The 144179-nt window shown below is 43.2% G+C and overlaps 4 protein-coding genes across 8 annotated transcripts; 3 read left to right on the top strand and 1 right to left on the bottom strand.

Moving 5' to 3' along the window:
- The first annotated feature begins 31171 nt into the window (after nucleotides 1–31171).
- Nucleotides 31172–73451, top strand: TMC7 (transmembrane channel like 7). The gene is made up of 16 exons (XM_075830181.1): nucleotides 31172–31282; nucleotides 44580–44817; nucleotides 50869–51017; nucleotides 54142–54303; nucleotides 54641–54723; nucleotides 56689–56834; nucleotides 59061–59208; nucleotides 61692–61865; nucleotides 64653–64810; nucleotides 65626–65743; nucleotides 66661–66758; nucleotides 67681–67864; nucleotides 68039–68169; nucleotides 68255–68410; nucleotides 70607–70685; nucleotides 70785–73451. The coding sequence occupies exons 1-16, from the start codon at nucleotides 31261–31263 to the stop codon at nucleotides 70845–70847; spliced, it is 2109 nt and encodes a 702-aa protein (XP_075686296.1). The 5' UTR covers nucleotides 31172–31260; the 3' UTR covers nucleotides 70848–73451.
- On the bottom strand, nucleotides 70942–93726 carry LOC142655703 (uncharacterized). 3 transcript variants are annotated; one of them, XM_075830178.1, is made up of 15 exons: nucleotides 93466–93726; nucleotides 93104–93194; nucleotides 92986–93018; nucleotides 92476–92664; nucleotides 90735–90787; nucleotides 87749–87857; nucleotides 86997–87036; nucleotides 86758–86906; nucleotides 85222–85395; nucleotides 84101–84179; nucleotides 83250–83408; nucleotides 80497–81647; nucleotides 79287–79429; nucleotides 76371–76440; nucleotides 70942–74445 (listed from the first exon to the last, which is right to left on the bottom strand). In XM_075830178.1, the coding sequence occupies exons 1-15, from the start codon at nucleotides 93591–93593 to the stop codon at nucleotides 74245–74247; spliced, it is 2769 nt and encodes a 922-aa protein (XP_075686293.1). In that variant the 5' UTR covers nucleotides 93594–93726; the 3' UTR covers nucleotides 70942–74244. The 3 variants fall into 3 exon arrangements, with proteins under 3 accessions (XP_075686293.1, XP_075686294.1, XP_075686295.1); XM_075830179.1 differs by having other exon boundaries at nucleotides 83250–83405; XM_075830180.1 differs by lacking the exon at nucleotides 92986–93018.
- Nucleotides 93707–102698, top strand: COQ7 (coenzyme Q7, hydroxylase). 3 transcript variants are annotated; one of them, XR_012849536.1, is made up of 7 exons: nucleotides 93707–93886; nucleotides 95112–95308; nucleotides 96345–96459; nucleotides 97779–97918; nucleotides 98055–98123; nucleotides 99495–99663; nucleotides 101947–102698. XR_012849536.1 is itself a non-coding variant. In XM_075830182.1 (6 exons), exons 1-6 carry the CDS (start codon nucleotides 93823–93825, stop codon nucleotides 99570–99572), a joined length of 663 nt encoding a protein of 220 aa, XP_075686297.1. In that variant the 5' UTR covers nucleotides 93707–93822; the 3' UTR covers nucleotides 99573–99968. The 3 variants fall into 3 exon arrangements, 1 of the variants encoding a protein (XP_075686297.1); XR_012849535.1 differs by lacking the exon at nucleotides 101947–102698 and adding an exon at nucleotides 99820–99968; XM_075830182.1 differs by lacking the exon at nucleotides 101947–102698 and having other exon boundaries at nucleotides 99495–99968.
- A 13668-nt stretch (nucleotides 102699–116366) lies between these two features.
- Nucleotides 116367–143565, top strand: LOC142656427 (palmitoleoyl-protein carboxylesterase notum2-like). The gene is made up of 12 exons (XM_075831355.1): nucleotides 116367–116490; nucleotides 123428–123782; nucleotides 123860–123912; nucleotides 124854–124949; nucleotides 127954–128014; nucleotides 128758–128816; nucleotides 130174–130273; nucleotides 134509–134697; nucleotides 136372–136472; nucleotides 139942–140089; nucleotides 141366–141413; nucleotides 142092–143565. Exons 2-12 carry the CDS (start codon nucleotides 123475–123477, stop codon nucleotides 142393–142395), a joined length of 1467 nt encoding a protein of 488 aa, XP_075687470.1. The 5' UTR covers nucleotides 116367–116490; nucleotides 123428–123474; the 3' UTR covers nucleotides 142396–143565.
- The last annotated feature ends 614 nt before the right edge of the window (nucleotides 143566–144179 follow it).

Here is a 144179-nt window from a genome sequence, read left to right as displayed (position 1 = left end):
AACCCAAAGGGCATGACCAGGTATTCGAAATGACCCTCGGGTGTGTTGAACGCAGTTTTCCACTCATCCCCCTCTTTGATGCGGATAAGGTTATATGCCCCCCGTAGATCGAACTTAGAAAACCATTGGGCTCCCTGAACCTGATTAAAAAGATCCGGAATCAAAGGAAGTGGGTACTGGTTCCTTACGGTGACCTTATTCAGGTTACGATAATCAATGCACGGCCTAAGACCACCATCCTTCTTCCCCACGAAGAAGAAGCCAGCACCTACAGGAGAAGTCGAGGGGCGAATGAAACCCTTGGCCAAGCATTCTTGGATATACACCCTCATCGCTTCACGTTCAGGACATGAAAGATTAAATATCCTACCCTTAGGAAGCTTGGCACCAGGCACCAAATCGATAGCGCAATCGTAATCTCTATGGGGGGGCAACACCTCGGAGGCCTCCTTAGAAAACACATCGGCGAAGTCCTGAACAAACTCAGGAAGCGTGTTTACCTCCTCCCGGGGAGAAATAGAGTTAACAGAAAGACATGACATAAGACATTCATTACCCCATTTGGTGAGATCCCCAGTATTCCAATCAAATGTGGGATTATGCAACTGCAACCAGGGAAGACCTAATACCAGATCAGACGATAATCCCTGCATCACCAGTACAGAGCACTGCTCCAAATGCATGGAGCCAACCAGGAGTTCAAAAACAGGAGTATACTGAGTAAAATAACCATTAGCAAGGGGTGTTGAGTCGATACCTACTACAGGGATAGGATAAGGTAAATCAATACAAGGCATCTTTAGAGACATAGCAAATTCCACAGACATGATATTAGCAGATGAGCCAGAATCCACGAAAGCACTGCCCGTGGCAGACCGGCCAGCAAACGAGACCTGAAAGGGAAGCAAAATTTTATTGCGTTTCACATTAACGGGAAATACCTGTGCGCCCAAGTGACCTCCCCGATGATCACTTAGGCGCGGAAGTTTTCCGGCTTCTTATTCTTGCGCCTGGGACAGGTGTTCAGTAGATGCTTGTCGTCCCCACAGTAGAAGCAGAGACCATTCATTCTGCGAAACTCCCTACGTTGTCGAGGGGACATGGAGGCCCCGAGTTGCATAGGTACCTCCGAGTCCTCCGTGGAGGGGCGAGGAGACGGGACCTCGGGGGGAATCGCAGAAAAGTCAGAGGGGAGCACACTGAAGCGTTCTAGCTGACGTTCCCTGAGACGTCGGTCAAGTCGTACTGCTAGGGCCATAACCTGGTCAAGGGAGTCAGGCGAGGGGTAGCTAACCAGCAGATCCTTCAGGGCGTCAGATAATCCTAACCTAAACTGGCACCTTAGGGCCGGATCGTTCCACTGAGAAGCTACGCACCACTTCCTAAAATCAGAACAGTATTCCTCAACCGGTCTTCTACCCTGACGTAAGGTCACCAGCTGACTCTCGGCTAAAGCAGTCCTGTCAGTCTCGTCGTAAATGAGTCCGAGGGCAGAGAAAAAACGATCAACAGAGGAAAGTTCAGGGGCATCAGGAGCCAAGGAGAAGGCCCACTCTTGGGGCCCTTCCTGGAGTCGGGATATGATGATACACACCCGCTGGTTCTCGGAACCTGAGGAGTGGGGCTTTAGGCGGAAATACAGTCTGCAACTCTCCCGGAAGGAGAGAAACGTCTTACGGTCCCCTGAAAACCGGTCAGGTAACTTGAGGTCGGGTTCTAGAGGTGAGGTGAGGGGTACTACTAAAGCAGCGTCACCCTGATTGACCCTTTGGGCCAGGGCCTGGACCTGTAGGGAGAGGCCCTGCATCTGCTGGGTCAGGGTCTCAAGGGGGTCCATGATAGCGTCAGCGTAGGAGAAATGGTAGACTAGGTAAGGGCTTGTAATTATGTAATGGCAGGAAGGAGGTGAAGGGAAAGTGAGCCCTAATCTACCCACCGCCCTGTCCCTGCCTACTTGCAACGACCCGCCCTAGGCGACGAGGTACAACTGGGCGGCGGTCCCTACGCTGGCTAAGTGCACAGGAAGACAAACAGGGAACACGCAAGGGAAGGGGCAGTAGCCACGGAACGCCACGAGGAAACGGGGCGGCGAACGAACAGTCAGGACCAGGACGAAGTGAGTACACCCGAGCGGGCACGGAGACAGAAGCAAGCCAGGGCAAGCAAAGCAGGTCAAGCAGAACTGCAGCAAGGCAGAAGCACGGCAGAAGCAGGCTGGAGCAAGCAGCAGTGGGGCCAGGAATCCAAAAGAATTACAAGCACTGAGGGAGAGCACAGGGCAGGTAATAAAGGGCAGGGGGCGGAGCTAACTCCGAGAGACCAGGCCGCGATAGGCTCTCCCACTCCTGAGCCTGCCACCCTGGTTGGTGGGAGAAGGTGTCAGTCGAACAGGTCTGGCCTCAGGTGTGGATTGATTAATCCCAGGAGTGTAGCTAGATGAAGTACCTGGCAGATCCCTAACAGTTTTATTGGAAAGAATTTAGATTTTCATTTTAACAAACAAATTCCACTAAATTCAGCAAAAAACTTGTGGGGTTAAAATGCTCACTTTTCCTTGAGTGGTGTAGTTTGCCAAATGGTGTCTTTTTGGGGGTGTTTCCACTGTTTTGGCCCCACAAGACCTCTTCAAACCTGACATGGTGCCTAAAATATATTCTAATAAAAAGGAGGCCCCAAAATCCTCTAGGTGCTCCTTTGCTTCTGAGGCCTGCGCTTTAGTCCATTACCACACCAGAGCCACATGTTGGATATTTCTAAAAACTGCAGTATCTGGGCAATAAATATTGAGTTGTGTTTCTCTGGTAAAACCTTTTGTGTTACAGAAAAACATGGATTAAAATAGATTTTCTGACAAAAAAAAGAAATTTGTACATTTACCCCCTACTTTACTTTAATTCTTGTGAAACACCCAATAGGTTAAGAAACTTTCTAAATGCTGTTTAGAAAACTTTGAGGGGTGCAGTTTTTAAAGTTGGGTGACTTATGGGGGTTTCTAATATATAAGGCCCCCAAAGCCACTTCAGAACTGAACTGGTACCTATAAAAATAGGTTTTGGAAATTTTCTTGAAAATGTGAGAAATTGCTGCTAAAGTTCTAAGTCTTATAACGTCCTAGAAAAAAAAGAATGTTCAAAAAACGATGCCAACATAAAGTAGACTTATGGGAAATGTTAATTAGTAACTATTTTGTGTGGTATTGCTATCTGTTTTACAAGCAGATACATTTAAATTTAGAAAAATTTTAATTTTTGCACATTTTCTCTAATGTTTGGTGTTTTTCACAAACAAATACTGAATTTATTGATCAAATTTTTCCACTAACATAAAGTACAATATGTCACGAGAAAACGTTATCAGAATCGCTTGGATAGGTAAAAGCATTCCCAAGTTATTACCACATAAAGTGACACATGTCAGATTTGAAAAAATCGGCTGTGTCCACAAGGACTAAAAAAGCTCAGTCCTGAAGGGACAAAAAAAATAAATCTGTGTCTTTATACCCTTGTATTGGGGGGGAGGGGATATTATATGCGGGCTGGTGGGGTTTGCATTTCAGGGCTTCTTTTTAGTCCCAGTCCGGCCAGTCGAACACACTGTTTATGGCGGTAACCTTGGAACACTGTTTATAGGGTGTAAACAGGAAAGCACAGTTTATGGTAGACTGACAGATATTGTGTATGGGGCACTCTCTGGAAGACTCTGTTTATGTGGATAACCTTTGGAAATCACTATTTATAGCGCTATTGAGAAAGGCACACTTTATGGCGGGACTGGCTGATACTGTATATAGGGCACACTCTGGAAGGCACTGATTAAGTGGGCTCACTCTGGAAGACACTATGTATGATGGTACGCTCTGGAAAACACTATTTATGGGGGCACGCTCTGGAATCCACTGTTTATGGGTGCACTCTCTGGAAGGCAGTGTTTATGGGGGTACTCTTTGGAAGGCACTGTTAATGTGGGCACACTCTGTAAGACACTATGTATGGAGGTGCTCTCTGGAAAACATTTTATGGGGCACTCTCTGGAAGGCACTGTTTATGGGTGCACTCTCTGTAAGGCAGTGTTTATGAGGGTGCTCTTAGGAAGGCACTGTTTATGTAGGCACACTCTGGAAGACACTATGTATGGGGGTACGCTCTGGAAAACACTATTTATGGGGGCACGCTCTGAAACGCACTGTTTATGGGTGCACTCTCTGGAAGGCAGTGTTTATAGGGGTGCTCTATAGAAGGCACTGTTTATGTGGGCACACTCTGGAAGACAGTATGTATGGTGGTTTGAAAACACTGTTTGTGGGTGCACTCTCTGAATGCTAGTGTTTATTGGAATACACACGATGTCACTGTTTATGGTGGTAATCTCTGGAAGGCAGTGTTTATTGGGGTACACTCTGGAAGGCACTGTTTAATAGGGCACTCGATGGAAGGTACTATTAATGTTTGCAATCTCTGGAAGGCACTGTGTATGGGAGTGCTCTCTGGAAGGCACTGTTTATACGGGCACTCTCTGGAAGCCAGTATTTATTGGGATACACACTGCAAGTCACTGTTTATGGTGGTAATCTCTGGAAGGCAGTGTTTATGGGGGGACTATCTGGAAAACTCTGTTTATGGGAGCATTCTCCGGAAGGCACTTTTATGGGGAAATCTCTGGAAGCCAGTGTTTATATGAGCACTCTCTGGAAAGTATTGTTTATGAGGTCACTCGCTGGAAGGTAGGTTTTGTAGGGCACTCTCCAGAACTCATTGATTAGAGGGCACTCTATGTAATGCACTGTTTATGGGGGCACTTTCGGGAAGGCACTGTTTATTCAGGCACTCTCTGTAAGGCACCATTTATGGAGAACTCTCTGGATAGCAGTACTTATGCGGGCACTCTCTGGAATGCAGTGTTTATGGGAGCACTAGAAGTCACTGTTTATGGGGGCACTCGCTGGAAGGCACTGTTTATAGGGACACTCTCCGGTAGACACTGTTTATCGAGGCACTCTCTGGAAGTCAGTGTTTAATGGGGCACTCTCTGAAAGACAGTGTTTATATGGGTGCTCTTTAGAACAAACTGTTTATGTGGACACACTCTGGAAGACAGTATTTATGGTGGTACGCTCTTGAAAACACTGTTTGTGGGTGCACTCTCTGAAAGCCAGTGTTTATTGGAATACACACTGGAAGTCACGGTTTATAATGATAATATCTGGAAGGCAGTGTTTATTGGGGTACACTCTGGAAGGCACTGTTTATAAGGGCACTCGATACCATTTATATTGGCAATCTCTGTAAGGCACTGTGTATGGGAGCGCTCTCTGGAAGGCACTGTTTATGCGGGCACTCTCTGGAAGCCAGTATTTATTGGGATACACACAGCAAGTCACTGTTTATGGTGGTAATCTCTGGAAGGCAGTGTTTATGGGGACACTCTCTGGAAAACTCTATTCATGGTAGCATTCTCTGGAAGGCACTTTTATGGGGAAATCTCTGGAAGGCAGTGTTTATATGGGCACTCTCTGGAAAGCATTGTTTATGAGGTCACTCTCTGGAAGGTAGGATTTGTAGGGCACTCTCTGGAACTCATTGTTTAGAGGGGCACTCTATAGAATGCACTGTTTATGGGGGCATTTTCCGGAAGGCACTGTTTATTCAGGCACTCTCTGTAAGGCACCATTTATGGGGGCACTCTCAATCTCTGGAAAAAAAAACTGTTTATGGGGGCATTATCTTGAAAACATTGTTTATAGGGACACTCTCCGGTAGTCACTGTTTATCGGGGCACTATCTGGAAGTCAGTGTTTATTGCTGTACTCTCTGGAAGTCACTGTTTATGGTCATAATCTCTAGAAGACAGTGTTTATGGGGGCACTCTCTGGAATAAAACTGTTTATGGGGGCTCTCTCTGGAAGCCAGTCTTTAATGGGGCACTCTCTGGAAGTCACTGTTTATGGTGATAATCTCTGTAAAAAAAAACTGTTTATGGGGGCATTATCTTAAAAACACTGTTTATTGGGGCACTCTCTAAAAAAAAACCCTGTTTATTAGGTCTCTCTCTGTAGGGCACTGTTTATGGTGTCATTTTATGGAAGGTACTGTTTATGGGGACACTCTCTGGAAGGCACTGTTTATGTGGGCACTCTCTGGAAGGTAGTTTATGGGAGAACTCTCTGGAAAGCACTGTTTATGGGGGCACTCTCTGGAAGCCAGTGTTTATTGGGGTACACTCTGGAAGTCACTGTTTATGGTGGTAATCTCTGGAAGACAGTGTTTAAAGAAACACTCTCTGGAAAGCACTTTTTATGGCGAACTCTCTGGAAGGCAGTGTTTATATGGGCACTCTCTGGAAAACATTGTTTATGAGGTCACTATCCGGAAGGTTGTTTTTGTATGGCACTCTCTGGAACTCATTGTTTAAAGGGGCACTCTCTGGAATGCACTGTTTATGGGGGCACTTTCTGGAAGGCACTGTTTATTCAGGCACCATTTGGAAGGTAGTTTTTGTAGGGCACTCCCTGGAACTCATTGTTGATAGGGGCACTCTCGAATGCATTGTTTATGGGGGCACTTTCTGGAAGGCACTGTTTATTCAGGCACTCTCTGTAGGGCACCGTTTATGGGGAACTCTCTAGATAGCAGTACTTATCCGGGCACTCTCTGGAAGGCAGTGTTTATCGCTGGAAGGCACTGTTTATAGGGACACTCTACGGTAGACACTGATTATTGAGGCACTCTCTGGAAGTCAGTGTTTATTGGGGTACACTCTGGAAGTCACTGTTTATGGTGGTAATCTCTGGAAGACAGTGTTTAAAGAAACACTCTCTGGAAAGCACTTTTTATGGCGAACTCTCTGGAAGGCAGTGTTTATATGGGCACTCTCTGGAAAACATTGTTTATGAGGTCACTATCCGGAAGGTTGTTTTTGTATGGCACTCTCTGGAACTCATTGTTTAAAGGGGCACTCTCTGGAATGTACTGTTTATGGGGGCACTTTCTGGAAGGCACTGTTTTTTCAGGCACCATCTGGAAGGTAGTTTTTGTAGGGCACTCCCTGGATCTCATTGTTTATAGGGGCACTCTCGAATGCATTGTTTATGGGGGCACTTTCTGGAAGGCACTGTTTATTCAGGCACTCTCTGTAGGGCACCATTTATGGGGAACTCTCTAGATAGCAGTACTTATGCGGGCACTCTCTGGAAGGCAGTGTTTATGGGGGCACTCGCTGGAAGGCACTGTTTATAGGGACACTCTACGGTAGACACTGATTATTGAGGCACTCTCTGGAAGTCACTGTTTATGGTGATAATCTCTAGAAGACAGTGTTTATGGGGGCACACTCTGAAATAAAACTGTTTATGGGGGCTCTCTCTGGAAGCCAGTCTTTAATGGGGCACTCTCTGGAAGTCACTGTTTATGGTGATAATCTCTGTAAAAAAAAACTGTTTATGGGGGCATTATTTTAAAAACACTGTTTATTGGGGCACTCTCTAAAAAAAAACCCTGTTTATTAGGTCTCTCTCTGTAGGGCACTATTTATGGTGTCATTTTATGGAAGGTACTGTTTATGGGGACACTCTCTGGAAGGCACTGTTTATGTGGGCACTCTCTGGAAGGTAGTTTATGGGAGAACTCTCTGGAAAGCACTGTTTATGGGGGCACTCTCTGGAAGCCAGTGTTTATTGGGGTACACTCTGGAACTCACTGTTTATGGTGGTAATCTCTGGAAGACAGTGTTTAAAGAAACACTCTCTGGTAAGCACTTTTTATGGCGAACTCTCTGGAAGGCAGTGTTTATATGGGCACTCTCTGGAAAACATTGTTTATGAGGTCACTATCCGCAAGGTTGTTTTTGTATGGCACTCTCTGGAACTCATTGTTTAAAGTGGCACTCTCTGGAATGCACTGTTTATGGGGGCACTTTCTGGAAGGCACTGTTTATTCAGGCACCATTTGGAAGGTAGTTTTTGTAGGGCACTCCCTGGAACTCATTGTTGATAGGGGCACTCTCGAATGCATTGTTTATGGGGGCACTTTCTGGAAGGCACTGTTTATTCAGGCACTCTCTGTAGGGCACCGTTTATGGGGAACTCTCTAGATAGCAGTACTTATGCGGGCACTCTCTGGAAGGCAGTGTTTATCGCTGGAAGGCACTGTTTATAGGGACACTCTACGGTAGACACTGATTATTGAGGCACTCTCTGGAAGTCAGTGTTTATTGGGGTACACTCTGGAAGTCACTGTTTATGGTGGTAATCTCTGGAAGACAGTGTTTAAAGAAACACTCTCTGGAAAGCACTTTTTATGGCGAACTCTCTGGAAGGCAGTGTTTATATGGGCACTCTCTGGAAAACATTGTTTATGAGGTCACTATCCGGAAGGTTGTTTTTGTATGGCACTCTCTGGAACTCATTGTTTAAAGGGGCACTCTCTGGAATGCACTGTTTATGGGGGCACTTTCTGGAAGGCACTGTTTATTCAGGCACCATTTGGAAGGTAGTTTTTGTAGGGCACTCCCTGGAACTCATTGTTGATAGGGGCACTCTCGAATGCATTGTTTATGGGGGCACTTTCTGGAAGGCACTGTTTATTCAGGCACTCTCTGTAGGGCACCGTTTATGGGGAACTCTCTAGATAGCAGTACTTATCCGGGCACTCTCTGGAAGGCAGTGTTTATCGCTGGAAGGCACTGTTTATAGGGACACTCTACGGTAGACACTGATTATTGAGGCACTCTCTGGAAGTCAGTGTTTATTGGGGTACACTCTGGAAGTCACTGTTTATGGTGGTAATCTCTGGAAGACAGTGTTTAAAGAAACACTCTCTGGAAAGCACTTTTTATGGCGAACTCTCTGGAAGGCAGTGTTTATATGGGCACTCTCTGGAAAACATTGTTTATGAGGTCACTATCCGGAAGGTTGTTTTTGTATGGCACTCTCTGGAACTCATTGTTTAAAGGGGCACTCTCTGGAATGTACTGTTTATGGGGGCACTTTCTGGAAGGCACTGTTTTTTCAGGCACCATCTGGAAGGTAGTTTTTGTAGGGCACTCCCTGGATCTCATTGTTTATAGGGGCACTCTCGAATGCATTGTTTATGGGGGCACTTTCTGGAAGGCACTGTTTATTCAGGCACTCTCTGTAGGGCACCGTTTATGGGGAACTCTCTAGATAGCAGTACTTATGCGGGCACTCTCTGGAAGGCAGTGTTTATGGGGGCACTCGCTGGAAGGCACTGTTTATAGGGACACTCTACGGTAGACACTGATTATTGAGGCACTCTCTGGAAGTCACTGTTTATGGTGATAATCTCTAGAAGACAGTGTTTATGGGGGCACTCTCTGAAATAAAACTGTTTATGGGGGCTCTCTCTGGAAGCCATTCTTTAATGGGGCACTCTCTGGAAGTCACTGTTTATGGTGATAATCTCTGTAAAGAAAAACTGTTTATGGGGGCATTATCTTAAAAACACTGTTTATTGGGGCACTCTCTAAAAAAAAACCCTGTTTATTAGGTCTCTCTCTGTAGGGCACTGTTTATGGTGTCATTTTATGGAAGGTACTGTTTATGGGGACACTCTCTGGAAGGCACTGTTTATGTGGGCACTCTCTGGAAGGTAGTTTATGGGAGAACTCTCTGGAAAGCACTGTTTATGGGGGCACTCTCTGGAAGCCAGTGTTTATTGGGGTACACTCTGGAAGTCACTGTTTATGGTGGTAATCTCTGGAAGACAGTGTTTAAAGAAACACTCTCTGGAAAGCACTTTTTATGGCGAACTCTCTGGAAGGCAGTGTTTATATGGGCACTCTCTGGAAAACATTGTTTATGAGGTCACTATCCGGAAGGTTGTTTTTGTATGGCACTCTCTGGAACTCATTGTTTAAAGGGGCACTCTCTGGAATGCACTGTTTATGGGGGCACTTTCTGGAAGGCACTGTTTATTCAGGCACCATTTGGAAGGTCGTTTTTGTAGGGCACTCCCTGGAACTCATTGTTGATAGGGGCACTCTCGAATGCATTGTTTATGGGGGCACTTTCTGGAAGGCACTGTTTATTCAGGCACTCTCTGTAGGGCACCGTTTATGGGGAACTCTCTAGATAGCAGTACTTATCCGGGCACTCTCTGGAAGGCACTGTTTATAGGGACACTCTACGGTAGACACTGATTATTGAGGCACTCTCTGGAAGTCAGTGTTTATTGGGGTACACTCTGGAAGTCACTGTTTATGGTGGTAATCTCTGGAAGACAGTGTTTAAAGAAACACTCTCTGGAAAGCACTTTTTATGGCGAACTCTCTGGAAGGCAGTGTTTATATGGGCACTCTCTGGAAAACATTGTTTATGAGGTCACTATCCGGAAGGTTGTTTTTGTATGGCACTCTCTGGAACTCATTGTTTAAAGGGGCACTCTCTGGAATGTACTGTTTATGGGGGCACTTTCTGGAAGGCACTGTTTTTTCAGGCACCATCTGGAAGGTAGTTTTTGTAGGGCACTCCCTGGATCTCATTGTTTATAGGGGCACTCTCGAATGCATTGTTTATGGGGGCACTTTCTGGAAGGCACTGTTTATTCAGGCACTCTCTGTAGGGCACCGTTTATGGGGAACTCTCTAGATAGCAGTACTTATGTGGGCACTCTCTGGAAGGCAGTGTTTATGGGGGCACTCGCTGGAAGGCACTGTTTATAGGGACACTCTACGGTAGACACTGATTATTGAGGCACTCTCTGGAAGTCACTGTTTATGGTGATAATCTCTAGAAGACAGTGTTTATGGGGGCACTCTCTGAAATAAAACTGTTTATGGGGGCTCTCTCTGGAAGCCAGTCTTTAATGGGGCACTCTCTGGAAGTCACTGTTTATGGTGATAATCTCTGTAAAAAAAAACTGTTTATGGGGGCATTATCTTAAAAACACTGTTTATTGGGGCACTCTCTAAAAAAAAACCCTGTTTATTAGGTCTCTCTCTGTAGGGCACTGTTTATGGTGTCATTTTATGGAAGGTACTGTTTATGGGGACACTCTCTGGAAGGCACTGTTTATGTGGGCACTCTCTGGAAGGTAGTTTATGGGAGAACTCTCTGGAAAGCACTGTTTATGGGGGCACTCTCTGGAAGCCAGTGTTTATTGGGGTACACTCTGGAAGTCACTGTTTATGGTGGTAATCTCTGGAAGACAGTGTTTAAAGAAACACTCTCTGGAAAGCACTTTTTATGGCGAACTCTCTGGAAGGCAGTGTTTATATGGGCACTCTCTGGAAAACATTGTTTATGAGGTCACTATCCGGAAGGTTGTTTTTGTATGGCACTCTCTGGAACTCATTGTTTAAAGGGGCACTCTCTGGAATGCACTGTTTATGGGGGCACTTTCTGGAAGGCACTGTTTATTCAGGCACCATTTGGAAGGTAGTTTTTGTAGGGCACTCCCTGGAACTCATTGTTGATAGGGGCACTCTCGAATGCATTGTTTATGGGGGCACTTTCTGGAAGGCACTGTTTATTCAGGCACTCTCTGTAGGGCACCGTTTATGGGGAACTCTCTAGATAGCAGTACTTATGCGGGCACTCTCTGGAAGGCAGTGTTTATCGCTGGAAGGCACTGTTTATAGGGACACTCTACGGTAGACACTGATTATTGAGGCACTCTCTGGAAGTCAGTGTTTATTGGGGTACACTCTGGAAGTCACTGTTTATGGTGGTAATCTCTGGAAGACAGTGTTTAAAGAAACACTCTCTGGAAAGCACTTTTTATGGCGAACTCTCTGGAAGGCAGTGTTTATATGGGCACTCTCTGGAAAACATTGTTTATGAGGTCACTATCCGGAAGGTTGTTTTTGTATGGCACTCTCTGGAACTCATTGTTTAAAGGGGCACTCTCTGGAATGCACTGTTTATGGGGGCACTTTCTGGAAGGCACTGTTTATTCAGGCACCATTTGGAAGGTAGTTTTTGTAGGGCACTCCCTGGAACTCATTGTTGATAGGGGCACTCTCGAATGCATTGTTTATGGGGGCACTTTCTGGAAGGCACTGTTTATTCAGGCACTCTCTGTAGGGCACCGTTTATGGGGAACTCTCTAGATAGCAGTACTTATCCGGGCACTCTCTGGAAGGCAGTGTTTATCGCTGGAAGGCACTGTTTATAGGGACACTCTACGGTAGACACTGATTATTGAGGCACTCTCTGGAAGTCAGTGTTTATTGGGGTACACTCTGGAAGTCACTGTTTATGGTGGTAATCTCTGGAAGACAGTGTTTAAAGAAACACTCTCTGGAAAGCACTTTTTATGGCGAACTCTCTGGAAGGCAGTGTTTATATGGGCACTCTCTGGAAAACATTGTTTATGAGGTCACTATCCGGAAGGTTGTTTTTGTATGGCACTCTCTGGAACTCATTGTTTAAAGGGGCACTCTCTGGAATGTACTGTTTATGGGGGCACTTTCTGGAAGGCACTGTTTTTTCAGGCACCATCTGGAAGGTAGTTTTTGTAGGGCACTCCCTGGATCTCATTGTTTATAGGGGCACTCTCGAATGCATTGTTTATGGGGGCACTTTCTGGAAGGCACTGTTTATTCAGGCACTCTCTGTAGGGCACCGTTTATGGGGAACTCTCTAGATAGCAGTACTTATGCGGGCACTCTCTGGAAGGCAGTGTTTATGGGGGCACTCGCTGGAAGGCACTGTTTATAGGGACACTCTACGGTAGACACTGATTATTGAGGCACTCTCTGGAAGTCACTGTTTATGGTGATAATCTCTAGAAGACAGTGTTTATGGGGGCACTCTCTGAAATAAAACTGTTTATGGGGGCTCTCTCTGGGAGCCAGTCTTTAATGGGGCACTCTCTGGAAGTCACTGTTTATGGTGATAATCTCTGTAAAAAAAAACTGTTTATGGGGGCATTATCTTAAAAACACTGTTTATTGGGGCACTCTCTAAAAAAAAAACCTGTTTATTAGGTCTCTCTCTGTAGGGCACTGTTTATGGTGTCATTTTATGGAAGGTACTGTTTATGGGGACACTCTCTGGAAGGCACTGTTTATGTGGGCACTCTCTGGAAGGTAGTTTATGGGAGAACTCTCTGGAAAGCACTGTTTATGGGGGCACTCTCTGGAAGCCAGTGTTTATTGGGGTACACTCTGGAAGTCACTGTTTATGGTGGTAATCTCTGGAAGACAGTGTTTAAAGAAACACTCTCTGGAAAGCACTTTTTATGGCGAACTCTCTGGAAGGCAGTGTTTATATGGGCACTCTCTGGAAAACATTGTTTATGAGGTCACTATCCGGAAGGTTGTTTTTGTATGGCACTCTCTGGAACTCATTGTTTAAAGGGGCACTCTCTGGAATGCACTGTTTATGGGGGCACTTTCTGGAAGGCACTGTTTATTCAGGCACCATTTGTAAGGTAGTTTTTGTAGGGCACTCCCTGGAACTCATTGTTGATAGGGGCACTCTCGAATGCATTGTTTATGGGGGCACTTTCTGGAAGGCACTGTTTATTCAGGCACTCTCTGTAGGGCACCATTTATGGGGAACTCTCTAGATAGCAGTACTTATGCGGGCACTCTCTGGAAGGCAGTGTTTATCGCTGGAAGGCACTGTTTATAGGGACACTCTACGGTAGACACTGATTATTGAGGCACTCTCTGGAAGTCAGTGTTTATTGGGGTACACTCTGGAAGTCACTGTTTATGGTGGTAATCTCTGGAAGACAGTGTTTAAAGAAACACTCTCTGGAAAGCACTTTTTATGGCGAACTCTCTGGAAGGCAGTGTTTATATGGGCACTCTCTGGAAAACATTGTTTATGAGGTCACTATCCGGAAGGTTGTTTTTGTATGGCACTCTCTGGAACTCATTGTTTAAAGGGGCACTCTCTGGAATGCACTGTTTATGGGGGCACTTTCTGGAAGGCACTGTTTATTCAGGCACCATTTGGAAGGTAGTTTTTGTAGGGCACTCCCTGGAACTCATTGTTGATAGGGGCACTCTCGAATGCATTGTTTATGGGGGCACTTTCTGGAAGGCACTGTTTATTCAGGCACTCTCTGTAGGGCACCGTTTATGGGGAACTCTCTAGATAGCAGTACTTATCCGGGCACTCTCTGGAAGGCAGTGTTTATCGCTGGAAGGCACTGTTTATAGGGACACTCTACGGTAGACACTGATTATTGAGGCACTCTCTGGAAGTCAGTGTTTATTGGGGTACACTCTGGAAGTCACTGTTTATGGTGGTAATCTCTGGAAGACAGTGTTTAAAGAAACACTCTCTGGAAAGCACTTTTTATGGCGAACTCTCTGGAAGGCAGTGTTTATATGGGCACTCTCTGGAAAACATTGTTTATGAGGTCACTATCCGGAAGGTTGTTTTTGTATGGCACTCTCTGGAACTCATTGTTTAAAGGGGCACTCTCTGGAATGCACTGTTTATGGCGGCACTTTCTGGAAGGCACTGTTTATTCAGGCACCATCTGGAAGGTAGTTTTTGTAGGGCACTCCCTGGAACTCATTGTTGATATGGGCACTCTCGAAAGCATTGTTTATGGGGGCACTTTCTGGAAGGCACTGTTTATTCAGGCACTCTCTGTAGGGCACCGTTTATGGGGAACTCTCTAGATAGCAGTACTTATCCGGGCACTCTCTGGAAGGCAGTGTTTATCGCTGGAAGGCACTGTTTATAGGGACACTCTACGGTAGACACTGATTATTGAGGCACTCTCTGGAAGTCAGTGTTTATTGGGGCACTCTATGGAATTCACTGTTTATGGTGATAATCTCTGGAAGACAGTGTTTATGGGGGCACTCTCTGTAAGGCACCGTTTATGGGGAACTCTCTAGATAGCAGTACTTATGCGTATGCGGGCACTCTCTGGAAGACAGTGTTTATGGGGGCACCCTCTCAAAAAAAACTATTTATGGGGGCACTCTCTGGAAGCCAGTGTTCACTGGGGCACTCTCTGGAAGTCACTGTTTATGGTGATAATCTCTGTAAAAAAATAAAAACTGTTTATGGGGGCATTATCTTGAAAACAGTTTATTGGTGCACTCTCTAAAAAACCCTGTTTATTAGGTCTGGATTTTACTGTTTATGCTGGCAATTTATGGAAGGCACTGTTTTTGGTGGCATTCTCTGGAATGTACTGTTTATGGGGACACTCTCTGGAAGGCATTTTTTATGCGGGCACTCTCTGGAAGGTAGTTTACGGGAGAACTCTCTGGAAGGCACTGTTTATGGGGGCACTCTCTGGAAGCTAGTGTTTATTGGGGTCCACTCTGGAAGTCACTGTTTATGGTGGTAATCCCTGGAAGACAGTGTTTATGGGGACACTCTCTGGAAGGCTGTGTTTATATGGGCACTCTCTGGAAAATATTGTTTATGAGGTCACTCTCCGGAAGGTAGTTTTTGTGGGGCACTCTCTGGAACTCATTGTTTAAAGGGGCACTCTCTGGAATGCACTGTTTATGGGATAACTCTCTGGAAGGCACTGTTTATTCAGGCACCATCTGGAAGGCACTGTTTATGGGGAACTCCCTGGATAGCAGCACTTATGCAGGCACTCTCTGGAAGGCAGTGTTTATGGGAGCACTAACAGTCACTGTTTATGGGGCACGCGCTGGAAGGCACTGTTTATAGGGAAACTTTCCGGTAGGCACTGTTTATCGGGGCACTCTTTGGAAGTCAGTGTTTATTGGAGCACTCTCTGGAAGTCACTGCTTATGGTGATAAACTCTGGAAGACTGTGTTTATGGGGCACTCTCTGGAAGCCAGTGTGTATTGGGGCACTCTCTGGAAGTCACTAATTATGGTGATAATCTCTGAAAAAAAAACCTGTTCATGGGGGCATTATCTTAAAAACACTGTTTATTGGGGCACTTTCTAGAAAACCCTGTTTGTTGGGGCTCTCTCTCTCGAGGGCACTGTTTATGGTGGCATTTTATAGAAGGTACTGTTTATGGGGACACTCTCTGGAAGGCACTGTTTATGCGGACACTCTCTGGAAGGTAGTTTATGGGAGAACTCTCTGGAAGGCACTGTTTATGGGGGCACTCTCTGGAAGCCAGTGTTTATGGGGGCACTCTCTGGAAAACTCTGTTTAAGGGAACACTCTCTGAAAGGCACAAAAGTCTTTATGGGGAACACTCTGGAAGGCAGTTTTTATATGGGCACTCTCTGGAAAACATTATTTATGAGGTGACTCTCTGGAAGGTAGTTTTTGTAGGGTATCCTCTGGAACTCATTGTTTATATGGGCACTTTCTGTAATGCACTGTTTATGGGGGCACTTTCTGGAAGGCACTGTTTATTCAGGCACCATCTGGAAGGCACTGTTTATGGAGAACTCCCTGGATAGCAGCACTTATGTGGGCACTCTCTGGAAGGCAGTGTTTATGGGAGCACTAGAAGGCACTGTTTACGGGGCACGCACTGGAAGGCACTGTTTATAGGGACACTGTCTGGTAGGCACTGTTTATTGGGGCACTCTCTAGAAGTCAGTGTTTATTGGGGCACTCTCTGGAAGGTAGTTTACGGGAGAAGTCTCTGGAAGGCACTGTTTATGGGGGCACTCTCTGGAAGCTAGTGTTTATTAGGGTACACTCTGGAAGTGACTGTTTATAGTGGTAATTAGAGATGAGCGAACTTATGAAAAGTTCGGTTCGGCAAGTTCGCCGAATTTCGTGCAAAAGTTCGATTCGGACCGAACTAGTTCTGACCGAACCTGTAATACAAGAAAGCCCCTAAAAATCGTGTATAACACTGTTTTAAAGCCCTAGAAGCCCTGTATAACACTCTTAGGTCACCCATGAGTGTATCCAAGTACTTTTGAGCTGTCTTTAATGCAAAGTTGGTGTCAAAGTTACGCCAACATGTATGGCTCTAGGAAAACGGATGGGACACGGAGATAACTAACAGAAACCACTGCACTTGTGCATGTTGTATGCTTAATGCATTGTTAAAAAAGGTACAAAAATTTACCATTTTAGGCGGCTGATGCCTGCCAGGGTTCATACATATAAGGTGGTAAAAGAAGAAGCAATGGCTTTTGACAAGCCCTCCAAAAATTGACCCTTTTTATTGGCAGATGCCTGCCGGGGTTCATCCATACATGGATGTAAAAGCAACAAGCAATGGCTTTTCACAAGCCCTCCAAAAATTGACCCTTTTTATTGGCAGATGCCTGCCGAGGTTCTTCCATACATGGATGTAAAAGCAACAAGCAATGGCTTTTCACAAGCCCTCCAAAAATTGACCCTTTTTATTGGCAGATGCCTGCCGGGGTTCTTCCATACATTGATGTAAAAGCAACAAGCAATGGCTTTTGACAAGCCCTCCAAAAATTGACCCTTTTTATTGGCAGATGCCTGCCGGGGTTCTTCCATACATGGATGTAAAAGCATTAAAGCAACAAGCAATGGCTTTTCACAAGCCCTCCAAAAATTGACCCTTTTTATTGGCAGATGCCTGCCGGGGTTCTTCCATACATGGATGTAATAGCATTAAAGCAACAAGCAATGGCTTTTCACAAGCCCTCCAAAAATTGACCCTTTTTATTGGCAGATGCCTGCCGGGGTTCTTCCATACATGGATGTAAAAGCATTAAAGCAACAAGCAATGGCTTTTCACAAGCCCTCCAAAAATTGACCCTTTTTATTGGCAGATGCCTGCCGGGGTTCTTCCATACATGGATGTAAAAGCATTAAAGCAACAAGCAATGGCTTTTCACAAGCCCTCCAAAAATTGACCCTTTTTATTGGCAGATGCCTGCCGGGGTTCTTCCATACATTGATGTAAAAGCATTAAAGCAACAAGCAATGGCTTTTCACAAGCCCTCCAAAAATTGACCCTTTTTATTGGCAGATGCCTGCCGGGGTTCTTCCATACATGGATGTAAAAGCATTAAAGCAACAAGCAATGGCTTTTCACAAGCCCTCCAAAAATTGACCCTTTTTATTGGCAGATGCCTGCCGGGGTTCTTCCATACATGGATGTAAAAGCAACAAGCAATGGCTTTTCACAAGCCCTCCAAAAATTGACCCTTTTTATTGGCAAGGGTGAGTAGTAGCAGCACATTAAAAGACACTGGACGACAGTCACAGGACAAAGCCCTGTGGTGGGGCAGGCCTGCTTGTAGCAGACGGGCGGCAGTGGAGGTTTATTGGTGGTAGTAGTCGAGGTAGCCAACACAGACAGCAAGGGTGCAAGCAGTAGTAGCAGTAGTAGCAGCACATTAAAAAAAGAGACTGGACAGTCAGAGGAGGACAAAGCCCTGTGGTGGGGCAGGCCTCAGGCCTGCTTGTAGCAGACGGGCGGCAGTGGAGGTGTATTGGTGGTAGTAGTCGAGGTAGCCAACACAGACAGCAAGGGTGCAAGCAGTAGTAGCAGTAGTAGCAGCACATTAAAAAAAGAGACTGGACAGTCAGAGGAGGGCAAAGCCCTGTGGTGGGGCAGGCCTCAGGCCTGCTTGTAGCAGACGGGCGGCAGTGGAGGTGTATTGGTGGTAGTAGTCGAGGTAGCCAACACAGACAGCAAGGGTGCAAGCAGTAGTAGCAGTAGTAGCAGCACATTAAAAAAAGAGACTGGACAGTCAGAGGAGGACAAAGCCCTGTGGTGGGGCAGGCCTCAGGCCTGCTTGTAGCAGACGGGCGGCAGTGGAGGTGTATTGGTGGTAGTAGTCGAGGTAGCCAACACAGACAGCAAGGGTGCAAGCAGTAGTAGCAGTAGTAGCAGCACATTAAAAAAAGAGACTGGACAGTCAGAGGAGGGCAAAGCCCTGTGGTGGGGCAGGCCTCAGGCCTGCTTGTAGCAGACGGCAGTGGAGGTGTATTGGTGGTAGTAGAGGTAGACTAGCCAACACAGACAGCAAGGGTGGTAGGACTGGTAGTAGCAGCAGCACATTAAAAAAAGAGACTGGACGACAGTCACAGGACATAGCCCTGTGGTGGGGTAGGCCTGCTTGTAGCAGACGGGCGGCAGTGTAGGTGTATTGGTGGTATTAGAGGTAGCCAACACAGACAGCAAGGGTGCAAGCAGTAGTAGCAGTAGTAGCAGCACATTAAAAAAAAGAGAGACTGGACAGTCACAGGAGGACAAAGCCCTGTGGTGGGGCAGGCCTCAGGCCTGCTTGTAGCAGACGGGCGGCAGTGGAGGTGTATTGGTGGTAGACTGGTAGTAGCCGAGGTAGCCAACACAGACAGCAAGGGTGCAAGCAGTAGTAGCAGTAGTAGCAGCACATTAAAAAAAGAGACTGGACAGTCAGAGGAGGGCAAAGCCCTGTGGTGGGGCAGGCCTCAGGCCTGCTTGTAGCAGACGGGCGGCAGTGGAGGTGTATTGGTGGTAGTAGTCGAGGTAGCCAACACAGACAGCAAGGGTGCAAGCAGTAGTAGCAGTAGTAGCAGCACATTAAAAAAAGAGACTGGACAGTCACAGGAGGACAAAGCCCTGTAGTGGGGCAGGCCTCAGGCCTGCTTGTAGCAGATGGCAGTGTAGGTGTATTGGTGGTAGTAGAGGTACTAGCCAACACAGACAGCAAGGGTGCAAGCAGTAGTAGCAGTAGTAGCAGCACATTAAAAAAAGAGACTGGAGAGTCACAGGACAAAGCCCTCTGGTGGGGCAGGCCTGCTTGTAGCAGACGGCACTGGGGTGGATTGGTGGTAGAAGTAGTAGCAGCTGCAGCACCAACAGCGGCACATTAAAAAAAGAGTGGACAGGACAGAATCCCATAGTAGCAGGCGGCAGTAGCAGGCGGCAGCAGCAGCAGCAATGTAAGATCTAATCAGTGGCATCAGGCACAGGGGTTTTAAAATCCTCACCGATCCACGCTTGATTCATTTTCAGAAACGTGAGATTTTCCAAGCTGTTGGCGGACAATCTTGTTCGCTTAGGGGTGACGAAGCCCCCTGCTGCGCTGAATACCCTCTCTGACGCTACACTGGAGGGTGGACAAGACAGTACACCCATGGCAAACTGGGCCAGTTCTTGCCAATGATCCAATCTGCTGACCCAGAAGTCCATGGGGTCTGGGATCAGCATTTCTGACGGAGAAAGGGCACAGTCCAAGTACGAGTGAACCTGGTTGTTTAGGTGCTGCACCTGGAGATGGTGAACATCCCTTTGGTGACTAGTGCTACGATGTGTGTCAGGTCGGGGTATTGGATGTAAAAATGTTGTCATCATATTTTCCAAACTGAATTGGCTGCTGCTGCTGCTGCTGCTGCCGCTGCTGCCACGGCTGCCGCCTATTGCAGAGGTAGCTCTGCCAGAGGCGGTGGAACGATGAGACAGTGGGGAGCGGAGAGTGGCCCCCCGGTCAGACATGCTTGCAGCGGGTGTCTGCCGTTTGAAAGCCATGACAAGCTGGCTGCATAGCTTCTCTCTATAATAAGCCAATTTTGCCTCCCTCTCGGAAGGCGCAAAAAACTCCCCCATTCTGGCTTTATACCGAGGGTCTAAAAGTGTGGCTATCCAGTAGTCATCTCTTTGCTTCATGCTAACAATACGACAGTCAGCGCGCAAGTAACGAAGCATACAGCTCGCCATCCTGGCCAGCGTTTCAGAGGGCCCGGTTGGTTCCATCTCCGCCCCATACTGCCATGGTTGTCCATCATCAAGGTCGTCGTCAGACTCGTCATCACCACCATCACTGTCATGTTGTGCGGCTGCCTCGTCCCCTATCCCTTCCTGTGATTCCATCTCCAAATCCAGCTCCTCTTCAGGTCCTGTTTCCTCATCCTCCTCCTCCTCCTCAACATCCATAGCCAGATGTGATCCTTCCTCCATCCTTTGCTGAATCATCGCTGTGAGCGTTTGCTCCATAATGAATATCAGCGGCATAACATCGTTCATTCCGCTAGCGTCACGGCTCACAAATCGTGTGGCCTCTTCAAAGGGCCTCAAAACGCGACATGCGTCTCTAACCAGCTGCCAGTGCCTGAGCTCGAAATTACACTGGCTCCAAACGCTGCCCGTCTGCTGCATCAGGAAATCATTCACGGCTTTCCGCTGTTCGTACAGACGGTCCAACATGTGCAGGGTGGAATTCCATCGTGTTGGAACGTCGCAAATCAGGCTGTGTTCTGGGAGATTGTTTTGACGCTGCAAGTCCAGGAGGGCGTGCTTAAATGCATACGAACGTCTAAAGCGAACGCAAACCCTCCTGGACATGGCCAGCACACCCTTCAAACCAACATATGACTTTAAGAAGCGTGTTATGACCAGATTGATCACATGTGCCATGCAAGGAGCGTGTGTCAGGTGACCTAGACGCAGTGCAGCCACAACGTTCTTGCCGTTATCAGAGACAACATTGCCCAGTGTGAGTTTCAGAGGAGACAGCCAGCGTGCGATTTCCTCCTTGATGCACAGCAGCAGCTCCTGCCCTGTGTGGCTTTTCTCGCCCAGGCTCAGCAGGTGTAAGACAGCGTTGTGGCGCTTCACCTTGCACCTATGAAAAGAGGAGGGAGGAGGAGTGGAAGATACGCTGTGTCCTGTCGGGGACGGGAAGACCTCCAAGGAGGAAGGCAAGGAGGAGGAGGAGGAGTAGGAGGAGAAGGATGGTAGGCGCCTGGTGTCCGGAGTTGAACTAGAAACATACAAGCGTGGAGGTGGTAATGCCTGGCATTGCTGCGGTGGTGCATCGGACTGCAAAATATTGACCCAGTGGGCCGTGAAAGACATGTACTGTCCCTGCCCATAGTTGCTGCTCCACGTGTCGACGGTGGCATGTACCCTGCTGCACACGGATAATTGCAAGGACTTGGACACCTTTTCCTCCACATGCTTGTGCAAGGCAGGGACAGCTGTTTTGGAGAAGTAATGTCGGCTAGGTATTCGCCACCTAGGCTGAGCGCACGCCATCAATTGCTTGAAGCCGGCGGAGTCGACCAGGTGGTATGGCAGCGACTGCACCACCAACAACTTTGCCAGGTGTGAATTAAGCCGCACGACAAGTGGATGACTGGGTATATATTGTTGCTTATTGGACAACGATTCCGTAATGGATAACTGACGGGACATAGGAGGAGCACTAGATGACAGTGATGATGATGATGACAACGACATGGTGGATAAGGCCTGGCTACTACTTAGATGACAGGGACTCGGAGCAGCAGCAGCAGCGGAAGAGGGGTCTTCATTAGATGTACATGATGGTGGGGCATGTTGATTGTCCCACATGGCCTTGTGATGCCGTTCCATGTGTTTACGTAGAGCAGTAGTTCCTACATTGCTGCCCTGCCCACGCCTTACTTTCTGCTTGCAGATACGGCACTGTGCCATGTTTTCCTCCTCTGGGAAGGTACAGAAAAATTGCCACACGGCAGAGTACCGTAAAGAGGTAGTACCACGTCCACCACCACCACCACCACCACAACCACCCGAGCTTGCCCCTTGTCTGGCAGGCTTTTTTCGGGAACCTACACCAGCATCTGTGTCGCCGTCACCGGCTCCTGAGCTGACCCTACCGCTGCAACGTTTTGCAGATTGACTTCTGCCCCTACCTCGGCTTGGCTGTTTATCACATCCAGTGCCGCCACTACTACCCTCCTCCTCTGACGCCGTCATCACCTCGTCACCTGGTTCCCACGTCCTGTCTAAAACAACATCATCATCATAGCCTTCCTCATCATCCCCGCCACTTCTGTCACTGTGTTGTGAATGTGATGTGACATCATGGCGGGCTCCATGCCCCCCCTCATTACTGCGTCTGCCACCACGGCTACCACCACCAACACCCCCACTACCGCAGCTATGCGTCTCGGTCACCGCTTCCACCTCCACCACCGCCGCAACACACTCCGTTGGCTGACTCGCGGAAAACAAATCATCATCATCACTATGTTGTTCAGTATCTTCCTTCGCACCCGAGGAGATGTCTCTTAGGACTCTCAGGAAAGATGGCTTCCCGCTAGGAAGGGGGAGCGAAGACATAGATGATGGAATGGAAACGCTAGAAATACCTATATTACTACTGTCACCGTGCCAAGGAACTGTAGAGGATCTGGAATCCAACGAAACCTGGCTTGAAGCCAGATCGTCAGAGTCTTCCTGCTGAGATGACCGCGAGCCAGCCAACCAGTCCACAATGGCCGTATTGTCTAAAGTAACCCGCCCACCGGAGGAGATGGACAAGTCTGGCTTGCTGATACTACTACTAGCAGGCACATGGCAGCTGCTACTAGTGGAACTGGGCACATGTCTTGTGCCACAAATGCTGCTACTGGGTCTGGCACCAACAGATCCAACATTTGGACTGGAAGAGGAGACGGCATGGGTGTTTCTTCCTCTACCCCGTCCTTTCACAACCTTTTTTTTCCCAGACATTTCAGAGCCCCTTTTAAAAGCGTATTCACACACGGACACTGGCTTGGCAAATGGCAATGAATGAGAATTTCAATCAGCCTCGCTGCAGTGCACTCAGGGAATGCTGGGCCTTGTAGTACTACTAGGCTGCCTGTATGGCAAGTTGGATTGTTATTCCAGGGATGAGCCCCTTTTAAAAGCGTATTCACACACGGACACTGGCTTGGCAAATGGCAATGAATGAGAATTTCAATCAGCCTCGCTGCAGTGCACTCAGGGAATGCTGGGCCTTGTAGTACTACTAGGCTGCCTGTATGGCAAGTTGGATTGTTATTCCAGGGATGAGCCCCTTTTAAAAGCGTATTCACACACGGACACTGGCTTGGCAAATGGCAATGAATGAGAATTTCAATCAGCCTCGCTGCAGTGCACTCAGGGAATGCTGGGCCTTGTAGTACTACTAGGCTGCCTGTATGGCAAGTTGGATTGTTATTCCAGGGATGAGCCCCTTTTAAAAGCGTATTCACACACGGACACTGGCTTGGCAAATGGCAATGAATGAGAATTTCAATCAGCCTCGCTGCAGTGCACTCAGGGAATGCTGGGCCTTGTAGTACTACTAGGCTGCCTGTATGGCAAGTTGGATTGTTATTCCAGGGATGAGCCCCTTTTAAAAGCGTATTCACACACGGACACTGGCTTGGCAAATGGCAATGAATGAGAATTTCAATCAGCCTCGCTGCAGTGCACTCAGGGAATGCTGGGCCTTGTAGTACTACTACTACCACTACTACAAAGGCTGCCTGTATTGCAAGTTGGATGCAATGGGGATGAGCCCCTTCTAAAAGCGTATTCACACACGGACACTGGCTTGGCAAATGGCAATGAATGAGAATTTCAATCAGCCTCGCTGCAGTGCACTCAGGGAATGCTGGGCGTTGTAGTACTTCTAGGCTGCCTGTATGGCAAGTTGGATTGTTATCCTGTTAATAACGGCCAGGGATGAGCCCCTTTTAAAAGCGTATTCACACACGGACACTGGCTTGGCAAATGGCAATGAATGAGAATTTCAATCAGCCTCGCTGCAGTGCACTCAGGGAATGCTGGGCCTTGTAGTACTACTACTACCACTACTACAAAGGCTGCCTGTATTGCAAGTTGGATGCAATGGGGATGAGCCCCTTCTAAAAGCGTATTCACACACGGACACTGGCTTGGCAAATGGCAATGAATGAGAATTTCAATCAGCCTCGCTGCAGTGCACTCAGGGAATGCTGGGCCTTGTAGTACTACTAGGCTGCCTGTATGGCAAGTTGGATTGTTATTCCAGGGATGAGCCCCTTTTAAAAGCGTATTCACACACGGACACTGGCTTGGCAAATGGCAATGAATGAGAATTTCAATCAGCCTCGCTGCAGTGCACTCAGGGAATGCTGGGCCTTGTAGTACTACTACTACCACTACTACAAAGGCTGCCTGTATTGCAAGTTGGATGCAATGGGGATGAGCCCCTTCTAAAAGCGTATTCACACACGGACACTGGCTTGGCAAATGGCAATGAATGAGAATTTCAATCAGCCTCGCTGCAGTGCACTCAGGGAATGCTGGGCCTTGTAGTACTACTAGGCTGCCTGTATGGCAAGTTGGATTGTTATTCCAGGGATGAGCCCCTTTTAAAAGCGTATTCACACACGGACACTGGCTTGGCAAATGGCAATGAATGAGAATTTCAATCAGCCTCGCTGCAGTGCACTCAGGGAATGCTGGGCGTTGTAGTACTTCTAGGCTGCCTGTATGGCAAGTTGGATTGTTATTCCAGGGATGAGCCCCTTTTAAAAGCGTATTCACACACGGACACTGGCTTGGCAAATGGCAATGAATGAGAATTTCAATCAGCCTCGCTGCAGTGCACTCAGGGAATGCTGGGCGTTGTAGTACTTCTAGGCTGCCTGTATGGCAAGTTGGATTGTTATCCTGTTAATAACGGCCAGGGATGAGCCCCTTTTAAAAGCGTATTCACACACGGACACTGGCTTGGCAAATGGCAATGAATGAGAATTTCAATCAGCCTCGCTGCAGTGCACTCAGGGAATGCTGGGCCTTGTAGTACTACTACTACCACTACTACAAAGGCTGCCTGTATTGCAAGTTGGATGCAATGGGGATGAGCCCCTTCTAAAAGCGTATTCACACACGGACACTGGCTTGGCAAATGGCAATGAATGAGAATTTCAATCAGCCTCGCTGCAGTGCACTCAGGGAATGCTGGGCCTTGTAGTACTACTACCACTACTACAAAGGCTGCCTGTATTGCAAGTTGGATGCAATGGGGATGAGCCCCTTCTAAAAGCGTATTCACACACGGACACTGGCTTGGCAAATGGCAATGAATGAGAATTTCAATCAGCCTCGCTGCAGTGCACTCAGGGAATGCTGGGCCTTGTAGTACTACTAGGCTGCCTGTATGGCAAGTTGGATTGTTATTCCAGGGATGAGCCCCTTTTAAAAGCGTATTCACACACGGACACTGGCTTGGCAAATGGCAATGAATGAGAATTTCAATCAGCCTCGCTGCAGTGCACTCAGGGAATGCTGGGCCTTGTAGTACTACTAGGCTGCCTGTATGGCAAGTTGGATTGTTATTCCAGGGATGAGCCCCTTTTAAAAGCGTATTCACACACGGACACTGGCTTGGCAAATGGCAATGAATGAGAATTTCAATCAGCCTCGCTGCAGTGCACTCAGGGAATGCTGGGCCTTGTAGTACTACTACTACCACTACTACAAAGGCTGCCTGTATTGCAAGTTGGATGCAATGGGGATGAGCCCCTTCTAAAAGCGTATTCACACACGGACACTGGCTTGGCAAATGGCAATGAATGAGAATTTCAATCAGCCTCGCTGCAGTGCACTCAGGGAATGCTGGGCCTTGTAGTACTACTACCACTACTACAAAGGCTGCCTGTATTGCAAGTTGGATGCAATGGGGATGAGCCCCTTCTAAAAGCGTATTCACACACGGACACTGGCTTGGCAAATGGCAATGAATGAGAATTTCAATCAGCCTCGCTGCAGTGCACTCAGGGAATGCTGGGCCTTGTAGTACTACTAGGCTGCCTGTATGGCAAGTTGGATTGTTATTCCAGGGATGAGCCCCTTTTAAAAGCGTATTCACACACGGACACTGGCTTGGCAAATGGCAATGAATGAGAATTTCAATCAGCCTCGCTGCAGTGCACTCAGGGAATGCTGGGCCTTGTAGTACTACTAGGCTGCCTGTATGGCAAGTTGGATTGTTATTCCAGGGATGAGCCCCTTTTAAAAGCGTATTCACACACGGACACTGGCTTGGCAAATGGCAATGAATGAGAATTTCAATCAGCCTCGCTGCAGTGCACTCAGGGAATGCTGGGCCTTGTAGTACTACTACTACCACTACTACAAAGGCTGCCTGTATTGCAAGTTGGATGCAATGGGGATGAGCCCCTTCTAAAAGCGTATTCACACACGGACACTGGCTTGGCAAATGGCAATGAATGAGAATTTCAATCAGCCTCGCTGCAGTGCACTCAGGGAATGCTGGGCGTTGTAGTACTTCTAGGCTGCCTGTATGGCAAGTTGGATTGTTATCCTGTTAATAACGGCCAGGGATGAGCCCCTTTTAAAAGCGTATTCACACACGGACACTGGCTTGGCAAATGGCAATGAATGAGAATTTCAATCAGCCTCGCTGCAGTGCACTCAGGGAATGCTGGGCCTTGTAGTACTACTACTACCACTACTACAAAGGCTGCCTGTATTGCAAGTTGGATGCAATGGGGATGAGCCCCTTCTAAAAGCGTATTCACACACGGACACTGGCTTGGCAAATGGCAATGAATGAGAATTTCAATCAGCCTCGCTGCAGTGCACTCAGGGAATGCTGGGCCTTGTAGTACTACTACCACTACTACAAAGGCTGCCTGTATTGCAAGTTGGATGCAATGGGGATGAGCCCCTTCTAAAAGCGTATTCACACACGGACACTGGCTTGGCAAATGGCAATGAATGAGAATTTCAATCAGCCTCGCTGCAGTGCACTCAGGGAATGCTGGGCCTTGTAGTACTACTAGGCTGCCTGTATGGCAAGTTGGATTGTTATTCCAGGGATGAGCCCCTTTTAAAAGCGTATTCACACACGGACACTGGCTTGGCAAATGGCAATGAATGAGAATTTCAATCAGCCTCGCTGCAGTGCACTCAGGGAATGCTGGGCCTTGTAGTACTACTAGGCTGCCTGTATGGCAAGTTGGATTGTTATTCCAGGGATGAGCCCCTTTTAAAAGCGTATTCACACACGGACACTGGCTTGGCAAATGGCAATGAATGAGAATTTCAATCAGCCTCGCTGCAGTGCACTCAGGGAATGCTGGGCCTTGTAGTACTACTACTACCACTACTACAAAGGCTGCCTGTATTGCAAGTTGGATGCAATGGGGATGAGCCCCTTCTAAAAGCGTATTCACACACGGACACTGGCTTGGCAAATGGCAATGAATGAGAATTTCAATCAGCCTCGCTGCAGTGCACTCAGGGAATGCTGGGCGTTGTAGTACTTCTAGGCTGCCTGTATGGCAAGTTGGATTGTTATCCTGTTAATAACGGCCAGGGATGAGCCCCTTTTAAAAGCGTATTCACACACGGACACTGGCTTGGCAAATGGCAATGAATGAGAATTTCAATCAGCCTCGCTGCAGTGCACTCAGGGAATGCTGGGCCTTGTAGTACTACTACTACCACTACTACAAAGGCTGCCTGTATTGCAAGTTGGATGCAATGGGGATGAGCCCCTTCTAAAAGCGTATTCACACACGGACACTGGCTTGGCAAATGGCAATGAATGAGAATTTCAATCAGCCTCGCTGCAGTGCACTCAGGGAATGCTGGGCCTTGTAGTACTACTAGGCTGCCTGTATGGCAAGTTGGATTGTTATTCCAGGGATGAGCCCCTTTTAAAAGCGTATTCACACACGGACACTGGCTTGGCAAATGGCAATGAATGAGAATTTCAATCAGCCTCGCTGCAGTGCACTCAGGGAATGCTGGGCGTTGTAGTACTTCTAGGCTGCCTGTATGGCAAGTTGGATTGTTATTCCAGGGATGAGCCCCTTTTAAAAGCGTATTCACACACGGACACTGGCTTGGCAAATGGCAATGAATGAGAATTTCAATCAGCCTCGCTGCAGTGCACTCAGGGAATGCTGGGCGTTGTAGTACTTCTAGGCTGCCTGTATGGCAAGTTGGATTGTTATCCTGTTAATAACGGCCAGGGATGAGCCCCTTTTAAAAGCGTATTCACACACGGACACTGGCTTGGCAAATGGCAATGAATGAGAATTTCAATCAGCCTCGCTGCAGTGCACTCAGGGAATGCTGGGCCTTGTAGTACTACTACTACCACTACTACAAAGGCTGCCTGTATTGCAAGTTGGATGCAATGGGGATGAGCCCCTTCTAAAAGCGTATTCACACACGGACACTGGCTTGGCAAATGGCAATGAATGAGAATTTCAATCAGCCTCGCTGCAGTGCACTCAGGGAATGCTGGGCGTTGTAGTACTTCTAGGCTGCCTGTATGGCAAGTTGGATTGTTATTCCAGGGATGAGCCCCTTTTAAAAGCGTATTCACACACGGACACTGGCTTGGCAAATGGCAATGAATGAGAATTTCAATCAGCCTCGCTGCAGTGCACTCAGGGAATGCTGGGCCTTATAGTACTACTAGGCTGCCTGTATTGCAAGTTGGATGCAACGGGGATGAGCCCCTTATAAAAGCGTATTCACACACTGGCTGAGTAGTGAGTAGTGGATGAGCCCCTTCGATTTCTGAATTCCTGCCTTTTAGATTCCTAAAGCTTTCCCTTACTGCACAGAGATGCTATTCCTACAGCTCCTGTCTGTAAAATGGCCGCTGAGCTCCGTGCATAGACTTTTATTGCAGGCTTGAGCCCGCCCCTATGCTGCCTCCCGATAGGCTGGGAGAGCCGTTTGCAAGGCATTATGGGGTAGCCTGATGTCAGGTGATCTTCTGTAATCCTCCATTTTAGATGTAACATGTGGCAGGCGCCAAAATGTAGCCGGGTTCGGTCAAAACGGGTTCGGCCGAACCCGGTAAAGTTCGGATTCGCTGCGAACCGAACTTTTCCTGAAGTTCGGACCGAAACCGGGTTCGGTTGTCCCGGTTCGCTCATCTCTAGTGGTAATCCCTGGAAGACAGTGTTTATGGGGACACTCTCTGGAAAACGCTGTTTAAGGAAACACTCTCGGGAAAGCACTTTTTATGGGGAACTCTCTGGAAGGCTGTGTTTATATGGGCACTCTCTGGAAAACATTGTTTATGAGGTCACTCTCTGGAAGGTAGTTTTTGTAGGGCACTCTCTGGAACTCATTGTTTATAGGGGCACTCTCTGGAAGGCACTGTTTATTCAGGCACTATCTGGAGGGCACTGTTTATAGGGAACTCTCTGGATAGCAGTACTTATGCGGGCACTCTCTGGAAGGCAGTGTTTATAGGGACACTCTATGGTAGGCACTGTTTATGGAGAACTCCCTGGATAGCAGCACTTATGTGGGCACCCTCTGGAAGGCAGTGTTTACGGCAGCACTAGAAGTCACTGTTCACGGGGCACGCATTGGAAGGCACTGTTTATAGGGACACTGTCTAGTAGGCACTGTTTATTGGGGCACTTTCTGGAAGTCAGTGTTTATTGGAAAACTCTCTGGAAGCCAGTGCTTATGGTGATAATCTCTGGAAGACTGTGTTTATGGGGGCACTCTCTGGAAGAAAAACTGTTTATGGGGGCACTCTCTGGAAGAAAAACTGTTTATGGGGGCACTCTCTGGAAGTCACTGTTTATGGTGATAAGCTCTGGAAAAAATACTGTTCTTGGGGGTATTATCTTGAAAACACTGTTTATTGGGGCTTTCTCTGGAGGGCACTGTTTGGGTATGTTCACACGGCCTATTTACGGACGTAATTCGTGCGTTTTTGCCCCGATTTACGTCCGAAAATAGCGCCTCAGTAGCGCTGACAAACATCTGCCCATTGAAAGCAATGGGCAGACGTTTTGTCTGTTCACACGAGGCGTATATTTACGCGCCGCTGTCAAAAGACGGCGCGTAAATAGACGCCCGCGTCAAAGAAGTGACCTGTCACTTCTTTGGCCGTAAATAGAGCCGTTATTCATTGACTCCAATGAATAGCAGCGCTAATTACGTCCGTAATGGACGCGGCGTTCAAGCGCCTGCACATGCCGGTACGGCTGAAATTACGGGGATGTTTTCAGGCTGAAACATCCCCGTAATTTCAGCCGTTACGGACGCCCTCGTGTGAACATACCCTTTGTGGTGGCATTTTATGGAAGGTACTGTTTTTGGTGGCACTCTCTGGAAGGCACTGTTTATGGGGACACTCTGGAAAAAAGTTTATGGAGGGCATTCTCTTGCAAACACTGTTTAATGGGGCACTCTGTGGAATCTAGTGTTTTTAAGGGGCACTCTCTGGAAGGCATTTTTGGGGGTGTTCTCTGGAGTTTACGCACAGGTATGAAAAAAACTAAACAGTAACTTGATGTAAATGATGCTGTTAGGGTTACTGTCGCAGCAGGTTTACTCAGAGGACAGCATGGCTATGTTCAGTGGTTGGGGTTATGAATCCTGCGCTCGGTGTGTCACATCCTTTTCCCCTCAGGTGTTCACTCTTCAGTCACGTGCTTTTACAAACGCCCCTCTCCTGTGTACAACACCTGGACTAAGACGCGCCCCCTCAAGCCTCCCAACCAATCAGACAACTCCCGGAAATGAAGACCCTCCTCAGTGATCATGGCAACTGTCGTGTGAGTAGGGGGGGGGGGCGGAGTTCGGGAGGGGCTTAGTGGAGTCCTGCCTAGAAGTGGAGGGAGTCCCGAACAAGTCGTCAGTGTGACCGACCGGAGCCCGGGCATAATGGACGCCGAGGCTGATAACGGTAGGTGACGCCACCTGAAATTGACATGCACTCGTTCTATGACGTCACAAGTCGTATTACTATGACGTAATGTAGATGCGGCCACCTGCCTGTACATACTTTACACTGGCTGCTGAAGTTACAGGGCAGTCACACATACTGCAGCGCTCTTCATATAGAGTCAATTGTACGCTGGACTGGGGCATACTTATGAGCAGAGTGCGCCATCAAACTTTATCTCCTTTTATATCTTGCGCTTTGTTCACACTAATGCTTTTCCCTGTGTTTCTGTTTCCAAATTTTTACGTAGGGAAACGTTGATTTTTAAAAAAAAATAAATGTCAGTAGGATTTTTAAAGGGGGTTTATATGAATTGTCCCGTTTATCCTAACAGGTCATATTTAAAGGGGGTGTCTAAAATAAAGTACTCCTTTAAGTTAGTTTCTGTTAAAGGGGTTGTCCGAGATTTAAAAAAATTAAACTGGCAGCAGCAAATGTTCTAAAATAAAACCACAGTACTCCCCTATTAAATCCCCCGCCGCGTCCGCATCGGTACTCTGGAGGTCCCCCACCAGCGCAATGATGTGACAATCAGTTTGCTTGTTGGTCATGTCCCGTACTTCATGGCCTCGATGCTGTGAATAGCTGCAGTGTTACATTTTGAGCTACTTGTGGCCGTACGACATAAGATCGTAATGTCACGCTGCCACATTGCACCTAATGATAGTGAATGGGTTGCGTTTCGATTCGCAAGTTACCGCAATGCGTCAGTTGGTAGAAATTGAAACCTCGATTTTTGGCATGATCACATTCGCTAACGTTAGTTGCTGTTTTTGCCACAAGTCGCTGTTTTGTGCCAGAATGAACAATTATCCCTTATTTACAGGAGAGGTGAAAATTGTCTGATCGCGGGAACCCAACCCCCCCCCCCCCCCCCCCCCCATTCCTCCTCACTGCACCCCCTGGTTGGGGAGCTTGAATGGAGCTGCAGACGGACAAATGCCCGCCGCTGCACTCAATGTCTATTGGACTTCCGCAAACAGCCAAGCGCTGTCCCTGGCTGTTTCCATCATTCCCATAGACATTGAGTGGAGCGGCACTGCGCATGCTCGACTGCCGCTCCATTCAAGCTCCTCCTCCCTGTGGTTCGAGCAGTGAGGAGGAACAGGGGGTTCGGCGTTTTTACAGTGATTTTTAGTGCGGCCAGATGTTACATTAAAGTCTATAGTAAAAGTTTTGGTTTGTGGTGTTTTTTAGGCAATTTTGCGGTCAGTGGCGTTTTGTTCCAAACGCAGCATTCTCTGGATGTGGAATTTTTCCCATAGGCTTCTCTGTAGAAAAAAAACGGAAGAAAAAAACAACTTTTCTGTGTTTAGGAGACAAGGGCTATGTACACTTTTAAAATCGTTTTTCTTTTTTTTTTTTTTTTTTATATAAATAAAAATGTGTTATTGGTGCAATTTTCAACATACTTTTTATTACAAATAAATGTTATGCCTCGTTCACATCCGCGTCTAGTTCCGTTTGTTTCTGTTCATTCATTCCGTCAGATGAACAGAAAGCCAAATGGAAATTGTAGCTTCCGTTTGCGTTACCTTAGATTTCAATAGTAATGCTTCCATTTCAATTTGGTTTCCGTTCCGTAAGGTTTCTGTTTTTCTTCACGGAAACAATAGCGTAGCCGACCGTTCCGTTGACGGATTGGATGAACAAAAAACCTCAAGCTGAACCAGACACCGATTTGAACTTCTTGAGATACAGCTGCTTTGTATCCTGTATACAGAGCAGCTGTATCTTTCGACAAGATCTGTATCTGTCAGGTCCGCGGGACTGACGATTTGTGTTTGGGTATGTTCACACGCCCTATTTACGAACGTAATTCAGGCCTTCTACACCTCGAATTACGGCCGAAAAAACGTCTCCAAACCGTCTGCAAACATCTGCCCATTGAATTCAATGGGTCTTACGGTGTTCTGTGCAGACAGGCTTTTTTTTTAGGCGCCGATGTCAAAAGACGCCCGCCTCAAAGAAGTGCATGTCACTTCTTGGGACGTAATTGGAGCTGTTTTTCATTGACTCCAATGAAAACCAGCTCAAATTACGTCCGTAAAAGACGCCGCGAAAAACGCGTGCACTTGTCATAACGTCTGAAATTCTGGAGCTTTTTACGCCGGAAAACAGCTCCGTAATTTCAGACGGAATTGGCGTTGGCGTGTGAACATACCCTTAGATGTGATGTAACAGGTGGCCCCTGCGTGTCACAGACATGCAGGACCCACTGACTCTCAACCCGTCAGTGCCTCTGATGTGATGGATTGAGGTCTCCGCGCAAGATACAGCTGCTCTGTTTACAGAATATGAAGCAGGTGTATCGTAAAAACAATTTTTAATTACATTTATTTTGAAAGTTACACCAATTACACTGATATATATATATATATATATTTTTTTTTTTTTAAATTTATATTGGAGGGAAAAAAAAAAGATTTCAAAGGTGTACCTAGCCTTTAAAGAGATTTATCACATAGACAGATTCTGCTGAAAATGTAGCCCTGTGCTGCCCTTGGTCAGGTTGGCTTTGTTCACACTGACGTCATGGCTCTGTACCATTCGGTTTTCTTTGCCCTTGACAGGTAGAATAGTGCGATCTCCTGATGGAAACCTGGAAAGAGATCCGTCATGTAAATAGTGCCTGGCTGCTCATGTTACTGCTTGTCAGGAGTGTGGAGAAGTGAGTATATTACTGTGTGCAGTGGCTGCCACTCTTATGAGGGCACTGCTGCAATGTGTAATACAAACTGCCCAGCCCTGCTGCGGAACCTCTTTGTGAAAGGTGTGGGGGCTTTAAGGCAATCGGATTGACCTAAAGCTCCATTTTCCTTTTCACAAAAGAGCTGATACACGGAACCGTGATTGTGACAAGTCTGGTGAAGGGTCCCGAGTACCCCAAGACACCGAGCCAGTAAAGTCATTTCTATCCACCGCATCCTCTTTTTACCTTTCCTGGGAGAATTGCTCGAATAGTCCAACATTTTCTGCAGCTTTTGATAGGGTCTTCACTTTTTTCCTGATTCCTTAGTACTGGGGTCTAATTTTTACTACTAAACTGACCGAAGTGCCAAAGGATCATGTTATTTTTTTTTTTATGCTTCCCGTGTCCGCAACTACATCCCGCCTTCACAAGCCCAGGACTGAACATTTCTGGTGGATGCAGGTTACAATGTGTGAGCTGAACTATGACCTGGACATGCCTGATTTGGTCAGACCTATTTTTCATGATTCAGTGCACACTGACAAATAATGGATTAAGCAAATTCACTAAGTTCATATTGAAAAACCAGTGTCCTATTTAACCTAGAATCCGTTCCTCATCCATCTCTCCGCACAGATTACAGGAGATTATAAAAACTCCGTAAACAGTTATACTGAATTGTTCCCAGCGTTGCGCTCGCTGGGTTGACGACTCGGGCAGTAGATGATGTGGTGGAGCCAGAATTGTGTGTGTGTGTGTGTGTGTCATTTTCTGCAGCCATTCTGTTAAGTGTGGACAAGCCCTTCTATCCCTTTATAACAGATGGTTATGTAGTTTGTGTTTTACACTCACACGTAGGGTAAACGCTAAGGCTCCATGCACACCATCGTAGCTTTCATCCGTAATTACCCATGAAATTGCGGACTCATTCATTTCTATTGGGCACGGACACCTTTCCGTATATTTACGGATGTGTGTCCGTGCCGTAGAAATGAAATGATCTGCAAATGATAGGAAATGTCCTGTTCTTGACCGCAATTGCGGCATGGACTCACCCATACCAGTCTATGGACGTTTCCACAATTACGGATGTGTATCTGTAGCCGTCGGATCCGTATTTGCGGGGAACAAAATCCCTTAGGCCCTATGCACACGACAGTGTTTGGTCCGTGATATACGGTCCACATGTCGGCCACATTTCCCGAACCTTACACACTGCAGGGAGCCGGGCTCCTAGCATCATAGTTATGTACGACGCTAGGAGTCCCTGCCTCTCCGTGGAACTACTGTCCTGTACCGAAAACATGATTACAGTACGGGACATTTGTCCTGTAGCGAGACAGGGACTGCTAGCGTCGTACATAACTATGATGCTAGGAGCCCGGCTCCCTGCACTGTGTTCGGTTTGGGAAATGTGGCCGAAATACGGACTGTATATCACGGACCGAACACAGTCGTGTGCAAGGGGCCTAAGTATTGGAAAACCTACTGATCTTGCTCATCTTGACATTCAATTTTGGCATAGTCTTAAGGGGCGTCCAGCTGCTCCTTATCCTCTCCTCTAAAACTTTCCTTGGTTCTTGGAACAAGGAAAACTGGGAGAGACACAGGCGCTTTATGGTATCGTATGGTCTGGAACAGACTAAGTCATGGTCTGGACAAGACCACGGCCAAGGCATTTAGCAAATCGACCTTGCCCTTTATACATCTGGCTGCTTGGTTCTTCTGATCCTGTGAATGACCGTCTCCTAGCAAGAGGCTCATCAGAGGTTTGCGCTAAAATGAGTACGTACCAGAGAACATTATAGTTCTGCAGGACCTGAAGATATGTGACGAGAGTAATATGAATATTTAGCGTAGTTACTTATACATATTTGGATGGTAAAACCAGCAGGAATCCCAGTGACCCCCATACTACCCAGTATGATATTTAAAGGGGGTCTTATGATCATATAGAGAATTGGCTCAAGGACGGTATCCAGAGAGTTGTGGTCAATGATTCCTACTCTGAATGGTCCCCGGTTATAAGTGGTGTACCCCAGGGTTCTGTGCTGGGACCACTATTATTCAACTTATTTATTAATGATATAGAGGATGTGATTAATAGCACTATTAATGTCAATCAGCTGCTTCAAAGGCCAGCAAGATATTGTCGTGTATTAAGAGGCATGGACTCGCGGGACAGGGATGTAATAATGCCACTTTACAAAGCATTAGTGAGGCCTCATCTAGAATATGCAGTTCAGTTCTGGGCTCCAGTTCATAGAAAGGATGCCCTGGAGTTGGAAAAAATACAAAGAAGAGCAACGAAGCTAATTAGGGGCATGGAGAATTTAAGTTATGAGGAAAGATTAAAATAATTAAACCTATTTAGTCTTGAAAAGAGACGACTAAGGGGGGACATGATTAACTTATATAAATATATTAATGGCACATACAAAAAATATGGTGAAATCCTGTTCCTTGTAAAACCCCCTCAAAAAACAAGGGGGCGCTCCCTCCGTCTGGAGAAAAAAAGGTTCAACCTGCAGAGGCGACAAGGCTTCTTTACAGTGAGAACTGTGAATCTATGGAATAGTCACCACAGGAGCTGGTCACAGCAGGGACAGTAGATGGCTTTAAAAAAGGCTTAGATAATTTCCTAGAACAAAAAAATATCAGCTCCTATGTGTAGAAATGTTTCCCTTCCCTTTTCCCATCCCTTGGTTGAACTTGATGGACATGTGTCTTTTTTTTCAGCCGTACTAACTATGTAACTATAGGGCCCCAGAGGCTGGAATTAGGGTGAAATTCACACTTGTTCCTGATTTTGCTTCTGTGTAGAGATCGGAGGCAGTTACATGTTCACAGTGGTGGATACCAACAGTCGAGGGCCCCTGTGCAAGAACAGTAATATGGACCCCTTGTTCTCCAATAGCTCATCCTTGAGTGCACTCTTGTATCTCTCTAAGGGTTTGTTCACACGGGCTATTTTCGGACGTTTTTCGGGCCGTAAATGGCTGAAAAATCGGAAGCAGAACGCCTCCAAACATCTGCCCATTGATTTCAATGGGAAATACAGCGTTTTGTTCCGACGAGGCGTTCTTTTACGCGGCCGTTTGGAAGAAACGGCGTGTAAAGAGACGCCCGTGAAAAAGTGCATGTCACTTCTTGAGGTGTTTTTCATTGACTCTATAGAAAATCTGCTTCAAAAACGGCTGTAAAAAACGCAGCGAAAAAAAAGAATTGCTGAAAATCAAGAGCTGTTTTCCCTTGAAAACAGCTGCATATTTTCAGACGTTTTTGGTTAAGCGTGTGAACATACCCTTGCAATCCACCAGTAATTGTGAGGAAATGAGTGCAATCTAATAGAAGGAAACTGCTTTTAGGCTGGTAGTTTGCCCCCTTACTTACTAGGCCCCTGTGCCCAGGTTGCACATATTGTATGTCCACCCCTGCATGTTCACTTCATGACGTCCCGAAAGTGTCTTTGTGAAAAGCCTATTCTATAACACAGGTGATATTAACATAGAGCGCTTACTGGACGTGCTGTAATGGGGAAAAATACACGGGGGATTTATTACGACTGGTGTTTCACACGCCAGTCTTAATATAAAGAGGCTCTGTCACCACATTATAAGTGCCCTATCTTGTACATGATGTGATCGGCGCTGTAATGTAGATTACAGCAGTGTTTTTTATTTATAAGGGTATGTGCACACGCTAGCTGTCATTTACGTGTGAAAAGACAGACTGTTTTCAAGAGAAAACGGCTGCCTCGTTTCACACGTAAATGCTCCTCCTCGCATCTTGCGAGCCGTCTGAGACGCTCGTAAATCTTGAGCTGTGCTTCATTGAGTTCAATGAAGAACAGCTCAAATTACGTGGCAAAGAAGTGCCCTGCACTTCTTTGCCGAGGCAGTCCATTTACGCGTCGTCGTTTGACGGCAGTCCATTTACGCGTCGTCGTTTGACAGCCGTCAAACAACGACGTGTAAATTACAGGTCGTCTGCACAATACGTCGGCAAACCCATTCAAATGAATGGGTAGATGTTTGCCGACGTATTGTAGCCCTATTTTCAGACGTAAAACGAGGCATAATACGCCTCGTTTACGTCTGAAAATAGGTCGTGTGAACCCAGCCTTAAAACGATAATTTTTGACGGTTTTATGACCTATTTTAGCTTTATGGTAATGACTTTCTCAATGGACGTCTGGGTGTGTTTTACTATATGACCAAGTGGGTGTTGTACAGAGGAGTGTATGACGTTGACCAATCAGCGTCATACACTTCTCCCCATTCATTTACACTGCAGATAGCGATATAGCTATATTGCTATGTGCAGCCACATAAACACACTATAACGTTACAGCAGTGTCCTGACAGTGAATATACATTACCTCCAGCCAGGACGGGATGTGTATTCAGAATCCTCACCACTTTTCTGTGTGTTACAGCACAGCAGGTGTAGTCTCGCGAGATTACGCTGTAAGCTGTCATTTACAGCAAGATCTCGCTGTGCTGTGCTGTGCTGTCTCACACAGACGCTACAGAAGTGATGAGGATTCTGAATACACATCACATCCCGGCTGGAGGTAATGTATATTCATTGTCAGGACACTGCAGTAACGTTAGTGTGTTTATGTGGCTGCACATAGTGATATAGCTATATCGCTATCTGCAGTGTAAATGAATGGGGAGAAGTGTATGACACTGATTGGTCAGCATCATACACTTCTCTCCACAACGCCCACTTGGCCAAAAAGTAAAACACGCCCAGTTGTCCATTAAGAAACTCGTTAGCATAAAGCTAAAATTGCTCATAACTCCTTCAAAAATGATCGTTTTTCTAAATAAAAAACACTGCGGTTCTCTACATTACAGCGCCGATCACATCATGTACAAGATAGGGCACTTATAATGTGGTGACAGAGCTTCTTTAAGTAAAATTAGTCTAATTCATTGAGTAAATTATAGTAAGGCTTTATTCAGACGAACGGGAAAAACGTCCGTGCAACGCGCGTGATTTGCACGCGCGTTGCACGGACCTATATTTGTCTATGGGGCCGTGCTGACATGTCCGTGATTTTTCCTCAGCGTGAGTCCGCTGAAAAAAAGTCACGACATGTCCGTTCTTTCGGCGTTTTTCGCGCATCACGCACCCATTGAAGTCAATGGGTGCGTGAAAACCACGCATGCCGCACGGAAGCACTTCCGTGCGAACTGCGTGATTCACGCAAGGGCTGTCAAAAGGATGAATGTAAACCGAAAAGCACCACGTGCTTTTCTGTTTACAAACATCCAAACGGAGTGTCTTTGAGATGAGCGAGCCCGGACAACCGAACTTCACCGGGTTCGGCCGAAGTCGTTTTGACCGAACCCGGCAAAAAAAATTTGGGTATGCGACGTCAGGAGATAGTCCCTGTCCAGGGTGCTGAAAGAGTTAAACTGTTTCAGCACCCAGGACAGTGAATTCCGATCACAATATACATGAACCTGTAAAAAAAAAAGAAGTTCTGACTTACCGAGAACTCCCGGCTTCTTCCTCCAGTCTGACCTCCCGGGATAACAATTCAGTCCAAGTGACAGCTCCAGCCAATCACAGCTCAAGCACAGGCTGCAGCGGTCACATGGACTGCCGCATCATCCAGGGAGGTGGGGCCAGATGTCAAGAGAGGCGCGTTACCAAGGCAACGGCCGATCAGTTAACTCTTTCAGCACCCTGGACAGTGACTGACGTCGACTAGCCTCATCTCTATGATGGCGGCTGCGCGAAAATCACGCAGCCGCGCATCATACACGGATGACACACGGAGCTGTCAAGTGGTTTTTGCGTCCGCAAAAACGCCACGCTCGTGTGAATCCAGCCTAAGTGTCAGGTTGCTGGTGACTCCACCCTTTTCACTAGGCTCCAGCCACTTGTTTGAAAAGTGTCGGGGATCCCGGAAAAAAGCAAAATGCTGCAATAATTTTCGCAACAAACTAGTTTTATCAATTCCCACCTGTATACTCTTGCACCCTCTCTACTTGAGGGGTTATTGATGTAGCATATTACACGTTTTTCTTTTGAATCCTTGTCAAATACAATTGTTTTGTAACTGAAGACACATTATTATTATATCACACAAACAATGGGATAAGGTTTAATACCAAGGTCATGTTCTGTGTCAAGCCGGCAGACTAACAATGGCCAGCACAAAGTCCTATTTTTCACATTGTATCACTTTACGGTTCCAGCTGTAACTGGAGCGATGGCATTCTATGTTTTCTAGTTCAAACCTAGTTTTGTATTTCACATCATTGTTGTACATAGTTCACACTTGCATTTGTTTTCCGCCAGTTTGATTGGTTTTCCACCTGCATGCATTCTGGGCCTTAATGACCAAGCAATTTCTTGTTTTTTCGTCGTCGCATTCAAGGAGTGGTTTAAATTTACGCCGTTTACCGAGCAGCGTAAAATGTTTTTATTCTATGGGCTGTGCGATTACGGCGATAACAAATGTATAGTTTTTTTTTTTGTTTTTTTATCTATTACTACTTTTGAACTAAATAGTGTAGTCCTGTTTTCTTTTTTTCCTGGACCCGCCCATTCCAGAGAGATGTCCCACTTTTGTGTTGGCTCCCTATATGCTATTTTGCTATAGTTAGCCAACAGGGCGTGAACTACCCTCAAGCTGACATGCACTGATTGGTCAGCTTCAGAGGCAGTGCAGCTAGATCCACCCTCTTGGCTAACTACAGAAAATTGGCATAAGGGAGCCAACATGTGGAAAAAAAAAAATCGGCACTGGAATCAGGCAGACGGCGCTATTCAGGTCAGTAAACCACTTCAACTTATATCACCTAGTGACACGTCCTCTTTAAATAGAGAGTATAATGGAAAGACTTATTATTCTCATTAGTGTATACAGTCACAAGATCCTGTCACGGTTTAAAGAAAGCACGTTCTAAAACAGCACTGTGTGAATAAGGCCTAGTAGGGGTCCGTTTGCTCAGTTTGTTTGATACTAAGCACTGATACTCTGTCCCGCAAGATGTGTAAATATAAAGCATGGGATTAAATTATTAATTTGATAATTGACTAAAGGGTTTCCATTATTTGCAAGATATCCATTTACATATCTGACCCCATTTGGGAAGCTGAAAGCTACATAGTACTAGAGATTTCATTACTTTGAATTTTCAGGAAGGATTGGAGCCATTATCTGGATCAGACTTACTGGCTCCCTTCTTACTCATGCCCACGTGCTGCATAGACAAGTCTATGGGTATGTTCACACGCACTGTTTTCAGACGTAATTCGGGTGTTTTACGCCTCGAATTTCGGCTGAAAAAACGGCTCCATTACGCCTACAAACATCTGCCCATTGCTTTCAATGGGTTTTACGATGTTCTGTTCCCACGAGGTGTAATTTTACGCTGTCACAAGACGGCGCGTAAAAAGACGCCCGCATCAAAGAATTGCATGTCACTTCTTGGGACGTTTTTGGAGCCGTTTTCCATTGACTCCATTGAAAAACGTCCGTAAAATACGCCGCGAGAAACGCGAGTTTTTACAAAAACTTCTGAAAATCAGGAGCTGTTTTCAGGCGAAAACAGCTCCGTAATTTCAGACGTATTTTGCTACTGCGTGTGAACATACCCTAAGACTACAACGGGAGCGCGCATTTATCCTGACGTGCCACTGGGATATGTGGTAATGAGCAGTTTTATTGGGTGAATACATAGAGTAATATGGTAAGCTTGAACTATCATCAAAAAAACGCTTTTTAAGGCCCCATGCACACGTCCATGCACGGATTGGCCGCGGAGTGTCATCCCGCATTTGCGCACCGTTCTCACAGTAATAAGTATAGGAGCACGGTCTGTAAATGCGTAAAATAGGACATGTCCTATTTTTTGTGGCTCATTTCTACAGGCCCGGAGACGCACGGGAAGGTGTCCATGGCCGATAGAAATTAATGTGTCAGTATCGTATCTGCAATTACCGATCTGTTATTGCGGATAAAAACTACAGACGTATGCATGGGGCCTAACTGTTTATACCTCTGCAGCCGTGCCCGTATACTTCTTTGTATGGTGAATTTATTCTGCCCAATGTGAGGGCTGCTCTGAGGCTGGGTCCGTGCTGTGGGTTTTTGTTGCAGTTTTAACATGTTTTTTGTTTTTTTTGGGTTGAAGAATTTCCATTGAGTTTAACAACTAAAACATAAAAATGAATGTAAAAAAGCACAATAAAAGCGCATAGTGCGAACCCCCAGCTTTGGGATGCTGTATATTGTAGCAGATTCCACTGTGTGAACAGCCGATTGGCTTCACATATGACCTCTCATATACTGCTGAACAATGCCGAATGTGATTGCTGAGTGTCTACAATCTCCGGCCCTTACATGAACAGGTAAGCCCGTTGCAGGGCTCTGGGCCAAAACAAAATGCTTGCCTTTAGGGCCAATGGTTGCCAAATTAAAAATGTAATATTTTTACGCAAAAGAAAAAAAGGTTACGCTAGACTGTGGACTGACCGGCGGCGGCCGAGGTTACGCTAGACTGCGGACTGACCGGTGGTGGCCGAGGTTACGCTAGACTGTGGACTGACCGGCGGCGGCAGAGGTTACGCTAGACTGTGGACTGACCGGCGGCGGCAGAGGTTACGCTAGACTGTGGACTGACCGGCGGCGGCAGAGGTTACGCTAGACTGTGGACTGACCGGCGGTGGCCGAGGTTACGCTAGACTGCGTACTGACCGGCGGTGGCCGAGGTTACGCTAGACTGCGTACTGACCGGCGGCGGCAGAGGTTACGCTAGACTGTGGACTGACCGGCGGCGGCAGAGGTTACGCTAGACTGTGGACTGACCGGCGGCGGCAGAGGTTACGCTAGACTGTGGACTGACCGGCGGCGGCAGAGGTTACGCTAGACTGTGGACTGCTACTAGAAAGAGCATAGAAGTTTACTTCATATTGTTATATTTAGGGATCTATTCGCACTGTGTTTGCAGTGTATGTTCGGCATACGCACTAGGAAAGGAACACGACATATTCCAAAAAAGTATCCTTCTGGTATACCTTGGCCATTCTGCGTTAGCATACCTATTTTTTTTTATAAACTATTGAATGTGGTAGTTAAAGGGGATCTGTTAGTAATGACCAACCTCCTAGCTAATCTAATAGGCGCTGTCACACTGATGATGCTAGTGAAAATTGTCTCAAAATGTTCTGATGTCTTATGAAAGAGGAGATTCTAATCTTTCATATGACACCAGGCTCGCCGTTCTGGCTGTGAAACAACCGGAGATATCACCAGTTGAAAACAGTCGGGAATGGAAGCTGTATACTATATGATGGCTGTGTTGCTGGGCAGGTAAGGGGGAGAAGCTGTATGCTGATTGGACATCGTCATACAGAAAACATTACACCCTCAGAGTGAAAAGAGAGAGTAACCTCCCATTTGGCAAGTATAGCTAAATTAGCATATTTAGAAAAATGCTGATTACTTTGCAAATCAACGTTTTAAAAAAAAAAAAATACACTGTAGGAGATAGGGAATTAATAAACTGGTGACTGATCCTCTTTAACTGTGTACAGTATTTTTTTATATTTTTTTAACAAAGAATACAGAGGCATATTTCGGATTCTTTTTTCAGTGGTATACGTTGTATTTCCCTACATATACCTCTGACTTAACTGCAAACCGTGCGTATAAAGCCTAACTCAATACCAACCCATGCCAGCACTTGTTTTCTTCTTGGCTTGATGGCATTTCATTGCCCGCTCCAGTGACAATTAGTCCATAGTGATGACAGGCAACTGACTGCTGCATTCATGTAAAGTGTACTAGGGGACTAAGCAAGGGACTGGGTGGGGGTGCAAAATGTGATTGTATGAAAAATATTTGTATTTACTTTGTATTATATTGGCCTCATGGAAAGTAACTCTTAGGGCCCATTCACATCACCGTGGTCTTTCCGTTCATCTGTTCTGTCCAACCTTTCATTTAGAGGAGCAGATGAAGAGAATGCCAAATGGAAACTTATCGCTTCCGTTTGCGCATTTTTTTTGGTTTCAGTTTGCCTTCGTTCCGCTAGGTGTCCGTTTTTTCACGGAAACTATAGCGTTGTCTACTATTCTATTTCCGTGAAAAATCAATGGTAATGCTAACTGAAACGATGATTTCCGTTTTGCTTCTGTTCATCTGTTCCTCTAACGGAAAGGTTGAACTGAAAGACTACGCTGATGTGAATGGGCCCTTAACGCCTGTGGGTCTTTACAGTTACTATCACAGTTTAGCAAATGAAATCTTTCATTTGTCAGCTCTGCTACATCTGTATAAATAGGTCTTCTGGATATGAAACTGGATCTGCATCTGTGTAAAAATTTTGAAACCTAGTTAAGACCTCGCCACTGACTGAAACGTTTACTGTCTCGAGGCGATTCTGTCAAGTTGGTACAGGTTTCCGTTCACGTTATTGCTTTCAGATGTTGAAAGAAAATTCAACTTAGAATGTGTCTCACTGAGATTTACTTGTTACAAAAGAAGCGAATGACCTGTAGGATTTCAGCTATAAAGTAAATCTTTTTATATTTCAGATGTTTTTCTACCGGAAGGAAGTTTGGTCACCCCTAATTTGTTTTTACATGAGTTACCCAGTTACCAGTCCCTGGTGCGAAGGAGACCATCAAATTATGGAACCATGGAATCAAGGAGGAGCACTCGGCAGAAACAATCACTGTCCCGGGGACTTAGTCATGTGGAGACTGTGGAAACCGATTGCAGTACTCCTCCGCGAGAGTTTGCTCTCAGTATGCAGGAAAAAAGAGAATTAAGGTTTTTACAGCTGATGCTTTTGGGCGCGTGCCTACTGTGGGCAAGAACTGGCGCAATTCTGCATTTACGTTATTTAGACTATGTAGCTTACAAATACACTTTATAGGAGGTTGTTCACCTTTGGCCACTCGCATGGCTGAAGGAAAAGTCCTTATATATACACCTGTTTAGGTACACAGGGGAGTGTAGCCATTCCATAGGTAGGTACCCACTGGTTGGTATCTAGGTTCAGATAACCCACAAAAAGCACTGGTCATCAACTTGAGATTGGTAGAACTTGGCATTTTTGACACGTTCTATTAAAGACTGGAAAGGAGAACACTATTAGCTGATCAGTTGAGAGAGAACTAGCCTATCCCTTTTCATTATAGGGGTTGTCCACCTTATGACAACTAATGACCTATCCACCGGATAGGTAGTCAGTATATCTTCGGTGCTGGTCCGACACCCTGCACCGATAAGCTTCTCCGGTGGCCTGCGGGCACCGGATGTTATGGCACATAAGGCTATGTCCGGAGCCCGGAGGCAGATGTCTCCGTACATAGCATAGCGGCCGTGCTGCAGGTCTGCTCCGCTTCACTTGAACAGTACTGCAGCTCGGCCGCTATTCCGTGGCCAGAGCCAACTGCTTCCGGCATCTACGTCCACTGCACGGAGGCACCGGGCCAGCTGATCTGTGCAGGGTTCAGGTGTCGGACCCCCACAGATCATGTACTGATTGATGACCTATGCATTGGACAGGTCATCAGTGGTCAGAAGGTGGAAAACCCCTTTAAGGCTGGAGTCGCACTGCTTTTTGTGGCTTTTTTTTTTTTTTAGTGTGACCAAATGTTACATCAAAGTCTACAGTCAAATATTAAATGCACTACACACAACTGGGTTTTGGTTTGTGGCGTTTTTGAGGCTATTTTGTGGTCAATGGCGTTTTTTTTTCCAAATGCAGCATGCTCTGAGTATGGCGTTTTACCCATAGGCTTCTCTATAGAACTTCAAAAACGCCAGAAAAAAGAAAAGTATTAAAAACTCCTTTAAAAAAATGTTACATTTAAAAACGCTGGCGTTTTTTGATGCAATTTAAATTACCAGAAAAATAATGGGGTTATTACATGCTAAAGAGAGAACCAGCGGAGAAATTCTCAGATTGGGGACACTAGGAAAACCTGGTCTATTATAAATGGACAATTTGGTTTGTAACCATTGCTGTCTAGATCTGTCTAGATCTATTACAATTGGAGAACATCCAGAGTTAAGAGGGTTGGATGGGGCCCAGCGATGGGATTATTGTAGAAATATAACACAATTACATAGGAGGCGATAGTTCTCCCCTAAGCTACAGAATACCCCAGGAGCAGTTCCAGCTGCCTGACACACACATATCTATGGCCATTTACAAGTTATGTCTTTCTATTCCTTCATCACTACCGACTGGGCAATGTCCTTGGGAATTCCAGACTGAGATCATCGATCAAGGCAATATAGGAGCCTAGATGAAAACGTGCATAGGGAAGTCATAGGATTTAACAGAGAAAGGTGGATGAAGAATTTTAATTCAAGGGACACCATAATCTATTCAATGGAAACTAATACAAAAATCTAAAGTAACCATTTTTTTGTATCCATTGGACAATCTTTTTTTAAAATTTTTTTTTTTTTTTTTACCCAGCACGTTCCAGAGTTAGCCTGCCACTTACAAGTTGTACAGTCTTCATCATCATCTCAGCGTGTCGCCTCACGTACTGTTATGCCTCTCATTCCTCCCCCTCCCTTTGGAGACGAGTGACATCTGTGATCTACTATCTGGGTCTTGGCTTCTTTCCTGCTTTCTCTGAGAGCCGGTCCCTTTGGAGACTAGCCTAATCGCTGATGTGGTATCGGGGGACTTGGCTTCTTTCGAGTTATCTTTGAAAGCCAGACCCCTGATGTTTAAATCAGTTATAAGAACTTATAGAACATTGGATAATGATTTCAGGTTTTTTTTTCTTTTTTATATATTCATCAGACAACCTCTTTAACCCCTTCCCCCTGCTTGTATTCTGGGCCCTAATGTCAAGCCATTTTTTACGTTTTTCCATCGTCACATTCGAAGAGCTATAACTTTTTTTATTTTTGCGTCGACATAGCTGTATAAGGTCAAGTTGTACTTTTTTAATAGCACCATTTTGGGGTACATATAATTTATTCATTAACTTTTTTTGGGGGGGGGGGATAGAGGAAAACCTGAAATTTCACCACTCTTTTTTTGCGTCCTAAATCTACGTAGTTTACCGTGTGGTATAAATAACACAATAACTTTATTCAGCAGGTTGTTATGATTGCAAAGATACCAAATTTGTATAGTTTTTGTATGTTTTACTACTTGCACAGTAAAAACACTTTTTTCAAAGTTATTTTGTTTTTGTGTCTCCATATTTGAAGAGCCATAACTTTTTCATTGTTCCGCCGATGCAGTTGTATGAGGGCTTTTTTTTTGCGGGAAGACTTATCGTTTTTTTTTTTTTTTGGTACCATTTTGGAGTAGAGGCGACTTTTTGATCACTTTTTATCAAAAGTCAGGATTAACAGAACACAGCAATTTTTCCATTGTTTTTTATTTCATTTTTTACGGCGTTCACTGTGCGGGTTAAATAATGTAACAGCTTTATAGTCAGGGTCGTTACGGTCGTGGCGATACCAAATATGTGTAACTTTTTTGCTTTATTGTGTTTTTTTTAATAGTAAAGCATTTTGTCATGGGGGAAAAAGTGTTTTTTTGTTTTGTTTTTTTTCCACATTTTTTTTATTTTACTTTTATTGAACTTTTTTTCACTTTTTTTACCAGTCCCACTAGGGGACTTCACTATGCGATCCTCCGATCGCTATTATAATACACTGCGATACTTTTGTATTGCAGTGTATTACTGCCTGTCCATTTAAAACGGACAGGCATCTGCTAGGACATGCCTCCGGCATGATCTAGCAGGCATTCACTACAGGCAGACCTGGGGGCCTTTATTAGGTCCCCGGCTGCCATCGGAGACACAGACACTTGGCGATCTCATCGCCGGGTGTCTGTGGGATGAGAGGGAGCTCCCTCCCTCTCTCCAAAACCACTCAGATGCGGTGCTCGCTAATGAGCGCCGCATCTGAAGGGTTTAAAAGGTGAGATCGATACTAATATTGATCTCACACGTTCGAGCAGGGACGCCCCCAGCCCTCAGCTACGTCTGGCAGCTGAGAGCAGGGACATTTATCGGCTCCCTGCTCTGTTTACTGTATTCTGATGCAGCGCCGTAAAAAGGCTATTGCATCAGAATAAAGCCCACTAATGACCGCCGTGAAAAGGCTTATCGGCGGTCATTAAGGGGTTAAACCCCTTTGCGCCACAGCCATTTTTCAGATTTTCACTTTCATTCTTTTCCTCCCCACCTTCCAAAAGCCATAACTTTTTTTTATTTTTCCATCAATATTGGCGTATTGTGGCTTTGTTTTTTTGCGGGACGAGTTGTAGATTTTCACAGCACCATTTATTGTACCATATAATAGTGGGAAACTGGGGAAAAAATATTTGGTGTGGAATAGGAAAAAAACCTGTAATTCCACCAATCTTTTGGGTGCTTTTGTTTTTACGCCATTTACCGTGCGGGTCAATATAATTACGACTTTTACAAGGAAAAAACTGATTGTTAAAAATTTTATTTGAGTTTTGTCGCCATATTCTGAGTGCCATAACTTTTTTTTATTTTTCCGTTTTAGCGGTATGAGGGCTTATTTTTTTGTGGGACGAGCTGTAGTATATATTGGTACCATTTTGGGGTACATGAGACTTTTTGATCACTTTAATTTTTTGTGGTAGGTGAAGACCACAAAACGGTGATTTTGCTGGTTTTGATTTTTTACGGCGTTCACCGTGCGGACTAAATAATGATATATTGTAATCGTACAGATATTTACGGATGTTTCGATACCAGATATGTTCATTTTTATTTATTTTTTACATTGCACTCGAGGGAAAATTGTTGTTTTTTTTTTTTTTTTGTTTTTTTACTTTTTTAATTGAAATTTTTTTAAATATGAAAAAAAACTTTATTTTACTGTTTTTTGATATTTTTTTTTTTTGTTTTTTTTATTACTTTTTTTTTTTTACTTGTCAACCTAGGGGACTTGAACGTTTGCACGATATACTGCAATACTAATGTATTGCAGTCTTACGTGATTCTGACAGTCTTCTATGAAGCCCTGCCGTGGGTAGTTTCACTACAATTAAAGTCTTGAGGGTAATGGGAGACAAGGAAGGGTCCCCGAAATCGCTAGTAGCAAAGAAGAATATCGACTTTTAGTGGAAGTAATTGAAAAAACCTTGGTTAAAATTGAGAAAAGGGCCCTAGATTGTTCTTGACATGAGCCGTTCTGTAACAGATGAAGGAAGTTCCTATAAGTAATTTTAGAATCTGATCGCTAAAGCATAATGAAGGTTTTTGGTTATATACCCTTAGGAATCATGTAACACATGATGATGATCTTACATTGCTCAAAAGGGATGTCTGGGGGATAATCTTCATATGTATTAGTGTTATATATATATAGGATTTTCATATTTTTTTTCCGCTCTGTACTGGATCATTTTAAGCTATGACACATTTATATACATAAAGAAACAAAAAAAAAGTGACTGTTGTCGGCAGTCCTGCCAGTTAGACCGCTCAGCTCATAGGTGGCATGGGGTGTAATAACCAGAATCGGACTAGATTTGATTTTTTTGCCTGTCCAATTTGGTCTCCCCCAGATAGAATTAGTTCCTGAGATGTTGCTCATTCCACTGACATGATCTGCACTTTCAGGGGTTAAGTTCTCTTCAAATACTTTCTTCTGTGTGGTCAGAGGAGCTGGCGGTAAACATCTTCATGCAATGTGCGTTTGTTGGCCTTTATTCACACCAGTGTATTATCGGAATGCTGTTAGGCTCCAAACGTGATTGGTTACCATCAGAAGGCCGGAAACCTTTTCCAAAATAAAGAAAGTGACGGTAACTGGTCCTGTTTTTGGCGCTAAATACACGGCATTCACACTGAGCCATAATACCCTGGGTAGATAAAGCCTGTGAATTGTGGACCTAGTTTTTCACGTCAGAGTTTACACTTGGTCGTCTGAATTCGGCCTTACTAGTCAGACTCCTAATGTGACTAGACCCTACTAGGGCTGATATGTTAATGGATATTCTCATTAGAACAGACAGTCTATTATTCCCGAGCGCCTTTGGTTACAATTCTTTTCTGGTTTACCATAAATTCAGGCGTTGTCTGTGACCGTGTTTCTTTGTGAAGTAGATGAATACAGTGGAGTCATGTCTGCGACAAAGTTGGCAAGTCTTTGTGCTTTTTTTTTTTCCCTATTTCTGCTTTTGCAATCATCATTATTACATTGGCTTCTATTACGTCAAAGAAATATTCCTACTAAATCTATTGCTGTATTATCCACTCTTTTATATCGCCCCCTAGGAACTATAATCATGAAATTAGATGTGTCCATTCCAAACAATCCTTTTAAATTCAATCATCCACACGTCGGCTTTTCATACAGCAGATGTGTCTGAGTTATATTTCATGGAGCCGAAGTGACAGATATTAGAGGTTGTCTCTTTGGAAACCAACGAATAAAACTGCGTATCGCTAGGATGTGCCATCACTTTCCGATTGGTGGGTGTATTACTGCCAGGAGCCGCAGCACATGTTAAGTGCTGCTGCTCCTTCACAGGTTTTTCTCCGCACAGCGGCGCTCCCGTCCTCCCCACAACACCGCCCCTACATGTAAACAGAGCTGTGTTGAAGTTCCTTGCACAGCGGGTGGATGGGAGTTCCGCTGTGCAGGGGCATAGCCGAGAGGGCCTCAATCCTTTCCCAGAGGTCGGACCTCCATGATCATATTGTTATGGCTTATCCTGGCAAGATGGTAATGCCCTTTAATAATGAGACTGGATAGAATTTTCCAGATGTTAATATATTAAAATAATAAAATGTTTTATTGTATTGAAAAAAAATATCTTTTTGTATTTATTTTTTTTTTTTTTCCTTTTAGGGATGAACAGGCAATGCTTTCCCAGCACACCAAAGGCTGGAATCATTGGAAAGACAACACTAGAAATTTTAGCAGAAAATTTAAACATGATACTTTTGCTTTCCTGAAACACCTGTGGCTCTGGCGGTCCAATATTCATGATATTGAGGGTACGTATTTATCAGAGCGGTCTTGATCAGACATCCGTATACCTTGGACTGTTGCCTCTCGATTTTTGCCTCTGATAACAAGACACCGGTTGTTTTCTACAAGGTGAGATTCCCAGCCCTCACTCAATGGCGGCTATGCTGGTATAAGTGCTCATATAGACATAATCGGGATTGGGGGAGCCGGTCAGTGTGTAAAATAATAATTATAGTTTGTTTTGAATTTCATCATTGACCGCATCGTCCACCTTATGGCTCTTAAAGGGGCTGTCCAGGGTTAGAGTACAATTTTTCCTGAAACGGTACCATGATTGCCCATGGGTTGCGTCTGGTATAGGAACTCCTCTACATTCAAGTGAATTTGGCTGCGGTAATATTGGGTGCACATTGATTTCCATAGATGTCCTTAGAAGAGGGGACAAGTATTTTACATGAAAGTGTTTACAAAAAGTCACATTTGTGCAGGTTTGTCTCTGATATAGGAACGGCTTATATATGTCACTCGTTATTCCTGTGTAACGTCTGCAGAAATCACCCTGGTCCAGTTGTGGCCAAGATACAGAGAATTTGTGCTTCTAGACTTGGAGCAGTCTAAAGGCTCCGGCTCCTATGTAATAGTTGTCTGTCGATTTGAGCCGTACATTCTTCATAATATGGACAAGGTACACAGACCACTTATACCACACGTAGGACTTCTGTCTAATGAACTGAAAGGACCGCAGGGACGTTGCGTTCTGTCACAACACTCTCCGGCAGGAATCCTTGGAGACCTACGTAGCTGAGCCCTTAGGATAATCTACAGCTGGTCAAAGATATTCGATTTTTTTTTTTTTTTTTTACTTCGATGGAATCTGCCTACATGTGAATGTTGAAAATAAGCAACACCAAAAGTGTTTGGCACCCACTTATCTCCCCCATAGCATGTGGCATTCGATATGCAGAACATTATATTCTGTCGAACTTTAGGTCTAAGGCCTCATGCACACCACCGTAGTGGTGTGCACGGCCGTGATTTGCGGTTCGGGCGGCCACGGAGTGTCACCCGTGGGCCGCCCGCAAATTGTAGGCCGTGTGCATTTATTTCTATTAGCGTAGACCGCAAAATGAGACCGTGATAAGACATGTCCTATCTTTTTGAGGTCCAGGCTCCCGTGCAAAACCACGGTCGTGTGCATGGGCCCATTGAAATGAATGGGGCTGCAATTCACCTGCAGATTTGCGGGTAAATTGCGGCCGCAAAAATAAGTTTGTGTGCATGGGGTCGAAGTCTAGAATATAGTGCGCTGCTTTTTCAATAATAAGAACAGATCTTTAGGGTCTAGATGTGGTATCCCGGTTGCCTCCTCCTCTTTGATGCGATCTGTATTATGTTGGAATATTTAGGCCCTGTTCACACAGTTTAATTGTGAGGCAGATTTTGTCCTGCCTGCACTCTTTGCCGCATTTTTCATACGCGGCCATTGTGTGCTGCGGGCAATAAATCAGAGAAAACCCACTTTCTCTGCTTTCCGTTGATGTCAACCTGGAGGTCCGAGGCGGAAATGCCTGAAGAAATGGCGCGACGCTGCTTTTTCCCACGAGCGTTTTTTTTGCTCGCTTGAAATCAATGGGAGGAGATTTCGGACGTTTTCTGTCGCGGTTTCCGTGTCAAAAACCGTGCCAAAAAAACTTTGTGAACTAGGCCTTATAGTCCCTCTTAACCCTTTATAGCTGCTGTAAAGCAATCTACATTTTAAATGAATATGGATAGATACTGAGAAGACCTTTTTTTATTTACAATGTGGATTTTCGGTTCCGCCTGGTTGTAGTTTTATTTGTTGACATGGGAACTATTCTTAAAATACCCATATGTTAAAGATGGCCATTAAACCAATGGGTCACAAGGTTGCCACCAGTGAATGTATTACCCTGACAAACCTTTTAGTGCCTCTGCAGACAACGACTGTTAGTTCGGGAGATAAATTGTTGGCACAATGATAGCCAACCCCCCCCCCCCCCTCCTATGCACAGCACTGCTGCCCAGATTACAGCTCGTTAGACCCCTGTGATGCCTTAAGAAGGCTCTGTCACCACATTATAAGTGCCCTGTCTCCTACATAAGGAGATCAGCGCTATAATGTAGGTGACAGTAATGCTTTTTATTTAAAAAGCGATCTAGTTTTACCACTTTATTAGCGATTTTAGATTTATGGTAATGAGTTGCTTAATGCCCTAGTGGGCGTATTTTTACTTTAGACCAAGTGGGCGTTGTACAGAGGAGTGTATGACACTGACCAATCAGCCTCATGCAATCCTCTCCATTCATTTACTCAGCGCATAGGGATCCTGTTAGATCCTTATGTGCTGTCTTATACTAACACATTAACAATAAAGTGTTTAGACAGTGAATAGACATTCCACGGGATGTCTATTCACAATCCCTGCACTTCGTTACTGTGTCTGTGGTAGTTACAGCAGAGGACGCGTAGTCTCGCGAGATTACGCGGTAGATGACCGGTTACAACGAGATCACGCTTCCTCTGCTGTAACTACCATAGAAACCGTAACGAAGTGCAGAGATTGTGAATAGACATCCCGTGGAATGTCTATTCACTGTCTAAACACTTCAGTATTGTTAATGTGTTAGTATAAGACAGCACATAAGGATCTAGCAGGATCCCTATGCGCTGAGTAAATGAATGGAGAGGAGTGCATGATGCTGATTGGTCAGCGTCATACACTCCCCTGTACAACGCCCACTTGGTCTAAAGTAAAAATACGCACAGTTGGGCATTAAGCAACTCATTAGCATAAATCTAAAATCGCTAATAAAGGGGTAAAAATAGATCCTTTTTTTTAAATAAAAAGCATTACTGTCACCTACATTATAGCGCTGATCTCCTTATGTAGGAGACAGGGCACTTATAATGTGGTGACAGAGCCTCTTTAGGCAGGGGTGTGGGTTTGAGGTTAAATCTGTAATTTTCACTTTTGTATAAAGTTGTAATTTAAATGTTCTCATTAAGCGGTAATGTATTTTTACCGTGCTCATACATGCTAATCTTGCTTGATAAAATATGTAAAGATGTGTTTGTTTGCCTTTTTTTTTTTTTCTCTAACAATTATTTTATCCTTCCTTTATTTTCAGGTAAATTTGGTACCGGTATTGGGTCTTACTTCTCATTTCTTAGATTCGTGGTGCTACTGAATATTGTCATTTTCCTTTTAATGTTTTGTTTTACAACCCTGCCACTTGTCATTTCTAAACTGGAACTTTTCAACAGCACCCAAATTGTTGCATCCAGTATTGGTAAGAAGCACATTTTCTATTCAATACATACGCTGTATATTAACTAAAGGAGCTCTCCGGGACTAGGATAATACGACTTATTTACAATGTCGTCAAACGTTGTCGTATAGCAAGTGGTATAATATCTGGGACCGAGGCTGCAGATCCCTATGTACATGCTCCTCATCCATGAATACGCTGCATCCCTTATAGATGTGATCAGGAAAGACCGACTCGCTATTACAACGTTTGACCCCGTCGTTTGCTCCGCTGTGTGGACTGCATTGACTTACTGTAGTTCCAGAGAACCATTTGTTGTTTAGCAATACATTTATATAGATTTCCTTTTCCCATTTAGAGACTGAATGTTTAAAATACTCACCGCCCGGCCAAGTACTAAAATATTTCTACACCAACATCGTAGATCTGCTGTCTGGAACGGTATGTGTCATGTCTTGGGTATAAGAAGATCTTCATTTTCCGTGTGTTTTTTTTTTCCATTATGATTCAATGAGAGGAGGAGAAGTCTCCCGAGTAACTGCTATTCTGAGGGGTTGCTGCCTCTAGTACCGGCTAATCGGGACGTTCTAACTTGGAAAACCTTATACAGCTATAAGTATGAGAGGCACGTTCTAGTTAGATATGCGTCTGCCTCCTTGAGTCATTGCTTTCCATCTTGTTCCATGTTACATCAGGTCTTCCTGTAGCACAAAGGGGAAACAAACTCTTTCCTTCACAAAAAGGGAGTTCTGGCATGTCTTCAAGGGTAAGCCGCTTCTTAAAGGGACTCAGTCACCTCTAAAAACGTCCTAATCTGCAATAATCCGTTTATGGCGCTGATTCCGAATATGTACATTTTTTTTTAATTTTTTTAAATCTTTCTACTTTCATTACCCCACTGTACGGCCACAAACAGACCATGAGCTGAATGCTGATGACGAGTCGAAGTAGTCGTCTTTATTATATCACCGGGCTCAGGAGTCCTCACACAGCACGTTAGCGAGCTTACAGTGGAGGAATGCAAGTAAATAGAAAGGGAAAAATAAATAAATAACTGTTTCGGAATCGGCGTCTTTTAAACTATTTACGGACTGCTGTAGTTTAGGGGTGTTTTCGGAGGTCCAGCTGCTTTTTGGATCCACTGTAAAGCGTGAATCTTATAAATACCTAATATGACATTATCAAAATTCTTCCCCTTTATCGGTTGGTAGTATTTTTAGGATAACCTACAGGGCTGCGGAGAATGAGAAATCGACACACTGTAGCCAAAGTACCTTTTTAGTTCAGCATGTATTCTCTCTGTGCACCAATGATACTGTCGCCATCTGGAGACTCTAGTTACGACACCAGATCTAGGAATCGGCTCCAAAAGTTAGGAGCCAGCATCTACATGTAGGGCCAGTTCCACACAACATAACTTAAAACAAAAATACCGTAAACGCTCTGTGACTGGGTAGGTGCGGGTGTTACACATGACTTGGAGTTTTTGCCCATCAATGTATAGAGCATTTGAATTGTTGGGGACCCAGATGTCGGGACTCCACTATCAGTAAGGTATGGTAACATATGGCCATGGGTTAGCACCGTGTCTGATGTTGTAGGTGCTTCTCTTGTAAGGGGATTGTTTAGTGGAATAGAATGGAGTCGTTTTTATTGATCCATTTATCGGGTAATTGTAGATCGAGCTCGAAAAAATATTACAATGTAAAGATGCCTCTTTGTTATAATCTTCATTTTATTTCCATCTGCTATTTAATTCTTCACCTGCTTTATAAACTCTTCACACCCTCAGTACAGCTCAGTTGTGTTACCTGACAGCTGCCATTTTTGTACGGAAAGACAATCCGGACTAAAGGGGGTTTTACACAGGGCGATTATCAGGCAGAAGAGCGTTAATATAACGCTCGTTGCCGATAATTGCCCTGTGTAAAAAAAAAAAAAGGCAGCGATCAGCAGATGAACGAACAAACGCTCGCTCATCTGCTGGTTGTATCGTTTTAATAAAAGTTAGATATTATCGTTTTCGGCAGTACATCTCCCTGTGGTGATGATGATGTATGTGGACGAGCGATCGGAGTAACGACAGCTCGTCCCCCCCCCCCATCCATAGCTCTGTGTGACAGGATTAAACGAGCGCCAATCAACGATGTCTCGTTGATCGGCGCTGGTTGTCGGCCAGTGTAAAAGGGCCTTAACACAATGCGGACTTATTCACACATCGCAGCTTTGTCACTTTTTTTTTTTTTTCCCTACAAAAACAGCCGTTTGTACCCAAAAAAAATAATCTGCAAATTAAACGACATAAGTGCAATGTTTGAATTACCCCTTGTGGATGGGAATTTTACATGGAGTTTCTAATAATAATTTCTATGTATAAGTCATTCTAACATTGTTCTCTTCTTTCAGGGCTTCCTTGAAATTACTTACTTGTTTTATGGATTTTACACCATCGACTCTGTCACAGTTTACAATTTTAATTATAGTATTCCACTAGCCTATGTACTGGTCACGATTGTCTACCTGTTGTTGAGCATTTTCTGGATTGTAAAAAGGTAAAGTTGTTATTTTTTTCATTTGTTTGTGTTTGTATAAAAGATTCACTTCATTCACACCTCAGAAATTCTGGGTCACATTCGAAATAAAAAAATCCGCCTTTTGGAGCTACTTAAAGAGGCTCTGTCACCAGATGATCAAATCCCTATCTCCTATTGCATGTGATCGGCGCTGCAATGTAGATAACAGTAACTTTTTTTTTTTTTTTTTGAAAAACGATCATTTTTGGCCAAGTTATGAGCTATTTAATATTTATGCAAATGAGCCTTTCTAATGGACAACTGGGCGTGTTTTCTCTTATTTCCAACTGGGCGTGTATTGTGTTTGTAACATCTGGGCGTGTTTACTTGTTTTACTAGCTGGGCGTTGTGAATAGAAGTGTGTGATGCTGACATATGATGCTGACAAACACTTCTATTCACAACGCCCAGCTAGTAAAACAAGTAAACACGCCCAGATGTTATACACACAATACACGCCCAGTTGGAAATAAAAGAAAACACTCCCAGTTGTCAATTAGAAAGGCTCATTTGCATAAATATAAAATTGTTCATAACTTGGCCAAAAATGATCGTTTTAAAAAAATAAAAAAAAAACGTTACTGTTATCTACATTGCAGCGCCGATCACATGCAGTAGGAGATATGGATTTGATCATCTGGTGACAGAGCCTCTTTAAAAGGCTATTCCCATAATCCACATTTATCCCCTATCCACAGGATTAGAGATGAGCGAACCGGGACAACCGAACCCGGTTTCGGTCCGAACATCGTGAAAAGTTCGGTTCGCAGTGAATCCGAACTTCACCGGGTTCGGCCGAACACGTTTTGACCGAACCCGGCTTATGATTCACTGATTTTCCGGTACGCGACATCAGGAGATAGTCACTGTCCAGGGTGCTGAAAGAGTTAAGCGATCGGCATTAACTGTTTCATCACCCTGGACAGTGACTTCCGATCACAAGATACATCATTGTGTAAAAAAAAAAAATAGAAGTTCCTACTTACCATAACTCCGTGCTTCTTCCTCCAGTCCGACCTCCCGGGATGATGATTCAGTCCAAGTGACCGCTGCAGCCAATCACAGGCCGATCACAGACTGCAGCGAATCCCAGGCTGCAGCGGTCACATGGACTGCCGCGTCATCCAGGGATGTCGGGCCGGATGTCGAGAGGGACGCGTCACCAAGGCAACGGCCGGGAGGAAGAAGCAGGAAGTTCTCGGTAAGTACGAATGTCTTTTTCTTCTTTTTTTTTTTACAGTTTGCTCTATATTGTGATCGGAATTCACTGTCCAGGGTGCTGAAAGAGTTACTGCCGATCAGTTAACTCTTTAAGCACCCTGGACAGTGACTATTTACGGACGTCGCCTAGCAACGCTGCCGTAATGCCGGGTGCACACGTAGCCACCCGTCATTACGGGAGCTCCATACATGATTTATTATGGGCTTTCTTGAATTACAGGTTCGGTCCGAACTAGTTCGGTCCGAATCGAACTTTTTCAAGACATTCGGCGAACCAGCCGAACCGAACTTTCATAAGTTCGCTCATCTCTACACAGGATGTGTCCGTGAAGGAGAACCGTTATCTGGTGATAGTTCACATTTGGTAGCATTTACCTCCGTTTTTGGCTTTTTAGTAATGTTATCGTGAAGTGTGTGGTGACTATAATTCATGGTCCTCCACTGGTCAGTGAAGTTTGTTTCTATTCACTTTCTCGGTTATAATTTGATCGAAGGGCCTGTTCACACAGCGTGTATTTGACGAAAAACACGTAAGAAACGCATGGTTTAAGCTTCCTATTGACATCAATGAGAAAGCGCGACATTCGTGCATACGATGCGTCTTTTTACGCCCACATGTTTAAAACACGCGTTGCGTAAAAAAAGTCAGGTAAATTCTTTGGCGCCTAATACGCGAGTAATTCTCAGTCAATTGAGAAAGTGCTCACAAAACGTGTCAAATGCCTGTAGTTTAAGAAGCGCTTTACAAAAACACTAGAGTATTTGACACATTTACACGTCCGTTTTTTTGAGCGCCGTGTGAACAAGGCCTAACGAAAATCTGGGCGGTAGAGACCCTTGCTGTTTTACTGTGAGACTTGGAGTGTGGAGCTTACAGTATATAAACAATGGCGCAACATCTTGGGCCTCTGGTATACAGAGGAAAATAATAACTACTCTATCTGGCTCTTGACTTTTTTTTTTTGTCTTTGCACGTTTTTCCAGGGCTGTAGAAGGCTTTAAACATAGCCTTGTGCATGATGAAGAAAGATTTCAGAGCTTCTGCAATAAAATATTTGCTGGCTGGGATTTCTGCATTAAGGACCAGTACTATGCTCGTCTGAAGCACAGCAGTCTGCTGCACGAGTTGCAGGTGAGTTACCTGTAGCCATAGAGTCTCTTAATGATTTTTATTTTTTTTGTGTTTTATGTCATGCAAGGGCTGGTATGAGTCAAACCTGTTTTTATGACTACTTAAGCGACCATAGAAAAGCCTCCTGCGTGACCTTCAAGGAGCAACAACTAATGAAAAGGAAGCTGTATCCATTTCTAACCTTTTTATAGGTAGTGGGTATAAAGAATTTAGCTTTTAAAGGGTAACTAAACTTTCAGAAAACTTCTGACATGTCATAGTGACATGTCGGCAGTTTTGACCGGTGGGGTCCGAGCAGCGATAACCCCACCGATCGCTAAAATGAAGCGGCAAAAGGGCTCGGTGAGCGCTGAGCCGCTTGGTTTCTGAATGGCTTTTCTCGGAAAGCCGAGCGGCCATAAACTGTCTATTGAAGTTTTCTGAAAGTTTTTAGTTAACCTTTAATGCTTGACGTACACGGGTCAATTTGCCCTCCGTTGGATCAGGGTTCTGAGATTTTCCACTTTCGGATTGCTGGCCACTAAAAGGCTATACGTTGCAATAAAGCTGCAGTAATCGGAATGGTTTGTAAAACTGCAATTCCAATTGTTGCAAATTCTGTTTGTGTGTAATGCTGAGCAATGTTTTTCTCATAATTGTAGCATCTAATCCGTAATGCTTGTAAGAAGTGTCTGAGGAAATGGTGAGCTAGTCCTCAATCTGCAGAAAAGACCAAATCTGTGCTGCTGAAATTATAACTGGACACTACTGAGCTAGTCAGCTTTCATGCGGTCCTAAAAATCATCATTGTCGGCAGCACATCTTGTGTAAACGGGAGGTGCTGCCGACAATGATACAAACTGTATAGGGACGTGCGATTTTGTTCATCCCCGTACAGTTCAATAATTCCTCAATGCAAATGGAGCTAAATGCGCCGACCTACGTGCTACATGATAGATTGGCGCCCGTTTACCAGTAAAAGGGCCCTTACTTAAAAGCTATGTAAACCTTTTGAAGACTTTGCTTTAATAAAAAAAAAAAAAAAAAATGTATTATAGAAATTGTATTATAGAAAGTTAACTTTTTAAGATACAGCTGCTTTGTATCCTGTTTACAGAGCAGCTATATCTTGTGCAGAAGCCTGAATCTGTCAGGTCAGCGGGACTGACTGTTTCGATGACTACGGGTCTTGTGTATCTCTGACCCGCAGGATCCGCCTTTTATCGATCACATCTATGTTATGAACTTATGTGATCGATAAGTCTTCAAATACATAGCCTTTTAAAGTTAGAAACTATTGTTTTATATCTTAGTTGAAAAGAGCAGTTGGTTTAATAAATGGCTTCCTTAAAGAGGCTCTGTCACCAGTTTATAACTGCCCTATCTTCTAAATAATCTAATAGGCGCTTTAATGTAGATAAGTAATGTTGTGTTTTTTTGTTTTTTTTAAAAAAAGTGGCCGTTTTTTTACTCTTGACCAAGTGGGCGTAGTAAAGAGCAGTGTATGACGCTGACCAATCACCGTCATACACTTTTCTCTTCATGTCCAGCTTAATTCACAGCATCGGCTGGAGGCAATGTCCGGTCATTCTCCCGTCGCTTGTGTGAAGGAACTATGGGAGTGACAGCACAGCGTGATCTCGCGAGATCATGCTGTGCTGTGGATTAAGCTGGATATGAATGAAGTGAAGTGTATGACGCTGATTGGTCAGCGTCACACTGCTCTTTTCTACGCCCACTTGTTCAAGTGTAAAAAACCGCCCACTTGGGCATTAAGAACAAATTTGACCTAAGGATAGGTAGGTCATCGATGTAAATCCCTAGAAAACCGCTTTAATTCTACATTTTCCAACTATCCATCCTGTAAATGTCTTGCCAAAAAGGGGAGCAAATCTCATGAGATAATAGCCAGAAAACCTTCCCTGCATTCTTCTGATGCGATCCACCCTCAAAGTGTAAGGTCCTCACACAGACTGGTAATCCTCCCTGTTGCTGTGTAGGAAGTACTTATGGCTGCCGGGGCTAAAAGTTCCTGACACCAATTTTTGGGGCTGCTTTAAGCTCTGGAAACTGAGTTCTTTGGCATGTAGAGACCATGTAACCCATCACATATAAAAAGAAGACCCAAAGTAAGAAATGTAAATTGGTTGAGGGCGGCAGGCAGCAATACTCCAGGTTTCTTTGTTTTTTTTTTCCAGATTTTGACAGTATATTTATCCAACTTGAAATATTTGTCGGAAATTTGTCCTCCCTACAACCGTTACCATTGAGGCCATGTACGAATCGAAATCCAGTTTGCACAATAGCAGTTCTTTGCTTAGTCTGAGCAGTAATTTAACTCGTGACAAAAATAATAAAAAAAATAAAATCCTAGATCTATAGAAGTCCATTGTATAAGTTACCGTCAAGACAATGTTTAACGATCACCATAGAATCTCTTCAGGAACGCTACTCTAAAATGATAGACGTATTTAAAGACGTGTGTATTGTTTGTTTTCTCACAGACGGATTTGGCGGAAGAAAGATTGCGGCACAGGAAGCGGAAGCGAACGCAGAGAGAAACGATTAGAATTTATTCCTTGAGGTTTTTCTTGAACGTTATTGTCATTGCCGTTTTGAGTTGCTGCTTCTATGCAATCTACTTGGCTACAGCCTATTCACAAGAAAATAGCAACGCTGTGAGTATCCATCCGTAAGCTCCAGGTGCTGCTGTTGAGAGATAGGGGGCCATGTTTCCTGCTGTGATTAGAGAGATAGAGGTCACGTGACTAACGCCATGCTTAGTACTATTCATGTTGCCCACGTATGCATCAGCCTGGTCCAATTCATAAGCCATTTAACTGTGCAGAGACGGGTTTATTACAATGGTATGTGAACTTCATTAGAAAATTGTATGGCTTCCTATTCTATAAACAAATTTAAAAAAATTAATACCACATTAGGTAACTAATGAAGCTTTAATTAAAATGTCATTACATTGTACATCATAAGGAGAAAATATTATCTTCACATTCGTACGGTATTTGATACATATCGTGTCTATAGAGGTGTAGTGACCAATTTTCCTTCATTCTCTCGCCACGTTGCTTGGGATGATCACTCGGGGACTAGACCTAGATCGCAGTCTTGACATCAGAAGGCCGAATCATGGGCTGATGATTGAAACAGTCCTGCGTACAATTTGGGATCACCACCGCTACAATTGTTTTAACATGTCAGATTCATTTCAGTGATGGTGGCAGAAAATGAAAATTATTTAAGTGGATCATATTATAGCCAGTAAACTCATCCATAGAACATTACAGATCATCTGTTAACCGAGATCTATTTACAAAATGTTCAGAATGCTTTTTAAAGGGGTTGTCCAGAATTAGAAAAATTGTCTTTTCTGTTCCAGAAGCAGCGCCACAATTGTCCTATAGGTTGTTTCTGGTATTGCAGCTCAGCCACATTCATGTGACAGATTTTCATAGGTGGGGTAGGACTTTTAATATCTTGAAAGGTACACTATGATTTCCAAAAGGTCACAATGACTACTTAATATGTATGAAAATGAGACCTTACGGCTTGACATGTCATCTGAGAAACACGTTTATCTATTATTGTATCTGGCAACATAGGATCACAAAATGCAATGCTGTCAAGCAAGTTATGGTTCAAGTGAGAAGTTTGTTGCAAATTGTAGCTCTCTGGCAAAGAATAACTGTAGTGTTGAAGAAACCCGCATGTAAAGTAAATGGGCAAATGATTTCCGCGCTGCAAATCTGCAGTGGTTTACAGTACAGTGCTTTTGGATAGAGCTTTTAAAACATCCACAAAAATCAGGGCACATTCTGTCGTAGATATGCCACATCGGATTTGAGTCTTTGCAATGCAAAGGGTAAAATCCACAACAAAATCTGCCACGTCTCGACTTAAATTAGCTATATAATAAAATAATGCGTAGGAGTTTTTTTGAAAGCTGTTCAGGCCTTCTTAAGAATGAAAGGGATTGTCCAGTTTCAGCAAATTTGATATTTTTGTGTCTAATTACAAGTTATACAATTTTCCAGAATACTTTGTGCATTAATTCCTCATGGTTTTCAAGATCTCTGCTTGTTATTCAGTAGGAACATTCATGGTTTACTTCCAGTGGATAAAATTCTGTCCATGGTCATGTGACGGACACACAGGTGCTCCGCTCGTTACAGTGTGTGTATCAGAGCTGTTTTCTAATGAGTCGTGCACCTGTTTGTCCATCACATGACCATGGACAGAATTGTATCCACGAAGTAAACAATGAATGTTCCTACTGGATAACAACAATCAGAGATCTTAAAAACCGTGACAAATTATTGCAGAAAGTACATTGGAGATTTGTATAACTTGTAATTATACAAAAAATATATTAATTTTCTGAAACTGGACAACCCATTTAACTCTTTAGTAGGGTCCTCTTGTGTGCTCTGCTAGGTCTGCCTTTTATGCAGTCAACCAAGTGCTCACGATAATTTGAGGACCCGTGGGCACACGTTGCCTAGTTTCAGTTGGAGTTAAATAGAGGTGCCAGGTGCACTTGCTACTAATTATTTTCATCTTAACATCAAAGTCCACACAAAATTAAATGTTGCCTCAAGGGAAATGGGTCTGTTAGTCCTCTTGGTAAACTGCAAGGTTTCCATAATTTGCTCATCTGCGGGTACAACCTGGATTAGGCTCCGTTCTCTGCGTTTCCGACCCTCTGTAATTCAGTGTAACTTCTGACTACTGTACAGAATCAAAGTTGTAATTCTGATTTTATTACTAATGCCTGTGGTTGTTAAGGCTACATGAGAGATGGTGAACAGCCAAACAGATGTGCAGCAGTGAGCAAATGACAGTCCTGGATTCAGTTTATCGGAGTCAGATCTCAATGTACAGCACAAAGTCAGACATTACAACGTCCGGAGATGGGCAAAAGGTGGTCCAACAAAGTGTTAAGTAGGTACTCAGAATAAAATGTCCGTATGTGTATTTAGTACTGGCCATACGTAGTTAATCCCATGCTCCTGCTGCATGACAAAAGACCCCATCACTTTACTACTTTCTCATCATCATAAAAGACACCAATGTACGATCGGCAGATGTCTGACCGATGTAACCCCTGCCGATCACTAGGAAGAAGTTGCCGTGTTTCTAGAAAGTGCCATGTCCCTTTGTCTCGTGTTCGCTCCACTCTTCTCTTTCCGGACATCCAGCCAGGAACAAAGTGCAACTAAATATTACTATAGAATCTGTGTGAATATATTTTCACTTATTTCAAAGTAAATACAACTTCTAAGCCTAAAATATAATTGACTCTTCAAGCCCCTATTGTCAATAGCATCTTGCAAGGATGGTCTCTGTAACCCTGTATGACAACTGAAGTTGTGCTTTCTATATCAAATACAATGATGATTTGCACCCAGTCATCCGGGTGAGACGCCATTAACGTGTTCTGTTTCTAGATGAGCACTCAGAAGGATGACCGTCTGAGCCTGCTGGTGGAGTATCTTCCGTCTATTGTAATCACCATTGCCAACTTTATCACTCCCATCATCTTTGAAAATATAGTACGATATGAAGACTATTCTCCAGCATTTGAGATCCGCTTTACACTTATTAGGTTAGTAAAACTCTGTGTTCTGATGTGACACCAGTGATATGACTACTTACTTCTGATGTTAATGGTGGACTTCACCAGCCTTAAGCATTCCAGACTATTGTCACTTACCGGCTCTCGGCGGCTCCCTGTTCTGTGTCCGCTCCTCTGTACTGGACGGCATCCCATGCCGCTGGCTGTCACCTTCTCGCTTGGCGCCTGGGTCCTAGTTCCCACACGCTGGTTCCTGCTTTCTTAAAGGGCCATTGCGCGCCAGAAATTCTTACCTAGCTATCCCTGGCTATTTTAGGTCCTTCTCCTTCCTTGTTTGGCAAAACAATTTAGCTCCATAGTGTTCTTTAGTGTCCCTAATGTATATATCTTGTTGTTGGATTCCCGTGTATTGACCGCTGCTTGTTTGTTTCCTGACCTTCCGTGCCTGCCGCCTGCCCTGACCATTTGCTCACCAGACCTCACTACACCAGTTACATCAGCCATCACCAAGGGAGACTACATTGCGGTAGCGTCCTAGGCTTCCCCTGCAGCAAAGTACAGATCCCTGTACAGTGGTTAAAAGGTGAAGACCAGGGGTTCCTTTAGACTCTGCTCCCCAGAGTAGCCCCATGTCAAATCCAATGGTGACAATGTGAGCTCACATCGCCTCCTTCTGGCCCAGTGACCGTTCATTCCATGGGCTTTCGTAACTACTATAACAACATATGTATTGTTATGACATATTTGTGATAGGCTTCAGTCAAAAAACAATATAAATATATTTAGTTAAAAACTAAAACCTTTCCTTGTTCCTCTAATACAAGTTCCATGATCTTGACTTCTAGGTGCGTGTTTGTCCGGTTGGCCAGCATTGCTGTATTGCTTGTCTCTTTATGGACTAAAATTACTTCCTGTTCAAGCGAGACTTGCCGGCGTTGTGGATACAACTATGAAGACTATCCAGTAAGTCATTTCCTTGAGCCACATAGTGTGCAGTGCAATTAAAGGGGCTCTCCGAGATATAACATTGATGGCCTATCTCCAGTATATGCCATCAATGAATGATTGGAGGTGGTCCGACTGCTGGGATTATAGATACAGTGCTGCATATGTCCAGGGGCTTTGTTTGGTATTGCAGTTCAGCCTTATTCATTTCAATGGGGTTGAGGTAGAATATCAGATACAGCATATGAAAGAGAGTGGTGTTGTGCATGGCAAATCTATGAAGAGGTCACAGCCCCACTGATCACACACTGAAGGTATATACTAGGGATATATCATGAATGTTATATCTCGGAGAACCCCTGTAACTTTTCTGTATTCTATTTATATATTTAGAATTTCACGTTTTGGCCAAGTTCAGAATTCTATCTGGATTGAGACGCAGATTCCACATATAAATCATTTTCGAGTCTGCTTGTAACGCATGTGAATTTTTTTTACCCGTTTTACACGCTCCGTAAAAAATATCTTCAAGGAATGCGCTGCAGATTTTGAAATCTGCAGCATCTTCATTATTAACGCGAATTCCATGCTGAAAGCCGCAGAACAGCTTCATTGAATTACAAAGGGGTTAACTTGCGCGCGGATCTGCTGACCAATCCACGGCAGAAAGCAGAGTGTCAGCTGCAAAATTCTGCCATGGATTTTCTGAAGACACCACGCCGTACATGTGAACACAGCCTTCATCATCTTAACAAGGATCCGTCAACAGCTTCACGTCATAACCAAGTATTATCTACTGTCACTGAGATTAAATGACTGACGTAAGGGAGACCATCCTAAACATACCTGGCGGCATGACTTCAAATTCACAAATATGCGGGCATGTATTAATGTTGTACTTGTGCTTATACTGTTATTTTTCTCTTTTTGTACAGTGTTGGGAAACCAGGGTTGGACAAGAAATGTACAAGCTGATGATCTTTGACTTTTTAATAATTCTGGCAGTGACCATATTTGTTGAATTTCCAAGAAAGTAAGTGTTTTTTTACTAGTTCTCTTTTTCATACAGTGGTCTTAAAATTGCTCTGCTTAGTCACTTAAAAATGTATTTAAGATGGCCATACACTTTAGTATGGCTGTCGGAAGAAAAGTTGGTGGACTCTGAAAACATCTAGAACAACCTAAGGCACTGGCTTATCATGCCACAGAGCCCCTTCTTCCAGAAACCCAGCCCGTGCTGAACTCCTGCAGGCGAGATTCTCTGTCTGATATGCGTCGCCCATGAAAGATGCAGTGACTGACAACTCGAAATCTGTGTCTGACATCAATTACTTAAACGGGAAAACAGCTGTGGCTTAAGTCGCGGCTGCTTCCTTGCTAGTTTTCAACTGTACCCACGTCCGAAGTATGCAAATACAATTGAAGGTGTCTATCACTGGCCCGGGCCACGTCCACCTTGTGCCTGTGCCTAGTGATATCCGCGAGAGCTACGCTGTTTTCTGATTACATGGCCGGAAGTTACAAGTGGCAGCAGGAAATTAGAAAGGTAGAACGGGGTTTAGGGTGCCCTGTTCTAGAGATGGGTGTTGGTGCCAGAGGTGGGATCCGCATCTATCTAACATATCCTGTCCACATCTATCTAACATATCCTGTCCGTATCTATCTAACATATCCTGTCCGCATCTATCTAACATATCCTGTGGATGTGCCATAATTGTCCCTGATGGGAAAACCCCTTTCAAGGCCTTTTTCACACGGCAATGTTTTTGGCCAGTATTTTGCTTCAGTATTTGTATGCTAAAGCCAGGAGTGGCATCTACACAGAAAAAAAGTACAATGGAAAGATTTGGACCTCCACAGTGTCTTGACCCACTACTGTCTTTTGGCTTACAAATACTGACCCAAAATTCCAAGTCTGAGCTTCTTGTGCTTAACTGGCGTTCTTGATCTCTTAGGTTGCTGGTGACAAATTGGTCGTGGAAACCATTTCTGTGGTGGGGTCAGCAGGAATTTGAGATTCCTCAGAATGTACTGGAGTTGGTTTACGGACAAACAATCTGCTGGATCGGCGCTTTCTATTCCCCACTTCTTCCAGCTATAGCAACCATAAAATATTTTATCATATTTTATATCAAAAAGGTAAGTGATAAACTTCGGAGGAACATTATGGTTATGTACAATATACCACTTTTTAGGACTCGGCGCAGAGAGCGGCTGAGCATTCTCTTTTTAACCCCTTTAACGGTGATGAGTTTTTGTTTTTTTGCGCAATGACTTCTTGAATTATTTTATTTTATCGTTCTTTTTCGCCAGATTACTTTGATGGAAAATTGCAGACCACCTACTAGACCTTTCCGTGCTTCCAGTTCCAAATTCTTTTTCCTGGTGATATTACTGATTGGCCTCATCCTTTCCTGCATCCCTGTGGGTGTTGGAATAGCACAGTAAGTAGGACCATGCCTCAAACTTCAACACCTGCACAGAAAGACCTATTGGAAACCAAATTCATGTCTTTGTTTCAACCTGCAGGATACCGGCTTCTAAAGCATGTGGCCCCTTTATTAACTACAATACCTCCTGGCAAATTATACCAAATACTGTGGAAAAGTTTCCGGAAGGCCTGAAGAAGACGATTTATGTCCTTTCATCAGAGTCTTTTGCAGTTCCATTTTTCCTGGTGACTTGGTGAGTCTTTTGAAGCCTTATGATTTGTGTTTTATATACATATATATATATATATATATACATATATATATATTTTCCGTACATGCAGAAGAAAAACAAAAGTTGATCTTCTTTGCATTGGAATAGTGTTTCCTAAACGAAATGTCAGATTATTGAACATTAAAGAGACGGAGAGGAGGGGGGACTTGTGTCATCCAAAGATGCACCCCTAGTGTCAGGCCCTGCTCTAGGCATAACAAAGTGTATCCGTTTTGACTGGAATATTCCTTCTAACCCTTTCGGGACCAAACAAATTTTTGTTTTTATGCTTTTTTGTGTTTTCCTCCCTGCTTTGAAAAAGTCCCAATTTTTTTTTTCCTTTTTTCGTTGACAGGCAGGGATTAATTTTTTCGGGACAAATTGTACTAACTAATGGTACTATTTAATATTATGTGTGATGTTCTCGGAAGATGGAAAAAAACTGGGATTCGGAAATTTTTGCCTTTTTTCTGCTACCTCGTTCAACTTATTCGAAAAATATTTTAATACTTCGGGCGTTTTAGTATGACGGAATACCTAATATGTTTTATTTTTTATTTTTGTGTGATCTAGGGAAAGGGGGTGGTTTTTTGGGTTTTTTTTTTTGTTTTTTTTTTATAAAAAAAAAAATTATATTTTTTAATGTTTTTTTGTATGGTTTAAAAAAAAAAATATATATAACTTTTTTTATTTCTATTTTTTAGCCCCCCTAGGGGGCTTGAACCTGCGGTCATTAGATCGCTTATGCCATAGATTGCAATCTCACAATATTGCAGTCTATGGCAAAATTAGTGCATTGCTATTGAGACCTGCCACAGGCAGGTCTCAATAGTAATCTTCCTATAACAGGGCTAGGAGCGTTCACAAGGCTCCCACCTGCTAAAGGAGTACACCGGCTCCTGCAATCTTGCTACGCGGCAGCCTGTGACCGGCCCGGAAGTGGAAGGGGCAGTAAAAACCCCTCAGATGACGGTGGTCACATCTTTCCCGACGTAAATCGGCATATGAACGACAGGAAGGGGTTACGGAGAGAATCACGCATGTTGTTTTGATGCAGTTTATTTTTAAGCCAAAGCCAGGAGTGGATGCAAATGAGAGGAGAAATAGAAGTTTTCTTCTATACATGTCATTTTTTTTATCCACTTCTGTCTTTTTAAAAAGCTTTAAAATGGCATGTGTGAATCTAACCTAGAGGCGTTTTCTAGGATTTATGGTTTTATAGCGGATCTGTTAGCATACTCTACTGCCCTATGTATGGGGGGGGGGGGTTAGATCCATTCTACTATTAGCCCAAATGACACAGAAAAATATTGTTCGGTATGGCTAATAGGAGCTCTCAAGGTATACAGCAGACGCCTAGTTATGGCTACTATATAACGGTGTGCTCTATGTTCTTTAATACCAACTATTTGACAAATTACACACTTTTTTTTTTTTTTTTTGCGGTTTTGGCTAATAGCTGAGCGTACCTGTCCCCATACATAGGGCGGTCTAATATGATGACAGATCTGCTATAAAACAACCTCAGAAACTTGTAGGCAACTTCAAATACAGGGTCAACCACCGGATCCTCATAACAGTGACAGCCACTTGACCCCATGGCAGTGATGATGAAAAAAATACCTTGACAAGTGCAGTCTATGGGTGGAATAATAATAATATAACCACTGTGCCTGGTCTGGTGGGTGGATGACTGTAAGCCCTGCACAACCTCTCCTCCTCCTCTCCACCCTCTCATGGAGAATGAGCTGCATCCCCCTACCCACATTTTCAAACAATGATGGAAAGTGCAGCATCAGACAGGGCAGTCCTGTTGTAATGGCATCTTTACAACAGTGAGAACTTTGCAAGAATGGCTTAGGGTGGTATGCCCTCCGATCTCCCGCTGCCGATGCAAATTTTGGTGGGGGTGAGGTCAGTCTTTTGTGACCGTGTCACTTTATTGATTGAATTCTTCTTCTGTCCCTGGCTGCTGGTATTCTGTGGTCCAGTGTTCTGACTAGTCCCCAGTGGCATCTTGTCCATAAAGATGTTACATCACGTGATCAGTTCGTCCAATGGCTGTCATGAGACGTTACATCCCTATGGACACAACCTAGTATAGCAGTTGTGGAGGACAAAGGAAGAATTTGATTAGTCAATGTGGTCTAAAAAAAAATGCCTGTTCTTTCTCTGCAGCTTGGTCATGTTCTATTTCATCGCACTGGCTGGTGCCCATAAGAAAGTGGTGGAGCAGTTGCAGGAACAGCTGGCCATGGTAAGATTTGGATATCCATTGCTGTAACTTTAGTAACCTGTGGTGTGCGGTTCGTTATACAGTTTAGCTAAGTAGTTGTCTGTGTTTTTGATCTTTTAGGAAAGCAGAGACAAAATGTTCCTAATCCGACGCCTGACGGAGGCTCACAGCATCCCCCTCTAGCAGCGTTCTGGGCACTGACCCCTAACAAAACTGTTACTACTGGTACAAGAAGCCACAATACTCCGTGGCCAAAGAAAGCACTTTATAAACTGCAGGTGAAAGTGTTTATTAATATGGAACAACCACATTATTAAGGCGTAGGCTGTTTATGTATTTTAGCATCAAAACTGCGTTCAACTCTTTCCATCACATAATGTTTTATTTATTTTACATTGTAAATATTTACTTATAAAACGTTAACTATAAGCTCTATATTGTACGTATACTGCCTGTGCAGTACAACCCAAATGGAATAGCTGGAAGCTTTAAAGGGGTTTCCACTTTGAACAATGCCTTTTTGTTAGTAGATAAGACGATCAGATGGTGTCCTGCTGCTGGGACCCCAGTGATCAGCTGTAATCTGTGGTGGAACCCAGCACTAAGTGTTAATATATCCTGCAGCGCCACCGTAGGGAAAATTAAGCATTACTCGTTTCTCATCTAAATCAATGGGCTGTCTGTAATGCACAGATGTGCCGGGTCCTCCGGAGGAAGAGAAACTCTTTGTAGCCGCACTTCACTGTATTTAGTAGATTGGGGGGGGGGGCCTCCTCTATTAACTCCAAATTCCTTAATAGGGTATTTGAAAGTGGGTTTTCTAAACTAAACAACCCCTTTTAACGGCACCTGAAGTGTACATCATCTTACATTTTTAGTCTTTCTATGGAAATATTTTAAGTGCTTGTCCTTTTTTATGCAATTTACTTTACCATTACTTTTTTTTTTTTACTATTAAGAACTACTGAATTGACTGCCATATAAATCAACAAGGTCTATAAACAGTCAACCTGCAGGTCCATTGGTTCACTACAGACTACTGTAAAATGCAGTGAATAGGCGGCTGTGGGAATGGTATTCTGCAGGTACTCAGTGCGTTTAGCTATTGAATGCCACGCACCGTCTCCTCCAAGGAAGTCATTAAAGAGGATCAGTCCGTTCTGCTGGCGCGTCTGTTTCAGATAATCTATGTATTTCCCATTAAATCACAATTCTGTAGCATCTTTTCTTAAAACTCGCTGTTGTCATTCCTCTGTTATACCTCCTTGAAATGTATGAATAAATTGACGATGGGTGTTACAATTCCCCTTGTCAATAAGGTGCGCCGCTACATAGTCTGACGCGGTCAGCACCAATTGGATAATGTCAATTTATACGGTTGGGTTCACATTTTAGCATTTGTCGTGTTTTTAAGCATGTGCTTTTTTGTTTTGGTAGATAAACTCCTCAATGGGAGTTTGTGAACCAAAACAAAGTAATGCATGCTAAAAATCGCAACAAAAAAGCCTTAGTTTGTCAGTTAATATATTTCCAGGAGAAATAACGGCACAATGCAGCATTCTGATATGAGATTGTTTTAGTAAATACTTGTATACCCCATAAAGAAAACAGACTTGTCCGGAGAGCTGACCGCTCCTCGTAAAGCTGGCTGCGCACCGCCCAATTCAACAGCCGGCTCATAAGGGGGGTTGAAAACTGCTTTTCACTTCACATGGAGACTTTTGTATGTAGGACGATTTCAATGCGGTACTCGTGAAATGGAAAGGATTGTGGCCATTGCTCATTACACACCAGCACAATCTGTGCGACCTCTGATGGTGCAAAGAAGGTCTGAGGACAGGCAGATGTCATGGTCATTGAGATACCTCCCTGTCTATAACATCCCTTAGGCGAGACCTACACCACCAGTGGCGTTTGTTCTCCTGCGCAGCTCTTTGAGAAATTTGTTATTTTTGTCTTGAAGAACCGACCAACGTTAAAAAGGAACATGCTTACCAGTGGGTCAAGACGTTCCGTGACTTTCTGACAGTCTCCTAAAAAGGTAGACAACGGCACTCCATCTCCTGTGTGTCCCATCAACCTCTAGCTGGAAACTAACAGAGAAGTGGGGCTTCGCTTGCCTGGTCTCCACTGCAGACAAAAGTTGGGAAGGGTCCTAAGAAAGCAGCCAAAACCTCATCCTTTCCCGACACTTCTTGTTTTACAACTAGCACTGGAGAAGGGCCTCGGTTTTGCCTCTAACTTAATTTAATAGCCGAGCTGGCAATATGTGAACGGCCTGGTATTCGATTCATTTCACTGATCTGTGGCTTACAATCTAATCTGCCTTTGTTACGGATTTCCCATTTGACTGAGAATATTTAGCTTTAACTAGTTTGTCTCAATTACAGGGAAGTATACATTTGTGTCTTCTTGGCACTTTGTCGGTTATGCTGTGTTTTTTTTTTTTTTTGTTTTTTTTCTCTATGTTCCTGATATATGTAATACGTTACTATGTTTTACAATAAAGTAACGGTGAAAGCCAATTTGCACAAGATAATAGAACACTGGAAGTCAAGCATAAGCAATTATTACAGACTTTTTCTCTTCGAGGAGGGGGGGGTTGTCTTTTTAAAGTTGTTCTGTATACAATTTTGTTATGTCTTTTCGTTTATTGCCTTGCATCACTAAAATAAGTTTTAAAAAAAATTATATATATATATATATCTATCTCAAATCAATACTCATGATGCCTGCCAAAGAACACTATTGTTAAGGTCAAGAAATAAAATGTATTTGATACTGTCACCGTTGTCGTTTTCTTATGTAAAGTAGGATATTAATAATCCCCCAAAAAAATGGTTTCATGGGGCTGTACCACCAGAAGAATATTTTTTAAAGGAGTTGTCATTTTGGTATAGAGGGGGATCCTCCACTTGGGACCCCCTTCTGTTATCGAGTTTGGAGAACTGCTGCAGTGCGCTCTCTGCTCTGAAGGACTTGCCACTACAATGCATTACATGGTCACCCGCTGAATTGAAGGGCCGCATGGATCGTCGGGATCGTGATGGGATCTTTCTTTTGAGGAGGGCATCTCTTGTTGAGACAGATGCTTTTAATGATGATAATTCTTACAAAGCTGATATTTCCGGAAAATGTAAAATTCTGTTGTAGCCGAAAGTAAATATCACCGATGAACAACTAAAATCCATTAGCAAACAAATCAGATTCCAAGGTTTTGTGTTTTTTTTTTTTTCCATTGAAGACTATAAAATAAAAGTGATGCCACTAGGGTACAATATTTAGAGCTGCCACCAGCTAGGGAGCCGGGGCAGGACACCAGAGAGCACTGATCTAATGCATAGCTGAGACTGATATAATTTTGCTAGCCATATATTACTCAAATATGTAGTGATAGGGGGCACTATTTTACTAAAGTATTAATAGGACTAAAATGGATTGTAATAGGAGCAGTAATATATATTTTATATATATATATATATATATATATATATATATATTATACATACCTGGGACAATGAACTATTTACATGTACACCACCGTATACCTTATTTACTGATTTTACAGAATTTCATCCTTTTACTTGGCCTGAACTTTCCAAAGAGCAATGTCCAAAACGGTCTTGGACTTTTTATCTGAAATTTCCATTTTTGCACCATTGTCCAGAAGCATCTTTATAGTTTTTGGATTTCCTTTTTGTACAGCGTAATGTAACGCAGTCTTCCCAAACTTGTCCTGCTGGTCTATGTTCACCAATCCAATAATTGTATCAAAGAGCACCTAATATTATAAAGTAGAAAAAAACGAGGTTATTCAGATAAAGTGCGATAGCATGAAATATCACTAAATGTCGGCACAATGGCTTTCTGCTGGGCCCCATAACATGCTTCTGTGGTACGTCACAAAACTCGATATGCTTAGTGCTGCAACAAAAATGAAGTGCTACCTTTTAGATTAAGGCCTCTGCGACACTGTACTATGGAGCCATAGACACACTGTGTGCCGTTGTATTGTGCCTCCATACAGTACCATATTACAGGGGTATTCTACAGGGGGGAATAGGCATACAGTGGCTTATTATTAGAGCCTATATGTGAGTGACATTTGCAGGGATCTTGCTAAATGTTAGTGAATAGAATCATTCTTCCAGAGATTGAAAGACCGCCTTGACCATGTACTCCTCACACAGCTGAAATTTGTTACATTGTGTCAGTGCACAAACAAAGTCTCTGAACATGGCAGCAATTATGTGAGAGGGTAAAGATTGAGATGGGTTTTCCGCCTAGAGATGTTGAAAATAGTAAGGATGTCAAACAGTCTATAAGAAAGTTGCAGACCTCTTCATTTTCTAGTGATTAAAGGCTATGGAAAGCTTTTGAACTTTTTATATATGTATATAAAAAAAATTATTTTTTAAACTGTATTTTAGTGTAACTAACTTTTTTTTATTTAAAAAAAATTGTTCTACTTTTTCAGGTACCGCTTCTATCTTGCGCTAAATCTAGGTCTGCGGGACTGACTGCTTTGATGACAGTGAGAACTTCGTATCTGTCACGCAGGAGCCACCGGTTATCGATCACATCTAATTCCGAAACTTAGATGTGATCTTTATTAGCTGGATCCTGCGTTTTAGAAACACGCAGGACCCAATGTCAATGAAGCAGGCAGTCGTGCTGCTGATCTGGTTTCAGCGCAATATACTTATTTTTAGATAGAAGCTGTAAAAACATCTTTTAATAAAAACAAATTACAAAGTTGCACTAAACACTAAGGGCACGTTCAGACATGGTGAAATTGTTGTGGAATTTCGCTGCGGACAGTCCACAGTGGAATTTGGCAGCAGCTGTTTTTACCATTTCTATACATTTTTAGGAAATGTCAACTGTAGCGAATTTTCCGGGACTGTGCAGAATTTAGAGACCGTCTTGGAAAATTACTACAGGGAGGGTGTGTGTGGCATCATCTACATCGGGGTCGTGTGGCATCTCCTACAGTGAGGCTGTGACATCTACATCGTGGCTGTGAAATGTCAAATTAAATTCATCAGTTTTTTTTTAACCGCCATTAAAAACTGACAGACGAACTGGAAATGGATAAAAATTTGGAGACCCACTGATGCAAAACAGCCATAGAAAAATGACCGTTGATCAGTTTTTAATGGCAATTTTTTTTCACTGTCGTGTGCATGTAGCATTTGGCCTCATGCACACGACTGTAGAAGGGTGCCCGGGCCGTGATTTGTGGCTCGGATAGCTGCGGTGTCACCCGCCAATCACGGGCCGTGTACATTAATTTCAACGAGCCTGGACCGCAAAATGCGGCCGTAATAAGACATGTCCAATCTTTTTGCGGTCCAGGCTCCCGGGCAGTGCACGGACCGTGGAAACCAGGGTCGTGTGCATGGGCCCATTGAAATGAATGGGGCCACAATTCACCCGCAGAATTGCGGGCGCAAAAATACGTTTGTGTGCATGGGGCCTTATAGTGGACAAAACTATCCCTGAACACATCAGAACATGTGGTCCGCTTGACAAGAAAGTGATGTAGCTGTTAGGCAACGCAAGGTACCACCGCTTCTAGGGTACATTAGGGGACGTTACAAGAAGAGAAACTAATACAAGGAATACACCATACTATATGTATGCACTGGGGTTAGGCTAATATGTGCCTATATATTTCTGAAATCTACTCCGATGTCTTTGTACCTGACAAATACTTGGATTCTCCTGTGCAGCCGCATGATGTAACAGCGTTTTCCCTTCTTCATCTGTTATGCTGAAAATTTTGATGACAAATTAAATGTGATCAAACCATTTCAAGAAACTACGTTGCCATGCGTGGTAAGCCGACATTGTAACCTTAGCTGGAAGATGTCTTCAGCCGTGAGGTTTCTTTAACAATTTGGGTATGTTCACACAGCCTATTTTCGGATGTTTTTCGGGGCGTATACGCCAGAAAAATCAGAAGCAGAACGCCTCCAAACATCTGCCCATTGATTGCAATGGAAAAACGTCATTCTGTTCCGATGGGCTGTTTTTTTACGCGGCCGTTTTGAAAAAAAATGCGTAAAAAAACAGCCGTGAAAAAGAAGTGCAGGTCACTTCTTGGGATGTTTTTGGAACTGTTTTTCATAGACTATTGAAAACCGCTCAAAAAAACTCTGCGAAAATCATGAGTGGCTTAAAAAACGTCTGAAAATCAGGAGCTGTTTTCCTTTGAAAACCGCTCCGTATTTTCAGACGTTTTTGAGTTTGCGTGTGAACATACCCTTAACCATTTAATTGCCAAGGATTTACTGTATCTAATACGTCATGGATCTAAAAGCTTATATAAAATACAAGGGGTAGAGATTAAAACTTGGTGTATATTAAAGCCCAGAATCTTATCTTTCAAATGATCCAAGTTCTAGGTGCAATATTTTGGGCATTGCACTTATTAGAGGTCAAAGAACAGGATGAAAAGTAAGGGTGAGGTTAAGGTGCAGCTGAAAGATCACAGCCCATTAAGGGGGTTTTACATTGGACGATTATCGGGCAGACAAGAGTTCAGAGAATGCTCGTTGCCGATAATTGCCCTGTATAAATGGGAACGATCATCTGCTGGTCATATCATTTTAAAAATCTGAAATATCGTTGTCGGCAGCACATGTGTAAACAGGGAAACGCGCTGTCGACACGATGGTAATGTATGTGGACGAGCGATCGGAGTAACGACCGCTCGTCCCCATCCATAGCTCTGTTTGACAGGAGCAAACGAGCGCCGATCAACAATGCCCCGTTGATCGGCGCTCGCTGCATCGGTCGGTGCAAAAGGGCCTTTACTGTCATGTGTCCCCCTGTAAATCCTCCAGTGACTCCATGTGGTGATAAAGGAACTTTTCTTCATGTTACCACCCCTCCTACCAATGACAGGACGTGTGGTCACTGATAAATTTAAGGGGATTTTATTTATTTTTTTACAAATCTGATCACTCCCTGCACCTAATCATTTATCGACGATGTCACATGGATGATTACTGCCACCTAGGCCTTTATTATTAGTAAAGGTGTTTTGTGTCAGACTTCGGTCAGACTTGGCTACAAACGTGCATTTTTCACAAGTTAGATTTAGCAAAGGTGGCAAAATTGCATGAAGGTGCCCATGAGTGTAATATGTTGGTTTGCATTTTCACAATAAACTGGGTGTCTACTTTCAAACATATAGATGGGTATGGTGGTATGATATATTTTTAATTTAATAATTCAGGTTTCAATGTAGGGCTGGTCAATTATGGCCTAAATCAAAATCGTGATTAATTGAACATGTAACCTCGATTATGATTGAATGATTAATTAGGCCACACCCCTTTTTACATGTCACACACCCTATTCGCATGCTACGCCATTTAATTAATATTGATCCCCCGAGACTGCTGTATACTACTGTATATAATATACCCCCTGACACTCCCCCCACACAGTATATTGCCCCATAGTGCTCTCCACACAGTATAATTCCCCATAGCTGCCCCCACACAACATAATGCCCCAATAACGGCCTCTACACAGTATAATGCCCCCATAGCTGCCCCCAGATTATAATGCCCCCAATAGCTGCCACCACACAGTATAATGCCCCCTATAACTGTCCTCCACACGTATAATGCTCCCCATAATTGCCCTCCACACAGTACAATGCCCCCCATAACTGCCCTCCCCACAGTATAATGCCCCTATAGCTGCATCTACATAGTTGAATGCCCTCATAACTGACTTCCACGCAGTATAATGCCCCCATAGCTGCACCACACACAGTATAATGCTCCCATAGCTGCACAACACACAGTATAAAGTCCCCTATAGCTACCTCCACACTGTATAATGCCCCCACAGCTGCCCCCAGTAGTCCCTGATAAAAATAATAATCTACATACTCGCCTAATCTCATTCCAATGACGAGTGAAGGCGATCCCTCTGCTCATCTGGTCTGTGTAGCTTGGTGATACATAGTGAATAGTAGAGCAGGGAGCTTACGGTCTCCTGCTCTACCATTGTATTTAACTGTATCTACGTCCTGAAGATGCAGATACAGTTTAAAATTGGGAGAAAATAATTTATAAAACCGAAATTCGCACAAGATAATGTCTATGGATTGCGCTGAATTTCGAATAAAGTGTAGTTAAACGTTTGATAAACGTCTGACATGTCAAAGTGACATATCAGAAGTTTGGATTGGTGGGGGTCCGAGCACTGAGACCCCACCAATCGCTAGAACGAAGCAGCTGAAGCGCTCGTGCGAGCACTCAGCCGTTTCGTGTCTGTTCGACTTTTTCCGGAATGCCGATGTATCGGAGTACGGGCTCATAGACTTTCTATTGAGTCCGTACACTGATACATTTATTTCCGGAAAAAGCCGAAAGGACACTAAGCGGCTGAGCGTTCACACGAACACTTCAGCTGCTTCGTTCTAGGTATTCTCAATGCTCGGACCCCCACCAATCCAAACTTCTGACATGTCACTATGACATGTCAGAAGTTTGTCAAACGTTTAGCTGCACTTTAACTGCCCAGCCCTATTTTAAAGTGTATGCAAAGTCAATAAAATTTCCCGGCAGCCTTTCAATGTAGTAAACCAGGATATACCTTGGTAAAAAGAAATGGGACTGGCACATCATCCTAAGCGTTGTATCATCTTGGTTGTGTATTGCAGCTACTGAGCACTGAAAAATATTTTCACTGCAAGACTCCACTCTTCTCTGTCTACGAATTTGATGCTTGGATATTTTCTAGTGTAAAGAAACACAAAAAACAATAAGGTTTGATTTGTTTACCAACACGACAAATTATCATACAAAACATTTCTAAAATAGAAACGGTGGAGCAATCGGCTGCTTCGGCTTCTGTCATCCCCGGCGATAACAGCCGAAGCCACATCTAGGCATACATTGTAGCGGCCACTGCAGAGAAATGTGGTATTACATGGCGGCCATTCAAATTAGTTTGCGTCCATGTAATACATGGACGCTCTGAGTCCACCGGAGCGGGATTACATATAGATTTCTGCAATGTATATGCATTCAAAAATTCAGATCCCCTGCAGCCAGTATGGTGGCTTGTTGATTTATTGTGGTCTTCAGAGTAGATGACCACCAGAACTGACAGCTTGTGCATACTCAGTGCACGGCTCTTTCTGGAATGTCTAGGCTTAGTTTACACAGACTTTTTTGATGCTCAAAATCACATCTGGATTGGCCCCAAAAAAAAGCCCCAAATCTCCCCCCATTCATTTCAATAAGAGGCAAAGGCTTGTTTTTTTTGACCGCTCTCGAAAAAAAAAAGCAGCGGGCCTTATCTTCGAGTGCTTTCTGCCTCTGAATCTCCATTGACATCAATCTGAGGCGAAAACAAAAGTGCTGTTTGTTTGAAGCGTTTTTAGGCGCGGTTTTTACATTTGCTTAATGTGTTTTTTGTTTTTTTTTAAACGTGTAAAAAAAAAAGCATATAAAACGCTGGCATTTCTGGCAAAATCTGCCTCAAAAATTCTGTAGCAATTTTGAGCCAGATTTTATCTGCCTGACGAAAACCTCTGTGTGAACTAAACCTTACAGAGAATTACTATGTTCAATGCAGGTGGGGGTCACGTGAGGACTGTAATAAACTCTGTAGACAAGGAGTCTGGATAAGATGACCTATTTATGCAGCGCCATTTTGTCCATAAAGCTGCCCTGCACTATTTTATGATAACTATTTATTGCATTCATGAGAAATGTAACTTACTGTACTTGATCAATGACTATCTATGGAGTACCTGAGCGCCCTGCTATAGGCAGTTCAGGATAGCCCTATGACATACCATCACATCAGCATTATATTCTTCCTGACCATATTTTGGTCCTTTGCATAAAACATCAGATTTGGAAGAGGAGTCGGAATCATCATCTTCAGACAGACTTAGATCTAGTGATGTATCCGAAAAGATGTATTCCTCATCTAGCGTAGAGTCCGTCTCATAGCTGCTGTGCTTTCCACATGAACAGCTGTAGCCAGAAGTCTTCATGTCTTTACCATCTAGTGGAGAGCACAACTTCTCATAGTCATTGATGTCGGCTTGGTCTACTTGAACTTTATTGATGTCATCATCTGCTCCGTGATGATCAGCTCTTGTTTCTTCACGATTCTTCTCATTGTAAAAAGGCTGAGAGTCCGTTGAGCCAGAATTTATATTATTCCCAGAATCTAAGAGAAGTTCTTGTAGTATGGCAAGTTCTGAAGCTTCATCACCAGTATTGATATATTTTTGGTTTTCACCAGAACTCTGTGACCCAATGTTTCCCCCCTCCGAGAATACTCTTTTGATTCTTGACATTCCACCAGTAGAACCCTCTGGTGTAGATCTCTTGGGACATCCATTGACTTGAACAATAATTGAGGACTCATTGTTTTCGAGAGCGAAGAACACATAGCTGGCTGGACTGCTTGCTCTTCTGTATTTCGGAGGCTGTATATTATTCTGCATTGTCAGATCTCTGTCTGAACTTGTATTACTAGATGTTACATCATCCATGTGGTTCTCACCAAGTAGAGGTTGGTCCTTGCTACCATCTGAAGTTATAATGATCGACCGTTTCCCCACCATTGAAGTGACCTGATCAGCTTTCTCTCTGATCGTTTTAGTTTTCCCTGAAGATACTAGAAATATGGCTTTCTTAGAGCTAGGAATGCTCTGAGGTCTTCTCTCTGATGAACCATATTTTCTTATCAAAGTTCTTGTCTTTAGTGATGCGTTTCCTTCAGCTGTTCTTGGTGACTGGGTCGACATATTGTTATTTATCTTATAACGATCTAAATTTTTGTTCTCTTTCTTAACATTTTGTACTTTTCCATCTTGTGTGTGTGGATACTCAACTTTCTTAGATGTCACCAGACAGGACGTGATCTTGCTTTGTTGAGGTTTAGTCATGAGTGGTCTAGAAATATATTTTTTCATCTGACAATTTTTGGAATCTGAAAATACAGAACTTGTTACAAAATAAAATGTTTTTTTTACACAGGTATATACGTAATACTTATCTACAATGATTCCGCAAGGGAGCATTATTGATTGAAAGGAGAGCGAAGAAAAGGTGAGAGGGAACAGGTATAGGCTGGCGGAAAGACCAGACCATAGGATGAGGGTTAGATGCCAGTGGCTGCATAGCCCAGGAAGGTCCACTTTTTGCAACTCAAATTATTATAATTTTTTTATTGCTCAAATGAATCTAAGATAAAAATGAAGAAACTTTACATATACAATATTGCAAAAAAAGGAAACTTTTTACTGCTCAACGACACTGCAAAGTGAGTCCAACGTGTAGTTTATATGAACAAGAGTTCCAGTGGGTAGCGATAGACAATCTACGAACCAGTGTAGGTATAAATGGTACCGATTGTACTAGTGGTTCCACAAGTATGCAGTCGATAAATCGACATCTTCCAATCTGGAAAGAACCTATGTGTCCAGTAGGGAAAGGAGAACACTAGTGCAATACCGTACAACACAATGTTCATCACACAAGTTTATTGCATACTTACAAAACAGGACAAGATCAAGTACAAGCTCATAAGATAAAAACATGTGCGGCGTGCCAAACAATCTCTCCCGACCCTGGATTTTCGCCTTTTCTCTGCCCCAGAGGAAGCCGGAAGGGCGAAAACCATGGTCGGGCGAAATTGTTTGGCGTGCCGCACATGTTTTTATCTTATGAGCTTGAATACTTGTCCTGTTTTGTAAGTATGCAATAAACTTGCGTCACGAACATTGTGTTGTACGGTATTGCACTATTGTTCTCCTTCTCTCCCTACTGGAGACATGGGTTCTTTCCAGATTGGAAGATGTCGATTTGTCAACTGCATACTTGTGGAACCCCTAGTACCATCGGTACAATCTATACCTACACTGGTTCGTGGATTGTCTATCGCTACCCACTGGAACTCCTGTTCATATAAACTACACGTTGGACTCATTTTGTAGTGTCGTTGAGCGGTAAAAATGTTCCTTTTTTCTTTTTTTATAATATTTGTATGGCGTTTTGGATTTCACCAGTTTTTTTTTTTTTACCTGCTCCGGCCTGAGGGATATATATTCTGTTGGGAGTTATAGAGCCAGGGTTTTCTTCTATTTTGTGTTTTACATATACAGTAGTCTTAAATGAAATGTCTTACACTTTTGTGTTCACAGCTCCTATGTGTGTCCATAGTTACAGACTACAAACTGTATGTAGTTGGATCTGGCGGTCAGACTCCCTTCCATCTATCCCCCACTTCTTGCTAACATATTCGGAAGGATGGAAAGGAATCTGATCATGACCATAATCACATAAAATAGAATAAAAAAAATACAATCATAAAATAAAAACATTAGAAAAAATTAGTAAGGGACCAGAAAAGAAGATCCAATATCTCCATATCATGGAAACTCAGTTGAGGAGGATTCTGTAAATGCGCACATCTCTGGGTAAAAACTTTATTTTCATTTATGTTTTCTAAAGATTCACTTGAACTGTTTTGCTCCTCTGGCAAGGACTTGATTTACAGGTCACCCATGGCTTTCACATAACTATTGTTTACCTTTGTCTGCTGCTGTTTGTGTTCTGGTGGCTGCTGACACGTGTCTCATTACTTGTGCCTTGATAGTCATACATGGCGAGAGCCAATTGTTATATGGAAATATGTACTCTTTTCTCCCCTTCCTAACAATAATCTTCTTGCAATACCAAATGCAGGCTGCTAGAAAAAAAAATAATGTGTGTTAGCTTAGGCTAGTATACAGCTGGTGGCATGTCAATATATAGTATCACTTATTATTATCACGCCCTGTACTTAATAATGTATTATCAAGAGATTAAACAAAAAGGCCACAGCTGATTCCAAATGTAATGAGGTTCTTGATGATTTTCACATCCAAAAACATGATAAATGGGTCTCTAGGATATGCCCTATGTAGGGATTTCTAAACACCTATAGGCATGGAGGGATAATCCATTGCTTTATTCCCTATAGAGTGTCCTAGAAGGACTCCATCAAAGAAATCACACCTGGGAGCATTAATAATAAAGAAGCCCTTTAATCCAGACATTGACATTAGAGGAAAGCCTGCTGGTCCACATACAAATGATTCTTTATTATTGGCTGGAAATTCTAGAAGCAACCGATAAAAAAAAAAATCCAACATGGCTGATCAATAAATATCTATCAAGTTTCTGCTTGGGAAAGGATTGTCTATGTGAAAATAACTCCCACAAGTTGTCTGCAAAATAAGGCCTCATACACATGGCCGTATTACAGATCCATGTTGTATGGATCTATAACACGGCACCTATAGACTGCTGTGGGCCCCTATTTTACAGGCTCGGTGTGCATGAGACCAGATTATTTAATAGAATGGTTAAAGTCAAGTTGGCACAATCACAAAGACCTACCTTTATCTTTTTTGTTAATTCCTATACACAAATCTGTCAATTCTCCAACATCTCTTGTCTTAACATGAAAAATAAAAGCCTTTAAGAGAAGAAAAATGTTACAGTAGCAGGGCACACACAGGATAGGCAGAGTTTCCTAATGCGTTGGTGCCCACGACGGAGGTGGCACAATGACTCCCAATTATACAGGCCCTGCCAACTTTCTACATGTATTACATCACACATTTTTGATGTTTTAGGGGTGAGTGTATAATATTAATATATAATATTTCTGGTGGTCTAAAGATATTTAATGGTTAATGCCTAGCTTTGGTGGTCCCGGGTAATATCCAGTATTTATGGTGGTCTAGGCTGATCATGGGTTTATATCGAATATCTCTGTAGGTGGTTTACTGGTTAACACTGAATAATATATAATAATATATTTATATCATTATCATATGGTTTACAATGAAGGGTTAATGATGCTGGTCTAGAGCAGGAACGTATACCTTTAATTTAATCTAAATAGATCAAGAATTCTGTTTTCTGATACAAAGACCCAAATCCCCTGATTCCCTTTGCACAACCATCCAGTTAAATCATAAAATGCTGTCTACCTTCAGCCACCACTAGAGGGAGCTCATGGCATAAGGATTTATATAACTCATTGAATTCAATAATATGTGAGTATGCAGTCTGCTCCTACTAGCGGCAGCAGAAATATTTTCTTTCATTTTAAATGGGGAATATGGACAGCATAGAGGGGGTCCTTCGCGAGACCCACTGTGAGCAAGAGCAGAAAGCTGCTCACAGAGGCTCTTGACTTGGGAGACGCATTCAAATGTCCAGCATGTAGTACTACATTTCCACTGTGTTCTCTACAGGGAGAATGGATGGCTGTCTTGAGCTTTCAGGGCAATAACATGTGATTGCCGGCATTTTCTGAAGCCAGCACCATAGTGATCAGCTGTTTGCCAGGCCGGCTTCAATATAAAACGGAGTTGTCTTCGTAAAACATCCCCTTTAACTGAACGTTTTAATGAACGGAAGGGGGGGGGGGGTTCTAAATACTAGGAGACCTCCCCTAAGCAGAATTGGTACTGTTGATTGCTTTACTGTAAGAAGAGTCCAGCTCTTACCTGTCCAGTGCTGGATGTACCGCTGTTATTCAATGGATTTTGAAGGGAAAGGGTATTTGTTCTACCACTCTCTCCATAGAGTTGTAAAATCATGGAGGGTGTACTTTCTTCTGGGAATTTGGCCGTGGTGTGGACAGCAACTTCATAATCTATGTTCTCACTTGTCGCTGGCACCTGCAGTGTACACAGAGATTGTACATGTATCCATGACTGCAAATCCCAATAGTGAGATTGTAAATCCTCAACTACTAAAACGAATGCCAACTGACATACAATGTGTAAGAACCCAGCGTGCCTTTAATAACAATGAGATTTAATGAAACGGCAGAAACAATTGTGTAATTATTGTACATCAGTCTGAAGCCTTCCGGTTTGTCTGGAGCTCGCCCAGGTGATTTGCCTTCTAGGAAGTGCTGTCACTATACCAGGCACTGTACAGTCATCTAAAAAATAAACGTTCCCAAAGTCCAGTGAAGCATAGAGGTCTGGATTTTTAGGAGCCCAGTAAAACTGGCTGTAAAGGGTTAGGATACGCAATAACATCCTGATTGGTGGAGGTTTGACCTCTAACACCCCTATCCCGCCAATTGTTCTCAGGATCAGCGGGGGTTGCAGAGGTCAAACCCCCAACAATTAGAATGTTAGGGCATGTCCTAATAATCCTAGCCCTAGCGAGTGGGGCTGTGTTGCACAGTGGGTTGCTGGGAGCGCTGCTGTCCTGGGAAAATCTGTGGGGGGGCTACAGCGCTAAACTAGCACTGCAGCCCCTTCAGTCTGTGGCTTGGTGGGGGTTCTTGTAGTCAGACCTCCCTGATCAGAAAGGGAAAGCATATCTGACATGCCATCACTTTATATGGTGGGAGAACCCCTTTAATCCAACTCTGAACTATAATGCAGGCTGTATGATCACTAGAAAAGTAAAGCAAATTGTTCACAGTCCTGTAGATGGATGTAGTTCTCTCTATCTATAAACTGGATATACAACACTTCCCTAGTACACAGTATTTCCAGAATCAGAATTGCTTTCCTTATCATTGCTGACATGACAACAGCAGGGACGATCACTCCTGGTTGAAAATATATAGCCCCCCCCCCCCATCCCACTGTTGTGTTGGCTCCCTATTGGCTAATTTGCTGTAGTTAGTCTACGGGGTGGAGCCAGCTTTCCTGCCTCTGATGCTGACCAGCCAGTGCGAGGCAGCTTGAGAGTAGTCAACGCCCTGTTGGCTATCAAATTAGCATAGAGAGAGCCAATATAACAGTGGGCCATATCTCTGGAATGGGGGGTCCAGGAAAAAAAAACAACCATTTCTGGAATCAGGGAGACCGCGCTATTCAGATCAGTAAACCAGTTCAACTTATATACCTAGTGACAGGTCCTCTTTGAGGTTGCCAGAAGATATCTTCTCTATCATGAGGGGTCCAATACTTATTCTATGTCCTCAAACCCATATCAATTCCATTCTTATGAGACAAGTGCGCTCCTGAGGACAACACACTATAGCGCCCAGTTATATAAAGACAGCTGTCACATACTGTTTGATTCTCCAGTAAGCCAAGATCCAGACTTTGATCACAGTAAGTATGACGGTCTTCATCCAGAGATGGTCTTTCAGTCTTAGGAGAAGGCTCCTCACAAGAAGTTGGAACATTCACACATGATGAGGTAAGTGATGGTCTCCCACCTTTAAAAAGGAATTCTGCTCTTCAGAATTGAAATACATTATCTTATGTTTCTTATATCTGGTTACTATGTTCCCTCTAGGAATACTTACTTCTGCGTTGGTGAAGATCTTGTAAATGATTATCTGATGTCTAAAAAAAAATAATTAAATGTTACTATTATATGTTTTTACTGAGGATACCACGATTGAGATGATTTTAAAGTGGTTTCTTGATTCAGACAACCCTTTGTAAACAGCTCTAATAGGGCATTTTGATGTAATAAAGGGTGACCCCCCTCCCCCGTTTCATTTACCAGTATGCAGCAATTACTGTACGGGGCACTGTGTCCTCTGAAACGAATAGACAACCCATTGATTTTCTCAGATCAGTGTATTGTGTTCCCAGCAGGATTGAATAGTTAGTCTACTTTCTATGGACAGGCCATAGGCTGCCCATACATACCTTAAACTCCCCATGCCACTTGTGAGGACCAGCAGCCATCTTCTCCTGCATGTTGTTGGCTTTGGGCAACCCCTTTTTGCTAGAAGGGTTCCGCAACCATAAGCTGATCACAGGCAGATCAGCTGTATTATGTGAGGGAAGGCAGCAGAAGAGTTTAATTTCCCCTGTAGCACCTCCGCAGGGCAAATTAAGCATTACACAGTTCTCATTGAAATCAGTGGACTGTCCGTGTAATCCATAGACATGCTGGGTCCTCCAGAGGAAGAGACGCTCTTTAAAGTCACTTCCTGCTCTTGTAAATAGATGAACCAGAATACGAGACTCCTCTCTATTATCTCAGGATATCTGAAAATGGGTTTTCCAAACCAGAAAGTAATTTGCAGAACCAGTTGCTACTTACAGTGGCCACAATTAGATTTGCAGCAGATGAAATGAGCCTTTTGAATTCTCCATGTGATACATTTTGTGGGGAGCTCCGGCCGTTACCCAAAGAGTGGACTTTCCAGTCACTAAAAAAAAAAAAAGGATTTGGTTTTCTTCAGTTACATACAGCTACACCACACACTTTCAGTGGTTGGCAAAATAAAATGGAACTTTACTGCATGGAACTCCCAATAGCCATGACCAGACATACACTGGATGGCCAAAAGTTTGTGGACACCTGACCATCACACCTATATGAGCTTCTTGGACATCCCATTCCTAAATTATGGGCGTTAATCTGGAGTTGGTCCCACCTTTAGTAGCTATTACAGCTTCCACTTTTCTTGGAAGGCTTTCTACAAGAGTTTGGAGTATGTCAGCCAAAAGATGAATTTGTGCGGTAAGACAATGATGTTAGACGAGAAGATCTGGATCACAATCAGTGTTCCAATTCATCCCAAAGGTGTTGGATGGGGTTAAGGTCATTGCTCTGTGCAGCCACTTGAGTTTCTCCACACCAAACTTATCACACCATGTATTTATAGACCTTGCATTGTTATCTGGGGCACAGTCGTGCTGGAACAGAAAAAGGCTGAACCCCAAACAGTTCCCACAAAGTTTCAAACATACAATTGTCTATTGTACTGTATGGTGAAACATTAACATTACTCTTCACTGGAAATAAGGGGCCAAACCCTGAAAAACAGCCCCAGACCGTTATCCCTCCTCCACCAAATTGTACAGTACGCATTATACATTCCTGGTATCCACTAAACACAGATTCATCCATCAGACAGATAGTGAAACGTTATTCACGACTCCACAGAACACGTTTCCACTGCTCCGGAGTCCAGTCACGACGTGCTTTACACCACTCCAGCCGACGCTTGGCATTGTGCTTGGTGATCTTAGGCTTATATGCAGCATGAAAACCCATTTCATGAAGCTCCTGATGGACAGTTCTAGTGTTGATGTCACTGCCAGAGACACTTGGAAAGTCAGTAGTAAGTGCGCTACCTAGGATAGGAGATTTTTATGTGCCACGTGTTGTACATTTGCATAATCTACTGCTTCGTGGCTAAACTGTAAGAATATATATATATATATATATATATATATATATTTACATGCAGCAGATTTCCCTATACACCTAAATGGAGCTTATAGAAATACGTGCACATGTTGCACAAAGAATTCCATTCGGATGTATGGAAAGGATTTTCAGTTGGAGAAATCTGCCACGTGTGTATAGTCCATAATTCCTACATGCTTCCACTTCACAGTAATAGCGCTTACTGTTGACAGGGGCAGATCAGAAATTTGACTTAAACACCTGAACTCAATAATTGTTAGGGGTGTCTGTATACTTTCGGCCATGTAGTGTATATGTGGTCATTTTCCGATTGCAACTGAGCCTGCAGCTATCTGACCAGCCTGTCTCATTGGTTGGCCTGCTGGACATTGTGTAACCTGGCCGCTATAATGAGACAACACGATGTGCAGCTCCTTATTACTCAACCCCTGTCAAAAGATCAGCAAACATTCATCTATGCATGAGCAGCTTATCCTCCATGTTAGGAGCATGAAGCTGACCATACACATTAGATAAAAGTTTGGTGAACCCGCCAATTTCAGCGGAATCGCCTCACTATATAATATGTATTGGGTCTCCCAACCATCGCCCAATGGCAGATGGCGGGGGAAAGGAGAATCATGCATGTTGGGTTTCAACATGCCTGATTCTTTCTTCTCAAGGGATATTAGTCGCTGCCAAAGGGGTCTAAGATCAACTTATTCCCCTCTTACCATTGCAAAAACATGCATACTCGGCCGAGCTGAACTTGCATATATATATGGTGGAGTCGTGAGGTATAACTGTCAGTTGGGTGGGAGGTTAGTTGGACTTTCCCAGCTTAATTCCATTGTTTTTACAAAATAAGCATCTCCGGAGGCGTTCATGAACCGCTTACCCCTCAGCGTTGGGGATCAAAGGAGTTTTAAGGGAGATTTTAAAAAAACAAAAAACAACAACCTTTTCATTTAGCCCAAAATAATAAAATTGACAATATACTTACCTCTAGCATTCCTCGGCATCGCTGTTCGGTTCTACTGCCGCAATCCATGTTTACAGGCCTGCATGGTGACGAGTCATTTTTCCATCACGTTTTCAGGCTATTCAATAGAGTCACTATTGACGACATGTCACTGTAGTGGGCCGTCATTGGTCAGCCTGCTCACGTTACTTGTTGTTCCTATGGATGACTAATCATCACACAGGCGTATAAACAGATGTGTAGCGGGAGAACGGAACAGACCGGCGTTCATCCTATGTGTATGGGATAAGAGATAGCAATGAAGATGAGATGCCCGACCTAAGCTTACAAAACAGCATTGACAATGACTCATTTCAGAATGTACAAAAAGCTTTAGGCTACATTCACACGAGCGTATCAGAATCTGGTCCGTTATGCATCAGTGTGCTTTGCGAGGGGCATGCGTTATTCACGCACTCGCAAAGCACATCTTTTTAAAAAAAAAATATTTTCAATTGAATTGATGCCCAAATCACGCACAGCACACGGATGTGCATCCGTATGCTGTGCGTGATTTTCACGCACCCATTGACTTCAATGGGCGATAGATGCGTGAAAAACGCACCAATATAGGACATGCAGTGAGTTTTACGCAATGGACACACACTGCGTGAAAACTCCTGCATGTGTGAACGGCCCCATTGAAATCAATGGGTCCGTGTGCTGTGCGTGATTTCCCTGCGCAGCACAAGGACGTTATTCACGTTTGTCTGAATGAGCCCTTACTCTATGAAATGTATTTAAATATATTTTAATATCAATTTATTATTTAAAAAAAATGATATGAGAAATTAGTTTCCATTTTTGGAAATAAAACATTCAATTCCCTGCAGAACGGCAGAAAGACCATAATCTAGAAGGAATAATTACCTGCCTTTCCAGTTTATGCCTCTCAGAAAAACATGATTTCTAGCAAAACGCTCCTGTAAAAATACATAGTAAACATTAATAGTAGAAAACCAAAGCAGCGGCATGACAGATCCATTTACAAGTGGGTCCCGACAGACCGCATTGACTAATACTGAGATCCGTCTGGTTTCTGTCGGGATTACTGGATTTTTGACGTCAAGGATAGCTCTGCAGACTTGCCCATTTTTTGTCATGAAAAATACTGTAACCCCTGATAAAATGCTAATGTGAACAGAACCTTACACCTGCTTACGTGTAATATTGTTTTACATGATATGCTCCATGTGCCTCACATAGTAGAATAATGTGTTAGAATTATCCTTTAAGGGCACAATCATTTATTAAACCCATTTTCTTCTCCGATAAGTATTGCTTAGGGCCTGTTCACATCAGCGTTGCCCGTTGAGGGGTTCCGGCAGTCGACTGCGCTATTGATTCCGTCAAAACAACGGAACTCTGTCACAACGGTCACCAACGCAAACCTTTAGCAACGTTTACGTCACCATTGAGATCAATGATGAGGGAGACGGAAGCTAAGGTTTCAGTTTGCCTTTCCGTTGAGGGGTTCACCCGACAGAAACCTCAGACGGAACCCCTGAATGGAAAGCAATGCTGATGTGAACAGGGCCTATTGACAAAAATATATCAAGGAGAAATACAGCGAAATCAACTTTCTGACATGTTGCAAAGACATATAAAATCATGAACATTAGTCCAGGTCTCAGTGGGATCCGTCAATGACTGCCTAAAAAAAGAATCCAACAGATTGGCTCAGACTTATCCCCCCATTAAAATAATATGTATATTTGTATAGAGTCGTAATGACATGTTTATAGGAAAGAGTTGACACACGGAAAAATGTTTTATCACACGTATAAAGCCAGATTTGTTCACATCAGAGGTCTTCGACTACATGCACACGTTGCGTCATTTGATACGGGAAAATCCGCACCAAAACCGCAGGTCTGCGCACGTAATTCCGCAGCTAAAACCTAATGGTGCGTTTTTTGATGCGCTGTTAAGTGCAGTATTTACATTTTGATACGGAAATAGCTGCGGTTTTCTTTAAAACTAGTCAGATACAATTTGCAAGCGGAAACGCAGGATAAATTGACGTGCTGCAGATTTGAAATTACGCACCACAGGTCAATTTACAAGCAGAAAAAATCTGCACCGTGTCGATGAAAATCTCGTTTACTTTGCTGGTACGGTATTACGCTGCGGATTTTCCTCATGAAAATATGTGCTGCAAATCTGCACGTAATACGGTTCATAATAGGGTCATAATACGGACGCTGAAGGCCACAATATGACCATCTGAAACCAGCCTAAGGAGAGCTAATCACTGGGGGTCCGGACGCTGTTATCACGGGGTGAAGGGGCTGGCACATACACATTTCCTCTGTATTTTGAGACTACATGTCGCCCAATGAAGTCAATGGACAACTATGTAATACATGGTATCAACGAGTCCTGCAGCTGGGTGCGGAGAAGCGTCACTATCATGTCTATGTGCAGATTTTAGGTAGCCGGCTCTGCTATGCCTGTATGCTACAGACAGCTGAACTGTGACGTGTAACACGAAGCACTGGCAATCTGCTGAGATCAGACTTCATATCTAGTTCTATAAGGCTGATGGTAAATCCTTCTACAAAGAGAACCCCCCACTATATGAAGCACGTGATGTGTGGATTTTACATACAGGGACAGTGAACGCAGACATTTTCTCTCTGATTCTCCCCTGTACTTGCTGCTTGTGATCTGGATTTATTTGCGCTTTCTTGTTCCATCCAGGTCTCCAAGTGTGGGATCTAAGGGAGGCTTCCAACTTATTATCCAGAAAGTTTTTCTTCAGTCTCGGAGGTTGATGCCGTATATATCGCCCTGCAGGCTGAATTAAAGAGGACCTGTCAGCTCTCCTGACATGTCAATGTTAGTAAATACTTAAACCTAAAAATAACAATTCTTTTCTTAAAACTCTTCATTGTACCATCCCTCTGTTATTCCTCCTGGAAATGTATGAATAGATTGACATCTCGGTGTTGCTATTCCCCTTGTCAGTAGAATGTGTCTCTACACTCTCACACTGCCATTGACAAGGGGAATGGTTTCGCCCAGTTGTGAATTTAGTAATATATTTCCAGGAGGAATACCAGAGGAACGGCACAAAGAAGAGTTCTAAGAATAGATTATCCAGAATATAAGTATTTACCAAAACAGACGTGTCGGGAGGGCTGACAGTCATCTTTAAAACAAAATCGCAGGATTGTTAGTTACAAAAGGAATGTATCAGAATGTATTCCACATTATCGCACCGTTTCTATACGTACCTGGTACAATCTATGTTTTCCATTTGAGTCTTTTTGATTTACAGATAAGTCAAAGCCAGCTTCTTTTCTCTGTACATCAAGATAATATTTTCTGCAATTAAGTAAATTTTTTAAAAATTCCAATAATTAAATATCTTAAAAGAGTACAATGAAATACAAAGTAGAAAACAATAAAAGCAGATATATTCTATTAACATTAAGACTCTGTTCACATGGCATCTATCTAATCTATCTATCTATCTATCTATCTATCTATCTATCTATCTATCTATCTATCTATCTATCTATCTATCTATCTATCTATCTATCTATCTATCTATCTATCTATATCATACACTAATAAAGAGAATCCCCCCACTCACAGCCTTGCAGCCACTGCCGGGATGATGACATTACTGGGGACCTTGCTGTCCATGCTCCACGCTCGCTGCCTCCAGTCTTCTGCAGAAGGATGTTGTCTGTAGCCATAGTAACACAGGGTGTGGACCATACAACGATCTTATTTTATCAGCGAGGGAAAGAATCGTTGTATTCAACAAAATGGCCCCTGTGCTGCAGACATTGAGCGTTTTACACAGTTTTATCTCTAGTATTTAGAATATAGTGAGACGCTTTGACGGTTGCCTAGCAGCGGGCGCAGGTTGGATGACGTCAGAGCAGAGCGACGAATATTATGTGACAGTTCTGTAACAGAAAGAAGGTCGAAGGCAAAAAGTAGAATGGAGAGGGCTGCGGGGTTGTGGAGGCTCCGGCAGCTTCACTCCGGTCTTACAAGGAATCCAGGTAACTTGCACAAGATAGCTATGTACGTATATACTACTCACCATGTATTGTGTAACAGTCTGTTCTGTTCAGAAACTACGACTCCCAGCATGTCCTAATTGCATGAGGTGTGCTGGGAAGTTGTTTGGAGTTGTAGTTTCTGGTTTGTTAGTATCAGTGAGCACAGAGAGGAAGGGGCACATAGATACCAGAATGAGTTTTTATGGTGTGACTGAGGCGTCATGCCCAGTATTGTGGTGATTTTTACTGTCCGCAGGGACGGATCTGTAGTCATCTGCAAGTTATCCTCATATCTGGCACGCTGTCTGCAAATACGGTCCGTAGTGCATCCATATTTAAAGATCCGCAAAAAAAAAGGGAGGCTACAAATGATGTCACCAACATGTCCCAACCCCTTAAAAAGGTCACACGATCGCTCAGGCGCCATTTTCTTGGGGAATCTGCTGCCGTCGCATTGCATCGCAATTAGGAGCAGCTACAGATGCACATTTGTAGCCGTCCGCAATTTTGCACGCGCCCATAGACTTCTATGGGCGAGTCTGTGACGCAATTGTGGACAGGAATAGGACATGATCTATGTTTTGCGGATCATTTCTACGGGCCGGACACACATCCATAAATATATGGAAAGGTGACCATGTCCTATAGAAATAAATGGGTCTGCAGATTATCCGTAATTACGGATAAGAACTACGGTCGTGTACATGGGGCCTAAGGGCAGCTGCAGGGGGCAGTATTTACACACATTTAGGGAGTTGAATCTGTCAACGTGAACAGGGCTTCTCAATAAGCAAACACTGCCCCCTCTAGTCCCCCGAGATCAGCGCTCATGGGCCAAATGTTAGTAGGGGCTCTAGTAGAAAGCTGAAGTCTGTTTTTACAGCTATATTTGTAGATTCCCGGAGTACCCCTTTAAGTGGAAAAATAAACATATTGTCATAATTTATGGTAAACTGATAACCTGACTAAGGTTTTAATCACTTTTCACCTCCCACCAAGGGCTCTGGCGGCAGAGATCAGCAGGGTTCCTCTTTACTCCGACCCTCTTAGATCACATGTAGACGGTCTGCTGTGCTCTGGCCAGATCTTAGATACTGCCTTATCTCCGGTGACCTGATCAGCTGCCCCCACAATCTCATTAATAGGAGATATATATGTATTATTTATTATATATTCCTGTAATGTTTATAGTCCGGTCACAGTCACATTCTCTCCTCATTACCAGGAATAAAGGGGCAGTTCGGTGCCACGGTCCATGCTGGATCCACCAGACACTATACCCCAGGGGTTCACACAGATGAAGAAAGAGCCTTGTTGGATCGAATAATACGAGTGGACCATGCCGGAGAATATGGCGCAAACCGTATTTATGCTGGACAGATGGCTGTGTTGGGCCGATCGTCCGTAGGACCCATCATTCAGGTATATTCATGAACTGCTCATGGGATATGGATGGGGAGCTGGCAAGGACCATATATCCCAATGGCTTATTTTTCTGGATGTATTATTATTTTACTGTCATTTTATTGAAATATATTATTATATCCGCAATGAAATGATCAATTTCCTCTGTTTCTGAAGAGTACAGATCACTAGTGGGATTCTTACTGGCAGTAAAGTGTATATATATAAGGCTACATTACAAAGGGCAAAGAAAGTCTTTAAAGGGGTTTTTCCATCATAGAAAGTGATGGCGTATGGCTAGGATATGCCATCATTTTCTGATTGGGGTGGTCTGATCTCTGGGACCCCGACCAATCCAGTAAATATTTTCAGAGTGTGGGTGATAAATATCTGATCATGGGGGTATGACCGCTGGGACCCCCATTTGTCACGAGAACGGACTTACTTTGCCGTTCCTGGGAGCCCCGTAGGAATGGAGCGGTACTGCGCATGCTCAATCACCGTAACATTCATTTCTATGGGGCTGCCGAAGATATGGGATTATGGGAAAAGCCCTTTAAATGTTTTCCTGTACTATATGGACTTTTCAAAGAGATTATTGTGGGACTTGTTCTAACAAACCCACCAAGTATAATCCATGATCCTGGTTGTTTTTTATTGCTCCAATTCATCTAAAATAAAAAGAGATGCAACTTTACTAATAGTCTTTCCCTGCCATTTGCGTATACAGCTCCTTATGCAGACCTATGTGTCTCCATGGTTACAGACTATAAACAAATTCAGTGTGTAGTCTGATTCTACAGTCACGTGTTATTACCATCTGCCCGCTCTTCTTGCTAAACTACAGATAATAGGAGAGGGGGCAGATCAAAGGTAGTAACACATAACAGCAGGATTCGTTTATAGCCTGTAATCATGGAGACACATGGGTTTGCATAAGAGCTGTATACACAAAACGGTAGTAAATGTTAATCAAGACTATTTGTAAAGTTCCTTTTTAGAAAGGCTTCCAGCAATGTTCGTATAATATGTCATTGTGTCTCTGTTGTTGCAGCATATGTGGGATCAGGAGAAGGATCACTTAAAAAAGTTCAATGAGTTAATGGTCTCAAACCGAGTGCGGCCCACAGTACTTCTGCCCTTCTGGAACGTGGCTGGATTTGCTTTGGGTGAGTTCTTTTGCCGCTTCATAAAGCACTGGTCTGGCCTACTCTTCAATCTGCCGTCCAATTTTGGGTAACCTTTCATACTCTTTATATAAATTTGTTAAAGGAGGCCTAGCAAAAGAAGGTGAAGGCCAGCATCACACACACAGTTTTTGGCTGCGTTTTTTAAGCCAAACACAGGAGTGGACACAAAAGAAAGGAGATGTATCAGTCATTTGTTTATACACTTCTTTCTTTTTGGATCCACTTCTGACTTTGGTTAAAAAAAAAAATCCAAAATCTGCACCAAAAAAACCGCATCAAAACTACATGTGTGATCCTGGCCTAAAAGAAACTAGTTTGTAAGACCACGGTACCTTAACTGCAGGCAGCATGATTTAGTGACAGGTGCCCTAATCCTGTTTACCATGTTTTAATACTGGTTCAGCACCTGGAAGTAGTGCAGCCTCAGGCTTTGGGCCTGCTTCTTCATGTGACCGCTAAAACGAGACCAGAAAGCTTACCTAAAATGCCTGACAGAGGATCACAACGCATGTATAAATGGGGCTCCAAAGGAATACAAAGGGGAGAATCTATTAATACTGACGTGTCTCGTACATCTAAAACACGCTGAAATAAGATGCGCCTAATTTATTAAAAGGCAATGAGGTGCATTTCTGGCCGTCAGAAAATCAAATCTGCATCTATGTGCTACAATTTACACTAGTTTCTGGCTTAAACTTATAGTAAATTTGTTGGTCTGGGACTGACCCTGCACTTTTCCACTGATCTTCGGCCATTTTTTAGAAAAGTGACGAGAGCAGCGCAAAAGTCGCACGCTGCCGCCCGATACACACCCTATTGGAGTAATAGAAATAGCCGTTTCGGGGCCCAGCGATCGAATATTTATCACCTATCCTGTGGAAGGATTATATAAGTGTCAACTCCTTTAAGTATCTCCACCTTTACAGCGGCTGTAGGTTCTCTACCTTTTTGTTCAGCGACCAGTCCCAAGAGCTGCTGATAGCGGGGTATATTAGAAAGTACGAGTCCTATATGTGCTCATGTAGCTTTATAATAGTTTACAAAAATATTAAAAAAGGGAAACAGAATATACAGCTACTGGCACTGATATTGTAGAATTTAGGTTCAGGGATTGGTCTGAATGGCAGTGGGTATCAGGAATGCCAGTGGATATTTTCCACTATATGGTAACTGGTCTATTCCTTCAAGACTGTTGTTTTTTGTTTTTTTTCAGGGGCTTGTGAGTAGGATTAATTGAACAATATAGATGTCATCTAGCCACTAGGCAACCCTTACAATGATCTTTTATATTTTCTCAGGATTTGGAACTTCTCTACTGGGGAGGAAAGGAGCAATGGCCTGTACTGTGGCTGTGGAGGAGACCATATCTAATCATTATAACAATCAGATCAGAACACTAATGGAGAGGGATCCTGAAAAGCACAAGGAATTACTACAGGTATTTATACAAAGATAGACATACGACCAGAAATCAACCCTGAAATAAACCTCATTGGTTACATATTTGATCTATTTATGGAGTATAACAGTCACCGCCTATATTGTATTATGTCTAATAGTACTTTCATCTATAGACCATAAAGAAGTTTCGGGATGAGGAGATGGAGCACCATGATACAGGACTGGAGCATGATGCAGAACTGGTAAGAGATCTTTAAAGGGGATCTGTCACTAGTTTAGTAATGCCCTATCTCCTAGCTGATCTAATAGGCGCTGTCACACTGATAATGATGGTGAAAATTGTGTCCCAAAACGTTTATTATTTTAGAAGTTATGAGCTTTTTTCTAAATATGTAAATGAGCCTATACTAGACAAGTGGGCGTAAACTCCAGCGACTCTCCTGAGGTGGAGCTACGTCACAGCCTCTGACGCTGTCCTATCAGCATGAAGCTGCTTCACACAGTGTGAGAGACTGAGGCTGGAGAGAAGGGGGATCACTTTAAATAAACATATCTCTGGCTGTGGACTAACTAGAACTGTGTTTCTGGTGACATATAACAGAGGAGATTCTACTCACTGTTCTAGCTGTGAAACAACCAGAGATATCGCCAGTTGAATTCACAGTCGGGAATGGAAGCTGTATACTATATGATCACGCTGTGATGCTGGGCAGGGAAGAGGGAGAAGCTGTATGCTGATTGGACAGCATCACACAGAAAATATTACACCGCCCAGAGTCACCTCCCATTTGGCTATTAGAGCCACATTAGCATATTTAGAAAAATGCTCATAACTTTTGCAAATAAGAAATGTTTTTTTAAAACAAATCACACTAGTTATCAGCATCATAGCGCCTATTAGATTAGTAAGGAGATAGGGAATTAATAAACTGGTGACAGATCCTCTTTAACCTATAGAAACAGTTGTAGAAATATTCCCTAGAACTTTTTCTTTAAAGGCTATGTGCACTTTCACAATACATTTCAATGCTTCTAAATGAAAAATGAAGCTAATTTGTAAAAAGTCTTAATTTAAAATCTATCGTTTTGTGACTACAGCTCTAATGCGTACTCATACGTTTTCGTGATTACATACCACAAGCAAACACTGTGTAGTCTGAACTTGCGTTCATACTCTTCCATCCGCCTCCAATACACAATTAGGCTTAGTTTACATCTGCGTCGGGACTGCGTTCATGGGTTCCGTTGGAGCTTTCCGTCAGGGGAACCCATGAATAGTATCCAAACCATAGGTTTCCATTTGCATCACTATTGATTTCAATGGTGACGGATCCGGTGCAAATGGTTTCCATTTGCCACTGTTGTGTAAGGGTTCCGTCATTTTAACTGAATTAATAGTGCAGTTGGCTACTGTATTGATTCTGTCAAACGACGGAACCCTTAAACAACGGTGACAAACGGAAACCATTTGCACCGGATCCGTCACCATTGAAATCAACAGTGATGCAAATGGAAACCTATGGAGACTACGGAAACATGTAAGGCTGATCCAAGGGCTGGTGACCTTTTGGGTACCTATGTCTAGTAGTAAATCTCTGCTGTCTTCTCTATAGGCTCCAGCTTATGTCCTGCTGAAGAATGTTATACAAGTGGGATGTCGAGCCGCTGTCTATTTATCAGAACGCATCTGAGGAAATGACTTTTTTTTTAAACACAGAGGAAAATGTGATGAATATTATTTCCGTCTCACAAAGTGAAAACATTTTATATTGTCAGAGTAAGGTGAGATATCTAACTTACAGTCGTGGTGAAGACTTATGAGTGTTTTTATAAACGGTCACTAGGTGGCAGTGTGGATTTTTGATCTGAAGACCTTATAGTATAAATGTACTGATCGTAAAAACACTTATTATTAAAGTGTATCTTTACCTCTATAAGGTGGAGGCAGACGTTTCGTGAACTGGAACAATACTCTATCGGGATATAGCCTCTCAGTTCACTAGAAGCCAGTGATAACAGCGGCACATTTTTGGATGTAAAACTGTATAATCTCCATGGTGCCATTAAAACATCCTGATTAAACTTGCTATTTTTTTTTATTATTTACTGTCTATAACACGAACATATTCTGTAGTTGGCCCAGGTAGGATTCTAAACCAAGACCCCAGTGCTGCAAAGCATCAAAGCGAACCACTGAGCCAATCCTCCGTTTTTAATTTTCACCTTTTCTGAATAATCTCGGTCTCCTACACAGTTAATAGATGCTGAGTGACAACCTCTTACACCACAGGTAATAGATGCTGAGTGACAACCTCTTACACAGGTAATAGATGCTGAGTGACAACCTCTTACACAGGTAATAGATGCTGAGTGACAACCTCTTACACAGGTAATAGATACTGAGTGACAACCTCTTACACAGGTAATAGATACTGAGTGACAACCTCTTACACAGGTAATAGATGCTGAGTGACAACCTCTTACACAGGTAATAGATGCTGAGTGACAACCTCTTACACAGGTAATAGATGCTGAGTGACAACCTCTTACACAGGTAATAGATGCTGAGTGACAACCTCTTACACCACAGGTAATAGATGCTGAGTGACAACCTCTTACACCACAGGTAATAGATGCTGAGTGACAACCTCTTACACCACAGGTAATAGATGCTGAGTGACAACCTCTTACACAGGTAATAGATGCTGAGTGACAACCTCTTACACCACAGGTAATAGATGCTGAGTGACAACCTCTTACACCACAGGTAATAGATGCTGAGTGACAACCTCTTACAGCACAGGTAATAGATGCTGAGTGACAACCTCTTACACAGGTAATAGATGCTGAGTGACAACCTCTTACACCACAGGTAATAGATGCTGAGTGACAACCTCTTACACCACAGGTAATAGATGCTGAGTGACAACCTCTTACAGCACAGGTAATAGATGCTGAGTGACAACCTCTTACACAGGTAATAGATACTGAGTGACAACCTCTTACACAGGTAATAGATACTGAGTGACAACCTCTTACACCACAGGTAATAGATGCTGAGTGACAACCTCTTACAGCACAGGTAATAGATGCTGAGTGACAACCTCTTACACCACAGGTAATAGATGCTGAGTGACAACCTCTTACACCACAGGTAATAGATGCTGAGTGACAACCTCTTACACCACAGGTAATAGATGCTGAGTGACAACCTCTTATACAGGTAATAGATGCTGAGTGACAACCTCTTATACAGGTAATAGATGCTGAGTGACAACCTCTTACACCACAGGTAATAGATGCTGAGTGACAACCTCTTATACAGGTAATAGATACACATATGTGACCACCAATAATAGGTGCCATTGCAGTGCCCATAGTAGCAGTTTTCTTCACACAAAATGTAAAAAATTATGCCTAAAACTGCCGCTGCCGCGCTAAAACGTATCACAATAAAGCTAAATCAGCCAATGTTTGTATTGATCCTTCTTCTGCTGGTGGCATTTGTGTGTCCTCATTTTTTTCTGCAATACATTACCCTGGACCAGTAGAAATGAATCTGGTAGAGTTGCTTTGTGAAGCAGGTGAGCATAGCACCCACTTTTCACTATTTACACTATGAGACGCTGGGTGACTATTTATTTATTTATTTCTACTAGAACCATGCATAACACTAGTACACACCATGTTTCCTGTATCACCCAATCAGATTCCAGCTTTCGTGTTTCCAGTGCAGATCAGAATACGAAAGAAGTAATCTGGTTGGTTGTTATGGGCAACTCATCTACTTTTTGTTTGCACTAGTTTTAGAACTCAGGCCGTGTTATCTGTAAGCAGTGCTGCCCTCTGTAGGGACCTCCAGATATAGCACTGTAATGCACTTCAGACTAACCTGGGATTATTTTCATTGTATAAAAATAATACAATTGATACAGGATTCTGATAATTCTGTTAGAGATTATCCCTCTTATAATTCATATATGTTAAATTTGCATCTCTGCATGTGTTATGCATTTTCATCATGGCTTAGATTGAGTATTAACTTTACACCTTCGTTTTTTTCAGGCTGTTCAGTAGCCAATACTGTCATGTACTATGGTGCTCAGGATGATAGGTAGAAAAGGACAGTGACATGATCATAACCACTGGAAGGGGCACTACCGCTTCTACGGTACTTCTGCCAAGGACATGTGGGTGGCACAAGTGCTCCTATGACAACACTGATTGGAGGAGAACTTCTGACGGACAGGTCTCTCCTCTTGGTGCGCCACCACACGTCCTTTTCAGAAGGACTGACAAAAATTTTGAAAAGGGATAGCAGCGAAGAAATGTGATACTTTATCATCGTAATCAGTACACTTGTAGAGCATGTGAATACACATTCCCACCACATAAACTATCTCCATTATATGTGAAAAAGAAAGGAAAAATACAGCTATTAACAACCACAATTTTGATGGCGGCCGTCTAAGGTTCTAACTCTGCAGCGATGTCTTTTTAAAGCTCCCGCAATCTTGCTCTGACAATCGGGGACCCCGAGAAAAACATAGAAGCCTCTGCCTCTGTTGGACCGGTGATCACGTGCTCAGCTCTGACGGAAGTCACCATAGTGGGCTGTTTACCCCTGTAACTGGGGCTCCTGTGGATGGAATAATATATTAAAAAAAATGATAGTGTGAATGTCCCCCAGAGGTCTTTTATGACCTCTAGGGGGACATATATATGTATAGATTATTGTTTCATGATAAGTAAAATAAAATACAAATAAAGAGAAAAAAAGAACCGCCCATACCAACCTAAAGCATTGCCAGAGCCACCCTGTTCTAAACGACCGGACAAAAAAGGGAATTCACTGTAATATTTTATTTTAGTGTGAAAGTGCAAGTTCAAAGAATAAAGAACTAAAGTTTGGGAAAAAAAAGGTTTTTTTTACTTTTTGTACACTTTACACTTAAAACTAAAAAAGAAAATAAAAATCAGGTAACAAAAATCAGTGTCCCGAAAAATATGACGCTAAAAATATTTTGGTAGCCCAACAAATAAAAAAAGGACTGTAAGGGTATGTTCACACGCACTAATTACGGACGGAATTCGGGCGTTTTTGCCCCGAATTACGTCTGAAAAATGCGCCTCGATAGCGTTGACAAAAATCTGCCCATTGAAAGCAATGGGCTGACTGACGTTTGTCTGTTCACACGAGGCGTATATTTACGCGCCGCTGTCAAATAACGGCACGTAAATAGACGCCCGCGTCAAAGAAGTGACCTGTCACTTCATTGGGCGTAATTGGAGCCGTTATTCATTGACTCCAATGAATAGCAGCGCCAATTACGTCCGTAATGGACGCGGCGTTCAAGCGCCTGCACATGCTGTTACGGCTGAAATTATGGGGATGTTTCCTTCTGAAAACATCCCCGTAATTTCAGCCGTTACGGACGCTGCCGTGTGAACATACCCTAAGACTCAATGCACACGATACATATTATATGCGGATTTGCGTGCTGCAAATCCACAGCATAATACAGTACCAGCATAGTCAATGAGATTTCGGGAAATCTCATGAACTCGCTGCGCTATTTTTCGGGACAGATATTGACCTGCGGTGCGTTTTTTAGAATCAGCAGCATGTCCATTTATCATGCGTTTCCGCTTGCGAATTGTATCTGCCTAGCACTGTGGAAAATCGCACCAAAACCCGCAGCATGAAAACGCATCAAAACGTGAAACATTTTCCTGCGTATTGCTGCGGTTTTGCGGCGTATTTTCCGCAGCAAAATACGCAAAGTGTGCATGTAGCCTTAAACCACCATGTCTTCATAATTGCTAAATTTGGTGATTTAGGACCAAAGCACTCTGTTCATTGAGGGGTTAAAGAGTGTTTGACGGAGGGGTTGTAAGAGTGTTGCATTGAGAGAGAGTTTAGTCCTGAGTACATCCCTGGACTGTGTTGTATCCACATCAGGAGGGTCCGTATATGAGAGACGTCTAAATGACTTCCTGGAATGTTCTGTGAGCCCCGGAAATATCTTATATGTTTGTAAATAGATTGTTCCTGTTTAGAAACACATGAGGAGCCTGGAAGCCTCCAACCAAATAAGACTCAAGACCAAATGGGAAATGAGTTGTCCTACAGCAGCACATATTTTCCTATACACAATGTTATTGACTTCTAGAACAGATTGACCCATTACTTTATATAATCATGGCATAGTATTTGTAGTATGGGCAGCCCTACATGAAAGAGTGCCCGGTCCTCAGGGTCAGGACTGGATTACGGTCCAGTGTAATGTAGCCGTAAGTACTGATAGAAGAATACTTCGCTTTACTGCATTGAATATCCCTGGAGTGCTGACCTGTATCTGTTCCATTCACACTGGTTGTTAAGCATCGTACCGGAGGGCATTGGTGCCTGTAGATACAGCAGCAACTTTAAGGCCTGGGCTAAATGGAAATATTCGGTTGCCTGTACCACATGTAGTGGCATTGCTCTTGTCCTTGCAGCAGCCTCCAATGCGACAGCAGTGTCTATTCACTGGAGTACCCCCAGACACGATATTGCGGGCAAGTCTTGCCCACAGCCCAACTTTATATCTTCTTTAAAAGGTATGTACAGGTTTGTCATCTACATTTTTTTTTTTATATATGTGTCTATGTACCTGGAAAGCTTCATGTTGCATTATATTGTTGTCTGTACTGCTTTTATTTTTAAGATTCACATTCTCTGTCATACCTGTATGTGCAGCTGTGAGCCCTGAGTTTAGTGGGCATTCCCTGTGAAGCATGCTAGCTTTCCCCTCTCTTCTCACAATGTTCTACCCTGTATGCAAGTGTCACTTCCCTCCTCACTCTCTGACACAGAGATGGTTTTGCAAGCTGTGATTTTTGCGAGAAAATACAGTTCAGTGATACATCACACGCTGTGTGAATAATACTGAGCTACTCCGACCACAGATGTCTCATGAGTTGGTTAGCAAGAAGCAAAGGGCAGTGGACGATGACTGCAAGATCAACCTACACACAGGGTTTGCGTGTAGGTTGATCTAAACATAGGTCTTATACTTTTGTCTTTTTTGACACAAAAGTATTTAACATTTCATATATACTTGTACAAATAGTTCCATTGGTGTATATACTCTTTTATACTGCACATCGACTGGGCCACAACACTGCATAGTGCTTCTTATTGACCAAGAGGCTTTCCATTTAGTCCCTTTTTCATGACCAGCCTAATTATTGCAGCTTCTATTACATAATATAGATTGCTGTAAACTGCAGCCTGTATTCTGCAGACAGGTTTGTATTGAATCTGAATCCTTCACATACCTGGGGGCTTAACCATTCCTGCTTGTAAAGATGATGATCCCAATAATAATAGTCATTTAGGGAGTTTCTATTTATGCAATTCCATATTAGAATCAGCACTTTGATGAAATAACTTGGACTATGCAAAAAGTATTCAGAAAGTTTAATGTTCTTGTCTAAGTATAATACTCAGGCGTCTCTGTAATAAAGTTGTCAAATATCCATTTAAAGGTATCGCCAACTACAATGTGTTTGTTTATCGACATGACCGACGCTGCACTTAGCACTTTGTAGTGGATTCTGCAATGAGAAACATTTAACATATTGTCAAGCCTTCCAGTAGAGGTGAAAAGCCGGTTTTTAAAGTTGAAAGTCAGATTATCATAGCGATGACAGCTTTACAGCGTCGAACACATTCACAAGCCATTGCATGTCAGGATGAAGCCATTGCACTTGTTACTGTATTTTCGCTTAACCCCGCTGCTTCACATACACAGCCTGTATGATCTCAAAAATAGACTCCCTTGAAGTGATCATTATAATGGCTGAAGAATGTGCCAGTTGTCTGCCCATTTGTTTACAATACTAGTGCCCCGGCTGCCAAGCATCAAACACATTCACAATATAAGTTGAAGATTACCTGGATTGCGAAAAAGATTTACAAAGAGCACTTTGATGTGAATGTATCTATTACAGCAGATGTATCAGCAAGCCATCGTTCGTATGATACAAAGGAACATGTCTTTTATGTTTTATATAGGTACAAAGCGGCTGCGAAAAATAATACTTTCATCTTTTTCACTATTTGAAATGCGGTTTATAGAGACATAGTTCAGTTAAACATCCTTATGGTAGGGATATAGATATTATTAAAGGGTGCTACTGTATATCCCTCTTTGAACATTTCGAGTTTATAGATATACGTAACTAAATAAAAAGTTGAGTAACTGTGTAAATACAGTACATTACTTATCTTGTATTGGCCCTGAGTATATTATATTCCTATATTATATTCCAGAGCTGTATTCATAGTTCTTCTGGTCGTTATTGGAAACAGTCGACCAGCTTGTTGTCAGACCTCCCCCTCACATCTTAGCTGGCCTCCAGTTATGCAGTGGGGTGGTTAGTTTTTCCTACATTAGATATCACTATAGACCTGGCAGACATCAAGGAGTGTCAGCACCAGGTGTGACGCAGATTAGAGACCTTGTGGAATTTGGAGAATATCTCAATCCCAAATTCAGAAGCCTTCCCAACCAGTGAAAGCAGCATGAATTCCTCCTTATCCATGTATCATGACGGAAGCACTATACCGGTTTAATGCTTGCGCGCCCACTGTAGGCACTTTCTGCGGTGTACAGGGGTCATCATGGGCTGGTCTGCAGCTACAAAGCAACAAACGGCGATGGATATCCCGGGTACTGTGTGTTCTCACATCTTTCTATCATAACCAGCAGTAATTTTTTCAGCAATTTGTTCCACAGTAGGTCTTCTGTGGGATCAGATTAGACAGATTAGCCTAAGCTCCCCACATGCATTAACCCCTTAATGACGTACCACGTACATGTACGTGGCAGCCGTTAAGGGGAAGTATGGATTGGGCTGAGAGCGCTCGATACTCAGCGGGTGAGGACTGTGTTATACAGCCGACACTTCACTGCAACGGGCGGAATCAAAGATCACTTTGATTCCGCTCGTTTAACACCTTAAATGCTGTGGTCAATCGCGACCGCAGAATTTAAATATTTAGAATCAGGGGGCGCCCCCTCAAACAGGGCTTCAAAGGAGACTGTCAGTATCGCAATATACTGCAATACATTAGTCTTGCAGTATATCATGCAAGTGATCCACCAATCGCTGGTTCAAGTCCCCTAGGGGAACTAATAAAAAAAAAAGTTCAAAAAAATGTAAATTTAAAAAAAAATATGAAAAATTCAAAAAACCCTGCTTTTGCCATTCTTTTTCCTAAAGCAGTGTTAAAAAAATAAAAGTTAACATAACTGGTAGCGCTGCATCCATAAAAGTCTGACCTATCACAATATAGCGTTTTTTTTTACCCACTTGGTGAACACCGTAAAATATATATATATATATGGTTAGGTCCAGAATTATTTGGACAGTGGCACAAGTTTTGGCGTTTTAGCTGTTTACCAAAACATATTGAATATACAGTTATATAATCAATATGGGCTTAAAGTGCAGACTCTCAGCTGTAATTTGAGGGTATTCACATCCTAATTTGAGGAAGGGTTTAGGAATTACAGCTCTTTAATATGTAGCTGCCCCTTTTTCAAGGGACCAAATGTAATTGGACAATTATCTCAAAAGCTATTTAATGGGCTGCATGGGCTATTCCCGCGTTGATCCATCATCAATTAAGCAGGTAAAAGGTCTGGAGTTGATTCCAGGTGTGGCATTTACATTTGGAAGCTGTTGCTGTGAACCCACAACATGAGGTCAAAGGAGCTCTAAATGCAAGTGAAACAGACCATCGTTATGCTGAAAAAAATGAACAAATCCATCAGAGAGAGAGAGAGAGAGAGAGAGAGAGAGAACAAATGTTAGCAGTGGCCAAATCAACAATTTGGTACATCCTTGAAGAAGAAAAAAAAAGCGCACCGGTGATGTTGTGAACTCCAAAAGGCCTGGACGTCCGCGGAAGACAACAGTGGTGGATGATCACAGAATCCTTTCCATAGTGAAGAAAACCCCCTTCACAACATCTACCCAAGTGAAGAACTCTCTCCTGGAAGTAGGTTATCAGTATCTAAGTCTGCCATAAAGAGAAGACTTCATGAGAGCAAATACAGGGGGTTCACCACAAGGTGCAAACCATTAATCAGCCTCAAAAATAGAAAGGCCAGATTAGACTTTGCCAAACAACATCTAAAGAAGCCGCCCAGTTCTGGAACAGCATGAAACTATGATCAACCTGTACCAGAATGATGGGAGGAAGAAAGTATGGAGAAGGCTTGGACCGGCTCATTATCCAAAGCACACCACATCTGTAACACATGGTGGAGGCATTGTGATGGCATAGTGGAGGCAGTGTGACGGCATGGGCATGCATGGCTACCAAAGGCGCTGGGTCACTAGTGTTTATTGATGATGTGACTGTAGATAGAAGGAGCCGGATGAATTCTGAAGTGTTCAGGGATTTACTTTCTGCTCAGATTCAACCAAATGCAGCAAGGTTGATTGGACGTTGCTTCACAGTACAGATGGACAATGACCCAAAACATACTGCGAAAGCAACCCCGGGCGTTTCTTAAGGCAAAGAAGTGGAATATTCTGCAATGGTGAAGTCAATCGCCAGATCTCAACCCGATCGAGCTGCATTTCACTTTCTTAAGGAAAAATTTAAAGAGGCTCCGTCACCAGATTATAAGTGTTCTATCTCCTACATAATCTGATTGGCGCTGTAATGTAGATAACAGCAGTGGTTTTTATTTTGAAAAACAATCATTTTTTAGCAAGTTATGAGCTAGTTTAGATTTATGCTAATGAGTTTCTCAATGGACAACTGGGCGTGTTTTTACTTTTTACCAACTGGGCGTTGTACAGAGGAGTGTATGAGGCTGACCAATCAGTGACCAATCAGTGTCCTACACTTCTCATTCTTCCAGCCCAGCATGAGCCACAGCACAGTGTGATTGTGCAGTGAAAGAAGCTGGGCTGGAACAATGAGAAGTGTAGGACACTGATTAGTCACTGATTGGTCAGCGTCATACACTCCTCTGTACAACGCCCAGTTGGTAAAAAGTAAAAACACGCCCAGTTGTCCATTTGAGAAACTCATTAGCATAAATCTAAGCTAAACCAAAATAATACCAGTCACTTTTACATTGCGAATAGCAATATACACAAAGATACTCGGCAAAACAGTCAACACATATAAGCCGGAATATGACACTGGGAGGAATTATAGAATGCTTTACTCGCCCCTGCACCAAGGTCCTTCTAGGCAGAAATGGGAGCAGTGGTTTTCCCATGTAATTAGGTTGGGAATAACTGATTTAGTGATTGCGTGACACAAATATACCAACCTGTGCCCGCCCTGACACATAAAACGCCAAGAAATCCACTATTCCCACTGCCATGACACACATTCTGCCTTATACATTAGTAGATAAGGGCATTGCAAAGTAGAGGGACAATCACTTATTTAATTGCCCCTTATTGCTTCCCCACCAATCCCTAGCGTTCTTATACTCCCCAATTACCTCCACCCATCCGCCACTACACTCTAATTGGTTGTACAAACAGATTTATAGGCAGAGCATTGGTTAAGATTTTTTTAATCCATACAATGTGCCCCCTTCTTTAATGGTGCCCTAGGCAGACGCCTACTCCTCATCTCGGCCCTGTTAGTAGATAAATACTGTGTTGCCGTGATTCCAGTCTATGCGTTTGACATTATGGCAGTACTACCCCTAAATGTAGGAGGTGTTTACATTTTGTGACAATTCTAGTTATGTTGTGAGGGAAGGAGTATAAGCTAATGGTTTTGGCAAGCTACACCAACGCGGTGAATGGGACTTGAGGCTTCAATTCATTTGTCAGTTTTAAGTACTCCTAGTAAATACCAACAGCTGCATTCTGTCAAGATCCCGTGGGCCAAGGGAGAATTAATGGCTACGAGGCAGTCACGCAGATGGTGGTGGTAAACTCCTGTAAATGGCATTGACATTGCTACAGGTTGATGAGTGTTAGTTCTCATCAGAACAATATGAAGAAAAACATGACTTGTTTAACCATTCAGTGGCCACAGCAGACTCGTGGCCGTACTTGGATAGTACATGCATATAAACAAAGGAAAAAAAACAAAAAAACATACGCATTGTGACACACAAATACACAGTATAGAGAGAGAAACCAGCCTGTGTTAATGTGTTCAGTTATAGTGGCACCCTATAGGGTGGGAGATATGTATAGTTATGGGGGTACTATAGTTGACTAGGGTCCACTGTGGCAGGTACATCTGGGCTCAGGGGCATAACTAAGAAAGACTGGGCCCCATAGCAAACCTTTGACTAGCCCCCCCTTGTAGCTAGGGCCCCCATAGATAGTGCCCCCTGTAGCTTGTGCCATACAGTCCCCGTCGACTGTGCCATACAGCCCCCTGTAGACAGTGCTATACAGCCCCTATAGACAGTGCTATACAGCCCCCTGTAGACAGTACTATACAGATCCCCCTGTAGACAGTGCTATACAGCCACCCTGTAGACTGTTACACCCCACTTGTAGATAGCACCCCCTCCTCCCACTTGTAAATAAGTCTATACAGTCCCCCTGTAGATATCGCCATAAAGCACCCCCTGTAGATAGTGCCATATAGCAACCCGCCCTGTAGATAGCGCCATATAGCAACCTCAAAACAAATAAAATGCCAAAAATTCATACTTACCTAGGCCCCACTTCCGCGACGAACAGAGTGAATCAACGCCAACGGGATCCTTGCATAGGCCGGCGTAATGCAGTGATGTCATCATGAACGTTGCTTGTAGCCTAGTAAATGGCACAGTAGAGAGCTACCTCCCTGCTCTGCCATAGCGTTCAATAGTATCTGCGTCCTAAGGACGCATACATACCTCCCAACTTTTGAATTCGGAAAAGAGGGACATTTTTAAGCCACGCCACTAACCACGCCCAATATCCCGCATAAACACAAAATCACGGCCAGATCCTTCTGCCAATAACAAGCGCACATTCTCACTGCGGATCTCTAGACTGTCTGGATATCACAGATATTATGGATCCGGTTATATCGTCTTTATGTTACTTTTCCTATCTTGGGTATAACATTTACTCATCACGGCAGCAGCTGCAGGACAAACCAAAAGGCTGAGAACAATGACAGTCAAGAGGGAGACCCTGTGGTTGATGACTTTTCAATTGAAAGGTAGCAGAGTTACATGCCGGGGATTTTTTTTTCCAGTTGTGTTACTCTGCTATTGGTCAATGGAAAAATCATCCACCAGATCCCCCCTGTAGATAGCTCCATACACAGCCCCCTGTACATAGTGCCAGACACAGCCCCCCTGTACATAGCGCCAGACACAGCCCCCCTATAGATAGCTCCAGATACAGCCCCCCTGTAGATTGCTCCACACACAGTCCCCCTGTACATAGTGCCAGACACAGCCCCCCTGTACATAGCTCCACACGCAGCCCCCTGTAGATAGCTCCACACACAGCCCGCCTGTACATAGCGCCAGACACAGCCCCCTGTAGATAGCTCCACACACAGCCCCCTGTAGATAGCTCCACACACAGCCCGCCTGTACATAGCTCCACACACAGCCCCCTGTAGATAGCTCCACACACAGCCCGCCGGTAGATAGCTCCAGATACAGCCCACCTGTAGATAGCTCCACACACCGCCCCCATGTACATAACTCCACACACAGCCCCCCTGTACATAGCACCAGACACAGCCCCCCTGTAGATCGCTCCAGACACAGCCCCCCTGTAGATCGCTCCAGACACAGCCCCCATGTACATAGCTCCACACACAGCCCCCCTGTAGGTAGCGCAACACTACCCCCTTATACTTTGTGCCACAATGCCGCCAGAGCGGAGAGCAGTAGAGGTAGCCGGCCCTACTGCTGCCACTCTTCGCTCTGCTTTGACGTCACTTACCGTCAGAAGGCAGGAATCTTGAAGCGGCGTTCTCTCTGGTGTCGATGCCGGCCCGGGAGTGGACCAGTCCAGTCACCTGACCTGTCACCTGACCTGTGAGGTCAGATGACAGGTCAGGTGACTGGACTGGTCCACTCCCGTGACGGCATCGATCCTGCCTTCTAATCGCTGCTGCAGTCGTCTGGCATGCAGGGCGCCTGTCAGCAGCGAGCAGCTGTTTTGATACAGTTGCAGAGCCCAGTGGGACATTTTGCAAACCGCCTGGGACAGCGGGACCCCGGTGAGAAACTGGGACTGTCCCGCCGGATCCGGGACGGTTGAGAGGTATGCGCATATACTATGAAATGTGGCGTCGCTACCGCTGTTGCGACTGCTCGCGGCGCCACCAGGCATGGGGGAGGCCATGAGGGCAGGCGGCGTGGACCCCCTCATGCCGCGGTGGCTGATACATCGGTAGTTAAGCCACTGTGGGCTGGTACTGTAAAAGAGGCATATATAAGGCACTGTGGCTGTGTTATGGAGGCACTGTGTCTTACACAATGCCTTAGGCTCTGTTCATATGTGCGTCATGGCTTCTATTCATAACGGACGCCACGACACTGTGCCAAATCTATCGTACTGTTATGGCGGTTCTGTGGTCTGTTATGAATGGCACTGCAGCACCTAAAAACTGTACTTAGAGCGCTCATGGCCTGCCACTTTTTTTTTTTTACTTAGAAGGTATGCACCCACCTTCTTTTCCTGCTATTTTGTCCAGCAGAAATGACAGAATCTGAAACGATGCTCATAACGTAGCCTCCGACGCCGATCGGAACAGAGCCTTGGCCTTATAAAGAAAACAAAGTATAAAAACAAGCAGCAAATCACTAATAGGCATTACACATGTACCATAATAAGTTTTTATATGAGTGATTTTCCGTAATCGTGGGACTGATAGTAGCCCTGGGGGTACTTGTTTGTTCTTCCTTTGATTAGAGGACATTTGATATAGAAACACTGAGAAGTACCGCCCTATAACATGAAGATACAGTGGGAACATTTTTAAAAGCCGCCCTAAGCCCCGGTTGGCTTTTCTAAGCTTCATATATGTTGACCTATGTGTTTTAAAACCTGCCAAAAATGACATTCTTCCAATGTCATTGTGATCAGATATGCAATTCCTTTGTTAAAACATCAACTGGACCGTTTGCTAAGATCTGACAATTCTTACTGCAGCTGTTCTCAAGTTAATACTCTTGACTTTAGTCAGTCCCTTGAAGTATTAGTTTCCAAACCAAACGCTGTGCTTCACCATTCAAATACAATACAAATATCACATTTATACAAATCACAAAAACATCACTAACATTCAATATATTCATTTACACCTAAAATATACATATGTAGCCTATACACTATATACTTCTATGCTACAGACCTTTTATTCAGAAGTGTAACTTAAAGTTCCTAGGCCCTGATGCAAAATATCTAGCAAGGCCACCTAACTTTTAACTTCACCTCAAGCATCAATTATCAACTGCAAATACTACACCTCACACCCCTAAAAATGCAGTGATGTCACTGCACATGAGGGATTTTTCAGTTATGTCCCAGAAACGGGATAAGGCACACAGTGATATCCCACCAAAATGATAATAACAGTGTTGTCATTGTACATGGATACAAAAACAACAACACCACAATAAATGTCAAAGTACAGGGATAATACACACAGTGATGTCACAGTACAGGGATAATAAACACAGTGATGTGACAATATAGGGATAATAAATACAGCAATGTCACAGTACAGGGATAATAACAGTGATGTCACAGTATAAGGATAATAAATACAGTGATGTCACAGTACAGAGATAAGAAATACAGTGATGTCACAGTACAGGGATAATAACACAGTGATGTCACAGTACAGGGATAATAAATACAGTGATGTCACAGTACATGGATAATAAATACAGTAATGTCACAGTACAGGGATAATAACAGTGATGTCACAGTATAAGGATAATAAATACAGTGATGTCACAGTACAGAGATAAGAAATACAGTGATGTCACAGTACAGGGATAATAACACAGTGATGTCACAGTACATGGATAATAAATACAGTGATGTCACAGTACATGGATAATAAATACAGTAATGTCACAGTACAGGGATAATAACAGTGATGTCACAGTATAAGGATAATAAATACAGTGATGTCACAGTACAGGGATAAGAAATACAGTGATGTCACAGTACAGGGATAATAACAGTGATGTCACAGTACATGGATAATAAATACAGTGATGTCACAGTACAGGGATAATAAACACAGTAATTTCACTGTACATGGATAAAAAAACAATGATGTCACAGTATGAGGAGACAATCTAGTAATGTCTCAGAACAGGGATAATAACAGTGATGTCACAGTATGAGGAGGCTTAATACAGTAATGTCACAGTACAGGGATAATAACAGTGATGTCACAGTATAAGGATAATAAATACAGTGATGTCACAGTACAGTGATAATAAATACAGTAATGTCACAGTACAGGGATAATAACAGTGATGTCACAGTACAGGGATAATATATACAGTGATGTCACAATACAGGGATAATAAATATAGTGATGTCACAGTATAAGGATAATAAATACAGTGATGTCACAGTATGAGGAGACTTAATACAGTGATGTCACAGTACAGGGATAATAAATACAGTGATGTCACTGAACAGTAATACTAAATACAGTGATACTAAATCATTAATGTCACAGAACAGGGATAATAAAGAAGCTAATACAAGAAAATGCACGCAATGATGTCACATTTCAGAGAATATACACTAGTGTTCCCATGTGTGGCAGAGTGGCCATTGGGCCCAGGTGTGATTACAACCTCAGAGCCCCGATAGGTAATTACACCCCTGCTTTAAGTTCATTCAGTTTATAGTGGCACTCAGAGATTCTAATAACAGACTTGGAATGGGACCATATACTCCTCCAAAACAATTTTTAGCGACCTTGGGTTTGGTATTAGAGATTGGTGACAGGGGTTTATGGGAACATTCCCCCTTACGCACTTATATCCTACAAATATTTATCAAAAGTTTGAAGAAAAACTTCTTGGCATAGTTGTCTCAGGATTATAAATTCCACTTCTACTAGTAACATCCTCTCACTTAAGTTCACACTACATAGGAATAAATACAATCAAGCCAGTCTCTGCATAATGACTGACTACCCGAGAAATCGGAGGTTGGAGGACCACCTAAATGACCATGTTTCAAAAAAAAATAAAAAATAAATTAGACCCCCCTACGAGTAAACAGGCAGACAGGAAGTAGCTGGCAGGCAGAAACTTAAAGGGGTTATTTCACTAAAGACTTTGATGGCGTATTGTTAGGATATGCCATCAATGTCCAATCAGTAAGGCTACGACTGCTTTGACCCCAGCTCCCTTCGGCTTCTGTTGAGTGGAGCGGACGAGACACGGAGGGGTGAGACACTTTGCTTATGTTGCTTCCACTTTCTTTTAGTGATCGGCAGGGGTTGGACCCTTAGGGCTCGTCCACACGCTGCGGAACTGCTGCGTTTTTCCGGACGGAATTTCGGACAGAAAATATGCAGCAGAATACAGTAGCAGCATAGTGGATGAGTTGCGTAAAAATTCAGAGCAGAAATTTACCTGCGGTGCGTATTTTGCGGACCGCATCATGTCAATTCCTGCTGCGGAAAGTGGCCAGAATTGCTGAGTTTTTCAGAGGAGATGTGTCCATCTCCTAAAATTGTGAAAAACGCGACAAAATATGCACCATTTTCTGCCGTAAAAACCGCAGGAAATGGTGCTTTTTTGCCGCAGCGGAATGTCTGCGTTTTTCAACTAAATTGCTGCAGAAATTTTCGTTGTGTGTGGACAAGCCCTTACCGATTTGAACAGTAATGGGATTTCCTAGCGATATGCCATCAATGTCTTTAGTGAGATAAACTTTTTATGACACAAGACCTCTGGAGAACCAAGAACCGATTAGAAAAAAAAAAAGTCTGCTTTTATCTAGATACAGCGCCACTCCAGTCCATGGGCTGTTCTGTAGCTTCTCATCCCCATTCAAGAGAATGTGGCTGACTTGCAGTACCAGACACATCCCATGGACAAGAGTGGCGCTGTACCTGGATAAAAGCACACTTTTTTTCTAATCCTGGACAACCCCTTTAAGAAATAGTTAAACCATCAAAAACACAAACCATCCAACTAAACCATAGTTACTTGTAACGTATTGCTGTATGAAAACATGCATGATAATACATCTGAAAGGTCAAAGAATTAGAGCAAACTTGTAGGTATGTAAATATGACTTCCTGTTAAATGAAATAAAATGCTTTGGGTCTTTGTGGGAAACTGTTATGCATTCCTTGTTCCCCAGCAATGACGGTGTTAAGCAGTTTAACCTTGGCCAGGCATGTCCCTTTGATGTCTATTGATGTCCTGCATTTCAGGGATGTGAGGGGACTAGGCTTGTAATCCCCTTTACAGATCAATGAGTCATCCAGCTGCCATCCAAAATACAGTATATGTGCGCCACATACAAGGATGAAGTGGTTTCTTTCTGCGCGGGACTCGTGTCTGGTGGTTCTATCCTCCCTGCTCCCAAGTAGCGGCATCTAGAGACACAAAGGTAAATTAACGTATATGGTTTTCATGGTATAGACTGTTGTTTTAGGCTTATTTTACCTGCTGCCAGTGTTACGGTTTGTAGATGCTCTTCATCACTATACAATACTAACTATATATATATATATATATATATATATATATACACACACACACACACACACACACACACACGTATATATACACATACATATACACACACACACACACACACACACATATATACACATATATATATACACACACATACATACATACACATATTTATGTACACATGCATACATACACATATATATATATATGTATGCATGTGTACATAAATATGTGTGTGTGTGTATATATATATGTGTATTGGCTCAAGTGTATGGTATGGGCTGTGTTCACACTTGCACATGGAGATCATCAGATATAGTTTTGAAGGTGAGAAAAACTTCTGCAGATTTCATCCCTTTTCTGCATGGTGAATTGTTTGTGTCCGCTTGTCATCTATTTCTGATCCATTTTCCAAACTACCCACAATTCTTGCTTCATAATTTGTCTGGGAGATTCGTTTTCCGGTGGAAAAATTAATATTGCTATCCTTTATCCATCCTCTCATCATTCATGGAATTTTATTGAAGTTTGCCCACAATTGGAACGCTGCCTGGATTGGATGGAGACGGGTGACAACTGTAAGGCCAAAATCACACACAGTTTTGGTGCAGTTTCTGTTTTTTAATCCAAAGCCAGAAGTGGATCCAAGAAGAAGGAATAGTATAAGGGTATGTTCACACGGCCAAATTTCAGACGTATACGAGGCGTATTATGCCTCGTTTTACGTCTGAAAATACGGCTCCAATACGTCGGCAAACATCTGCCCATTCATTTGAATGGGTTTGCCGACGTACTGTGCAGACGACCTGTTATTTACGCGTCGTCGTTTGACAGCGGTCAAACGACGACTCGTAAAAATACAGCCTCGTCAAAAGAAGTGCAGGACACTTCTTTCAGACGTTTTTGGAGCTGTTTTCTCATAGACTCCAATGAAAACAGCTCCAAAAACGAGTTGGTAAAAATGCGAGTTGGTAAAAAAACGTCTGAAAAGCAGGGTCTGTTTTCCCTTGAAAACAGCTCTGGATTTTCAGACGTTTTGGTTGACTACGTGTGAACATACCCTAAAGAAAAGGCGGATGCATCTCCTTACTTTTGTATCCACTCCTGTTTGGCTAAAAAAAAAACGGAGCCAAAAACTGCGTGTGTGCGATCCTGGCCTCAGACAAACGTGTGTGTGTGTGTGTGTGTGTGTGTGTGTGTGTGTGTGTGTGTCTTTATCTGGGGTTTACATTAAAATAACTACAAATGACACAAAATAACTTCCATTCTTCTGTTCAATAGTTAATCGTCTCTCTTCTGCCTATATGTTAAAAACAGATATAGCAGAGCTGAGTTTGTCATGTTATCATTGTGGATTTATAGGACTGCAGATAAATAAAAAATATTTATATTAAGGGCTCATGTACACAGTCATATTACGGCTCTGTTTTCTAAAGAGCTGTAATAGGGCTTCTATAGAAGAATTCTATATCATCTATGCCTCCCATCTCGTACGGCGGCATATGTCGTTTTTTTGCCGAATGATTCTGCATGAAGCCGACAGAAAATAAATTATGTTATGTTCTGAAAGACTCCATATGTACGGACGTGTTCTCCCATAGAAGCAATAGGTTAGATTATCGCCATACACAGGGAGTGTGATGGAGCCTGTATGGCGCAGTACTCAAGGAGCCGTACAGGCTGCATGCCCAGGGCTTTCATAATGCCTCAAACTTGTCCAGGTTTTAACAAAGTTTCCCTTAGAATTCAGAAAATGTAACATTTGTAATTCACTGTCCATGTCAATCTGGTTTCCAAGTGGAGCTATGTATGGACTTGGGTGTGCAAATCTATGGGATCTAGGGGAGAATTATTAAAACGAGTGCAAAGAAAACTTGGAGAAATTGCCCATAGCAAGCAATAAGATTGCTTCTTTAATTTTCAAAAGGGCATGTAAAAAAATATATAGATTTGGACCCCCATTGGTTGCCATTCCTACTTTTCGTTTGCACTAGTTTGGAAAAACAAAGACCAGGTCATACAGGAAGGGCGGATTCACACGAACGTGATTTTCGTCCATGCAGCCCGTGTGGTTTTCACGCGGGTCGCATGTACCTATACAAGTCCATGGGGCAGTGCAGACAGTCCGTTAGTTTTGCGCAGCGTGAGTCCGCTGCGTAAAACTCACGACATGTTCTATATTTAGGCGTTTTTCGCGCATCACGCACCCAATGACTTCAAAATCACGAGCACCCCACGGAAGCCCTTCCGTGGGACGCGCGATATTCGCGCAACAACAGTAAAAGAATGAATGCTGCCACGCGCGCAAAACGCATGCGTTCGTCTGAATACGCCCTAAAGCAGCGTTTGATACTATGTGCCATGAGCTCATAATTATTGGTTAACCATAGGACTGAAGGTAAACGTATTACAATATCGTAACACACTGCACAAAAAACAGCTAATGACAAATTAGGCTCTGCTACATCTATAAAATATTATATGAGTCAGACATACATAGATTGCTTTAGAATGAAAGTAGGCTTTGGGTTACAGTGTGATTTAACTTTGCATAATATCCATTACGTCATAGGCACGGTCCGCAAATGGGAGACATGTGACTGTAGATTATTTTAGATCAAAGGATTTTTTATTTAAATCTTAATGTCTGGTTATTAATTCATCTTTTCCTTGTTCTTCTTGAGAAATCAAAATAGTATCAGAGAAAAATTCTTCAATGTGGAGATCAAACATGGTAGCAATAAAGGGGTTGTCCAAGATTACAAAAATATGTCTGCTTCCATCCAAAAACAGCACCACCCCTGTCCGCTGGTTGTATGTGGTATTGCAGCTCAGCCCAGTTTTGATCACATTCTAATTGCAGACACAGAGGTAAATCTGCCCCAGCGTCTTTTCCATAAAATAAATCGTGCTTAGAAAAGACCTAAGGCCCTATTCAGATGACAGGGATAATTGGGCGTGTGACGGACGTTATTTTAACAGCCATCACACATATGCATTAAAGTCAATGCAAGTCAATGGGGTTATTCACACAGCCATTTTTTTAACGGACCACGTGAAAGGCCCGGGTAAAAATAGGACATTCTATTTTTGCCCGTTTACGCGGATCCCTCAATAGATTTAAGTCTATGAGGGATCTGTGAAAACGGGTCCCGCACGGGTGCAAATCGGCTGTGAAAACGTCCGTTTTTCACGGCTGATTTGATACCCGGTCGTGTGAATAATGCCTAAGGGCTCGTCCACACGCTGTGGAATTGCCGCGTTTTTTTCCGGCCGGAATTTCAGTCGGAAAAAACTCAGCAGAATACAGTAGCAGCATAGTGGATGAGTGTTAGGCTGGGTTCACACGACCACATTAACGTCCGTAATGGACGGACGTATTTCGGCCGCAAGTCCCGGACCGAACACACTGCAGGGAGCCGGGCTCCTAGCGTCATACTTATGCACGACGCTAGGAGTCCCTGCCTCTCTGCAGGACAACTGTCCCGTACTGTAATCATGTTTTCAGTACGGGACAGTAGTTCCACGGAGAGGCAGGGACTCCTAGCGTCGTACATAACTATGATGCTAGGAGCCCGGCTCCCTGCACGGAGTTCGGTCCGGGACTTCCACCCGAAATATGTCCGTCCATTACGGACGTTAATGTGGTCGTGTGAACCCAGCCTTAAGAAATCTCATCCACACACTGCGTAAAATTTCCGACCAGAAATTGACCTGTGGTGCGTATTTTTTGGACCGCCGCATGTCAATTCCTGCTGCGGAAAGAGGCCAGAATTGCTGTGTTTTTTAGAGGGGACGTCACCATCTCCTAACATTGGGAGAAACGCAGCAAGATACCCACCATTTTCTGCCGTAAAAAATGCAGGAAATGGTGCGTTTTTGCTGCATTGGAATATCTGCATTTTCAACGGAATTGCTGCAGAAATTTTCTGCAGCAATTCCGTTGTGTGTGGACAAGCCCTAAGGCTGGGTTCACACAACCTATTTTCAGACGTAATGGAGGCGTTTTACGCCTCGAATTACGTCTGAAAAAATGCCTCGAATACGTCGGCAAACATCTGCCCATTACTTTCAATGGGTTTTACGATGTACTGTGCCGACGACCTGTCATTTTACGCATCGCTGTCAAAAGACGGCGCGTAAAATAGCAGCCTCATCAAAAGAAGTACAGGACACTTCTTGGGACGTAATTGGAGCAGTTTTTCCAAATTACGGCTGTAAAAGACGTGGCGAAAAACGCCAGTACATGCATTTACGTCTGAAATTCAGACGTAAATGCAGTTATCGTGTGCACATACCCTAAAGCTGAGCTCCCATGGGTCGGATATACTGTGTAAAAGTACGCAGCGTATCCGACGTAGAACCAACGGAGAATTCCGCCCGAAAAACTGCAGCAAATTGAAGGGGAAAAACTGCTGCGGAAACCAGCACTTGAAAAGAAGTCTGAACTTACGCCGGGCCGTTGTCATGGCAACAATTCCCTCTGTTAGGGCGGATTTACACGAGCGTGTGCGTTTTGCTCGCGCAAAAAAGGCGGCATTTTTTGCACGCACAAAAGGCACTTAACAGCTCCATCTGTCATCACCATATGATACGTGGCTGAGTGATTTTCGCGCAGCCGCCATCATTATGACACTGTTTGTATGTTTGTAAACAGAAAAGCACGTGGTGCTTTTCTGTTTTCACTCATATCTTTGACTGCTGTTGCGTGAAAAACGCGCGTCACACGGAGGTACCTCCGTGTGGCATGCGTGATTTTCACGCACCCATAGACTTCAGTGGGTGCGTGATGCGCGAACAACGCAAAAAATATAGGACAGGTCGTGCGTTTCACGCAGCGGACATACGCTGCGTGAAAATCACGGACTGTCTGCATGGCCCCATAGACTAACATAGGTCCGTGCGACGCGCGTGAAAAGCACAAGCGTTGCATGGACGTATTACATGTCCGTGTAAATCCGCCCTTATCCGTGCAGTCTGGCTTCCTGTTATGACACTGCAGCAGTCACACGGGATGAAACGTCATCCCAGGAGGCCAGCCTGGACGAATAACCGAAGAAACCGTCGCTATGACAACGGACGGGGCTAAGTATGAATCTTTTTAGTATTTTTCAAGCAAAACAAGCTTTTTTTCTTATTTGCGATTTCTGCGGCGGAATCGCAATTTCCGAAGCAAAAGTCGCCACACTTGGCTATTTGTTGCAGGTTTCACATCCCTATTAAATTCAATCGAGAAAACCTGTAAGGGTATGTTCACACGGCCAAATTACGGACGTAATTCGGGTGTTTTACGCCTGGAATTACGTCCGAAATTACGGCTTGAATGCGTTGACAAACATCCGGCCCATTGAAAGCAATGGGCTGACGTTTGTCTGTTCACGCGAGGCGTAAATTTACGCGTCGCTGTGAAAAGACGGCGCGTAAATAGATGCCCGCGCCAAAGAAGTGTCCTGTCACTTCTTCGGACGTAACTGGAGCCGTTATTCATTGACTCCAATGAAAAGCAGCGCCAATTATGTCCGTAATGGACGCGGCGTTCAAGTGCCTGCACATGCCGTTATGGCTGAAATGACGGGGCTGTTTTCTCCTGGAAACAGCCCCGTAATTTTGGACGTTACGGACGCTGCCGTGTGAACATACCCTAACAGAAAAGCAACGAATATGCAGCATAAATTGACATACTGCGGATTTAAATTCCTAAATTTAAGTTTCTGAACGTCTTCGCTGTGGATTTTTTCTGCAGCGTGGGCATAACATTTGCTAAATCTCATTCACTTTTCTGCTGCTATAAATTTTCGCTGCGTTTTTCGTGGCATTTTTTACGGACGTTTTTGGAGCTGTTTTCCATAGAGTCAATGAAAAACAGCTCCAAAAACGTACCAAGAAGTGACCTGCAGTTCTTTTTTCGCAGCCGTTTTTTTTACGCGGCCATTTTTCAAAACGGCCGCGTAACAAAAAACGACTCGGTCAGAACAGAACGCCGTTTTCCCATTGAAATCAGCCGTTTACGGCCCGAAAAATGGCCGAAAATAAGCCGTGTGAACATACCCTTAGGGTATGTGCACATGACCTCTTTTCAGACGTAATGGAGGCGTTTTACGCTTCGAATTACGCCTGTTAAGACGGCTCCAATACGTCAGCAAACATCTGCCCATTGCTTGCAATTGGTCTTACGATGTTCTGTGCAGACGAGCTGTCATTTTACGCGTCGCTGTCAAAATACGGTGCGTAAAACGACCGCTCGTCAAAAGAAGTGCAGGATACTTCTTGGTAGTTTTTTTGAGCCATTTTATCATAGACTCTATTGAAAACAGCTCCAAAAACGGGCGTAAAAAAACACAGCGAAAAATGCTGCGAAATACGCGAGTTGCTCAAAAAACTTCTGAAAATCAGGGGCTGTTTTCCCTTGAAAACAGCTCCGTATTTTGAGACGTTTTTGAATCTGCGTGTGAACATACCCTTAGGATACCAAGGCCTTTCAAAAAACACTGGACGCCCTCAGCATTGCAGTCCAGTCCAGTCCGTTACTCGCAGTCTTGTATCATACCCAGCACCATAGAGCAGATCTGCTCCAGACAACCACCAAGCTCTGTCAGTACGACTCTCTTGCAGGTGCAGCCACTTAATGCACATCCTAGTCAAAATACCTGAGATGGACCATTGCATAGAAAACCTGTCCTGTTATTCCCCACTCAGACTCCAGGCCCCATTCCAGCTTTTTCCAAAAACTAGTTTAGGAAAGTTAGAACTTTCCACAGCCACCGACAAAACATAAGATGGGATTGTGGAGGAAGAAATATCTTCCCTCCGGCCCCTACACAGTGACCATCTAACTCTTCTCTTGACAGGTCCGTATATTGAAGTCTTTGACCGTGTAAGAACAAAGGTACACACAATGCTGCTTCTAGAGTTCTTGTTCCTGGTTTCACTTACTGTGAATGAAGTGATGTCTCAAACCAAACGTGGAAATAAAGGTAGTTCAAAGACTTCACTTCAAGGTAGAGAAGTCCTCCGGCCGGGCACTGAGGAGAAGTCAATTTCTGTTCCTGGAATTCCTTCTGTGAACGTCTCTTTATCGGACCAGACGTTGATTCCAACGAGACGCTCAATGTTGACTCCAATACTTGAGCAGAAAACAGAAGATATGCGGCTGTATCGGCTGAAGAACGCCCTAGTGACTTGCAATGATGGAACCACAGCGGGGTAAGCAGTTCGAGAGAACGTTTCACTAAGAAAATGTTCAGGATGACTTACATCTCCTTCCTTTTTTGCTTTCACAGATACTACATACGGGAATCTAAAGCCAGTAAACGATGGATAATATTTCTTGAAGGTACCAACTTTTTTTTACTTCGCAACAATGGTTTAGCCAACAAAATGACTGGTGACTTATCTTTTATGTAACTATAAGGTGTAAGTTTAAGAGTATGTTCACACGGCTTATTTTCAGCCATTTTTCCGACCTACAAACCGATGAAAAATCGGAAGCAGAACGCCTCCAAACATCTGCCCATTGATTTTCAATGGGAAATCGTGTTCTTTTCCGACGGGAGGGGGGGGAGCGTTTTTTTTTTATGAGGCCGTTTTTTCAAAACGGCACACAAAAAGTGCATGTCACTTCTGGAGCCGTTTTTCATTGAGTCTATAGAAAAACGGCTGTGAAAAACATGAGTTGCTGAAAATCAGGAGCTGTTTTCCCTTGAAAACCGCTCCTTATTTTCAGACATTTTTTAGGAAGCGTGTGAATATACCCTTACACTTGCCAATATACGCATATAGCAACGTATACTGTGCTGTGTGATGGAAAGATATACACACCTATACAAAAATCACACAGGAACTTCTCACATCAAATATAACACTTTTTTTTTTTTTTTTTGCACACGTAGCTTCTTAGCCCCCGGAAGAAGCTAGGTGCGAAACACGTGTTGGGGTTTGGATCCCCCCATAGCCCTGGTCTGTATGCCTCGCTTCATTTGACCTGGTTATTGTCTCCTTGGGCCTTTCAGCCTAGGTGTAATTTTCTTAGCTATAGCTTACCAGTCTCCTTTTGCACTATTGGCACTTTATTATATGAGGTTATCGTACCCGGTCTATGAGGGGACCCATCTTTATGGGTAATGTGAACTGTGTTTACATGAATGTATATCTAATAAAGGATTGTTATAGTTGATAGTGAGAAGTTCCTGTGTGATTTTTGTATAGGTGTGTATAAGTTGTTAAGATGTTGTAATTTACAAGATTTTCTATCCTGAGGACTTTCTCTTCCATCAGGAGGATGGTGTTGCTACAGCAAAGATACTTGTGATGTTCGATACAAGAACGCCAAGCGTCTGATGAGCTCCTTAGACTGGCCAAAGACCAGAAGAGGTAAGCTTGACTTACTTAAGCCTCCTTTGCGCACACAGTTTTTTTTTTTAGTTTTTAAATGCTTGTAAACAATTCCATTAAAATCAATCGTTTCTCATGGCGTTTTTTTACAAGCAATTTTTAGTGTCGTGTTTTTTTTATTTTGTATAGCTTTTTTTTTTTTTTTCTGGCCTTTTTGAAGTCCCCCTAGAAAAACTCTTGGAGGAATTTATACTAAGGCCTTATTTACACGAGCGTAGTTCACGTCCGTGATACGCATGTGAAAATCACGCTCGTCGCACGGACCTATGTTAGGCAATGGGAACATTCAGACATTCTGTGTTTTTCACACCGCGTGTGTCCGCTGCGTGAAACTCACATGTCCTATACTTGAGTGTTTTTTGCGCATCATGCACCCATTGAAGTCAATGGGTGCGTGAAAATCACACGGACGCACTTCCGTGTGACGCGCGTGATTCACGCAACAGTAGATCAAGAAATGAAGAGAAAAATAAAACCACCTCCATTTCTTTTTCTAACCCTCAAAACCGCGTGTCATAAGTTTGGCATATGCGCGAAAATCAAGCAGCCACGCATCAAACACTTATTACACACGGAACTGCAACGCGCAAAAAAACGCTGCGTTTTTTGCCCGCACAAAACCCACACGTTCGTGTGAATTTCGCCTAAGTTGATTAAGATGTGCTAAGTTTATTAAGAGCTGCATCTTTGGCTGCTCGTGTGCCACAAACAAAAATCTTTGCCAGCTATGAGCTGCCATAGATTTCCGTTACATTTTTGCAGATTTTTGGCATAAATGATAATAAATCTGAGTCACGGGTTGCCCCGTTCTCCTATTTTTTTTTTTATTTTTTTTTAGAAAAGTCACGAGCGGCATTAAATAAAAACGGGTGTGGCAAAATTTTCCGCCTGATAGCTGTCACAAATTGCTTTATATGTAGTGGTTTCTATGGTTCATTATAGACTTTTTAAGTAACGTCTGGCAGTAGCGTTTTTTACCTAGAAGAAGAGAACGCACTAATAAACGCAATGAAAAAATGCAGCAAACACTGTTCGTGAATTCAGTCTTAGGGCAGATTCAGACGAACGTTGCGTTTTTGCGCGCGCAAACAACGCAGCGTTTTGCGCGCGCAAAAACCATTTGACAGCTGCGTGTGTCATCCGTGTATGATGCGCGGCTGCGTGATTTTCGCGCAGCCGCCATCATAGAGATGAGGCTAGTCGACACCCGTCACTGTCCAAGGTGCTGAAAGAGCTAACTGATCGGCAGTAACTCTTTCAGCACCCTCGACAGTGAATGCCGAACACAATATACAGCAACCTGTTAAAAAAAAAAAAAAAAGTTCGTACTTACCGAGAACTTCCCGGCCGTTGCCTTGGTGACGCGTCCTTGGTGACGCGCCTCTCTTGACATCGGGCCCCACCTCCCTGGATGACGCGGCAGTCCATGTGACCGCTGCAGGCTGTGCTTGGCCTGTGATTGGTTGGAGCTGTCACTTGGACTGAATTGTCATCCCGGGAGGTCAGACTGGAGGAAGAAGCCGGGAGTTATCGGTAAGTCAGAACTTCTTTTTTTTTTTTTTTTTTACAGGTTCATGTTTATTGGGATCGGTAGTCACTGTCCATGGTGCTGAAACAGTTTAACTCTTTCAGCACCCTGGACAGTGACTATCTCCTGACATCGCGTACCGGAATTTTTTTTGCTGGGTTCGGCCAAAACGAGTTCGGCCGAACCCGGTGAAGTTTGGTTCGATTGTCCGGGTTCGCTCATCTCAAAGACACTCCATTTGGATGTTTGGAAACAGAAAAGCACGTGGTGCTTTTCTGGTTACATTCATCCTTTTGACAGCTGGTGCGCTGTTTCAGTCGGTTCGCACGGAAGTGCTTCCGTGCGACCTGCGTGGTTTTCACGCACCCATTGACTTCAATGGGTGCGTGATGCGCGAAATACGCGGAGATATTGAACCTGTCGCGTTTTGTACGCAGCGAACAAACGCTGCGCACAAATCACGCACTGTTTGAACTGCCCCATTGACTTCTATAGGGCTGTGCGTGGCGCGCGAAAAATACGCGGCCCGCACGCACGAAAATCACGCTCGTGTGAATCCCCCCTTAGGCTGATTTACACGGGACAGAAATGCGGTGGATTTTTCATGTGGAAAATCCGCAGCGTATTAGTCCCAGCCATTTTAATAAATCTCATCCACGTGCTGCTAAGCATTTTCCAGACAAAATCAGTATTCTGCGTTTTTTCAAAATTGCAGCTTGCTCGTTATTTTCTGGATGTTAACTGCAGATTTCAGCCTTTTCAATGCAGAAGTGGTGAAATCTGCAGCCTTTCCGTCCCGTGTGAATCCAGCCTAAAGACACCGCCACGTTCATGGTGCTTGAATGGCGGCCCACTGTATGTCACTCCTTATTGCTCTGAGCCATGGAGCCATTAGGAACGCACCATATTTGTAGATATTGTTCCCTAAAAGCAGTGAGATACAGTATCTGAAGGAGCATGCCAAACCTCAGTATGAAATAAGGAGGGTATGGGCTCACAGATTTCTATGTATGCAGTATTGCGCATATTTACCACACACTTCTGTAATATGGCCATGTGCATGAGGCCTTAGGCCTGTAACGTCAATTGATCATAGACTAAAGATGGTTTTCACTTTTCACTTTTTTTTTTCCTGGCAGTTCTCCTTTAAACCATACAGATGTAGCCAAGTTTATCTTGACTCTGATAACTTGCTGCAGCGTGATATCACACAAAAAAGCCATTGAAAAGTCATTAGAAAAGTAGTTTCTTGCCACTGTGTACAGTATTTAATGCCTTAAAGGTCAAGATAAGGATGGCTACATCTGCACCAGCAACTAAACGATGAATATTTATCATTTATAAACCTTTATCTGAAAAGTTATTTGAATTTAAAAAAAAAAAGAAAACTAAAAACTAATGATGCTAAGGTGGTTAATGTGTTGTCGTTGCCTAATACAATACTCATGTCTCCAGGTACAGGAATTTTATCCCCCCGACCGGAAGAGAATCCTCAATGGTGGAATCTTAATGCAGTGTAAGTTTTATGTCCGGACCATGAACATTTATTAAAACTGGTGCAAAGGAAAAGTGGAGCCGTTGCCCATAGCAACCAACCTGATTTCAGTCTTATTTTTGTAAGACCCGTTTGAAAATGAGACAGTCTGGTTGCTATGGGCAATTCCCCCACTTTTCCTTTGCACCACTTATTACAAATTTGCCCTGTTGTACGTCATTTTTTAATGTAGCCTATAGACCGGGTCAGATAAATTTGAAGAGCTATAAGAAAATGTACTAAACAATGTCAGAGGGAAAATGAACGCCTCAGACCATCACAAGCCCATTATACTGAGTGTCTCAACATGACCCGATTCTTGCCTGATCGGCTTTACAATCAAACTTAGGGGAGCACTATGAAAAAAGCAAGGTAAAAACGTTGCCGTTGGGGTCATCAAACCCGTGGTTGGATTTGCGGCCTTAAAAAGGTGGCACCCTTGCTTGACTGTGGGTAGAGGGGCGGGGGCACAATTTTGCACATCTATAGTCCATCAATGGTAAAGGCCTTAGGAGAAGGTCGGTACAAATTACTCAAAAATAAATAGTGCAACTGGGGGGGCCCCTGCGATCAGAAAAATATAACCTATCGTGTGATTCTGGGACGACCCCTTTAAACCACTAATCCTAATACACTCAGCCTTTTTAACCTTCGGGATAGGAGAGTGAACAATATTGGCTAACAATATTTTTTTATTTTTTTTTTCCCCCCCCTCTTTTCTACAGTTTCGTACCATATTGCTCAAGTGATGTCTGGATTGGAAACATATCCAAATCTCAAAATGGTACCTTTTTGTTTAGAGTTCCAAACTAGTAATCCTATAATTAGTATGTCATATTACTTATGAATGGTTAAAACCTTTGTATAGACACATGACTGCGAGCCATTTATATATAAAAAAAAAACCAAAGCCCTGGGTTGGTACATCTTGAAATATTAGTAATTGCATTATAAGTGATTTTCCTTTTACATAATACTAATAAGTGGCTTTTATATTCTGTTGACTGTGCGTCCCCCAATGAACTCTCTTGTAATGCCCGTTTTAAGTAAAACTTGACTGGCTAAGAGGAATTATGGGACTACGTAGCTCTCTGGAATCTCTCTTAGGCTGGGTTCACACGACCTATTTTCAGACGTAAATGAGGCGTATTATGCCTCGTTTTACGTCTGAAAATAGGGCTACAATACGTCGGCAAACATCTGCCCATTCATTTGAATGGGTTTGCCGACGTACTGTGCAGACGACCTGTCATTTACGCGTCGTCGTTTGACAGCTGTCAAACGACGACACGTAAATTGATTGCCTCGGCAAAGAAGTGCAGGACACTTCTTTGCAACGTAATTTGAGCCATTCTTCATTGAAGTCAATGAAGAGCAGCTCAAGATTTACGAGCGTCACAGACGCCTCGCATAATGCGAGGAGGAGCATTTACGTCTGAAACGAGGCAGCTGTTTTCTCCTGAAAACAGTCTGTCATTTCAGCCGTAAAAGCCAGCTAGCGTGTGCACATACCCTTAGAAGCTGGCATGGAGCTGAGAACTGGTCACGTGGTATCTCTAAGCCAGTCAGTTGAGTGGTTTCCACTTTTCACATACAGCACAGGCTTTCTTATCCTTTTGTCTTCCCAATCATAATTTTTTGGGGGCTGTGTAGTGCGAAAGCTTACTGTTATTGGGGTATGTTATGGTTAATTTTCAGAGACTTTTGTAAATTAAGCTTAATCCTTGTATAATAAAGTTCTGCAACTTTTGAATATTGTTTCGATTCATCAGTTTTCAAAATCTCTGCTTGCTGACCATAAATGGAGGGAGGGGAATCTTGTTTATATCGAGAGGTTAAACACTTAAATATATTTAATAAATGACTGTTTGCTAAAATTCTATCTAGTTTTAAGCAATCCCCAGCTCATAAGCTAAACAGCCGAAACTCCAGTCCAATACATTGTAACAAACGCTCAGGAGAGGAGAGAAATATGTGCTGCTGATGTATTCAACTCACACAGGATTGCCAAGCTGGAGTGGCTACAACTGTGGCAAATCCTCAGCTGATGTGGATTATTATAATTCATACCTGCTATTTTCATCTGTTACCATACCGCTTAAATTGTTTTGTATGCTTTAAAACTTTTTTACTTTCTACAGATTTTGCATTTATGGGCGCAGCAATTATACAGGAGGTGATTCGGGAGTTGGTGCCAAAGGGCATGAAACAGGCAAAAAGTGTCATTCTAGCTGGTTCCAGGTATATTCTTTAATTTATCAATCTATATGCTACAGTTATGTGCTGGGGATGCCATGAGTCGGAACCACGGTGATCAGCTCTCCGAGACTCCTAACACACTCACTCACTCACTCACTCACTCACTCACTCACACTTTAAAAATGTAACTGTTTTTTTAAGGTGGTTTTAGTGGCATTTTTTTTATTTTTTAAATTTAGTGTTATTCTGCATATGCAATTTTATTGTGTTTTTTATTTTTTTTATTTTTTTTTTTAAGTCATATAAGACCGGGGTAAGGAAAAAAAAAAATACCACACCTGCATGTTGCATTTTGAAAAAACAAGAAGCAGTGTATCTAGTGCATTTTATATTTGATGCTCTGACCTGTGATTCCAAATGTTGCGAAACTACAACTCCCTCCAGGCTGAAAACCGCTGCTAATCTATCTAGTGTCTAGTATCCTACCCATAGCCATGAAAATTTTCCTGGGTGTTGTAGTGCAAGTTCTAGATAAAGAGCCCCATATTTCATACAGTTAATCTAGATCTTTGATTCTTAACTCAATAATAGGTGAAACATTTTTTAACGTATAACATTTTCTGTACATGGTGGAAGAATAAAAATAAATTTGCAATTTACGGTATTTAATGTAGACTACCATATAGCTATGTGTAGCCGTTATGTAAGTATAGATTGCTATGGGTCAGTTTGCCCCAATGCAAACGCCATTCCGTTAAGAGGCTAGATTACAAGATATCTGCAGCGAAAGAATCGATTTCCCCCATTTAAAAATCATTCTCATAATTGCAAATCTCATTAATGTATTTCCCTTCTACAATCAGGGCTGGGTTTAGATCAGTGAAGGTCCCCGGGCAAAGTATTTAAGGGTCTCCCCCCCCCCCCCCCCCAAAAAACCTCTTACTAGTTCTATGGGGATTTTGGGTAATCCGATGTTCATCGTACATGTACAGATGTAGCCATCTTTATCTTGACTTTTAACGCATTAAATACACAGTGGCAAAATCCTTTATCTTGACTTTTTCAATGGCTTCTGTTGTGTGATATCACGCTGCAGCAAGTTCAGTCAAGATAAAGATGACTACATCTGTAGGTGTATAAGATCCATATGAGTATTTGGTGGAGCTCAAATCAAATTTTTTGCCAGATATATTTTAATCCAAATGATCGCCCGTGTACACTTCTCAGACTTTATATGATGTTGAGGAATCTCCATATACACCGTGTACTGACAATATATAAGCAAAAGAAAATAATCAATTTTGGACCAGACAAAAATATAATTTGTCTTTGTATTGACTACTTTTTGCATTGTTCACATTTCTTCTTCTGCAGGCTGGAAATACTATAAATCTTTATCACTAGGGGGCTCCATACTACATGCTTTATAATGGTTCCAACATCGGTATTATTTTTAATTTAATATATTGCAAAATTGCATTTCAAACAATTCCCTATTACTTTAATCACTCCCTTTTAGAAGTCGGGTGATTTGGGTTACAGGATAGCAGCTAAACTGGCCATAGAAATTTGATTTAGTCAGCAGATCTTGACAATGATGGGATTCCGCAGTCTGTGCGTCCTGTGGGCTTGGCGGACAGTTTTTTGACACCTCCTGTAGGAGAAAATAACATACCCTCCAATATTAGGACATAAATAGAATTGATAAGGGGTGCAAGTAGAACTTCCCGCCAAACTTTTTACTGTTAGCTACAGATACCACCGTAAGTGCCTGAGCCGGATGCACTCTTAATGCACCACTGTCGAGAGACATTGACGCTGTAATTTAGGGAATCTCTAAAATGCCTATAAAGGGTACAAACATGGGTTGTACAACACCTACTGTACAATTTACTGAACCAGAGTTCAGGGTGCTACGCTAAGTGACCACTTTGCAGTCCTTCTGAAAAGGACATTCAGGTGGCACTACATCGAGAGTCCGTCCAGTCATTGGCTCTCCTTCAGTGTTGCTGGGTGCCCTCGTGATGCCACTGCATTCTGGACCTCCAGAACAATGAAATCGAGATATTGTCTGGAAAAATAAAAACTGAACACAGATGGCTAAGATTTTCCTGTCTAACTCATAACATTTGGAGGGTCTAATAGAAGGATAGGACAGGTTGTTTTTTTTTCCCCAGACAAAATTGGTGCCAGAAGTGTCTAGTGGCCATTTATCCCACCTCCACTATTGAAATGACATGAACTTATTTTAAGGGTATGTGCACACACACTAATTACGTCCGTAATTGACGGACGTATTTCGGCCGCAAGTTCCAGACCGAACTCAGTGCAGGGAGCCGGGCTCCTAGCATCATAGTTATGTACGATGCTAGGAGTCCCTGCCTCGCTGCAGGACAACTGTCACTTACTGTAATCATGTTTTCAGTACGGGACAGTTGTCCTGCAGCGAGGCAGGGACTCCTAGCATCGTACATAAGTATGATGCTTGGAGCCCGGCTCCCTGCACTGTGTTCGGTCCGGGACTTGCGGCCGAAATACGTCCGTCAATTACGGACGTAATTAGTGTGTGTGCACATACCCTAAGAGAATTCTATCAGCCAATAAATGTGCCATGAGACCCCTGGGTAAGAGCCCTGTTAAAGATTTTGTATTGGGACTGGCCAGCTTGTAATTCTGTTTTTGCCCATGAAGCCAAATCTGTAACGCACTCCCCAAATATCACTTATTATTTATCATACTGGTCTCCATCTCCCCCAACAGGACAGAGGGCTCTTTTCGGCCTCCTTAGGCTCCAGGTCCCTGGTGCGACCACAACCACGGCATCCTCTATAATTGTGCCCTTTCGGGCCTGTAATATGTCAGTGGACTCCTGCCTATAGGCTGGGCTATACAAGGAGTGAACTCGCGTGCCAAATGAAACCATGTACTTCCCCAATACAAGTGGCATGGCCAAAAACCACGATAACTTGCAGTGAAACCCTGTGCAGTTTTGCCACGTGGTACACTACCACTACCTGTATGGGCACACTTATATCATGAGTTTCACCTGTACAAGCCGTGTGGCTAAAAATTTTTGGAAATTCGTGGCTATTGGCCATGCGGTACACAACGGTGCCATTTGGCACATCAGAATACACCGTAAAGGCCCCATGCACACGACCGTATTTTTTTTCCTTTCCCGAAAATACTGGCGTAAATACGGGTCCTTTGTCACCCGTATTCCACCCGTATTTACGGACCAGTTTTCTCTGCTTCTCTTTACACGTAGAGAGAGATATTGCACTGCACTAATCGGTAGCCCCTTCTCTCTATCCAGCTCTGATCGGCCATCTACTCTCTGTGCTGAATAGAGAGAAGGGGCAGCCCTTTCGGGCAGAGTTTCTGCAGCGGAACACAGCGATAGAAAGAAAAAGTTCATACATAGCCCGCCTGTTGTCTTGGTGACGCGTCCCTCTTTTGACATCCAGTCTGACCTCCCTGGATGACGCAGCGGTCACATGGGATGAAACGTTATCCCAGAAGGCCGGACTGGAGGAAGAAGCAGGGAGTTCCGGGTAAGTATGAACTTTTTTTTTGTTGCAGGTTTTTGAAGGAAACCTTAGAAATCTATATTGTGATCGCTGCGCATGGTACTCACTGTCCAGCGGTAGTCACTGTCCAGGGTGCTGAAAGAGTTACTGCCGATCAGTGCAGCCCCTTCTCTCTATCCAGCACTGATCATTTAACTCTTTCAACACCCTGGACAGTGACTACCGCTGGACAGTGAGTACAATGCGTAGCAACGCTCCCGCAATTACGGGTGCACATGCGTAGCCACCCGTAATTACGGGAGCCCCATAGACTTCTATAGGCCTGCCCGTGCCATAATTACGTCCTGAAATAGGACATGTTCTATATTTTTCAACGGCCTGGGCACCTTCCCGTAAGCAAACAGGAAGGTACCCGTGGCCAATAGAAGTCTTTACGGTCGTGTGCATGGGGCGACTGTTTCTAATAGTGGGGAATTGCTGTTTAAACACTTGTCTACTCAATGTTACACAATACATATATTTCCTTAATTCCGCAGAACATGTTTTTAGGTGTTGCATTTGTTGTGGTGATTCTGTAACTGTTCACTTAAGACTTGTGGAATAAGACGTGCATATGTTGGGTGCTTTTTTTTTTTTTTTTTTTTTTTTTTGTAATTTTTTTTTAAGGTAATTGCAATCCACACAAGTCCGTCTTGTAATAAAAGCTCTTCAGGCTTCTCATGTTATGTCCCCCTTCGTGTGTTCCAGTGCTGGAGGTACCGGAGTCTTGATCAACATTGACAGGGTGGCCTCTTTAGTGGAAGAGATGACTGCTGAAACCGTGCAAGTCCGAGGACTAGTTGATTCTGGGTGGTTTCTTGATACTAAACGTGGAAAATCTGATTGTATGGAAGGTTCCTCTTGTGCACTAACTGACGCCATTAAAAAAGGCTTAAAGTAAGTAACAAGTAAATTGTCTCTCTATCTTCCTTTAACACTCGAAGCGCTCCTACCATAAACATACAGGACCAAACCATGCGATGGGATTGTTATTGAACCCATTCCCGCTGCAGCCATTATTAGGGTTTTTGTTTTTACCTTCCCACCTGTTCAAAAGCCAGAACTCCTTTTTATTTTACCGTCGATCAAGCCGTATGAGGGCTTGATTTTTGCAGGACGAGTTGTACTTTTTTATTGGCACCATTTATTGTACTGTAATATGTACTAGGATATTGGAGAAAAATTTCCTCCATAAATTAGATTTTTATATATTTGAAATATTTTTTTTTTGTGGGTTTAGTTTTTACGGTATTCATAGTACGGCAAAAACATGTTAAGTCTATTTTACGGGTTAATACGATTACGACAATACCTAATTTATAAAAAAAAATAATTGTTTTGCTAACTTTATAAGAAAAAAAACTATAGAGCCATCACTTTTTGTCTTTTTTTATTTTTTTTTCTACATCGTGTTTTATTTTTTTATACTAGTCTTGAACCAGTGATTGTTGGATCGCTTACATTATATACTGCAGTACTAATGTATTGCCGTATATTCTGACAGGCCCTCGGCAGGGCTTAATAGGTGTACAAAGATGGCAGACCTGATTGCCTTCGTTAGGCCCCCCCAGGCTGCGATGATGATCGGCAATATACAGCCGACCCTCATTCTTTGGAGCGGGCTTAGCCCGTGAGCCTGCTCCGTAGTATCCGACACAACTTCCGACATATGTATTCGTCGGATGTCTGGAAGAGGCTAAAGGATTATTTTCATTGAATGTAATAGCATACTGTATTCTCGCAACAATGCCATAACCATTTGATCATCGGGGGTTTAAACTCTGGAAACCCTGCTGAGCAAAAAGGGGCTGAGAACCCTTTGAAAAAAAAACGACTGTGCCGGGAAATGCCATTTACCCACTGTGCAGGTTAATGCCACACAGCTCAAGTGAAGGGTAGTATGTTGCTTTCCAGGGAAAAATTGTGAAGGGGCAACTGTGCTTAACTAGTACTGTGGCTTCGTCATTCTGAGGATCATGTGGGGGGGGGGGCTCAGCTTTTGTGGGGAAAAAAATCTTTTGTTTCTTAAAATATTCTTGTAGGTTGACAAAAGTGGTGGACATACCATATTAGGCAGGGGGGTCCTGTACAGGAGCATAACTATATTGGGTGCAGAGATTGCAGTCCCACCCGAGCCTTGGAGACCAAGTGGGCCTAAATGGTCTCTGCCTCTTATGAGTAGACCAGTATTATAAATGATGCATTATAGTTTGAGGCCCTGCTACAGATTCTGCATTGTGGTCCAGGAGTCTCCATTTACACCTCTGGTCCTGTAGGCAAGGAAGGTGGGCATTTCTACTATGAACGTTAGATAACATTGCTCCCTACCATCTAGATTTCATATAAGGGGTGGTGGGGGAATATTAGTGTGCCATGAGGAAGGGAGTAAGCTTGCACTCAAAAATTACCTATTTGAGAGCAAGGGGTCCACATACTGCTATTACACAGGGGGCCTTAGCTGTTCGTTTCGGCCCTTGAATCCTAGTTTTATGTTTTTTTTTATAATGAATTTGGCTCCGTTCTAATATGTGGTCTTCATGTGTTATGTTTTCTTTCCTCCCTCATATGCAGACTTTGGAACGGAGCACTCCCAGAGAAATGTAGGCAGCAATATAAAAGGGAGGATGAGTGGCAGTGCTTCTACGGTCCCAAGTCGTACGCATCAATGAAAAGTAAGTGTCACGGTTGAATATTTTTCTTAGTATACAGTGCCATAACTGGAATATGGAAGAAAATTTCTCTTGTTTCCAAAAATATGCAAAAGAACAGCCTAAACCGTATAATTATCAAAACGTAACGGGCTGGTTGAGCTCTGAAGTGGGCAATGGACACATACGACCAAGTTGGTTCCTCATTATGCCATATAAATACATTGAGATTAATTTAGAAAAACAGCATATGTGACCAAAGGCATACCTCGAAACCCCTGGCCCCAAAGCAAAATCTACAACAGAGCCCTCCAAATGTAAATGACACTGCTGTCCTCCAATGTAGCAATAGAACTGGTCAGGCACTATTTATAAACCTGGACTCAGGGGTGTAGTAGTTGTACCCGGGCCCTGGTGCCTGAGGGGGCCCAAATGACCCTCTACCCCTTAGGTAGACACCAGTGTGATAAATGGCACATGGTAGTTGAGGGGCCCTGTCAAACATTTTGCATTGGGGCACAGGAGCTTCAAACTACGCCCGTGCCAGCGCCCAAGCGCGAATGCATTCGCAGCAGCCCCTCGATTCACACCCCTATCTGTGAATCAAATAGGTTATCCTTTAATAAAGGTTGTAAAGTGTGTGAAACCACGAAAAAAATACTCATTGAGCGGCAATCCGAAACCCTCCCTTTAGAAGCTGGAGGAATCCTGAGTGATAATAAGAATGCAGGGCTGTTGGGAATTTCAGGTTTCCCACCCACGCTCTGGGAATCTGTTAGAATACAAGCTGCTGTCTATAGCAGTCAGTAGTCTGTGAAGAGGACCCACACACTAAAACAGGCAATAATCTGCCAGAGAATCTACTGAGAATTAAAATTCTATTGTATGTGCTACTCTACTTTTGGACACATTCTGCTTGTAATAAGTCATTTTGCTTGTCACCTTTGCTTTAGGTTCTCTGTCGCCTTGCTATAGCTTGAACAGGCTGACTATATGAATTCAATTCTGGCAGGCAAATTCATAGGTGACATATGGCTGAACTTCCGGTTGTCACTTTTGCATAAATTTCCGTGACACTTTTATAGCAAAATGTAAGAATCCTAAATATGAATCCCAAACTTTGGCTGTCGCTCTAACATCTGAGTTACTGGTATACGGCCACTTGTAGGTTTTGGGTGGAAATGTTCTTTAGTGGTTCCTGAGTATAGTAGTAATGCATCTTCAGCATTGGTCCATTAAGTCTGTTTTCTTTTGTAAAAGTATACTTCTCCTCAAGCATAGTTTTCAATGTTTTTTGCAGAAGTGATCTTAATGAAATGTTATAATGTTCTTCATTAGGCGTAAAAGCATCTCATTGATTCCATGCTTTAAAAAGCTTTTAGAGACTTGTACTGCCGATGAGTGAAATACAGTGGTTGTTTTGCACATTTTCTCCCCAAAAAAATTAATCTGGTAACGTGTCAGGTCAGACAGCATAGACCTATTGAAGCGACACAGGCCACGTGTTAATGTAGCACAGCTGTGTCTGTCAGTGCAGCAGAGCTGGGTGTGTCACTATCCATGGGCTGCCCTGATATGATGTGCTATCTGTGAACCTTAGACTTCGGAGTTCTGTTCATATCAAAAACCTTGTACATCAGCGCTCTGAGCTTCTATGTAACCATATTATGGACCCATAGGCATTCTGTGTGCTACTGTATAGTGCCTTCTAGAGGATACATAAAGAATACCTCCGTAATATGACATACAATAGAGCATGGCACAATTTATTTTTCTTGGAGAATGGAATATCTTGAGAGAAAATGGCAGATTAAAGGACAGTATAGAATTCTAGGGGTGCTGTATTATGGATAAGTACCACACAGATCAGCTAACTCTGGGGCCAGTTCTCTTTGCCTCATTCAGGCAGGGTCCCACTGGCCCACCAGAGTCCCTTTGGTGGGTTCCAAGCTCTTACACAATGATAAGCCTTAACGGGGCTCCAAAGGTCCAGCAGAAAACCTCAGTGAAATGGGTCTTTGTTCTGTACAGATGGAAGGTGGGCCATCATAAATAATTTCCTTTTTGGTGGGCCCAAATAACCTCAGACAAACTTGTTCCAGGATGCGCAGCACTGTGAGCGCTTTGTATCATGAAAAAGTGATACCAATCCTGGAGAAGCGAAGGAGGGCACAATGCATCTCCACCCCTTTAATGCATGCAGTCAATATATAGTATCTCCTTGGAGACACGGCCAATTTGAGGTTTTTCATTTACATTTTTTCCTCCCCACCTTCCAAAAGCCATAACCTCTTTGTTTTTTTTTTTTGTCGACATAGCCGTATGAGGGCTTGTTTTTTGCGGGACAAGTTGCAGTTTGTCATGGTACCATTTATTGTACCGCACAATGTACTGGGAAGCTGAAATTTTTTTAAATTTGGAAAATAAAACCGCGATTATGCCATTTTTTGGGGGGGCGGGTTTGTTTGTACAGCGTCCAACAGGCGGTAAAAACTACATGTGCACCTTATTCCACAGGTTGATACGATTCTGGTGATACCAAATTTATGTTTTGCTTTAAGTTTTACCACTTTTTTGTGTTGCCATGTTCTGAGAGCCTTAACTTCTTTATTTTTCCGTCAATTTAGCTATGCGAGGGCTTGTTTCCTTTGTGTAGGGCGAGCTGCAGTTTTCACTGATACCATTTTGGGGTATATGTGACTTTGATCACTATTTATTTTTATTTCATTTTTGGAGCGCTAAGGTGACCAAAAATACAGAAATTTGCGTGTTTTACAAATATTTTTTTATTACAGCGTTCATCGAGCGGGTTAAACAACTCTGTTGGGATTTGTTTGTACTTTTACGGACGCAGAAATACCAGCTATGTTGTCTTTTGTGTTTTTTTTTTTTTTAACAGTGATTTAGGGACAAAATATGGAAAAAGGTGGGTTTTTTTTTCGCTTGCATGATATACTGCAATTATAATAATGTATTGCAGTATATTGTGACTCTGACCAAAGGAGTACGAAGATGTCAGACATGGGGGCCTTCATTAGGCTGCCATGACAACCATTGTCACTGGCCGATTGCGCCATGGGGGTGGGCATGATGGCGTGTTTTAGGGGGCGCCCCCTGGTTCTAACCATTTATATGCTGTGGTTGCGATTTAACCGCAGCATTTATTTGTTAAATGGGTGGAATCAAAGTGATCTTTGATTCCGCCCGTTGGAGTGAGGCGTCTGCTGCATAACACAGCCATCACCCGCCAAGTATGGAGAGTGCTCAGCCCGTGCGTGCGCTCCATACACCCTCCCCCACCCAAAGTGACCTCTCAGAAATGGTACATCAGGTTTCGCCAAGGGGGTATAAACTGTCTTCTAAAAGAAAACAATCAATTAATAACTTCTTTCTCCTCAAATATTTTTTTTTAAAATATTTTTTCCCTTTCTTGCTTCTGTTTCCTTGTGCTTATCTTTACAGTATGTTTCAGCCTTTGTTATTTGTTTTTCAGCTCCTATCTTTGTGGTGCAATGGCTTTATGATGTGGAACAGCTAAGAATAGAAAATATCCAGCCGGACTTTCAATTCATGACAGCAAATCAGTGGAACCACATACAAAGCATTGGAAGAGAGCTTAAGAAATCCCTGCGTGAAGTCCCGTAAGAGATAAACCTATTTCTAGATCAAAGAGCTGATCGAGACTTCACTGGTAACCAGCCATAGTGACACATGTCACCGGTACTGTCAGACAAATCTATCACATATCATGGGGAAAAAGATCCAGCAAACACATTCAACACCTCTTCCTCTGTAGAAAAGATAATAAAAAAATCTAATCTTTTATAAAGGTTTAAGCTCCATTTTTCTATTACAAAACGCAAAATTCCCTCAATAGACATAGCGTTAAATGATCAAGTTCTGGCTTCCTGCAGTTGCCACTAGGGGAGCTTAATGTATATGTTCTTTATAGAACTCCAATTGACGTCAATAATGCGTATGCAGGAAGTTCCCCCTAGTGGTGGCTGTAGGCAGCCAGGATTCGAAGCTTTACATCAGAAAAATTAAAGCTCCAATCCCTATAAAAATATGTTGACAAATGAAGACCGCACATCCACAATATACACACTGATCTGTAGCTACTAAGCTAAAACACATTTCTATAAACAGGAGGTTCTTTGTTAACGTTTTGATCAAATTGTATAAGCCAACTTGCCACTTCACGGCGACCTCTTTAATGTGGGTTTGTACTCTATTGGTTGCAGCACCGCATGACGGCATCCGCTAGCGCAACGCCGCACCTGCAGACGGAGCAACCCACAGGGCCAGAAGCACCCCATGCTGCTAGGCCAAGCCACCTGCAGTGCTGCAACCACTAGAGTAGAGACCCACTTTAAAGAGGTCGCCGTGAAGTGGCAAGTGGGCTCCTACAATTTGATCAAAATGTTAACAAAGAACCTCCTGTTTTATAGAAATGTGTTTTGGCTTAGTAGCTACAGATCAGTGTGTAAATTGTGGATGCGCGCTCCAGATTTCCTTCATTTTTCAACATACCTATAAAAACATATTATGAAATGAATCCACACACAATTCAGGACCCAAAAATAAATAAATTATGTGAAAAGATGAGCGCTCCCTTTTAAAGAAGTTGTATAAGACTAGAAAAACAGATCTCCTTTTTACTAGAAACCGCATCACTCTTATCCATAGGCTGTGTGTGGTTTTGCAGCTGAGCCCCATTTAAGTGAATGAGCTGCTGCCATACCGCACCCAGCCCATGGACAGGAGTGGCACTGTTTCTAGTTTTATTCTCCTACAATCCCTCCTAGAATGTAGTTTTTTTTTTTTTTGTTTTTTTTTTCTCTTAACACCGCTCAAACCATATCTGGTTTTGACCCTTTCCTGTAAACATTAACTTTTTATCCTTTGTATTTACAGGGCAGTGTTTGCTCCGGCTTGTTTCTCCCATACACTTATCACAGCAAGGTAAAGAAAATTTAAATATTATGTTATTTGTTATCTCTTATTACTGGAGATTTAGTTACTATGTATCAGTCTAGGCAATCCACTGAGTAATTAAAATAGCTGCACAAATCTCTCTCCTGTCCTGGATTCCAGGCTGATCGCTATTATCTACACTGATACATTACTGTTTAAAGAGGTTGTCACACCTGGGGGAACCCCTCCCGATCGCCTGTTCACCTAGGAAATCGGAAGGTAGCCACACATCTCCTGCAGCAGCCACTGCTGGATAAATATGGTACTACATGAAATGAATCCTGCAGAACGGGAGCCACTCCTTTCAGCGTCTCTCCACTTTAGCTGATAGAAGGGGGTCAAGAGCAGGGGTCCCACACTTAAGTCTATATGCTCTATTTATTGAAACACTAAGTATATTAGTAACTTTAAAGATTATTGTGAAAATGCTTTATTCAAATTAGACTAGACAATCCCTTTAATAATTACTGAGGTTTAGTTATGAAGGACAAAGCAGCTGCACGCATATTGTCCACCAACGTATATACAAATGTTTGTACTTTTTAAAAATGAGATACGTTCTATTATATCATTGGTTGCTATAGCACGGCTGTATATCTTCAACAGTGCCCCAGACTGTACTCCCATGAATTTCAATATTCTGGATCTTTATTTTTTTTCTATCAGCAATTGGTTGGAGTTCCAGGTGAAAGGAGTGACCTTATCTCGAGCTCTACAGTGCTGGACAAAAAGCCTTCAGGACCGAAAAGGCCCAAAGACTGTTGTCCGTGGATGCCCCTTTCATTTGGTAGACAACTGTCAATGGCCACACTGTAACCCTACATGCCCAGCCCTTCACGACCCAGTGACTGGCCAGGAAGTGACCTTATTACAGATGTTTCTCCGACTGAGCATTGAAAATCAGAGGAGAGGACAAGAGCCCAAAGGAGATATGAATCAACTGATCGCAATGTTGAGGAACGGTGGTTAGCTGGGACGTTAAACCTTTTTTTATTTATAATATCCAGTTCCTGAACAAAAATTCCAACTCAAGCAATTTCCCCCCTTTTCATTAGACAATATGGACGGTACGTTTTCAGAGATGTTCAACTGGTTGTTCTGCTGTATTTCAGAAAATTTAGGGTACGGTAATAATCCTATGTTCATCGTAGGAACTTGAAGGTAGAGTTAACTTTTTTGTACATTGGCTGTTTTATGCTATTTTTTTTTATTTACTGGTAAACAAAAGATCGATGTCAGCATGATGGGGATCATTCATCCCTATGGGGAAAACTGGAAGCATGGGCTTCTTCATGTAATGCTGGACTGGTAGAAAATATGTCCTCATTCTAGCAACCGGGGAACAAGAGATGTATGTTTTCTCCAATGGTATATTGATATCTTGTGCACGGGTAACACTAACTGCTAAGAAGGAAGCACTGGAGGACTAAAGCTATTGACAATGAGCAAAAAAATATTCCTTCAGGAGGATTCCCTCTGTCTGCAGAATCATACCTTGGTTCTGGTAATATAGAGATCTACAAGGTTTTCTTGGCCTACTTCCCTACAGCATACTCCTCTGCCAAGGGCCCAGGTACCTGTAAAGTGAAACTCATCCTCTACAGGATCCTGTAATATCTAGCAGAGGGAATATTTCTCTTCAGTCTTAGGTTGTCATGGTCTAAAGACCACAGGCCAGAAGAACCATAAGTTCTCTTATGTACCTGGAGCCACCCAATGCAAATTGTAAAGGTTGGACAAAAATTTTTCCACTTTAAGTTACTGACTATACAGGAGTCAATCCAAAGCTTGAACTCCACATATAGGTGGCAATTGGGATAACCTGACCTATTGGCCCACCGTAGACTCCATTATACCATGTCTGTATTGTCATGTGTAGAAGCTCGGAGTAATCTTTTTGCACAATTGCTACCATGGCTAATACTGATTGGCTCTTGTTAAGGGAAATATTTTGTAACCATACATACGTCGACAACGGGCTGATTTCCGTCATGGTATATTTGGCAATAGAATATTTGGGCAAGAGTGAACCAGACTAAGGCCTCGTTCACATCTGCGTTGGGGTCCCGTTCTGATGTTCCATGTGAGCTTTCCGTTAGAATGGAACCCTGAACAGACACAAACGGAAATCGGAGCTTTCCGTTTCAATCACCATTGATTTCAATGGTGACGAATCCGGTGCCCATGGTTTCAGTTTGTCTCTGTTGTGCACTGCACCCGTCGTTTTTCTGGGAAGCAATAGCGTAGTCGACTTTGCTATTGCTTCCGGCAAAACGACGGGTCCGGTGCACAACAGAGACAAACTGAAACCATGGGCACCGGATTCGTCACCATTGAAATCAATGGTGATGGAAACGGAAACCTCTGGTTTCCGCTTGTGTCCAGGGTTCCGTTCTGACGGAAAGCTCCGACAAAACGGAGCCCTAGCGCAGATTTGAACGAGGCCTAACATAGCCGCGGTCCACTTCACGAACTGACCAAACGCATCCATTTATTGGAGCTATAGTCTTTGTGTTCGTTCATAGATGACTGGTGTTTACAGTGATGGTACGTTTGCTACTCCTTTTAGTATAATGCTGATTCTGTATCTGTTTTATTTCTCCCTGGTTTTTAATAATGCATATTTATTCCCATTTATCTTTTATTACTTGGAATATTGATTATAATTGTGAAATAATGGGTTATAAATGAGTTTTGAGAGCGGTTTTAACTGACAAACTTTACAAGACCCAATTAAACAATGAAATGATGTCT

This window comes from Rhinoderma darwinii, chromosome 6 (genome assembly GCF_050947455.1).
Source record: "Rhinoderma darwinii isolate aRhiDar2 chromosome 6, aRhiDar2.hap1, whole genome shotgun sequence".
Lineage (NCBI taxonomy): Eukaryota > Metazoa > Chordata > Amphibia > Anura > Rhinodermatidae > Rhinoderma > Rhinoderma darwinii.
This window is presented reverse-complemented; position numbering and strand designations above follow the sequence as displayed.

Excerpts from the sequence above, each read along its gene's own strand:
- TMC7 (XM_075830181.1), top strand. The coding sequence starts at position 31,261 with ATGGACGCCGAGGCTGATAACG. Across the intron at positions 66,759-67,680 it reads TTTGTTGAATTTCCAAGAAA|GTTGCTGGTGACAAATTGGT; the intron begins GTAAGTGTTTTT and ends TTGATCTCTTAG. Across the intron at positions 67,865-68,038 it reads TCATATTTTATATCAAAAAG|ATTACTTTGATGGAAAATTG; the intron begins GTAAGTGATAAA and ends CTTTTTCGCCAG.
- COQ7 (XM_075830182.1), top strand. The coding sequence starts at position 93,823 with ATGGAGAGGGCTGCGGGGTTGTGGAGGCTCCGGCAGCTTCACTCCGGT. Across the intron at positions 93,887-95,111 it reads CGGTCTTACAAGGAATCCAG|GAATAAAGGGGCAGTTCGGT; the intron begins GTAACTTGCACA and ends CCTCATTACCAG. Across the intron at positions 96,460-97,778 it reads CGTGGCTGGATTTGCTTTGG|GATTTGGAACTTCTCTACTG; the intron begins GTGAGTTCTTTT and ends ATATTTTCTCAG.
- LOC142655703 (XM_075830178.1), bottom strand. The coding sequence starts at position 93,593 with ATGGTCCACACCCTGTGTTACTATGGCTACAGACAACATCCTTCTGCA. Across the intron at positions 86,907-86,996 it reads AGATCTTCACCAACGCAGAA|GTGGGAGACCATCACTTACC; the intron begins GTAAGTATTCCT and ends TCCTTTTTAAAG. Across the intron at positions 83,409-84,100 it reads AATTAACAAAAAAGATAAAG|CAGCCTGCATTTGGTATTGC; the intron begins GTAGGTCTTTGT and ends TTTTTTTTCTAG.
- LOC142656427 (XM_075831355.1), top strand. The coding sequence starts at position 123,475 with ATGCTGCTTCTAGAGTTCTTGTTCCTGGTTTCACTTACTGTGAATGAA. Across the intron at positions 134,698-136,371 it reads GCCATTAAAAAAGGCTTAAA|ACTTTGGAACGGAGCACTCC; the intron begins GTAAGTAACAAG and ends CCTCATATGCAG. Across the intron at positions 136,473-139,941 it reads GTCGTACGCATCAATGAAAA|CTCCTATCTTTGTGGTGCAA; the intron begins GTAAGTGTCACG and ends TTTGTTTTTCAG.